We start from the raw sequence: 116,262 nt of genomic DNA on the forward strand, positions 1-116,262 counted from the left end.
ATTCTAACAGTCACAGGAGACATTGTGTTTGTATGTAATTTTCTGGGAAACGCTGAGATAAGCAGCCTCGAGTGCAGCTGCTGGTCACTGTGGCACGAGTCGAAGCGGTTAAAGCTGGCGATCCTGTTGTGTCGCTGCATGCCGGAGCTTATCTTTGTTTCTGGATTACATTTTTTATCCTCTGAGGGAATTCACAGCTCCTCAGATTTGTCATTTGAATCTGGTTTTCTATGAGAGAAGCTGCTGCTTCATCAGGAATTAAACTTAATCTGTCGTTTGAGAGCGGGACAAACTCTGACCGCTGCCTCCTGTTCAATGAACCTGTCACTTTTCTATTGGTGGAAAACACTAACCCAGCTGTCCTCTCTGTGATGCTAAGCTAAGCTACCCACTCCTTTCAAAGCAAATGACAGAGGAGTCAACAGCTGAAGGAGGGAGACAGCTTTTACCCGATTCCAGTGACTGTCAAGGAAAAAGCTTTCTGTGCACACCAGCAGTTTCTTTGATAGAGACTTTAAAGCTTGCATGCTAAATAAAACTAAAACTGTGTAATCTGTGACAAATAAATACTCTAAAAAAAGTAAGCTGGGAAGGACTGGCCACCAGGACTCATAACTGAAAAGGTGAGAGCAGGTGAGCAGGTCATGTTACGCCCACTGAAAACGGTCTTTGTATTGATAAGAGCTGAAGTTTCATTAGGACTGAGTGGCACTTATGTGTATTTTTTCTTTTCTCTTTGAGTTCATTTTGTTTCTCTTTGAGTGCAAAGAAGAACTCAAGACAACAGTAAAAAGCAGAGAATATAAGTTGGATATAAGTATGAAAGGAAGAGTATAAGACAGGAGGGGGAGCTCAAAGGGACTCCTCAGAGACAGAGAAAAAAAAAACGACGAACCCCTCCAGAGGAAAGAGAGTCGCGTTCAGCTGAATCAGCGCGGCTCTCTGTGTGTCAGCAGCTTAAGTCGCTTTGTAAAGACGTCACACACTCAGAGCCCGAGGACATTTCTTTGGCCGTCTCATGGTAATGCCAAATAAAAAAAAGAAGCACACACCGCCTGAGGCTTCACACACACAGAGTTATTGTGCTGATGCAGTAGTTATGAAATGTTTGTCTTGATTGCTTTTCCTGCTGAAAACTTTTGTTTTCACAACTTCAGTTTTGATCTTTAATGTTTTTTATTTTTGCAATATTTTGTTTGGAGGAATTTGTTTCTCTCTGAGGTCATGTATGTTTAAACTTAGTGGTCATTCAGTGTTCCTGAGATTATTATTTTTTGCTTAGTTTATTTATTTAATTGTATAATTTTAATTTTCCTTTAAGTCATTTGTTTTCTACTTTTTCCTCTTAAGGACTCATTTTGTGTCTGTGATGATGTCCTGTGTCCTTAGAGATTATTTGGGGTTATTTTTTTGTTTGTGATCATTTTGCTCCTTTAAAAATTATTTGCTGTGTTCAGTTACTTACAGATTAGTAAAATGAAAATGCTGCCGTCACTCCTTAGTGTTTTTTTTTTCATTTTTAATTCCTAACAGTGAAAATCTGACAATAAATAAGTAAAAACAAATACAATAAACAAAAAAACATACATTTATATTTCTTTAGTTTTTCTGCTTTAGCTGGACATGTATCTGCTCGTGAGTTCTGTGTGCAAACAAACAAAATTTCAGCTCACACGAGAGCGAAAAAGTAACACGAACAGAAAATCTGCAGTGAGGTAACTGAGTAAAACCGACTGAACACACTAAAGAAGAATTTTCACGCTTTCTCTGTGATGTTTTCTTTCACATGAATCCTTTGAGAACGCACTCGGCCACAGCACACGAGCAGTAGCGTCTGAATGACAGCAGCTCTGGTGGCAGCGGCAGCTGCTGATCCGTCACCGAGTCGCCGTCGTAACGCTCGACCATCTGGCCTTCAGGCGTCTGTCACCAGACAGCTGTGGAGAGAGCATGTTTGCCCGCTACTGCAGATGAATAAAGTTTTGGTTATTTGAAGGAGAAGTTTCTAAAATCAGAATGCCTCCACAACTTCAAAAAAGTGTTTCTTCTTCTGTGGTTTGTATCATTATATATGTGATCATTTCCGCCCTCCGCTCTTCACGTGGCCTCTGGTTTTTTTTGTGGCTTTCTTCAACTTCGTTTGACCCACGGTGACTTTGCAAGAAGCCGATGTAGGGGAGGAACTTGCTTTTGATGGAGGGGTGGGGTTTACCTTAGAGGGGGAGTGGTTTACAGTGATCATCGGGTTCTTTGACAAATCACAGAGGGGAACAGCTTGAGGTATTTCCAAGTCAGCGACAGGAAAGGTTTCTGTGAAATCAGACACCTGAAGAGAAACAAAGGTAATATTTATTGTAAACAGGAATTGTTGCATGTATAAAAATAATTCATTACACTAAAGATAGAGGCTTATAGAGACCAGTATTTAAAGGAGAGGGAGTCTTACAGGAATAAAGGCCAAGTTGTCACGGAGACAGGCATCCTGCAGCTCGCTACGCAGTGCTGTCACATGACTGCGGTGGGCAGAGACTTCCTGCTCAAGCCAATCAATCCTGGAGCTGCAGGTGTGGCAGAGCTGAGAGACGGCGGAGAGAAAACTCTGCACAGGAAGAGAAACATGAAGGGATGAACTGAGAGCGGCGAAGGGTGGAGGCTAAAGAGGAGAGAAAGGTGTAGAAGGAAGGAAGAAGAAAGAAGGGAGAACCTAAGAAAAGAAAGACACTTCCTTCCTCGCTCTGCTACCTGGCACGCTGTCGCCTCAGGAGCTCCCATGATGCTCTCTGCTCCACTCAACTCTAGGTTCTCGTGAGGTAACAGCAAGGGGCGGGGCTTGGCCTTCAGAGAGTGTTGTGATTGGACGAGACTGTCCCTGAACTGAAGAGCACACTGCATTGTTTCAACAACTGTGAGGCCCAGAGTGAGTTTTCAGCAATCAAAGTGAGGTCACCTCACTGTGTGTGTGTGTGTTTGTGCGCATGTGTTCACCTGCTTGCAACTCGCCTCTGCAGCCTTCATGCAGCTGACCACACCGTCCCGACGTCTGAGAAACAACAACGTCAACAACCAACAATCTCACAGTAAACAAACTTCTGGGCGGAGGGAAAGAAGGCCCGCTACCTGCTGGCATCGCTCAGCTCTTCCTCAGCTCGCTGCAGCCTCTCCTCCACCTGCTTCTTCCCCTTCTGAATCCCTGATAGGTGCTTACCCAGAATCCTCAGTGAGCGCTCTTTCCGATTCACCTCCTGCCGAGCCTCTGACAGCACCTGGTGAGAGAGAGAGAGACCTAGAGTTACCTGAAAGTAACCATCACTGCACCAGGGCTAAGGTGTCCACTGTGCAGGCTTGCAGGCATCTTTGTTTTCCACCAAACTCCACTAACTAAACTTTAACTTTTCTCTGACAGGATGACGGGGCTGCGGTCAGACTGTTTCTAGTTTGTGTCTGAACCAAAGGATCAAAACACCAAAGTCACGTAACAGGGCAAACTTGCCTGATCAATCGAAGCAGCAGGAGACAGTTCTGTGTTCTGTGAGGTAAAATTACTGTTTTTATGAATGGAGTCTGGTGGACAGCAATTTGGGTGACTTCCTGCTTACTGTAGAAAGGGCTGTTTGACAGAAGGCAAAGTGGTGAACATGTTCTCAATAGAGCGTCCATCAAACCCAGGTCGAGTCAGATTCTGTGTGGGCGTGGCCTAATCCCACCTGCTGCAGGTAACACACTTGTTGATGTTCAAAAAGAGCAGAGTGAATATTTGTGTGTGGCGTACCTGTGTGGTCTGTCTCAGTGTGCGCTGTGTTTCAGCTTGCTCGGCAGCATTTTCGTCGACTCGCCGCTGCAGCGTGTGCAGCTGGTTGGACTGTTCCTGGATCAGCATCTGAGCCTCCTGCTCTCTGCTCAGAGCCTGACGGAGCTCCACGCACACACTCTGGAAACGCTCGTCTGGCACCTGAACACACACACACGTACGTCATGAAGGTGTTTAGCATGCAGGTGTGTGTGTGTTTTGCCTCACCATTCTGCTCGTCTCCTTCCGGAGTCCTTTCCTCAGATTGGCCACCTCCAGCCGCAGGCTCCGCCTCTCCACCTCTGCCGAATGCAGCCGCTGGCTGAAGACCAGGAAATGCTGCTGGAGGACCGACACCAAACTCTGCTGGCGCACAGAGGTCAAAGGTCAGCAGAGGGAGACAGTTTCTCAGATAAAATTGAGTTTCTTTTGTGTTTAGCGACCTTTGTGTCAGACTGCAAAGACGTCAGGCTACTCAGACCGAGCCTCATTCGGCTGCTCAGTGTCTCCTCCTTCACGCCACAGGATGATAGGCTGGACTCTGATTGGTCGAGGAGGAGATCAAGGAGGCGGGACAAGCCTGCGCAAGCCACTGAGAGCAAGAGTGGAGGGGACGAATCTCGAGAAACAAAAGAAACAAGATTTTTTTGAGGAGGTCTGTGTGTGTGTGTGTGTGTGTGTGTGTGTGTGTGTGTGTGTGTGTGTGTGTGTGTGTGTTTGTTTGTTTGTGTGTGTGTGTGTGTGTGTGTTTGTGGTTACCAGAGTCTCCCAGAGCCTCCTGCAGGTCAGACATGGAGGTCAGGATGGTGGATGAGAGACGTTTAGATCCAAACAAACGAGCACAAAGACCTTCACGACCGTCAGTCAGCTTTTTGTCTAAATAAAAAAAAAAAGAAAAGTTTCTCAGTTTCCTTTTGTTTTTTAAACACACTCCACCAAACATTTATCATGAATGAAACACTTATTAATGTCTGCCAATGAACTAACTGTGCCAAAACTCTAAGATTTTATAAATCAGGACATGAAAATCCTTCAATCTTAAAATTTGGGAAATCCCAAACCAACTACAAAACACAACATATCACACTGTCTCATTATTTACCTTTTAAAAATGGCGTCTAAATCCAGGAGTGACGTGTGAAAAACTAAGTCCACCCTTACTGCGCCCACAGGAATTCAGAGGTTAAGCAGCAGCCACGTGCTGATAATCAAAAGCACTCAATTAAACTCACGATCATGTGTGAGCGCCTCTATGACAGCAGGAGAAAGCCATTGTTAAACAATCTGAACTCCACCTCTACAGTCAGAACAGATTAATCCCACATGGAAAACATTGGAGGCTGCTGCCAAACTTCCTGCTGCTGCTGCAGTGGACCTCCCCGCAAATTCACTTGAAGGTCGGAGTGTAATTTGAGGCTCTACGGTCCTCAGTTAGCACGCTAAATGCTCGAGTTCTCGACGGTACAATTAGAAAACAACAGAACAAGTGTGGCTTGTTGGGTATTTCAAGACCCTGCCTCTTCTCTCTTAAATAAGGTAGCATGGTTTAATTGCATCTGAAGAAACCGTAAGACTTCTGGAACGATGTGACCGATGGGCACATGAGAGCAAAGCAGAGATGTTTGTCCATAATGCCCAACACCATGTTTGGAGAAAACTAAACACCTCATACCAACTGTCTGTTTGTTATTTAAGATTCAAATGTGAGGAGATGCATCCGACAGCTAAAGCTTGGCTGAAACCAGGTCATACGACAGGACAACGATCCCACCAAATTAACCAAGTCCAGACTTCAACTTGATTGAAATGCTGTGGAAGGACTTTAAGAGATCTGTGCACAAACCTCAATCATCTGAAGCAATGCTGTGAAGCAGAGTGGGACAAATTTCCTCCACAGAGATGTGAGAGATCGATAGTCAGGAAGTGATGACTTCAACTTCTTGCTGCTAAAGATCGTTCCACAAGCGACTGAATCGTGGGCTGAACTGTTTTTCACAGGACCGCAGCTCCACAGCATGTATGTGAGTCTGGTAGCTTGTCATTACACTGACACTCAGATACACAGTATTTACGCTGCTCTCTCAGCTGCTGCACAACATCAGTGACACACAGCAGTGCAGCACAGTCTGTGTGTGCCTCAGCACCATCTCTAACATCAGTGTGTTACCTTCTGAAGACGGTGTTTCCTTGAGCTGCTACAAACACACTGAAAGTGTTTCCTTTCTTGTTTGTGGAGGTGTGTGTACCTGCTGTGTCTCGACCCTTCTGTGTCGCCGTATCCGCCCCTCCACAGACGCAGACAGCTGGAGCTCCGCCTCCTCTCTCCAGACGAAGCAACACTGTCGTGTTCCTGGCCAGCGAACACCACCTCCTCACTGCCAGCACAGCACACACAGTCCTCCTCCACCTCTTCGTTGCCCTCCTCGTCCTCTCTCTCTTCTTCTCTTCCTCCTTCTCTTGGTCTTTCTCTCCTTCCAGAGCATCAACCAGCCTCCTCACCTCCTCCTCCAGCTGCTCCCGCTCTGCCAGCTGCCGGCACAGGAATTTCTTCTGCTCAGAAAGTCCACACAGATGGTGGTGAGCGTGCCTCAGCGCTCCACCCAGCAGGGCGCAGGCTAAGAAGAAGGACGAGGACTCCTTGCGGCTTCGAGAGAGGAGGCCTCTGAGCTGGGAGAGGTCAGAGGTCAGCGAGGAACAGCGTTGCTCCAGAGAGGAGGTGCGATCACGGAGAGAGTCGCACTGAGAGCGGCAGAGCTGGAACAAAACGTGGAGGCGTTAGCATCCAAAATCAGAAACACGCTGGTTCAGCAAAGAGATGGAAGTGGGCGGAGCTGATGTGTATGCCGCCTCCAACGTAAAAACACACAAACAAACAAAATCTGCCATTTTCAGATCTTAGGTAACTGTGCACGTCTGGTATTAACACGGAGTGTGAGTATTTATTACACGGCGTGCTGCGGGGAAAAGCCTGTTTGAGTCTAAGGTTTATTTTTTAGCACCTTTTTTGCTTCTCATCCGTAAACTCTCTGCATTCTCTTTTACGTGATTCGGTTTATTTTGAAGCAGACGATGGAGCCACACAATGGTTTTACCGTCGTTGTTGCAAACGACAACGCATAAAAACAGGCGCTTGTCCGTCTGTAGTGTGGTTATATTAATAAATATAAGAGAAAGAGAGAACTTTAAGAAAGTAATATAGCCACTACAGTGACCATCAAAACGGTGAAAAAATATCGCCGTAAACAGTTTATTTTGCGACACCACGAAACAAACAATAGCGTAAAATGAAACGATAGATGTTTTTATATCGTCATCCGATATATAAGAGATAAGATAAGATAAGATAGAACTTTATTAATCCCTCGGGTGGGTTCCTCTGGGAAATTCGACTTCCAAAGAAAAGCACAGCAACGACCGAAGTTACAGTTACAAAAAGAGAATTGTTATATATATATATATATATACACACACACACACACACACACACACATATATAAATACAGAGACAAATATAAATAAAATATACAAAGGGGATAAATAGAATAAATAGGAATAAAAAAATAAAATAAAATAAAAATAAAAATACAAGTGAATTGCACATTTAAAGTATTGAGGTCTATTGCACCGTTGACTATTAACAAGAGTATTGCACAAAAGGTATTGCACAGTGAAGTGAAGAGGCGCTACAGCTTAGTTGTTCCCCCCTCCTTTGTCCCCCTGTTTCCCCTCCCTCTCCCCTCCAGAGAGGAGTTAAACAGTTTGATGGCGTGTGGGACAAAGGAGTTTTTAAGTCTGTTAGTTCTTGTCTTGGGGAGAAGCAACCTGTCACTGAACAGACTCCTCTGGTTGTTTATGGCCGTGTGCAGAGGATGCCCAGCATTGTCCATAATGTCCATCAGTTTCTTTAATGTCCTTTTCTCTGCCACTGTCACCAGAGTGTCCAGCTTCATGCCGACCACAGAGCTAGCCCTCCTGATCAGTTTCTCCAGCCTGGATGAGTCCTTCTTTGCTGTGCTGCTCCCCCAGCACACCACAGCATAGAAAAGTACTCCAGCAACCACCGACTGGTAAAACATCCTCAGGAGCTTCCTGCAGATGTTAAAAGACCTCAGCCTCCTGAGGAAGTACAGTCGGCTTTGGGCTTTTTTATACAGGTGCTCTGTGTTGCATGACCAGTCCAGTTTATTGTCCACCCACAGCCCGAGGTACTTGTACTTGTTGACCACCTCCACCTCCTCCCCCTCTATCTGAACTGGCAGTGGACCTTCTCTGGACCTCCCGAAGTCCACAACCAGTTCCTTAGTCTTTGAGGTGTTGAGTTGCAGGTGGTTTGTGTGACTCCATGCGACAAAGTTCCTCACCAGACTTCTCTACTCCTCTTCCTGATCATCCCAGATACACCCCATGATGGCCGTGTCATCTGCAAACTTCTGAATGTGGCATAATTCAGAGTTGTAGCAGAAGTCAAAGGTGTACAGGGTGAAGAGAAGAGGGGACAGCACAGTTCCCTGTGGTGCTCCTGTGCTGCTGACCACTGTGTCAGACGTGATGTCCTTCAGCCTGACGTACTGTGGTCTGTCGGTGAGGCAGTCGGAGATCCAAGCGACCAGGCAGGGGTCCACCTCCATCCTGTTCAGTTTTTCCTGAAGCATACAGGGCCGGGTGGTATTAAAGGCACTGGAAAAGTCAAGAAACAGGATCCTGACCGTGCCTTTTCCCCCATCCAGGTGTGAGTGGGCTCTGTGTAGGAGGTACAGGATGGCATCCTCCACTCCGACACCCGCCTTGTATGCAAACTGTAGTGGGTCCTGGGCATGTTGTACCTGTGGTCGGAGGAGGTTGAGGAAGAGCCGCTCTAGAGTCTTCATAAGATGTGACGTCAGTGCCACCGGTCGGAAATATATCGTTATATCGAACAGCCCTAATGCTGGGTGTCACGGATAGATAAGTAGAAACTCTATTCAGAGCGTGGACTGCAGTGATCATTTTGACAGAAAATTTTGATTTAGTTTTAGTCATAATTTAGGCCTCTAAAATAGTTTTGTCGACATAATATTACAAGATCATAGTAGAATATATGTGAAATGGATTCAGTGACTGAAATAAAAGCTTGTTGTATTTTTAATGGTGACAGTTGTTTACACGGTTAAACAAAGCTACTTATTTTCTTTTACATTAAACATGAAATGTGTTAACATGTCTTTTCTTCTCTGCTTTCGCATTTATTGCGTTTTCATGAGAAAAAACGTGTAAAGTGTGACGCTGCTCAGTGACACAAAGGTTGTAATAACTTTGTAACAAATCCCTATTAAGCGTTTGCCTTTTTCTGCTCTTCACTCTTTGGTGAACTTTTTCTGTTGTTGTAAATGTTGCTGCAGAGAATTTTATGCTTTCGGAGACAACAAAGTTGGAAGTGAACAGATGATTTTTGTATCTGTCGTCTCGTCTCTTCGGAGAATCTGACCAAAGGGACTGATAACTGAAATCTTTCTGCTTCCATCCTGCTGATTCAGCTCACAGTGCCTCTGTCGCTGCAGGGCGACGTGACTGACGTACACGAGGCGCTGAAACACCCCAGGGATGAGTGTGTGTGTATGTGTTACCTGCAGCTCGCTCTGCAGCCCCCTCACAGTGTGCGTGTGCTGTCTGCTCCACTCCTCCTCCCTCCTCCTCACGCTCTCCTCCAGACGGGACAACACACACTCCTGATTCCGCTGCAGCTCGCGCACACACACACTCTTCTTGTCGCACACGCTCTGCAAGTGGGCGATCTGCAGCGAGAGAGGAAAGAAAAACAGGGTGGGGGAGGGGCAACATTTTAGCCACATGGGAAATATAATGTTCACAGTCTGTCAGCAAACTGTTGCAGATGTGTCACAGCTGGCAGGTACAGGAAGTGAAACCTTGTAGCTCAGTGTCACCTCACTGGTTTGTGAAAATACTCTGAGGGTCTCAGGCCTCTGAATGACGCCACAGTCCTGGACAAGACCCCAATTTATTCATATAGTCAGGAAGCTAATGTTAGCCGGCTCGCTCCTATATCGCTTATCAACATGTTTGCTAGCATTAAACAAGATAAAGCCACTTTTATCAGATGAAGCCCATTTAAACAAACAGAAATTTGACTGGCATTCGAGTAAAGTTCTTTCACCATCAAAATATCAATTGATTCAAATTCAACACTCAGACTGTCTATATTTTGACTAACATGTTATCAAGTAGGCAAACACATCTAAATGCAAGTTATCTACAGCTGTGACCACACAGGAACTGATTCCCTCTGACATGATAGCCAGAAACCATACACACTACGTCACTACTAGGCAGACCCTGGTCTATTACTAGATTTTAGATTTATTAACCTGGCGCAACTTCTCTTGTATTTACAGCACAGTAATTTTAATCTGTAAATCTGTAAAATGTAAATAAGGACAAAGAAAAAGGACGAACCTTAAACTACATCTTTTTCAAAAGTTCTATTTTAGTTTTTATATGAATTCACTCTTTACTATCAGAATGCCATTCAGCTTATTGTGAAAAATAATTAAAACGCAATAATAAATAATTAAACATCGTTGAAATCTTGTAGAATTGTACTTTCTTTGTTTCATTTGACAGCCAGTTGCTGATTGTATGCAGTCACTGATGCAACTGTTAGGCTACTTCAAATTATAACTTGTCATCCTGCCATAGAAGGACAATGACATTCAGCATCTACAGGTGACTCTTGGTGACACAAAGTGGCTCTGAGATGCATTTTCTCAACATCAAGGAAAACCAGTGAAGCAGTGGGATTGACAGATACTGGTGAGTAACTCATGAAAACAGAGTGAACACGTTTAAGGGCAACTAGAGTTTAAATAACCCTGTGCTGACCAGGTTTGGCACTTGCACCTAAACAATTTACCTTTTTTCTTAAGATCTGGCTGTGAAAGAAGTTAGTCAAGGCAAACAAAGTTCTCACTAACAACAAATTTTATTGGCTCTGTACCAAAGGAACAATCATCAGAGCTGCAGTGATTAGTCAATCATACTTTTATTCTTGGGGTCTGAAGAGTAGAGCTGAACAGAAAACACCTGAAACGAAACCTGGATTGTTTCTAATGACAAGCAGGGGGCGACTCATCTGGACTTCACTTAATCCTGGTTTCAGATTCTAGTTTCAAGTCTTATTAAATAAAACACATTTATTTTATAAATTGTGTTCATATGAAAGTAAAAAATGTTTTTGAGGTGAAGACAGGATGGGTATCAGTGGGTGAATTCAGCTTGCTTTACCTTGTTGTTGGCTTTCTTGAGGTCAGAGGTCAGCTGGTCCACCTGCTCGCTGATGACATCACACAGCTCCTTCCAGGTGAAGTTACCCAGAATGCTCTGGGATTGATCGAGGAGGACGCAGCCAGCCAGCAGGCGCTGGTAGAGGCAGTAGAGGAAGGACAGATGGGCCTGACACACAGACAGAGGCTCAGTATGAGGAGGCTGTAATGCATTTAAGCCTCAGCTGTAATGATATAATGACATCATGCTGCTGAGAGAGCGGGCTCAAACTGTGACTCTGCTGCCACACAACACACACAACACAAGTGTTTAACTGACAACGTTTCACTTTTTTCATTTAAATTGAGTCAACAGAAGATAAAAATAGTTTGAAAGTAACGGACAGATTAATGCAGCACCAGAATCATAACAAATGTTAAAAATCTCGATTCAGCACCGTCGACTCTTTCTTGTAGTGTTCAGTTATCTCCTGGACGTCTGCTGTCCTCTCCTCCCTCTCCTTCTCTAGTTCCCTCTTCCTCTCCTCCCTCTCTCTCTGCAGCTCGGCCTCCTGGCTTTGACTCTGTGTCGACCAATCAGAGCTCTCCTGGCGTAAGCGAGACACCTCCTCCTTCAGTTTCAGCGTCTCCTGCTGAGACTCCTGGAGAAGAAAAGAGAGAGAAAAACAGGTTGAGACATAAAAATATACCTTCCAACAAACCAGAAAATGTCTTTGCAGATTACACAGAGATCCTGACCTTCCACCAACGTACTGAGAATCTTTAAATAAACGTCCTTTGAAAGTAACAGTCCCTGCTTCACAGAGACACACTTGTGTTAGTCCCATCTGTCCAAAAAAGGAAACTTGGTGTTTCCACTCTTATGTCTGCTTATATCACGTCATGTGATTTATATACATGCTGGATTCTGTCTATCAAGGAGCACTTTTATTTATTTTTACCATTATTTATTATGTAAAAAAGAAAACTCATCCAGTGCTCCTGACTTTTCCAGCACTGGCAGTCCACATTAGTCCCATCGTTGTCTGGGATTCCATTTAGGATAAAGACCTGTACTTACATCAATCTGACTCCTCTGATCTGAGGTCAGCTGCTGAAGAGTCTGGTTCTCCTCCTGCAGCTTCTCCGACACCAGCAGCAGATCCTGGAGCTGCCACAGAAGAAGAGCAGAGGAATAAAATCACAATTCACCAGAAGAAACGCAGAAATAAACGAGAGGAATCTGTACCTGTCTGTCAGCGTCTAACAGCCTCTGCTGGTATGAGCTGAGCGTGGTCCTCAGCAGCTGCAGGACTTCAGCAGGAAGACTCTGTTTCCCATCATCCTCTGCAGGTTGCGCTGATGGTTCGCTGGTGTGCTGCTGCAGAGCACCTCTGATCTGTTTCACACAGGTCACAAACGCCTCCTCTGTGTCGCACTGCCTCTGAACGGCCTAAACACAGTTCACAGAAATGAGCAAGAAGAATTCAGATATGATCGTAGCGCGACATGCACACGACACACAAACATGAACACACCAAGTTAAAGCATGTGTGTGTACGTTTTACCTGCTCCAGCAGTGAGTGTGTGTTTGCATGCTGTCGTTCCTCCTCCTCAAGTTTTTCTGAGAGGTCGTAGGTCGTCTTCCTCTCCGTTTCCAAAGCAGCGCTCATGACAGACTTGCACTGCTCGTACTCTAACTGCAACCTGTGCACATGTTAGAAATCCCAATTACAGACAACTAAAGAAAATACATCCAGCCTTTAGTGATGTGATTGGTTGATTAGATCAGATGACAGTTTATATATATTTTTTAGCCGCATTTTCTGCAGTGACCTCACCGCTCCAGAGCGCGCTCAGTGCTGCTGCTCCTCTCTCTCTCCCGGCTGTAAGCGTTCTCCACCTCTCTGAACTGAGCTCTCAGCAGCTCCAGGCTGCTCTGTGCCTCCTGCTGGCCGGACCGCTCCACCGCCACCGCCGCCTCCAGGTCCCGCACACGCAGCTGGTGGTTACATGAACAGGGAGAGATATTGATAAGACTTCATTGATACTTCAGTGATTCTTTATGAGTTCCTTTAGTGAATCGTTTTTATTTTAAAAAACTATTGATGTGTTTTCTCTGTTAGTGAAAACCTCTCTGCGCTTTAATTGAATATGTTAAAGCTCCGACTCTGCGCGTTTGCTACCTGGACGATCTCAGAGTTGAACTTTGTCTCCAGGTGAGCACCTCGCTCTGCCTCGATGTTCGACTGAAGAGACTTCACCCTCTGCTCCAGCAGCTGGAGAGAGAAGACACACATCTGTTCTTCCTCCCGTTTCCCACCCAATGTTAAAAACAGGAACAGGGTCTGGCCTCCCCTCACCTCCTTCTCCCTGCGGCTCCTCTCCTCTCTCTCCATCAGCTGCTTTAGCTCGTCGGCACGTCGTCTTTTCACCTCGGCCTCCTTCTTTCGCTCCGTCTGCACCTTGGCCAGCCTCGTCTCTGACTCCTCCAGAGCAACCTCCTGATCCTTGCAGACCAGAAGACACAAACCAAACCCCAAGAAACTTGTTTGAGGGTGAAGAAATACTGGATTCAATCTGTTTTTCAGCCCATTATTAGGCTGGTAAATGACATAATGTTTTAATCATGTTTAAGTTACATTTCTGAGTTTTTCTTTGTCACATGAAGACTAAAAACAGAGCTCTTTTCTGTTGTGACTCTAACCTTCAGCAGTTGGTGCAGTCTCTGGTTTTCAGAGCTGAAACTCTGAATCAGTCGATCTCGCTCCTCCACCTCACGCTGCGAAGCGTGCCGGTCTCCCTCGCTGGCCTGCCGCGTGATGTCCAGAGCTTTCTGCAGCTCCTCGACCGCCTGCTGGAGCTGCGCCGCTCGCTCTAACACACAAACACAAACATTGTCAGAGCTGTCGGTGCTCTAAGCCACGACGTTTATAGAGCAAGGGATTGATGCGGTCCTGCTGAGGACAGGATTTCTTGAGTACAGATGAAGAGTTCTTATATTTCTTTGACTTGTCGACATGAAAAACTCTACAAGGACAGAACTTTGTAGCACTTCATTTCACAGATCACTCTACAATCAAAAAGGAAGGACTATTAAAAGTCTGCTCTGTTAAAGTGACATCATGTGTTGCACTAAACTACACTGCCAGCTTTATTCTAATTGGCCGATTTCGGGAAGCCTGCTCCTGCGGGGGATCGCACGCAGCATGAAGCAGAAAGGTGCGTTGGATTCGTGTACCTGTGAGCGCCTGTTTGTCTCTGCTGAGCTCGGTGATTCGCTCGGCATCTCTGCGGCTCAGAGTCAGTTGGTACTGAAGCTCCACCCTCTGAGCCTCGCCGCGCTCCACCGAACACCGGAGCCGGGTCAGCTCTGCCTGCAGCCGACACACCTTAAACACCACAGTAACCACACACACACACTTACATTATTATTATTTATTTGTAGCTGATTATTTATCATTTGCTAATTATTAATTTCTGTCCAAAGTTTTGTCTTTCTATCTTGAACATTTTGGATTTTCGATGCATTATTTGCACTTTTTTGCCAAAACTCTGAACCTTCTTTCTCACTCCTTCATATCTTTTAATCATAATTATGATTTTCATCTTTGGTCACAATTTCAGGTGACTTTATTAAACAATTCACCTCTGTTTAGACTGTTTAGATGACATGAAGGGGGTAATTAGCTCTTGAGAGCCAAACCGTTTTTGTAGCAGGCTGTAAACATGTTTAAAGTTGGACATTTTGCTGCTGGAGCCTCAAGTGGACATTAGAGGAACTGCAGGTTATGATTGGCTGTAGCTCACCTCCTGGTTGTGGCTCGCCTTCAGCTGCAGTTTCTCTTTCTCCACATCGTTGACTCTCCACCTGAGCCTCCTGCAGTCCTCGCCCCCATCGTGCCCTTCTGACGCCACCCTCCTCCCTCCCCTCCCCCCATGTCCTCCGCTTCTGTCTTTCCCTCTTCCTCTCTCTTCCCACTCCTCTTCCTCCTCTCCTTTCCTCTCAGCCCTCCTTCTTCGTCGGTCTCCTACTGCCTGCTTCTGTTTCTGCTGCGGAGCGTCAAAGCTCAAATTTGACCTGAAGAAAGCAAGAAACTATTTTTTAATTTTTTTTATTAAATACCCACATAACAGCTTAACTTAATCTCAGAAATGTGATTTTTTTTTATGTAATAATTTTTAAATTTAGCTGATGCTGTGAACACCTTCAAAGAGCAGATTGTTTTTAATCAGCCTTCTGTCCAGATTCTTCAGATTCTTCAAAAAAAAAAAAAAAATCGACATTTTTGTTTAATTTCCACCTTATCTTCTGACTTTTTATCTCAAAATTCACAGAATCTAAAGCTCATTTCCCCACATTTTTATGACTCATTTATACCATTCATAAAAGACTAATTTCAACATTTATAATGTCGTGTTGTGTTGTACGTGGGACAGTTTTCCAATGTACTATTGTACTATGTATGACTGTGCAATGACAATAAAGAGTTATCTTAAGTAAAAATTATAACTTCTTATATAGTAGCCTTTTTAAGATCTTTTTAAAAAATATGTCGAAGTATGCTTTTAACCCCCCCTTTCAAACTGTTCCCTTTTTGGCTGTTATTTTAGTTTAAATCTTAAAACTAAAGAAAAAACAGTCATTTAATTCTTCAATCATCCAAAGTTTACATTTTTAAGGCCAACTAGGTCTTAAAATTTGCCTGCACCCACCTTGCCTTGTCCTCCCCGGAGCTCCGGGCTCTGCTGCCCGCGGGTCTCTCTTCGATATCCCGCGGCTCTGCTCTCCTCTCCCCGCTCTCGCTTCGGTCAGGTTGTCTCCTCCTCTTTGCTGTTTCCGTCTGCATATCTGAGTTCAGTGAACCTGGAATTGCATTTAAATGTCTGTTACTGTCACGCCTGAAGCTGTCCGATTTCCTCTTTGTGACCCCGGAGACTCTTTTGGTTGCTCAGACGCTGCTGTTGCCCTGCCAGCAGACGCACACGAAATTACAGCGAGCTCTGTTTACAAATCGTCTAAGTTAATTATTGCCTACAAATAATAAAGCTTGCACAAGTTCTACAAAAACAGTTACGACTAGTGATGAATAAACGGACCAGGTGATCAATTCGGCATCAGTAACAGAGCCCCCCAAAAAACCGTATTTCCGCAAGATTTCTATTTTATAACTTAAATCTCTACGTATATCTTCAAGCGCTATAAATACTTGTCAGGTGTTTCCTGTTGGGATTTTTGTCATTTTACACAAGTCTTTGTTGGCTTAAATGTGTACCGAATTATTTAAAATACTGTCTTCATCCTAACCAAATTGTTGAGTTTTCACTTACCTCTCTGACACTTGCTATCTATCGAGTCAGCGACGAACTCCATTGTTTTGTTAATGAAGCTTTGTTCTCGTACGATAAACAGTCCCGAAAAATACTCTTACTTAATAAATAACCAACATTGGAGGGTTTTTTAGCTTCAAACCCGTGTTTAATCATTATGCGACGCTCAGTGGCATCTTATCTAAGCACACATTTAGAAAGAAAACGTTTAAAACACTATTATTAACACTTACTGTCGCACTAAAACCGAAGCCGTTTGAATCTGACGCCATCTTTAGCGTCAGTACGTCGCTTCCGGATCAGCGCTGGATTGGCTGGTTAAAGTTTTTTTATATACGTATTTATTTTTATTTGTTTTGAATGCATTTTATTTATCTTATACTCAATTTTAGAGCAGTTTATCAGATTAAATTATATTTCATTAAATTTAGTAATTTTGGTATAATTTAGTTATTTTTAGATGAACATCAAAGAGTACTCACATGATTATATATATTAAAGAGTTACAAATATTCCCCTCAGAACACACAATATAAGCGAGTAAGCTTTAGCATGTTTATTTTTATCTCTTGACCTTTAAATATATTAATTTGCTGAGTGTTCTTCTGCGTGTGTGTGGTTTATTTAACTACAGCTTGGGGGCGGTATGAGGCTGGTTTTCACCTGCATCGCTTCTTTAATTCAACGTAAAAGAAGAAGAAAGGCAAAACAACATGGCAGCTACCACGGAACACGTTGAAGTAGCGTCAGAAAGTTCGGAAACTGAGCAAAAAGAAGCTCCGGAAACCACCCAAGACCCCGAAACGTCTGATACTAAGCCGGCCGGCTCCGAGCCAGATCCGGACCCTGATGAGGACGAAGACGAGGATGCGGGCGAGCCGCAAGGACCGAGAATCCGAGATACCCCCATGGACCTCCAGCTGGAAGCGATTGCCAACACGGTTGCTCTGCACCCGACCAGGGACGTTTTGGCCTGCGGGGACGTGGACGGGGACGTGTACGCTTTCTCGTACTCGTGCACGGAGGGCGAGAACCGGGAGCTGTGGTCCTCGGGGCACCACCTGAAGTCCTGCCGCCAGCTTCGCTTCACGGCGGACGGAGAGAAGCTGTACAGCGTGTCCCGAGACAAGGCCGTGCACCAACTGGACGTGGAGCGGGGGCAGCTGGTCACACGGATCCGAGGGGCCCACGGGGCGCCAATCAACAGTTTGCTCCTTGTAGACGAGAACATCGTGGCGACCGGAGACGATGGAGGCACCTTAAAGGTCTGAACAGGGTCTCGCTCCGTCTTTACCCCGAATTTGAATCTGTGTTTTTAGAACACACCCAGTTACCAGAAAGAGTTTTAAGAGATCTTTTTGTGCCAGATTCAGTCATTAATACACAACAATTCAAAATTTAAACACTGAGGACTAAAGATGTTGAGTGTTGGAGGGGTCATAATTTGAAGAGGTGCACTGGTTCTGATGTTTAGAAGCAACTGAAGCAAAGCCTCTGTCTCCTCTGTTCTTGAGTCTGCTTCTTGGAACAACCAGAAGCATCAGGTCAGCTGCCCTTAAAGATCTGTTTGCAGCGTGCTTAGTTAAAAGTTGACAAAGGTAAGAGGGTGAGACTGCAGTTGGTGACTTAAAACAGACATTTTCAAATTAAATCTAAAATGTACTGGAAGCCAAAACAGGTCAAATATGGTCTCGTTTACCTGTGCCTGTCAGGAGTCAAGTTGCTGCATCCTGAGCGAGGATTAGATGAGAAAGCAGAGCCTGGAGTAGAGCACATTGCACCTCTGCACTCCCGTCAGACTTCACCATTCTCCACTCCTTCAGTTTGCGGCCGCAGTCATCGCTCTGCTCGCCGTAACATGCCGTGAACCTGTTCTTCACCTTCTGTCGGTTCTGTTTGTAGTGACCCATGAGCTCACAGAGGACCTCTGGAGTAGAAAAGAATGACTACAATTGTAAGCTGCAGTCCAACCATGCTGGACGATTGGGCTCCGTGATCCTTTGACATAGACATGCAGTCTATGGAGCAAGTTGTGTAAAGCACATTCAGAGTTCAGAGTGAAAAACTGTGCATAACAACTAGTCCATTCATTATTTACATCTTGTAAGCAAGTGGCAGCCGTTGTTGCCATTTATGCTTATACTGGTGCATCATGTGCTAATTACCATGTAGTGCTGTCCGGATGTTTCATATGCAGTGCCAGCCATGATGGAAACAAAGTGTTGTAATGTTTGTTCCCTGCAGGGTTCTCACTCTCTGTTGTAAAAAGTATTCATTCACTCATCCAAAACATTACATTCAGGTGTTTGATTCACTTCCACTGCCACGCTGAGGCATGCAGACTGCTTCCACAAACATTTGTGAAAGAATGGGTCGCTCTCAGGAGCTCAGTGAAATCCAGCGTGGTACCGTCATGAGATGCTACTTGTTCAACAGGTCCGGTCATAAAGTTTCCTCAACACGAAATATTCCACAGTCAGCTGTTCGTGGTATTATAACAAGCTGGAAGTGATTGGGAATGACAGCAACTCAGCCATGAAGTGGTAAAATGTCAGAGTGGGGTCAGCGGATGTTGAGGCACATAGTGTGCAGAGGTCGCTGACTTTGTGCAGAGTCAGTTACAGCAGACCTCCAAGCCTCATGTGACCTTCATATCAGCTCAACAACAGTGCGTAGAGAGCTCCATGGAATGGGTTCAAATCAGCTGCGTCTAAGCCTTACATTAACCAGCTCAATACAAAGCATTGGAGTGATGTTAAGCACACCGCCACTGGAGCACTGGAGATGGGTTCTGCTGTATTGATTGATGCTGTCGCCCTGTTTCTTCTGGTCTTTGGTGGCCACAATGTCCCCTTTCAGTGAGTTCAGTTTTTTAATTCAGGCTTACCTCCCTGTCGTTTGTTACCTCTCCGAAGGTGTGGGATATGAGGAAGGGGACTGCCATCATGGACCTGAAACACCACGAGGATTACATCAGTGACATCACTGTGGACCAAGCCAAGAGGATCCTGCTCACAGCCAGGTAACAACAACTACTGATCAACTATAGACAAAATCTACTGAACAATTCAAAAATCTCTCTGGATCACTTGGATCTTTTCACATCCAACAACCATGCAAACTTTACATTCACTTAATACTTTATTTTCTGAGAGTCTCTTTTCTGAAGAGCATAGGCTCTGAAAACGTGATAAATACTGGAAATATTCCCAAACAAATCATATTTACACAGCCTCCAAGTGTCACAGTGGTGTAGGTGTAGCTCCGGAGGTAGAAGGTTGGTGGTTCGATTCCTTGATGCTCCAGTCTGCATGCAAAATTAACCTTGTGAAATATACTAAACCCCAAGTTGCAACTTTTTGTCTCTATCCAGCTTTGACAATAAGGTAAGTTTAACAACGTGCATAACTGAATGTAGAAAATAAGAAAACTCCTCCATAGTTTGCTGCTCTAGAAGTTATACCACCGTGGCAGGTCTCGTCTTTACCTCTCAGCTGTGATAGGCCGACGGCGTGACCACCAAAATATGTGAATATGACAGGCCTCAAAAGGTCATGGTCAGAGGTCAAGTTTTTCTAAACATCACCTGTCAAATTTAATAACACAGGTGTGCTGCTACGAGGCTGAGGAGCAGCACTGGTGGCTGTCAGCACTTTGTTTTGAACGTACATTTGACTGAAGGCTCAAGTCTAACTTGGATCTTCTTCTGATGTTTTGATAATCACAGTGTCATTGATGTCGAGTTTTCCCAACTTGGCATCAAGCGCGTGTGCTGCTCAGCTGCTACTATAAAGTGAATCAAGATGCAGTTCTGTGCAAAGTGCTGAGCCAGCCCTCATTTCTTTATATTCGCCAGAAAAATGGCAAATGTGCAGGCATTTATGAAAATATAGTATAGAAGCGCAAAAGAGTTTGTATGGTTCTAACAAGCTTGCAAGTCAATAGTTGCTATGACCACCTTCTAGATATGTTTTTGCTGCATTGGCAGTGTGCTTAAGATCATTATAATGCTGTAAAATAAAGCTCTTTCCCAAATGTGAAGCGTCTGATTGCTCCAAACTGCTTCCAAAATGACAAGAAAGCCTGACTCATTGGAAGGAAAATATGAAGACGTGACGGGTGACTCAAGACTTCTGTACAGAGCTATAGCAATAAAATGAAGAGTTGACATCCAACTGAAAACAACATTAATTTAGATCCTGGTACAGTTTTCACGAGAAATAAGTTCCACAAGAAGTCAGTCATGACAGCAGCTCACCTGATGGAATTGGACGACTCATTTAAAATTCAAAAGGCTTGAAGCCTGAGCCAGTTTGTAGCCCACCATCAGCGATCAAACCCTGACCCAGCAGCAACTCTTTGACTCATCTTAACTTAAGCTTCTTTTTTTGTTTTTACATCAGTAAGACACTCAAGATACTCCAAGGAAACCCAAAACCATTACAGACTGTGACGCTTGGGGTGGTTGCAGTTTTTTGCAGAGCTTCGATACGTTTTTAGCCTTGGAGTTTTCACCTGGACGTCACGTGCAGCTATAAAAAAAATCACATGAATTTTAAAGTTTCCCAAATTTCAACCGAACTTTATGCGCTTAGGTGTTCTTAGTGAAAACATAAAGTTTCAGGGTTTTATTAGATATGATGGAGTTAAGGTACAGAAAAAAGCCAGAAATGGTGATCCTGAGCTCACCATCTGAGCTCCAATCTGATTTGCTGTGATTTGTCACAGTGGCGATGGCACCATGGGCGTCTTCAACATCAAAAGGCGGCGGTTTGAGCTGCTGTCAGAGTACCAGAGTGGTGATCTGACCTCAGTGGCGCTGATGAAACGGGGCAAGAAGGTGGTTTGCGGCTCCAGCGAGGGGACGATCTACATCTTCAACTGGAACGGCTTTGGAGCCACCAGTGACCGCTTCGCTCTCAAGGCTGAGTCCATAGACCAAATCCTCCCAATCACTGACAGCATCATGTGCACCGCCTCCACAGACGGGTACATCAGGTGAGTTGTGTTAACATTGAAGGTTTAATACAAAATACAGTGTGATATACAGCTGGAAATATCTGCCAGTTTGAGCAGATTATGAAAGTTCTTCTTGCTTTTGACATTACTATCGATTAAAAGCCCTGTTAGCCGTCTGTTAGCCTTTACTGCAGAATCACTAAAACACAGAGTGTTACTCAGGTAATTTAGCATCTGTGCAACATGTTGGTGACAAGAAAAAAATCATCTACCAGCAGGGCGCCAGACTAACTTTTTGCCATAGTTGCACTGGGTGCGCCTAGCACAAAAGTTAGGCGCACCCAGATTTTTCAACCACATTGCTCAACACCGCAGTTTTACATGTGCACATTTTTGGGGGGGAAATTGATGTCAATACAGACAATATTGATTTGTAAATGATTAACTAACAATCTTGTGCTTGTGCTTAAAGTGCTTTGGTATTCTTTGGCAATATTGTAGAAAATCTTAAACGTAATCATCACATCGGCCTCCTCTGTTTGCTGCTGTCGCTGAAAGGCAGTGGGGAGAGGGGACACTTGGGCAGTGCATTTACCACAACATATAGTGTTCTCTGGATACACTGGGCTTTTTCAGCGTTCAGAGGTTGATGGCTCTGTGTCAGAGCAGTGGCTGTGAATTTCAGACTGATCAGGCCTTAAGTTAACAAAAAAGTTAGCAATAGTTCTTTTCCTATTACAGCTACATCCACTTCTCTCAGGCCTAGGCTGCTCACTAGGGCTGGGTATCATCACTGATTTCTATAATCCATTCAATTCCAATTCACAAGGTCCCGATTAGATTCAATTTAGCCTCAGACAGTCAGAAATAATATAATTCTGATCGTTTATCAGTACTGACACATGTGAGACTTCATCAGAGGTGTGAACATCACAGCAGATGCCTTTGTGTGAAAGTAACTGAGAATAAAACACAGAAAAACATGAAGGAGATTTTCCTGGTCTGGCTTTTTATAGCAGATAACCTTGAAAATATTCTACAATGTTCTGCAATTTTGCATAATTTTAAAAAGTTTAAATGTCTTCAGTATTGAACAGCAGAAATTAGACTTTCTTGTCCATTTAAGTTAAAAAAACCCACAGTGGCCGACAGCGCTGTAAACAACGGTAGACTGGTGGGTTAAGGTTACTCACCTCTCTCTCTCCGCCCACCCTGCACTTTCAAACGTACACGCCGACTACATGAATATCTGGACCACGACCAATCAGAGAGGTCCCTCCCCTGACTATCTCTGATTGGTTTAGACCACGATAGGGGCACAATGTGTGTCTGCTGTTGACCACACGAAGACTTTCAGAGTTGCAAAGACTTTTTTTTTTTTTTTGTTACTCGAACAGTTGGTCGCACCGTCGTGCCATTGGAAAAAAATTGGTCTCATTTGTGACCAGTATACACCATCTGTAAAGTTGTCAGTACACGTTTGTCTGATCATCTGTGAAACTGCATTGAGTCAGAGTTGTTTTATGTTGAAGCTGATAAACAAATGGTACTCGTTAAGACTCATCAGACATCAGATTGTCAATATAACTTACTAACACACTCTGTCTCTCCACCATCAGAGCCGTCAACCTTCTTCCCAACCGAGTCATCGGCTGCATCGGGCAGCATGTTGGTGAACCCATTGAAGAGCTCGCTAAGTCTTGGGACTCACGTTTCCTGGTCAGCTGCGCCCAAGACCAGCTCATAAAGTTCTGGGATATTTCCAGTTTACCCAACACGACTGTCGATGAGTACCGCAAGAGAAAGAAGAAAAACGGTCGGATGAAGTCTCTCACCAAGAAGGCCCATGGTGACAATGACTTCTTCTCAGGACTTGTAGAGGAAACTGAGAAGAAGGAGGAAGAGGAACAGGAGGAAGAGGAGGATGACAGTGACAGTGATTGAAAATGGTAGTCATTAAGCCTTCGGACAGATTAGTCCTAGAGAATGGGTGTGTCTGCTGTTTGAGTCGGGCCTTTGCCTTTGGTGGATTCCAGTATTGTTAGAAACAAACAACCACTGAGGACTAAACAGAGGTTTAGTTTCTCTTGAAATGTGCCGGGATTAAATGTGAACGTCTCAGAGGAGAAAATGCTCTTCAATATTAATACTGTACATCAGTACTGGCTCTTTAGTGGTTGGTTGTGCATGTGCTCAGTGCTTCCATGAAACAGTTTGTTAAATGTTTATATACTTTGTGTGAAAATTTGAGGAGGTCTGTTGTCAATCATATTAAAATAATTTATAAGAACTTTAATATTAGATGTTGTGGTATCAGTACCAGAAGTCGGGTGATGGGGCGATGAACCTGATCCAGAGTAACGCTAAGATCCAAAAACAGACTTTGCTGTTACATTTATACGCCTGCAGGATATCCTGTAAATCTGCTGAAAGTTGTGTTGTATCAAACTCATTTCTCTCAATAAAAGTGTTGTTTATATTTAACGAATTACTCATTTGAACTCTTAAAATTTAAAAAGGAAGTATTACTTTTATATTGACGGACCTCAGCCATCCGACTGATGGTAGTCTAAGGAGCTTGGAAAGAAAAGTTACTGGACTTGTTTAAGCTACTTGAAGACGTTTCATTTCTCATCCAAGAAGCTTCTTCAGTTCTGAAACAAAATGGTGGAGAGTCCCAGGAATGTAAAGGCCAGTGGGGGTCGTGCCTTAAGAGGGTCATTGACTTATGATCAATAACAACCCCTGTTTCTTTGTAACATTGCTGTGACAGGGTTGTGTTTGTGTATAATTTGACACATTAAACACTTAAAACTACAATAACTGATTGTTGTGTTCTTGTTTTCAGCAGAATCACAAACAGCACAGGTTGGTTTTCCACAGAAACACAGCTCATGTTCATGTTTATGCTCGAGGCAAACACTGAACTGTATATGTCAAAAGGAAATAATGTTTGGTATTTATGCCTCCATGAATGAAGTGAACTTACGACAAACGGGTTTACAACACATGAGCATGTTTTATTCTCTGGATGGTGAAGGCTTCAAACTTTGCATTTGTGAGGTTGAACTTTTATAAAATTGTGTTTTGTTGCTGTTTAGAGAGCAAATCTGTCAAATGTCAGTGTGATGACTCCAATTTCACAGATGGATGAGGAAGCATGAAGACATTTGTTTTCTCTTTGTTTGTCTGACAATGTACACATTTCACATAGCACGCAGTTTTTTGTCCAATCAGAGGTGTTGAAATGTCAGCTGACTGACCCTCTCCAACATGCTCCGCCCTCTGCTCTGCCTGTCTGTAAAACAATGATTTGCACATATCTCATCAGTCTTGCACAAAATATAAAAATCTATTCATTTGATCAGAGCATTGATCCATGTTTGTGCAGTGTTTTGTTTTTGCATTAACCCCAAATATTTCCCTACAACATAAGTGACAAAGTGAAACATCACATGAACCATTATGGAGTCGCCCCTGATATAAAACCATGATGTGATCCAAACTGAGGATTATGCTTATTATGAAGGAGAAAACCACAGAGAGATGCTCAAACTGTTTTTATGTCAGGCTGTAAAACATGTTAACTTCTGCTATGAGTTTAATATTGAACATTAAATGCTGGGACACTTTTAAATTTTAAAATTTTAAAAATGGTACGTTTTTGCATTAAATGCATCACTGGGTGAGGCCAAATATCTTTTTACATTACACCACAGTCATGAAGAGTGTGAGACAAAATGTAGATGCAGTTGTATCACAGCTGTTAGCAGGACAAAGAGCTTTAAGAAGACATGAAGAGCATTATTGTTGAATGTCTTTAATCCTGCAGTGACAAACTTATTTCAGTGTTTCTTGTTGCTGTTGTCCTGTTTGTGTAAGAAGAGGCTGAATAAGCATCCGTCAGTGGGAGGTTCCCATCAGGTGTCTCCACCGTGGACTCCACCTCCAACCCCATTCTTGAGGTTGGAGGTGGAGTCCACGTCCGTCTCTCTTTATTCACATATGGTGAGACGGACGGAGAGAGCAGCGTCTTCTTCACAGAGACACCACCTGCAGAATCACCAGAGAGCCTCCTGAGCAGCAGCCTTCATCCTCCTCATCCTCCATCAGAGCTGCAGGTAAGACGAGCTGCACACCTGGACTCTTGCTCTGCCTCTTGTAACACACATCAGGACGGCTCAGTGGACACATTTCAGAGCTGAACAACACATCAGTGTTAGGACTGTTAACAGACACAAACACATCACAGACAGATGAAGGTGTGAAAGCCGACTTTTAGTGTTTTATCCAGATGTTAAAAGCTGAGTTCAGTGTTTTGGGGCTGGTGGTCATCATTCCTCCTGTTCTTACTGGACGTCAGGAGATCCTTTCCTGATGTGCTTGGAGCACAAAGCTCCACAGAGAATAGATTTGAATGTTTGTCTAATTTATCATTGTTGGAGACAAACTTCCTCAAACTGAACTAAAGTAAAACAGAAACATTTTATTTGAACATCCCAACCTGTTGCATGGATACGACAGTGCCGTTGGTCTGTGAGTGTTTCCTGTCAGGAACCTCGCTTACTTTCAGCTCGAGCTGAACTCAATATCCTGGCTTTTTATGCACTCACACTTTTATTTACTTGTTTTATCTGATTTATTATTTATTTACTGACTGTTTGTATGCAGTGTATATTTGTATAACTTCTACAGCACTTTGGTCAACAGGTTGTTTTAAACGTGCTGTATAAATAAGCTTTGACTGACACATAAAGTAAAGCCAGCTTTGCATTGTTGGAATAATTTGGTGAATTTCCAACAAGCTGGTGACTCGCCCTCCTGCCCCTCCCTCACTTTTCTTTCTAATAAAGCTTCTCATGTCCATCGTTGATGAGCTTCAGCTGGTTAGCAAACACCAGTTTGTCAGACCTGGACCAATCAACACTGTCAGCTTACAGGTGCTGTCGGAGGAATCCAGATAAACTGTGACGCCTGAACACATCTTTACTTTAGTAAACATTTATTTTTATTCTGGAGCCCCGAACGCCTCGGCTGAAGACACGCCCACTTTTATTTAACCTTATCTGAAGGAAGCTGCTGCTCAGGTCCTGGTGACAGAAACCTGTGAACACGTCAAAGCTGACAAAGAGTCCGAACACAGCGTCACATGACACTGACAGCACTGCTCAGTGGACACAAAAACACTCAGAGAGTTTTTCTGTTGTTACAGAATAAAGTGTTTTGGATGTTGTTAATGTGTGATGTTATATAGAGCTGATCATGTTTTATGTCATCTATAAGTTTGTCTTTGTATCACTGCTGTGACAGAGTTTGTGTTTGTGTATAATTTGACACATTAAACACTTCAAACTACAATAACTGATTTTTGTCTTCTTGTTTTCAGCAGAATCACAAACAGCACAGGTTGGTTTTCCACAGAAACACAGCTCATGTTCATGTTTATGCTCGAGGCAAATACTGAGCTCTGTAAGTCAAAACAGAAATAATGTTGGGTTTGATGAATCCATAAACTACAAGTGAAGTGAACTTGTTACAAACAGGTTTACAACACATGATCACATTTTATTCTCTGGATGGTGAAGTCAAAACTTTATATTTGTGAAGTTAAACTTTACAGAAAAGTTTAAAGTATAAATAAACTGACTATAAATGTTAGAATTTCATGCAGTTTTCTCAAAATGTGTTTGTGTTTCAGGGATCTGTCAGCTGATTGGCCCTCTCCAACATGCTCCGCCCTCTGCTCTGCCTGTGTGCTCTCATTGCACTGACAGGTAAACACACACACCATTTTGTCCTCACAATACTCAACTGCAAAAACATGAGAGTGACTTTTTTTCTTTTTTTTCTTTCTTTTTGGCCTGTCCCGTTTGGCTCTTTTGCATCAGAATTGTTGTCTAAAGGCAAAGAAAGATGCCCAACGGATTTACTTTACCAAATTGACCATCCCAGCCTTGCCGTAATGGTCCATTTGATTCACCTTTTATTGTTTATTTTATTTTCACTTGCTGAATACGGGACAGACTTGACTGGAGGAAAGAAGGGGAGAAAGAAAGAGGGAAAGAGAAACAGCTGAGAAGAGGGACGGGGGAGAAGGGCAAAAGACAAAAACCAACAGAATGGGCAGAGAAAAAAAAATGCATATATCAATCACCTGGATCACCTGCTGAGAAAGAAAAAAGAAAGCAAGCAGAAGAGAACAAGAGTAATAGAATAAACAACATCACAATGATATATGGGAATATGACAGTAAATACTAAATATTAAACATTATTGTGCAGCACATAAGATCAACAGAACACAACAAAACATGAGAGTGACGATGAAGAAAGCTTTAAGTACAAATAATCTGACATCATCAGCAAAGTTTTATCTTTTGTTTTTTAATTATTGTTTAACAATAAAGCAAAACAAAAAGAAAAATTTTCTTTTCAATTGAACTTCTCATCTTTGCAGTTTTATTACCTTCAGTATCCAGAAGTCTATCACACTGGTGTTTCCTGTTATGTTTGTTTCCAAGGACAACTAACTGATGATGTCATAGTAAAGCTTTACACTGATTGGTGAATAAACGCTGTTTAATCCCTTCATGAAGGCAGTTTTTCAGCCTGCAGCTCTCCCTGTTTGTCCGACCAGCTAACAGACTGTAGCTCACAGCTCTCATGTGTCTCTGTGTCTTCAGGTGCTCAGACGTCGTATCAGCAGACATTCACTGAGTCTTCAGTGCTGAACATCAGCTCATGTCCCATCACGTATTATGGACAGCAGTACGAGCAGCTCTATGTGAGTAGGATGAAGCCTGATGTTTTAGCAGATCTTTGTGTTTCCATCACTGTGGCTGTTTAGTCTCCACCTGTGGCAGAGATCATGTTTGCAGACTGAGTGAACATCAGCAGTTAATGAAGGTCACACACTCTCTGTTCACGGGTTCAGGCCCTCAGAGGGCAGCTGGCTTTAAGCTCAGAGTCTCATTAATGTCCTCTGCAGTGATGCTGAGTATGTGAACCTGATGCAGCTTCCTGAAGCAGAGCGAGAGCTCTGACTGAAACCTGAGCAGCTCTGACACCAACAGTTCAGCTGTAAATGACTCAAAGCACAAAAGATGTTGATGTTTGACTCGTTGTGTCTCTGATTTTCCACAGGTGAACATAACATCTGGAAATGTTACCGTCTGTTTCAACGGCTTTTTCAGTCCTGAAACTGGAGGCGACTGTGTTGTGGAGCGTTCACGGGGCGCAGAGAGTTTTTACTTTCAGACATATTCATATCATTATTATTATAATGATTATGATTATTGCCACTTCTATATATATTTCAATAATGTGAGTGTTTTTCTGTATCACACAGTTAAATCTGTCACTTTTCACTGTTTCACCACAAATTAATTGTATAAACACTGCAAACCAAAAATAAAATTTGAGGTTTTATCACATCAAAAACTTTTGTAAAAGCTTTTAGAGGAAACTTCCTGACAGTGTCTGAAACTTTTCTGTTTGCTCGTTACAGATGTATTTGTATCATCAAATGTATGGGACACAACGATATCTGTACTTGTCTAATTACAACTCTGATCCAACGGTGAGTCTCTGAGTGTTTATAAACAACTTTACACGTCTGTTAATGTTTAAATACTACATTAAATACTTTCTAACACAAACATCGTTGTCTCTGCTTTGTAGTCGTAACATTGATTGTGTTTGTTTCTGTCCAGGTGTTTGAGCTTCAGGTCGGTGGAACCACAGTCGATACAGTGACTCTTACTGCATATGCAAGTTATTACTTCAGCATCAGTGGATGCAGACACTCAGGTAAGTGAATCTAAAGCTCCAAACTCAACTTTGGGATTCTGTAAAATGTAACTATTTGAATGTTACGGTGATGTTTGTGCTCACAGTTGTTAAACGAGTCAGTGATCTGTGAGTGTTTGAATTCCTTCAATCCTCAGGTCAGATGTATCGACCTGGTACAGTGATCAGCTCTGATCCAGAAACCTGCTTCAGTCTCACCTGTCATGAGACTGCAGTCCTCAACATCTCCAGCTGTGGTCCACTGGAGCATTGTCAAGGCAACAACATGTAAATATGTCTTCTTTGTATTTAAAAGAAAGCAGGAAGTGTTAGTATTACATCAGCAGTGATTGAACTCATTTTGATCAGAGCAAAGAGCGTCTTCTTCTTCTTCTTCTTCTCAGTGAACAGTGAGTTTGATAAAATGCTCAAACTTCACACACAGCTGCTGATTCACAGCTGGATTATTTGATGAATCACATATCAATTAAACCCCTTCTGTTTGTCTGGCTGGTGTTTCCTGTAGCGCCACCATCAGGTTTTTCTCTGAGATGTCTTGAAACATGAGAGCTCCCACTGGTGGCTGCAGCTCCCAACAGCAGCTCATTAAGATGTTCATGGTTGGATTTTTTTTTTTTTTGATGACCAGGATATGTCCTTACATATTAAACAAATATGTAAGCATGTATTTTCTTCCATTTGCGCAACATCTCTAAAATTAGAAATATCCTGTCTCAGAGTGACGCTGAAAAACTAGTTCATGCATTTATTACTTCCAGGCTGGACGACTGTAATTCATTATTATCAGGATGTCCTAAAACCTCCCTGAAAAGCCTTCAGCTAATCCAAAATGCTGCAGCAAGAGTCCTGACAGGGACTAGAAAGAGAGAGCAGGTTTCTTTAGCAATATTGTAGGCCTTGGGGGCTTGGGTCCTGGTTGTGTCGCCGGAGCAGTGGGCGGGTGGGTGCAGGGGGGCTCAGCCCCAGTGCAGGGGACCTCTGGTGCATCAGCCCAACTAGGGGGCTCTCTAACTGGTGGGGAGGTTGTTATATCTTTGCAGGTGGTCTCCTCACTACAGGAGCTCACTCTGCAGGTGGGGGAGAGATATAGGAGAGGTGGAGAATGAACTCAGCCTGGGTATCTATTGTCTTGTGTAGTTTGGGAGATGATTGGATGATGGGGTGGGTGCAGTTTTCTCTGGGGTGGAGTCGGGTGGGCTGCCCCGGACTCTGTGGGGCTGGGCGGTGCTGCTGCTGCGGGCCCCGGTCCGGATGGGCCTGGGCCCCCTTGCCCTGGTGGGTTCCAGAGTGTGGGGGTGCCTACTGGGGTCAGCGGGGGAGCTTGTCACCTTGTCACCTCCCTTTCTTCCCTCCCCATCCTCAGCTGCCTCCCTATTCCCTTTTTTTTTTCCTTTTTTTTTTTTTTTTTTTGTCCCGTTTGGATCTTTAGCCATCAGAATTGTTGTCTTAAGGCCAAGAAAGATGCCAAGCGGATTTATTTTACCAAGTGGATCATCATGGCCTTGCCATATTGGTCCATTTGATTGACCTTTATTATAATTATGAATTTATTTTATTTTCAGTTGCTACAAACGGGACAGACATGACTGGGGGATAGGACAGGGAGATAGGACTGGTCCTGCAGGACCAGTGTTAGACATAACCTGAGAGGTTGATGGCTGCGAGTCAGAGCACTGGTTATACATTTCAGATGGATCAGGCCTTAACTCAACCAAAAAGTTATTAATCGTCCTTTTCATCTTTCTTAATGCCCACAGCTGCATCCACTTCTGTCAGGCCTAAGCTGCTCACTCAGGCTAAATATAAACCACAAAAATAACACTTCTCATTCTCTACATGTTTGAGAATGAGACGTCACTGGTTTCAATAATCGATCTGATTCCAATTCACAATGTTCAGATTTGCTTCGATTCCCTATTTGATTCAATTCAATTTTGCCTCAGACAGTCAGAAATATTATAATTCTGATCATTTATCAGTGCTGACACTTGTGAGGCTTCATCAGAGGTGTGAACATCACAGCAGATGCCTTTGTGTCAAAGTAACTGAGGATGAAACACAGAAAAACATGAAGGAGATTTTCCTGGCCTGGATTTTTATAGCAGATAACCTTAAAAACATTCTGCAGTAGATTGAAAACTGAAGAAAAACATGACTCAACATATAAAATTACCTGATGCTGCTGAAGTGAATGTTACAGAGGTTTTATTAAAAACACTGCTAAGCATTTTGCAATGTGGCATCATTTTAAAACTTTCTTCAGTATTAAACAGCAGAAATAAGCCTTTCTTGTCATTTTTGAAAAAGAAACAGCTGCTGTCAGTGCTTGTACACAATAGTGTGAAATAAGCAAATGAATGGGAGAGAGAGAGAGCTGTGCTGGAAGTGTGATTTTATCTTGCAAAGGTAAGAGTTAATTAATGAGGATGTTATCAAACGGGAACAGCAGTTTGGAGCTCCTTTTGCTGCTGGCTCAGTGAATTTTGGTTGGAGAGTAAAAAAAACCTGCAGCTCAGAATCTGTGAGCTGTTTCAGCCCCGACAGCGTCTCCATGTTCATGCTGTCGGGAGAGAAAGCCAACAACTCACAGATCCTGATCCGTCGGGTCCGCTCTCTTTGTTTATGTCGTTGTGTAGAATCTGTTTACCTGCTCTCATTTGCTGTTTTAGCTGCTTGGTGGTTGTTGAAATAGTTTTGTGAGTTTCTGGCAAAATAATTGATATTTAAAAATTGATTCAGGATTTAATGAATAAATATCACCTTATTCAAGCTAAAATCCATTTTAATTAGAAAGTTATTGAAACCCAGCACTACTACTCGCCTCTGTCTATCTGCCTGCACTTTCAAACGTACACACACGTAGGGAGACAGAAATATCTGGAACACGGCCAATCAAAGAGGTCCCGCCCCTGACTATCTGTGATTGGTTTAGAACACGATATGGACATAATGTGTATCTGTTGTTGACCACACAGAGACTTTCAGAGTTGCGGAGACTTTTTTTTTTTGGACTGAATGGCTGGTCGCACCGAGACCTCCACATATGCGCATATGTGACCAAATTGGTCGCACTTTAGATCCCTGCTTGATTGACTAACAGGTTTCCTCCTGTTAAGATAGCATATATCCTTCAAACTGTGGACAAGGTTGTTGCAAAAAGGACGTGACATGATAGTTTTCATTCTAAGGTCATAGGATCTTTATGTCTAAGTGACTGTTGTTGTGATTTAAGGCTATAAAAACAAAACAAAACTGAATAATGTTGAATTTTCTGCCTTTATCAGCTGCGTGTCGGCCTCCACCTGCACTGTGACCGGCCCCACTATCATTGACGTCCACGGCCAGATTAACTCCATCCAGGATCGCTGTGCGTACTCTCTGTTCTCGACTCCATCACTCCCAGACTTCCTTGTTCTGGGGAACTTCAGGGACAGACGTCGTAAAGATGTGAGCTTTTTGGACAGTGTGACGCTGCGTGTGGACGGGCATGACATTCACCTGGAACAAGGTGGGAGAGTTCAGGTAAGCGACCTACAGCCACAGTTCATGTGTCAGAGTGGAGTCTGATCCAAAGTCCTCCCTCATCCTCTGCTGTGTCTCCTCTCATCGTTCTTCTCAGGGCTGTTAGAAGCAGTTCTTTCAGAGCTGCTAAACTCAGTGGTTGTTGCTGTGAAATCAGCCTGTTTGTGTGTTTGACATGTTTCACTCAGTGTTTCCTCCACTTTGTCTCTGCTGTGATGCAGCTGGACGACTCCACACTGACCCTCAGCAGCTCACCTCAGCTGGTTCATGGTGTGCAGCTCTCTAAGGACCAAACTGGAGTCACTGCCGAACTCACCAACCTCAACATCTCTGTCTTCTTTGATGGCGACACCGCACAGATCCTCTTAGAAAGTACAGAAAATAAAGTTTAACTCATGTAACATAAACTGTAAACTGTGCTGTTATTTATTGAGCTGCTGTGTTCCTCCAGTTTGAATATTGATGCTGATCTGACTCATTCTGTCCTGATCCTCTGCAGGACCTGCTGGTTCATCTGTGGAGGGTCTGTGTGGAAACTCCAGCAGCTCTCTGAGTGACCTGAGGCTCTCTGAGTACAGCTCCACCAGGTAAGACCTCATCACAAGCTCAGAGTCCCTCTGACTGCTGCTGCTGATGTTGCAGATATTCTGTTTGTATGAATGAGCCTGAACTTTGTTGTTTGTCGCCCCCTAGCTGTGAGATGCAGTACAGTGAGACTGCTGACAGCACGATCGACTGCACCAGTGTGACTGAACGGTGAGCAGACTGATCCACACAGCAGGAAACATCTTACCACTTTATTTCTAATTCACTTTAAAACAACATAACAGCTGAACAAAGTCATGTATAAAAACATAAGAGAACCAGAACAAAACATCAAATCAGCTGTAAGTTAAGATAAAATAAACGTTTTAGTGGGAAATATTTTTGGTCATGGCAGAAAGCACAAGTTAAGAGCAGTAAAAATTAAGAAAAACACAATAGGATAAGATGAAACATAATTACATACTATAAAAAATAAAATAACATTGTGATGGACCGAGTTAAAAAAGCAGGAGTCAAAGGTTTATTAGAAAGGTAGGGTTTTCATTTAACCCCCACAATTTTAATTACAAAAGTAATAAATGTTGAAGTCATAAAAGAGGTCAAAGAAACAAAACTGAACTCTGGCAGAGAACTGCAATCTTAACAAACCAAACAATCGTAACTGACCTAAAGAGGAAATGACACACAGGGGTATATATATATATATATATATATATAAAAATAAAAACACCCAGCACGCCCCTGCGGTCGGTTTATCCTTCAAGCTCGGGTCCTCTACCACAGGCCTGGGAGCTTGAGGGTCCTGCGCAGTATCTTAGCTGTTCCCAGGACTGCGCTCTTCTGGACAGAGATCTCCGATGTTATTCCCGGGATCTGCTGGAGCCACTCGCCTAGCTTGGGAGTCACCGCATCTAGTGCTCCGATTACCACGGGGACCACTGTTACCTTCACCCTCCACATCCTCTCGAGCTCTTCTCTGAGCCCTTGGTATTTCTCCAGCTTCTCGGGTTCCTTCTTCCTGATGTTGCTGTCATTCGGAACCGCTACATCGATCACTACGGCCATCTTCTTCTGTTTGTCTACCACCACTATGTCCGGTTGGTTAGCCACCACCATTTTGTCCGTCTGTATCTGGAAGTCCCACAGGATCTTAGCTCGGTCCAGGGTGTACCCCGCCTTTTGCCCTATGACAGCTGGGATAGGCTCCAGCGCCCCCCGCGACCCTGAAAAGGATAAGCGGAAGCAAATGGATGGATGGATGGATGGGACTAACGCGTTATTAAGTAACGCGTTACAGTAACTACGTTATTATTGTGGTAACGAGCACGGTAACTAGTTATTATGCCAAAATGAGGAACGCGTTAATCGTTACTGGGATTTAGATCGTTAATCATTACTTCGTGTGGTGGCTATCGCGGAGCTTCCACAGATTCAGTAACATTAGCAAGTGGTGGAGGGCAGCAGGTGGATGAAGGAAAGGGGATGCAGGAGGAGCAGAGACCCGAGGCGGCCGCCGGTCCGAGTGTCAGGTGAACTGAACTTCAGGTAAGAAGTTATGACCTGCAGTCCATCTGGGTCAGATATAAACCAAGTTTAGGTGGAGTTTACTTTCGTTATGCTGACTTTTTCGTACTGCGTGCTAGCTAGCATGACGGAGTTTCTATACAGCTGGGTGGTGCTATGTTACTGATGTTGAACTTTTTGTTCATAAGGTTAATTATTAGAGTTGCCAACCATCCCGTAAAAAAAGGAATCATCTGTATTCAGAGAAAATATTACGCTTTTCGTATTGAGGTGAAAAGGAACACAGTTTGTCCCGGACTTTAGCTACAATGAAAAAGGCACAAAGCTGGAGTTATTCTGTGTCTTTACACTGCAGCTAGTATTTCTTTCTTATTCTCATTTAAAATATCTAGCATTAAAAAAAACTAATTATCTGAATCTTACAACAAACGATTGATAGATTGATGCATATATGCTATCAGAACAGTGTACATCACTGTCACAACAGCGTTTGTTTTCATTCAAAGGCTTTATGATTTTTCCTATAATGGTGGGCTGGTCTCTAGTCAAAACACCCAGGCCGATTTTTTGTCCCAGTCCAGCCCTGTAAGCAGCTCATCTGCAGTCTGGTGTTACCTACATCTTCCTATTCGGAAGGCAGAATTTCTGAGTTCTGAGTACAATCAAAAGCACCACGACTGCAGTTTTTGTGTTGGATGTAAAAAGCTCACATGACGCTGTGAGATAGGCTAGAATCATGGCTGCGGTCAACGACGGTCCAGTTGTGGGATTTCTCTCGTGGAAATATACACATTACTTTTTTCTTTCTATTGGTAGGTGGCACAGTGCACCTGTGGCAAGTAAGCAAGCTAGAAGACTGGCAGTCTGGCTGGGTATCCAGTTACGGAAGCAACACATTAACAAGAGAATTCTAAGTAAAACCAAAGTTACTTTCCCTAGTAACTAGTTACTTTGAAAGTAACGAGTAACTTGAAGTAACTGAGTTTTTTTGATAAAAGTAACTAGTAATGTAACTAAGTTACTAATTTAAAGTAACTTACCCAACACTGCATTTAACTAATAATAATCTTTATGAACAGTTCCAGTCTGGTTTTCGCCCCTCCCATAGCACTGAATCAGCACTTATAAAAATAACCAATGATCTTCTTATGGCAGCTGACTCCGGTTTACTTTCCATTCTTATTCTCCTCGATCTGAGTGCTGCTTTCGACACTATTTCTCACTCCATTCTTCTCAGTAGGCTAGCCTCCATTGGTCTCTCCCATACTCCACTAGCCTGGTTTTTAATCATACCTGTCACTTCTTTTTGGTCTTACTCAAAAATTCATCCACAAGCTCCAACGCATCCAGAACTCTGCTGCCCGTATTATCACCAGGACCCCTTCTATCCACCACATCACTCCTGTCCTGCAGCAGCTTCCTTGGCTCCTGGTCAAATATCGCATCAATTTCAAAATACTCTTGTACACATTTAAGGCTATTCATCATCTCTCTCCTCCATATCTCTCTGATCTGGTTCAGATCACCGCCCCATCTCGGTGTCTTATATCCTCTTCTTCCCTTTCACTCTCTGTCCCCTCCCCCCGTCTTGCCACCATGGGGAGCAGGGCTTTCAGCTGCTCTGCTCCTCGACTCTGGAGTTCCCTACCTCCTGATTTAAGAAATATCTCTTCCTTCTCTCTCTTTAAGTCCCAACTCAAAACTCACTTTTTCAAAATACAGTGGGGCAAAAAAGTATTTAGTCAGCCACCGATTGTGCAAGTTCCCCCACTTAAAATGATGACAGAGGTCAGTAATTTGCACCAGAGGTACACTTCAACTGTGAAAGACAGAACGTGAAAAAAAAATCCATGAATCCACATGGTAGGATTTGTAAAGAATTTATTCGTAAATCAGGGTGGAAAATAAGTATTTGGTCACCTCAAACAAGGAAAATCTCTGGCTCTCACAGACCTGTAACGTCTTCTGTAAGACGCTTTTCTGTCCCCCACTCGTTACCTGTATGAATGGCACCTGTTTGAACTCATCATCTGTATAAAAGACACCTGTCCACAGCCTCAAACAGTCAGACTCCAAACTCCGCCATGGCCAAGACCAAAGAGCTTTCGAAGGACACCAGGAAAAGTATTGTAGACCTGCACCAGACTGGGAAGAGTGAATCTACAATAGGCAAGCAGCTTGGTGTGAAAAAATCAACTGTGGGAGCAATCATCAGAAAATGGAAGACATACAAGACCACTGATAATCTCCCTCGATCTGGGGCTCCACGCAAGATCTCATCCCGTGGGGTCAAAATGATCATGAGAACGGTGAGCAAAGATCCCAGAACCACACGGGGGGACCTGGTGAATGACCTGCAGAGAGCTGGGACCAAAGTAACAAAGGTCACCATCAGTAACACACTACAACGGCAGGGAATCAAATCCCGCAGTGCCAGACGTGTTCCGCTGCTGAAGCCAGTGCATGTCCAGGCCCGTCTGAAGTTTGCCAGAGAGCACATGGATGATACAGCAGAGGATTGGGAGAATGTCATGTGGTCAGATGAAACCAAAGTAGAACTTTTTGGTATAAACTCAACTCGTCGTGTTTGGAGGAAGAAGAATACTGAGTTGCATCCCAAGAACACCATACCTACTGTGAAGCATGGGGGTGGAAACATCATGCTATGGGGCTGTTTTTCTGCCAAGGGGACAGGTCGACTGATCCGTGTTAAGGACAGAATGAATGGGGCCATGTATCGTGAGATTTTGAGCCAAAACCTCCTTCCATCAGTGAGAACTTTGAAGATGAAACGAGGCTGGGTCTCCCAACATGACAATGATCCAAAACACACCGCCCGGGCAACAAAGGAGTGGCTCCGTAAGAAGCATTTGAAAGTCCTGGAGTGGCCTAGCCAGTCTCCAGACCTCAACCCCATAGAAAATCTGTGGCGGGAGTTGAAAGTCCGTGTTGCTCGGCGACAGCCCCAAAACATCACTGCTCTCGAGAAGATCTGCATGGAGGAATGGGCCAAAATACCAGCTACAGTGTGTGCAAACCTGGTAAAGATCTATAGTAAACGTTTGACCTCTGTTATTGCCAACAAAGGTTATGTTACAAAGTATTGAGTTGTATTTTTGTTATTGACCAAATACTTATTTTCCACTCTGATTTACGAATAAATTCTTTACAAATCCTACCATGTGGATTCATGGATTTTTTTTTCACATTCTGTCTCTCACAGTTGAAGTGTACCTCTGGTGCAAATTACTGACCTCTGTCATCATTTTAGGTGGGGGAACTTGCACAATCGGTGGCTGACTAAATACTTTTTTGCCCCACTGTAGCTTATCCCACATAACCTCTCCACTCTGCTATTTTAAATTTGTTTTATGTCTTACGCTTTAATGATCGTGTAAACTGCTTCCTTTTATGTTGCTTTTATTATTCCACCATGTACAGTGTCCATGAGTGTTCTGAACAGAGGCGGAGCCAGACATTTGAAACACCCGGGGCTTAGCCCTAAAGGGTAGTATGCATGTGGGATTTTTATTTATTTTTTTCATTTTGGGGGGGTGACAATCATCAAATCATCAAAATACAGTATTTACACACTCTTCAGATCACAACACAAACACTTTTTTAATTGTAACATCAAATCAGACTAAATGTTTCTTTTTTTAGATTGATAAATATAAAAAACATGTTTGTTAACTTTAAGAGTAACGAGAGAAATTGTCTGTATTTCTTAACTGTAAATGGCACCAAATTGTATTCAAAATTGAGCCACACTTATGGAGCTCCACGATTCTTTTTCTGGTGTTTTGGTTGACATCTCTTGATTTTCCTATTTCAAAGAAACAGGCTTTGTGTTTTGCCTTATATGCATCCACAGGTGTGCCACCAATTTACTCACATGGACTCTACTAACCTATCAGAAGCTTCTTCAGCTCAGAATGGAATCGTCTGGAGTTTTCTTATTAATTAACAATACACTTAGTGTACATGTACTCCTAAATTTGATGAAAGTGATAAAAAATAGACAGCTCTTTCTCTCTTTAACTAATTCAAAAGATATTTCAATATTTATTTATCCAAAACAGAACAAGTTTACTCTAAATTGATGTTCTACAGTAAAAAAATGTTCTTGTGTTTTCCCTAAAGTGTAAATATCTGGTTTAAACTGTGAATATACTGCTGTGTATTGAAATTCCTCTTGTTTTGCATAGAAATATGCTGAACAACATACAAACCATAATATATAAAATACTACCAGAGTTTTTTCTTTGAAAGAAGCCCCTTATGTCCATTCTTGTATATCAGTGCATTACTGAAACCGATTTATTTAGCCGTGGAGGGAAACAACTGAAAATATGAAATAAACACACATGTAAGCTAAGACTCTCTAAAGAAACAGCATTGTTGTTGTTCGGCTTTTCATTTCGCCATTTGTTGATTCACTTGAAGAGCAAGTAACGTAACATGGGTCAAGCGATCAGTTTGATATCAATCTTTCGTGATACACCGTCATATTTACATTATTTGTACAGTACGAATGATTTTCTTTGGTACCTGGTCGAGCTTCAGTTCTCCTCTGTCTGCCTGGCTCCGTTTCTCCAACAGCGCACTCGCAGGCAGCAGCTGCCCCGCCCACTTAGTGTCTGAGCTCGGATCATACCAATATTAGGGGGGATTTACGCACAGTTGTAAATTCCCACAGTGTGCACTATGTGCTTCGAATATTGTGTGTAGTTTTTTGTTTTATACAGTTGTCAGCCAGGCATCTAACTATGAAAAAATTACACTCCAAAAGACCCCGGGCTTCTGACAAAACAACCCGGGCTTAAGCCCAGTAAGCCACCCCCCGCTCCGCCACTGGTTCTGAAAGGCACTTTCAAATAAAATGTATTATTATTATTATTATTATTATACTAAATGTAACTAAATGTGCACTATAAGGCACACTTAAAATCTTTTAATTTTCACAAAAATTGACAGTGCACCTTATAATCCAGTACGGCTTATGTGTGAATTGTGGTGGTACTTACTAATCTGTCAAAAATGTTTTACTATGACTCTGATACGCTACGAAGCCACACCAATTAATTGTCAATTGTCGAAGCATTATGGCTGCCATAGTCAGGAACCTCGCGGAGTAATATGGGTCCAAAACTCTGTCTGCTTCAGATCCCAAAGACAAACGATCACGGTGGCATCACTGAGAGTTAAAAACTGTCTAAATTCTTTCATCTTTAATAAAAAGATCAGTGTTGCTGCTTTACCAGGTGTAACAATGAAGTTTAACATCCAGGCATTCATAAAAAACAAATTTAGTAAATTTAACCGAGTTTGAAATTAGCAGGAAGTTAGCTCGCTACCTTCCACCTAAACATGATATAGCATGTTCTGACTGAAAGATTTCTGAAAAAATTAAAACGTACAGCTCTGCTATCACTTTCAACATAAATGAAAACAAAAAACTACACAGCAGTGACATTTTTAGGGCTACTGAAGTAGGACTAGCTGGTATGCAATGATGTGTACGTGATCGCTAGCGATACAGCTATGTTAGCATAACATAAACACAGTGAAGCTGCAGGATGAATGCTAACTTTTTTCCAAACATTAACGAGAGGGTTCCCGATGGTTAGGGACAGATGCAATCGCATGGCAGGATGCTGTAAACGGACCAAAACTATATATATAACTATCCATCCACAATACGAGGTTAGTGATTAATATACTGCAACAACATGGGAATAGAGCAGCTGTGAGAGACTTCAATATTAATGAATGAATGGTACGGAAGTGGAGGAAGCAAGAAGAATGAGTTGAGTAAAGTTTGACTTATCTGACTGCTTTGTTTCACTTAATGCGCCTTGCAATCCGGTGTGCCTTGTGGTCCGAAAAATACGGTACTGCAAACTAAAGTCTGATTTTGCGTTATTTTAAATTAAGAAATAAGAATACATTACTTGAACTTTGTCACGATGGAACAGGGAGGACTCAGGCGCAGACTGAAAAATTACAGAAACTTAAATTTTATTTACACACTCCCGGTGCACTATATACAGGTGAGGGGAAAGGGTCCAAGGTTCCCAGGGGTACAGGGAAGAATCAGGAAACGTCCTCTCTCGCACAGCTCCACACGAACAGCACAATTCTCTTGGAATGGTCCTTTTCTCACACCCGCCACTCTCACTGCCGTACTCACAAATAGGCTTCGGTGTCCAAACTTCCAAACAGGGCACGAAGGATCTGCACACAGAGATGAGGAATTAACAATGAGAAGAGTACTCAAAATTGGCTTAGGCTAAAGTAGCACTGACGAGCGTTACTCAATAGTCCAGACGAGGTGCTCTCAATCACTAAGTAGTGAGAGCAAACGAGGTGAGGAGCCACAGGTGATTGCTTGCAGGTGGTGAAGGCCAGGGGCGGGAGCCCACAATGAGCTGCGCCCAGGCAGCGTGTAGAGAGTGAAAGGAGAGAGATGTACTACAATGTACTTCAGGCCCAGCAACACACTCAGACAAAAACTGGTTCTTCCCAAATGCAAGAACTCCAAAACACAAACTTAATAATGTAGTGTGTGCTGTACAGTGCAATGAGGAATGCTCAGATCTGAACATGTTCACATTTTGGACAGAGAGGACAAATGGTTTGAAAGAGGAGTGAAAGAAGCCATCTATGTCCACTGTGAGCGACCATCTTTGAACAGAGGCGGGGGTTTACGATACCAACTGTCTGCCATCTATAATCCAGTTCTGAGATCCCTTCCCAGACGCCTTAACGCCCACTCACATCCTGGGCCTTTTGACCCTAAGAAATTACATGATAGGGTGGGGCCAGGTTTCACAGCGAACTCACCCGAAACCTTGGCTTTTTTTTTCTTTACTATTTTTCAACAAACATCGGTTGAAGCTGTGTTCAGCTTACCACACCTTCTATCAGCTGCACGGAAGTAGCGGTCTACATAATTAATCTGGGTAAATGGCTGCAAGTAACTGTGCATATGATTTTAAAATTGCCAATTTATATTTGCATTTAAAGTTATGAAATATGATTCAACAGAATTGTTTGCGGTTGTTACAGTAAATAATATAGATTTTTCTACTCAGATTTTATGATTTTTGTATGATTTTAGATCAATTGTGTTAATACAGTATGTCAAAATGAAAACAACTGTAAATTCAGACACTTGAGGTTGTGCTGAAAAGGATGATACTAAACAAGACAAAGTAAATAGTTTTTAAAGGTGAAATGTAGAGGTAAAATCAAAAGTAGTTAAAATGTCCAGTTATAACCTTTTTTTTTTTTTTTTTTTTTTTTCCTTTTAAAATGACATCAGAAACAGCAGTATGCGACATTACGTGATGGCAGAGCTTCAGTTCATCCTTTGTCATTTTTTTTTTTTTTTTTTAATAAATAGGACAGGGGGAATGAATGAGAGAAAGAGGGGGAGAGAAAGAAAGAAAACCAAAGGGGAGAAGAGACGGTGAGAAGGGGGGGGACGAGAGAGAAAAAAAAAAAAAAAAAAAAAGAACTCCTGGGTCACCTGTATGGAGAAAAAAAAAAACAAACAAAAAAAAACAAACAGAGGAGACAGCAAACAACAAAGAGCAACATAATAATAGAGAAAACAAAGCACCATCACAATAAACTAGCTAGCCATAGATATCAATATTTACTAAATAATAAACGATATTGTGCAGCACGCAAGATAGACAGCGCACAGTGTGCTTTGAGGTAGCAGCCAAGAAAGCTTTAGTCCGCGTCTGTGAATACCCATGTGTGCATACCTGTGTGGATCAGCATGCTTGCATTCCAAAGGTTTCTCCATGTAATGATCTGCTAGGGAGTGTGGGGGGGCCACAGCCCCGTCCTCCAGGGTGTGAAGCGGGTATGGAGGAGATCAAAACTCCAGACATCCAGAGGCCCCCAGAACACAAGAGACCATGGAAGACCAACAGAGGGGCAGCCGCGCCACTGTTCCAGTAAGAGCTGAGGAGAGTCCCAGATGAGGGCTCGCCCAGCAGCCGCGGAGCAGAAGTCAGGGGGAGTTGCAGTGACGCGCCCGTGAGCTCCGCCGGCCCCCAGCTGCGCCTGAGTGACCGAGCCCCAGGCCGAGAGGCCGGGGGCACCCCACCTCCAAAGGGGCCCGAGCGAGCCCCAGGCCCCGACAAGCGGCCGCCAAGGAGTGAGCCGGTGTGTACCCGGACGCCCACCCCCAGACACAAAGAACCACCAACACACCGACACCTGAGGGAGTCCGCCACCGGCAGGGGAAGTGGTGGTGGGTGGAGATAGGCCTCCAAACCTTGGAGGGCCTGAGGTGTCCCCAGAGAGTTATAACCTTTTTAAAGTAACGCAATAGTTGCTTTTCAATTACTTTTAGAATCTTGTAACTCAGTTACTAACTCTGTTACTTTTGTGAAGATGTAACTAGTAACTATAATCAGAGATGGGCAGTACCGCGTTACTTGTAACGGTAATGCACAAACGGTAATTTGATTACTGTTACTTTCCCATAGGATCGCTGCGTTACTGCGTTTCTAAAACCGTGATTTTTTTGCGAGAATGTTTCATGACAGTGACGTAAGCGAGTGCAACAACAGCTGTGTGCAGATCAACAATGGATAATATATCGAGTGTGGGAGAGAGTATGAGCGTGCAGCGTTTAAAGCGTGGAAGTACTGACCTTACTTTGAGTTTGATTCCATAAAAAGTGACAAAAACATTAGCGTCCGTTGTGCGTGGGAAGAAAACTTCTTTTTACAGTGAAAACAAAATCCCTAAACTTCCAAGCAAGCACAGAGTGCGCAACCACATAATGGGAAATTCATGGATTCAAACTCGCGGATTCTTCCACTGACTGCTGCGGCACACCTGCACCAGGGCAAACCTCCGCCTACCCCACTCCTGTTTTACAGGTGAAAATAGAGCAAAAGGACCGCTAGTCTTTGGTTTTATTTATGTTCTGCCGTGTTTTACTTGCATCTATTTGAAAGAGTGAGTGTAAACACAAAAAATATTTTATTTTATGTGCTGGAATGTGCAGAAAATAGGTTTAAATGTTAAACTAATTTCTTCCACTCAGAGAATGGTGCATATAATTAATTTTTGCTTGATGCATAAAGTTAAAAGACTAAAACTAATAAAAGAAGTTTTAAAAAGAGACTTTTCCATTTGATTACATTTTGTATGATGGATTATGCAGAAAAAGTAGAATTGGGCTGAAAGATCTATCGCTTTATCACCTATTCAGGTTGTAAATCGTGTTTTTAAAAAGTAACTAAGTAATTAATTACTTTTGAAAATAAGTAATCAGTAAAGTAACAGGATTACTTTTTGGGGGAAGTAATCAGTAATTAGTTACTAAGTAATCAGTAACTAGTTACTGATTAATTTTTTCAAGTAACTTGCCCAGCACTGGTCTTCACACCTTGGCGTGGGGCCAGGTTTCACAATGAGCTCACCCAAAACCCTGGTTGATTGTGACCCACACCCGTTTTCACACCTTGGCTCATGTGATTAGGTAGAGGATCATTAGGGGGTTGATTGTCCCTCTTGGGGGATACTCCCACAGGTCTTAAATCTGGGACTCTCCACCGCTTGACCCTAGAACTGAAGAACCTTCTTGAATGTGAGGTCAAACGTCCTCAAGCAACTTAAAAAAGTCTAGACTCTTTTTCTTTCTGTGCCCTTGTTTATTTGTACCAGTTAAAAATCATGCAGCGCTATTTTGTAACAATTGTAGAATGAGAGGGGGGCCTGGCTAATTCCAGTCAAAAGAGAATTACAATAATCCAGACGACAGGTCACGAACACATGGATCAAAGTGTCTAGGTGGTTTCTAGGAGGGGGACTTAACCACAGGGTTGACATATGAGTCATGTTTAAGGCTGGGGTCTATTTTCACAACTAAATTGGTGATGCTGGACTTTTTATGCAGGACCAAAGAGGAAAGATCTAAAGTCATGACCTCTGTCTTTCTTCTTTTTTCATTAAAATTAAAAAGGTTGAGTGCCATCCACCATCTTTCTGTATTATACTTAAATTATGTGTGTTGTGTCTGCACCTCGCAGACCCCGCTGGTTCAAAGACTTATCACCCGTTAACAAAGCAAGACAAACAGCTTAACCGTTCTTTACTTGCTAGTAAGGGGAGTCTGGTCGGATCCTCAGAGCAGCACTTTTGCCCTCGACCTCAGACGACTCCAAAAGAACCAGCCTCCCCTGCAGCCTTTTATTCTCTCACACACAGTTTCCCAAACAGCCACTGTTAAACCTCCCTGTGGTGCGCCATAAAATGTCATTAAACTAAGGCACTGAGCATGTGTATGTAACTTCCTGATCACAAAGGATCATCTCCCCTCACCCTGTGTATGGCTTAACCCCTCTAATGGTACACAAGCACAGGTGAGGTCATAAATGGCAAGAAGTAAACATCCTCCCTAAATAAGGACAGAGAACCTTCACATAGGGTTTCTGCAGTTAAACTCGGGACAGAAAAGCGTCTTACAGAAGACGTTACAGGTCTGTGAGAGCCAGAGATTTTCCTTGTTTGAGGTGACCAAATACTTATTTTCCACCCTGATTTACGAATAAATTCTTTACAAATCCTACCATGTGGATTCATGGATTTTTTTTTCACATTCTGTCTCTCACAGTTGAAGTGTACCTCTGGTGCAAATTACTGACCTCTGTCATCATTTTAGGTGGGGGAACTTGCACAATCGGTGGCTGACTAAATACTTTTTTGCCCCACTGTAGCTTATCCCACATAACCTCTCCACTCTGCTATTTTAAATTTGTTTTATGTCTTACGCTTTAATGATCGTGTAAACTGCTTCCTTTTATGTTGCTTTTATTATTCCACCATGTACAGTGTCCATGAGTGTTCTGAACAGAGGCGGAGCCAGACATTTGAAACACCCGGGGCTTAGCCCTAAAGGGTAGTATGCATGTGGGATTTTTATTTATTTTTTTCATTTTGGGGGGGTGACAATCATCAAATCATCAAAATACAGTATTTACACACTCTTCAGATCACAACACAAACACTTTTTTAATTGTAACATCAAATCAGACTAAATGTTTCTTTTTTTAGATTGATAAATATAAAAAACATGTTTGTTAACTTTAAGAGTAACGAGAGAAATTGTCTGTATTTCTTAACTGTAAATGGCACCAAATTGTATTCAAAATTGAGCCACACTTATGGAGCTCCACGATTCTTTTTCTGGTGTTTTGGTTGACATCTCTTGATTTTCCTATTTCAAAGAAACAGGCTTTGTGTTTTGCCTTATATGCATCCACAGGTGTGCCACCAATTTACTCACATGGACTCTACTAACCTATCAGAAGCTTCTTCAGCTCAGAATGGAATCGTCTGGAGTTTTCTTATTAATTAACAATACACTTAGTGTACATGTACTCCTAAATTTGATGAAAGTGATAAAAAATAGACAGCTCTTTCTCTCTTTAACTAATTCAAAAGATATTTCAATATTTATTTATCCAAAACAGAACAAGTTTACTCTAAATTGATGTTCTACAGTAAAAAAATGTTCTTGTGTTTTCCCTAAAGTGTAAATATCTGGTTTAAACTGTGAATATACTGCTGTGTATTGAAATTCCTCTTGTTTTGCATAGAAATATGCTGAACAACATACAAACCATAATATATAAAATACTACCAGAGTTTTTTCTTTGAAAGAAGCCCCTTATGTCCATTCTTGTATATCAGTGCATTACTGAAACCGATTTATTTAGCCGTGGAGGGAAACAACTGAAAATATGAAATAAACACACATGTAAGCTAAGACTCTCTAAAGAAACAGCATTGTTGTTGTTCGGCTTTTCATTTCGCCATTTGTTGATTCACTTGAAGAGCAAGTAACGTAACATGGGTCAAGCGATCAGTTTGATATCAATCTTTCGTGATACACCGTCATATTTACATTATTTGTACAGTACGAATGATTTTCTTTGGTACCTGGTCGAGCTTCAGTTCTCCTCTGTCTGCCTGGCTCCGTTTCTCCAACAGCGCACTCGCAGGCAGCAGCTGCCCCGCCCACTTAGTGTCTGAGCTCGGATCATACCAATATTAGGGGGGATTTACGCACAGTTGTAAATTCCCACAGTGTGCACTATGTGCTTCGAATATTGTGTGTAGTTTTTTGTTTTATACAGTTGTCAGCCAGGCATCTAACTATGAAAAAATTACACTCCAAAAGACCCCGGGCTTCTGACAAAACAACCCGGGCTTAAGCCCAGTAAGCCACCCCCCGCTCCGCCACTGGTTCTGAAAGGCACTTTCAAATAAAATGTATTATTATTATTATTATTATTATACTAAATGTAACTAAATGTGCACTATAAGGCACACTTAAAATCTTTTAATTTTCACAAAAATTGACAGTGCACCTTATAATCCAGTACGGCTTATGTGTGAATTGTGGTGGTACTTACTAATCTGTCAAAAATGTTTTACTATGACTCTGATACGCTACGAAGCCACACCAATTAATTGTCAATTGTCGAAGCATTATGGCTGCCATAGTCAGGAACCTCGCGGAGTAATATGGGTCCAAAACTCTGTCTGCTTCAGATCCCAAAGACAAACGATCACGGTGGCATCACTGAGAGTTAAAAACTGTCTAAATTCTTTCATCTTTAATAAAAAGATCAGTGTTGCTGCTTTACCAGGTGTAACAATGAAGTTTAACATCCAGGCATTCATAAAAAACAAATTTAGTAAATTTAACCGAGTTTGAAATTAGCAGGAAGTTAGCTCGCTACCTTCCACCTAAACATGATATAGCATGTTCTGACTGAAAGATTTCTGAAAAAATTAAAACGTACAGCTCTGCTATCACTTTCAACATAAATGAAAACAAAAAACTACACAGCAGTGACATTTTTAGGGCTACTGAAGTAGGACTAGCTGGTATGCAATGATGTGTACGTGATCGCTAGCGATACAGCTATGTTAGCATAACATAAACACAGTGAAGCTGCAGGATGAATGCTAACTTTTTTCCAAACATTAACGAGAGGGTTCCCGATGGTTAGGGACAGATGCAATCGCATGGCAGGATGCTGTAAACGGACCAAAACTATATATATAACTATCCATCCACAATACGAGGTTAGTGATTAATATACTGCAACAACATGGGAATAGAGCAGCTGTGAGAGACTTCAATATTAATGAATGAATGGTACGGAAGTGGAGGAAGCAAGAAGAATGAGTTGAGTAAAGTTTGACTTATCTGACTGCTTTGTTTCACTTAATGCGCCTTGCAATCCGGTGTGCCTTGTGGTCCGAAAAATACGGTACTGCAAACTAAAGTCTGATTTTGCGTTATTTTAAATTAAGAAATAAGAATACATTACTTGAACTTTGTCACGATGGAACAGGGAGGACTCAGGCGCAGACTGAAAAATTACAGAAACTTAAATTTTATTTACACACTCCCGGTGCACTATATACAGGTGAGGGGAAAGGGTCCAAGGTTCCCAGGGGTACAGGGAAGAATCAGGAAACGTCCTCTCTCGCACAGCTCCACACGAACAGCACAATTCTCTTGGAATGGTCCTTTTCTCACACCCGCCACTCTCACTGCCGTACTCACAAATAGGCTTCGGTGTCCAAACTTCCAAACAGGGCACGAAGGATCTGCACACAGAGATGAGGAATTAACAATGAGAAGAGTACTCAAAATTGGCTTAGGCTAAAGTAGCACTGACGAGCGTTACTCAATAGTCCAGACGAGGTGCTCTCAATCACTAAGTAGTGAGAGCAAACGAGGTGAGGAGCCACAGGTGATTGCTTGCAGGTGGTGAAGGCCAGGGGCGGGAGCCCACAATGAGCTGCGCCCAGGCAGCGTGTAGAGAGTGAAAGGAGAGAGATGTACTACAATGTACTTCAGGCCCAGCAACACACTCAGACAAAAACTGGTTCTTCCCAAATGCAAGAACTCCAAAACACAAACTTAATAATGTAGTGTGTGCTGTACAGTGCAATGAGGAATGCTCAGATCTGAACATGTTCACATTTTGGACAGAGAGGACAAATGGTTTGAAAGAGGAGTGAAAGAAGCCATCTATGTCCACTGTGAGCGACCATCTTTGAACAAAGGCGGGGGTTTACGATACCAACTGTCTGCCATCTATAATCCAGTTCTGAGATCCCTTCCCAGACGCCTTAACGCCCACTCACATCCTGGGCCTTTTGACCCTAAGAAATTACATGATAGGGTGGGGCCAGGTTTCACAGCGAACTCACCCGAAACCTTGGCTTTTTTTTTCTTTACTATTTTTCAACAAACATCGGTTGAAGCTGTGTTCAGCTTACCACACCTTCTATCAGCTGCACGGAAGTAGCGGTCTACATAATTAATCTGGGTAAATGGCTGCAAGTAACTGTGCATATGATTTTAAAATTGCCAATTTATATTTGCATTTAAAGTTATGAAATATGATTCAACAGAATTGTTTGCGGTTGTTACAGTAAATAATATAGATTTTTCTACTCAGATTTTATGATTTTTGTATGATTTTAGATCAATTGTGTTAATACAGTATGTCAAAATGAAAACAACTGTAAATTCAGACACTTGAGGTTGTGCTGAAAAGGATGATACTAAACAAGACAAAGTAAATAGTTTTTAAAGGTGAAATGTAGAGGTAAAATCAAAAGTAGTTAAAATGTCCAGTTATAACCTTTTTTTTTTTTTTTTTTTTTTTTCCTTTTAAAATGACATCAGAAACAGCAGTATGCGACATTACGTGATGGCAGAGCTTCAGTTCATCCTTTGTCATTTTTTTTTTTTTTTTTTAATAAATAGGACAGGGGGAATGAATGAGAGAAAGAGGGGGAGAGAAAGAAAGAAAACCAAAGGGGAGAAGAGACGGTGAGAAGGGGGGGGACGAGAGAGAAAAAAAAAAAAAAAAAAAAAGAACTCCTGGGTCACCTGTATGGAGAAAAAAAAAAACAAACAAAAAAAAACAAACAGAGGAGACAGCAAACAACAAAGAGCAACATAATAATAGAGAAAACAAAGCACCATCACAATAAACTAGCTAGCCATAGATATCAATATTTACTAAATAATAAACGATATTGTGCAGCACGCAAGATAGACAGCGCACAGTGTGCTTTGAGGTAGCAGCCAAGAAAGCTTTAGTCCGCGTCTGTGAATACCCATGTGTGCATACCTGTGTGGATCAGCATGCTTGCATTCCAAAGGTTTCTCCATGTAATGATCTGCTAGGGAGTGTGGGGGGGCCACAGCCCCGTCCTCCAGGGTGTGAAGCGGGTATGGAGGAGATCAAAACTCCAGACATCCAGAGGCCCCCAGAACACAAGAGACCATGGAAGACCAACAGAGGGGCAGCCGCGCCACTGTTCCAGTAAGAGCTGAGGAGAGTCCCAGATGAGGGCTCGCCCAGCAGCCGCGGAGCAGAAGTCAGGGGGAGTTGCAGTGACGCGCCCGTGAGCTCCGCCGGCCCCCAGCTGCGCCTGAGTGACCGAGCCCCAGGCCGAGAGGCCGGGGGCACCCCACCTCCAAAGGGGCCCGAGCGAGCCCCAGGCCCCGACAAGCGGCCGCCAAGGAGTGAGCCGGTGTGTACCCGGACGCCCACCCCCAGACACAAAGAACCACCAACACACCGACACCTGAGGGAGTCCGCCACCGGCAGGGGAAGTGGTGGTGGGTGGAGATAGGCCTCCAAACCTTGGAGGGCCTGAGGTGTCCCCAGAGAGTTATAACCTTTTTAAAGTAACGCAATAGTTGCTTTTCAATTACTTTTAGAATCTTGTAACTCAGTTACTAACTCTGTTACTTTTGTGAAGATGTAACTAGTAACTATAATCAGAGATGGGCAGTACCGCGTTACTTGTAACGGTAATGCACAAACGGTAATTTGATTACTGTTACTTTCCCATAGGATCGCTGCGTTACTGCGTTTCTAAAACCGTGATTTTTTTGCGAGAATGTTTCATGACAGTGACGTAAGCGAGTGCAACAACAGCTGTGTGCAGATCAACAATGGATAATATATCGAGTGTGGGAGAGAGTATGAGCGTGCAGCGTTTAAAGCGTGGAAGTACTGACCTTACTTTGAGTTTGATTCCATAAAAAGTGACAAAAACATTAGCGTCCGTTGTGCGTGGGAAGAAAACTTCTTTTTACAGTGAAAACAAAATCCCTAAACTTCCAAGCAAGCACAGAGTGCGCAACCACATAATGGGAAATTCATGGATTCAAACTCGCGGATTCTTCCACTGACTGCTGCGGCACACCTGCACCAGGGCAAACCTCCGCCTACCCCACTCCTGTTTTACAGGTGAAAATAGAGCAAAAGGACCGCTAGTCTTTGGTTTTATTTATGTTCTGCCGTGTTTTACTTGCATCTATTTGAAAGAGTGAGTGTAAACACAAAAAATATTTTATTTTATGTGCTGGAATGTGCAGAAAATAGGTTTAAATGTTAAACTAATTTCTTCCACTCAGAGAATGGTGCATATAATTAATTTTTGCTTGATGCATAAAGTTAAAAGACTAAAACTAATAAAAGAAGTTTTAAAAAGAGACTTTTCCATTTGATTACATTTTGTATGATGGATTATGCAGAAAAAGTAGAATTGGGCTGAAAGATCTATCGCTTTATCACCTATTCAGGTTGTAAATCGTGTTTTTAAAAAGTAACTAAGTAATTAATTACTTTTGAAAATAAGTAATCAGTAAAGTAACAGGATTACTTTTTGGGGGAAGTAATCAGTAATTAGTTACTAAGTAATCAGTAACTAGTTACTGATTAATTTTTTCAAGTAACTTGCCCAGCACTGGTCTTCACACCTTGGCGTGGGGCCAGGTTTCACAATGAGCTCACCCAAAACCCTGGTTGATTGTGACCCACACCCGTTTTCACACCTTGGCTCATGTGATTAGGTAGAGGATCATTAGGGGGTTGATTGTCCCTCTTGGGGGATACTCCCACAGGTCTTAAATCTGGGACTCTCCACCGCTTGACCCTAGAACTGAAGAACCTTCTTGAATGTGAGGTCAAACGTCCTCAAGCAACTTAAAAAAGTCTAGACTCTTTTTCTTTCTGTGCCCTTGTTTATTTGTACCAGTTAAAAATCATGCAGCGCTATTTTGTAACAATTGTAGAATGAGAGGGGGGCCTGGCTAATTCCAGTCAAAAGAGAATTACAATAATCCAGACGACAGGTCACGAACACATGGATCAAAGTGTCTAGGTGGTTTCTAGGAGGGGGACTTAACCACAGGGTTGACATATGAGTCATGTTTAAGGCTGGGGTCTATTTTCACAACTAAATTGGTGATGCTGGACTTTTTATGCAGGACCAAAGAGGAAAGATCTAAAGTCATGACCTCTGTCTTTCTTCTTTTTTCATTAAAATTAAAAAGGTTGAGTGCCATCCACCATCTTTCTGTATTATACTTAAATTATGTGTGTTGTGTCTGCACCTCGCAGACCCCGCTGGTTCAAAGACTTATCACCCGTTAACAAAGCAAGACAAACAGCTTAACCGTTCTTTACTTGCTAGTAAGGGGAGTCTGGTCGGATCCTCAGAGCAGCACTTTTGCCCTCGACCTCAGACGACTCCAAAAGAACCAGCCTCCCCTGCAGCCTTTTATTCTCTCACACACAGTTTCCCAAACAGCCACTGTTAAACCTCCCTGTGGTGCGCCATAAAATGTCATTAAACTAAGGCACTGAGCATGTGTATGTAACTTCCTGATCACAAAGGATCATCTCCCCTCACCCTGTGTATGGCTTAACCCCTCTAATGGTACACAAGCACAGGTGAGGTCATAAATGGCAAGAAGTAAACATCCTCCCTAAATAAGGACAGAGAACCTTCACATAGGGTTTCTGCAGTTAAACTCGGGACAGAAAAGCGTCTTACAGAAGACGTTACAGGTCTGTGAGAGCCAGAGATTTTCCTTGTTTGAGGTGACCAAATACTTATTTTCCACCCTGATTTACGAATAAATTCTTTACAAATCCTACCATGTGGATTCATGGATTTTTTTTTCACATTCTGTCTCTCACAGTTGAAGTGTACCTCTGGTGCAAATTACTGACCTCTGTCATCATTTTAGGTGGGGGAACTTGCACAATCGGTGGCTGACTAAATACTTTTTTGCCCCACTGTAGCTTATCCCACATAACCTCTCCACTCTGCTATTTTAAATTTGTTTTATGTCTTACGCTTTAATGATCGTGTAAACTGCTTCCTTTTATGTTGCTTTTATTATTCCACCATGTACAGTGTCCATGAGTGTTCTGAACAGAGGCGGAGCCAGACATTTGAAACACCCGGGGCTTAGCCCTAAAGGGTAGTATGCATGTGGGATTTTTATTTATTTTTTTCATTTTGGGGGGGTGACAATCATCAAATCATCAAAATACAGTATTTACACACTCTTCAGATCACAACACAAACACTTTTTTAATTGTAACATCAAATCAGACTAAATGTTTCTTTTTTTAGATTGATAAATATAAAAAACATGTTTGTTAACTTTAAGAGTAACGAGAGAAATTGTCTGTATTTCTTAACTGTAAATGGCACCAAATTGTATTCAAAATTGAGCCACACTTATGGAGCTCCACGATTCTTTTTCTGGTGTTTTGGTTGACATCTCTTGATTTTCCTATTTCAAAGAAACAGGCTTTGTGTTTTGCCTTATATGCATCCACAGGTGTGCCACCAATTTACTCACATGGACTCTACTAACCTATCAGAAGCTTCTTCAGCTCAGAATGGAATCGTCTGGAGTTTTCTTATTAATTAACAATACACTTAGTGTACATGTACTCCTAAATTTGATGAAAGTGATAAAAAATAGACAGCTCTTTCTCTCTTTAACTAATTCAAAAGATATTTCAATATTTATTTATCCAAAACAGAACAAGTTTACTCTAAATTGATGTTCTACAGTAAAAAAATGTTCTTGTGTTTTCCCTAAAGTGTAAATATCTGGTTTAAACTGTGAATATACTGCTGTGTATTGAAATTCCTCTTGTTTTGCATAGAAATATGCTGAACAACATACAAACCATAATATATAAAATACTACCAGAGTTTTTTCTTTGAAAGAAGCCCCTTATGTCCATTCTTGTATATCAGTGCATTACTGAAACCGATTTATTTAGCCGTGGAGGGAAACAACTGAAAATATGAAATAAACACACATGTAAGCTAAGACTCTCTAAAGAAACAGCATTGTTGTTGTTCGGCTTTTCATTTCGCCATTTGTTGATTCACTTGAAGAGCAAGTAACGTAACATGGGTCAAGCGATCAGTTTGATATCAATCTTTCGTGATACACCGTCATATTTACATTATTTGTACAGTACGAATGATTTTCTTTGGTACCTGGTCGAGCTTCAGTTCTCCTCTGTCTGCCTGGCTCCGTTTCTCCAACAGCGCACTCGCAGGCAGCAGCTGCCCCGCCCACTTAGTGTCTGAGCTCGGATCATACCAATATTAGGGGGGATTTACGCACAGTTGTAAATTCCCACAGTGTGCACTATGTGCTTCGAATATTGTGTGTAGTTTTTTGTTTTATACAGTTGTCAGCCAGGCATCTAACTATGAAAAAATTACACTCCAAAAGACCCCGGGCTTCTGACAAAACAACCCGGGCTTAAGCCCAGTAAGCCACCCCCCGCTCCGCCACTGGTTCTGAAAGGCACTTTCAAATAAAATGTATTATTATTATTATTATTATTATACTAAATGTAACTAAATGTGCACTATAAGGCACACTTAAAATCTTTTAATTTTCACAAAAATTGACAGTGCACCTTATAATCCAGTACGGCTTATGTGTGAATTGTGGTGGTACTTACTAATCTGTCAAAAATGTTTTACTATGACTCTGATACGCTACGAAGCCACACCAATTAATTGTCAATTGTCGAAGCATTATGGCTGCCATAGTCAGGAACCTCGCGGAGTAATATGGGTCCAAAACTCTGTCTGCTTCAGATCCCAAAGACAAACGATCACGGTGGCATCACTGAGAGTTAAAAACTGTCTAAATTCTTTCATCTTTAATAAAAAGATCAGTGTTGCTGCTTTACCAGGTGTAACAATGAAGTTTAACATCCAGGCATTCATAAAAAACAAATTTAGTAAATTTAACCGAGTTTGAAATTAGCAGGAAGTTAGCTCGCTACCTTCCACCTAAACATGATATAGCATGTTCTGACTGAAAGATTTCTGAAAAAATTAAAACGTACAGCTCTGCTATCACTTTCAACATAAATGAAAACAAAAAACTACACAGCAGTGACATTTTTAGGGCTACTGAAGTAGGACTAGCTGGTATGCAATGATGTGTACGTGATCGCTAGCGATACAGCTATGTTAGCATAACATAAACACAGTGAAGCTGCAGGATGAATGCTAACTTTTTTCCAAACATTAACGAGAGGGTTCCCGATGGTTAGGGACAGATGCAATCGCATGGCAGGATGCTGTAAACGGACCAAAACTATATATATAACTATCCATCCACAATACGAGGTTAGTGATTAATATACTGCAACAACATGGGAATAGAGCAGCTGTGAGAGACTTCAATATTAATGAATGAATGGTACGGAAGTGGAGGAAGCAAGAAGAATGAGTTGAGTAAAGTTTGACTTATCTGACTGCTTTGTTTCACTTAATGCGCCTTGCAATCCGGTGTGCCTTGTGGTCCGAAAAATACGGTACTGCAAACTAAAGTCTGATTTTGCGTTATTTTAAATTAAGAAATAAGAATACATTACTTGAACTTTGTCACGATGGAACAGGGAGGACTCAGGCGCAGACTGAAAAATTACAGAAACTTAAATTTTATTTACACACTCCCGGTGCACTATATACAGGTGAGGGGAAAGGGTCCAAGGTTCCCAGGGGTACAGGGAAGAATCAGGAAACGTCCTCTCTCGCACAGCTCCACACGAACAGCACAATTCTCTTGGAATGGTCCTTTTCTCACACCCGCCACTCTCACTGCCGTACTCACAAATAGGCTTCGGTGTCCAAACTTCCAAACAGGGCACGAAGGATCTGCACACAGAGATGAGGAATTAACAATGAGAAGAGTACTCAAAATTGGCTTAGGCTAAAGTAGCACTGACGAGCGTTACTCAATAGTCCAGACGAGGTGCTCTCAATCACTAAGTAGTGAGAGCAAACGAGGTGAGGAGCCACAGGTGATTGCTTGCAGGTGGTGAAGGCCAGGGGCGGGAGCCCACAATGAGCTGCGCCCAGGCAGCGTGTAGAGAGTGAAAGGAGAGAGATGTACTACAATGTACTTCAGGCCCAGCAACACACTCAGACAAAAACTGGTTCTTCCCAAATGCAAGAACTCCAAAACACAAACTTAATAATGTAGTGTGTGCTGTACAGTGCAATGAGGAATGCTCAGATCTGAACATGTTCACATTTTGGACAGAGAGGACAAATGGTTTGAAAGAGGAGTGAAAGAAGCCATCTATGTCCACTGTGAGCGACCATCTTTGAACAGAGGCGGGGGTTTACGATACCAACTGTCTGCCATCTATAATCCAGTTCTGAGATCCCTTCCCAGACGCCTTAACGCCCACTCACATCCTGGGCCTTTTGACCCTAAGAAATTACATGATAGGGTGGGGCCAGGTTTCACAGCGAACTCACCCGAAACCTTGGCTTTTTTTTTCTTTACTATTTTTCAACAAACATCGGTTGAAGCTGTGTTCAGCTTACCACACCTTCTATCAGCTGCACGGAAGTAGCGGTCTACATAATTAATCTGGGTAAATGGCTGCAAGTAACTGTGCATATGATTTTAAAATTGCCAATTTATATTTGCATTTAAAGTTATGAAATATGATTCAACAGAATTGTTTGCGGTTGTTACAGTAAATAATATAGATTTTTCTACTCAGATTTTATGATTTTTGTATGATTTTAGATCAATTGTGTTAATACAGTATGTCAAAATGAAAACAACTGTAAATTCAGACACTTGAGGTTGTGCTGAAAAGGATGATACTAAACAAGACAAAGTAAATAGTTTTTAAAGGTGAAATGTAGAGGTAAAATCAAAAGTAGTTAAAATGTCCAGTTATAACCTTTTTTTTTTTTTTTTTTTTTTTTCCTTTTAAAATGACATCAGAAACAGCAGTATGCGACATTACGTGATGGCAGAGCTTCAGTTCATCCTTTGTCATTTTTTTTTTTTTTTTTTAATAAATAGGACAGGGGGAATGAATGAGAGAAAGAGGGGGAGAGAAAGAAAGAAAACCAAAGGGGAGAAGAGACGGTGAGAAGGGGGGGGACGAGAGAGAAAAAAAAAAAAAAAAAAAAAGAACTCCTGGGTCACCTGTATGGAGAAAAAAAAAAACAAACAAAAAAAAACAAACAGAGGAGACAGCAAACAACAAAGAGCAACATAATAATAGAGAAAACAAAGCACCATCACAATAAACTAGCTAGCCATAGATATCAATATTTACTAAATAATAAACGATATTGTGCAGCACGCAAGATAGACAGCGCACAGTGTGCTTTGAGGTAGCAGCCAAGAAAGCTTTAGTCCGCGTCTGTGAATACCCATGTGTGCATACCTGTGTGGATCAGCATGCTTGCATTCCAAAGGTTTCTCCATGTAATGATCTGCTAGGGAGTGTGGGGGGGCCACAGCCCCGTCCTCCAGGGTGTGAAGCGGGTATGGAGGAGATCAAAACTCCAGACATCCAGAGGCCCCCAGAACACAAGAGACCATGGAAGACCAACAGAGGGGCAGCCGCGCCACTGTTCCAGTAAGAGCTGAGGAGAGTCCCAGATGAGGGCTCGCCCAGCAGCCGCGGAGCAGAAGTCAGGGGGAGTTGCAGTGACGCGCCCGTGAGCTCCGCCGGCCCCCAGCTGCGCCTGAGTGACCGAGCCCCAGGCCGAGAGGCCGGGGGCACCCCACCTCCAAAGGGGCCCGAGCGAGCCCCAGGCCCCGACAAGCGGCCGCCAAGGAGTGAGCCGGTGTGTACCCGGACGCCCACCCCCAGACACAAAGAACCACCAACACACCGACACCTGAGGGAGTCCGCCACCGGCAGGGGAAGTGGTGGTGGGTGGAGATAGGCCTCCAAACCTTGGAGGGCCTGAGGTGTCCCCAGAGAGTTATAACCTTTTTAAAGTAACGCAATAGTTGCTTTTCAATTACTTTTAGAATCTTGTAACTCAGTTACTAACTCTGTTACTTTTGTGAAGATGTAACTAGTAACTATAATCAGAGATGGGCAGTACCGCGTTACTTGTAACGGTAATGCACAAACGGTAATTTGATTACTGTTACTTTCCCATAGGATCGCTGCGTTACTGCGTTTCTAAAACCGTGATTTTTTTGCGAGAATGTTTCATGACAGTGACGTAAGCGAGTGCAACAACAGCTGTGTGCAGATCAACAATGGATAATATATCGAGTGTGGGAGAGAGTATGAGCGTGCAGCGTTTAAAGCGTGGAAGTACTGACCTTACTTTGAGTTTGATTCCATAAAAAGTGACAAAAACATTAGCGTCCGTTGTGCGTGGGAAGAAAACTTCTTTTTACAGTGAAAACAAAATCCCTAAACTTCCAAGCAAGCACAGAGTGCGCAACCACATAATGGGAAATTCATGGATTCAAACTCGCGGATTCTTCCACTGACTGCTGCGGCACACCTGCACCAGGGCAAACCTCCGCCTACCCCACTCCTGTTTTACAGGTGAAAATAGAGCAAAAGGACCGCTAGTCTTTGGTTTTATTTATGTTCTGCCGTGTTTTACTTGCATCTATTTGAAAGAGTGAGTGTAAACACAAAAAATATTTTATTTTATGTGCTGGAATGTGCAGAAAATAGGTTTAAATGTTAAACTAATTTCTTCCACTCAGAGAATGGTGCATATAATTAATTTTTGCTTGATGCATAAAGTTAAAAGACTAAAACTAATAAAAGAAGTTTTAAAAAGAGACTTTTCCATTTGATTACATTTTGTATGATGGATTATGCAGAAAAAGTAGAATTGGGCTGAAAGATCTATCGCTTTATCACCTATTCAGGTTGTAAATCGTGTTTTTAAAAAGTAACTAAGTAATTAATTACTTTTGAAAATAAGTAATCAGTAAAGTAACAGGATTACTTTTTGGGGGAAGTAATCAGTAATTAGTTACTAAGTAATCAGTAACTAGTTACTGATTAATTTTTTCAAGTAACTTGCCCAGCACTGGTCTTCACACCTTGGCGTGGGGCCAGGTTTCACAATGAGCTCACCCAAAACCCTGGTTGATTGTGACCCACACCCGTTTTCACACCTTGGCTCATGTGATTAGGTAGAGGATCATTAGGGGGTTGATTGTCCCTCTTGGGGGATACTCCCACAGGTCTTAAATCTGGGACTCTCCACCGCTTGACCCTAGAACTGAAGAACCTTCTTGAATGTGAGGTCAAACGTCCTCAAGCAACTTAAAAAAGTCTAGACTCTTTTTCTTTCTGTGCCCTTGTTTATTTGTACCAGTTAAAAATCATGCAGCGCTATTTTGTAACAATTGTAGAATGAGAGGGGGGCCTGGCTAATTCCAGTCAAAAGAGAATTACAATAATCCAGACGACAGGTCACGAACACATGGATCAAAGTGTCTAGGTGGTTTCTAGGAGGGGGACTTAACCACAGGGTTGACATATGAGTCATGTTTAAGGCTGGGGTCTATTTTCACAACTAAATTGGTGATGCTGGACTTTTTATGCAGGACCAAAGAGGAAAGATCTAAAGTCATGACCTCTGTCTTTCTTCTTTTTTCATTAAAATTAAAAAGGTTGAGTGCCATCCACCATCTTTCTGTATTATACTTAAATTATGTGTGTTGTGTCTGCACCTCGCAGACCCCGCTGGTTCAAAGACTTATCACCCGTTAACAAAGCAAGACAAACAGCTTAACCGTTCTTTACTTGCTAGTAAGGGGAGTCTGGTCGGATCCTCAGAGCAGCACTTTTGCCCTCGACCTCAGACGACTCCAAAAGAACCAGCCTCCCCTGCAGCCTTTTATTCTCTCACACACAGTTTCCCAAACAGCCACTGTTAAACCTCCCTGTGGTGCGCCATAAAATGTCATTAAACTAAGGCACTGAGCATGTGTATGTAACTTCCTGATCACAAAGGATCATCTCCCCTCACCCTGTGTATGGCTTAACCCCTCTAATGGTACACAAGCACAGGTGAGGTCATAAATGGCAAGAAGTAAACATCCTCCCTAAATAAGGACAGAGAACCTTCACATAGGGTTTCTGCAGTTAAACACTATAACCAATTACCCCCCCCCCCCCCCCCCCCCCCCCCCCCCCCCCACCTAGATGTAGGCCGGGAGGAGGATGGAAACAGAAGAATGTTGTTGATCATACAGTTTGAACCAAGGCTTACAAATTTAAGTAGAACAATGACAACTATTATCAAAATTAACCTAACAATGTGACTTCAGCACAGATGGAAGATAAAAACACCTGATCACAGATGATTATTTTATTCTCATTAATGTTTTTGTTTTTTTTTTGTTTTTTTATCTGTGGTACAGCTGTAATCTCCTGAGGGAGGCGCCCTTCTCCTCCTGTAACAGTGACATTGACCCAGAGCCCTACATAACCGCCTGCACCGACACTTTGTGTAAATATCCTGCAGTGGACGGACTCAACTGTCAGTTCCTGAAGGCCTACGCCAGAGCCTGCAGTCTACACAACCTCGCTCTGGATGGCTGGACATCAAAGACCGGCTGCTGTAAGACCTTAATAAGCTCTCCTTTGTTAAAGACCTGAACTGTGGATTTTTAGAGCTCCCATGTTTTCAGGATAATACATCAGTGTGTTCCTCTGTAGCCTCTGAGGCCTTCTGTCAGGACAGGACCTGCAGCGATCACGAGTTTTGCGGTCAGAAGACGGTCGGTGGTGACACTCGCTGCTTCTGTCGGGACATTTTTGCCTCCAAGTACCAAGCAAACAACTCTTTTGGTACGACAGCTGTGACATCATCATGAAAACAGGGCTGAATGATGGAGGAAAACCTCTAACTGTGATTTTTCTGACTGATATTGTGATGTTCAGGTGATCCAACGGTCTGCATGCAGGACTCTGCTTCAGTCACTCTGGTCGGTTGTCTCCTGGAGGACAAAGACATCAACTACTCTGCCTTACACCTCAACGACCCGACCTGCAGGGGTCAGGTGGACGAGCTCACCCACATGGTGACCTTCAGCTTCAACAGCAGCAATAGCTGTGGGACGGTGGTCACGGTGGGTTTCATCTCCTCCTCTTTACCTTCTACAAGCAGCCAAACATCTTCCAGCATCTGCTGAGCTTCTCCTGCTCTGCTGCAGTTTGGGATCTTTCTGTGAGATCAGCTTCACCTCTGAGCTCTGTGGCTTCTCATCATGTTGACGATCTGTGAAGTTCATACACAGAAGCATCAGAGTAGGAGTTTGATTCAGTACAGGAAGAAACTCTCTAATATTTGTGCTGTGTCAAAATAATGTGACTTCATTTGATGTGCTCGACTCGTCTGCGTGACACGAGCGGTCAATGGCAGAGACAGAAAGGAGACTAAAGCTGTTGTTGTTGCTTTTAAGAACAAAGTGAATGAGTTTGATGTTTTTGACGTGTCTATTTAGCAGATTGTTTCTGATGAAATCTGTGATTATAATCACTGATAAGATGTCATAAACATTGGACCAAAAATACAAGGACACTTTCTTAACTTCATACTTCTGAGTTAGAGGTCCATCATCTTCAAAGTTCTGATGTTCTCAGATTAAAATCACTGTAAAGAGACTGAAAATAAAGTTAACTTGGCTTCATGTGTCTGTGCAAATAAAGCAAACAGAGCATGATTTACATTCACTTTTTCTAATTGAACAAAAAATGATTCAGTGCACTTTGGGATTAATGAACTGAACTGAATAGACAAATGTTAACAGTCAGTAGCAACTTGTGATTTTGTGACTCTGCAGACCAACAACAGCCAAGTGATCTACAAAAACACCATCATGACCCAGAACAGCTCCTCTGACATCATCACTCGTCACGACCAAGTCTACATCGACTTCTCCTGCGTCCAAACTCAGCCGGACATCAAGACTGCCACCTTCAGGATCAGAGACAGGTGTGTGGTTGAATTACTTTAAGATGTGAAGCTTCTCATGAGGTTTGTGGGTCAGAGAAAGCTGAAGTGTGTTTGTGTTCTGCAGCTCTGTGATCCAGCACATCACATCTGGAGTTTGGGATTACACTCTCACCATGTGTGCAACCACTGATGTTGGTCACACACAAGCTGCGCAGTCCAGCACTGAAGTGCAGCTGATCCAGAAGATCAGGGTGCAGCTGAAGACTGATGGGCTGGATGGCGACGTGGTCATCGTGGTGACCGACTCCTGCTGGGCAACTGACCAGCCATCAACTAACAGCACTCCGAGATACGACCTGATCATAAATGGGTGAGACAGACTCAGAGAGTCATGTGGTTTTGATCTCTCTCATGGACTCCTGAACAAAGTGTGTTTTCCTGTCTGTGAGCAGCTGTGCCAACCCTGCTGACCAGACGGTGCAGGTGGAGGACAACGGACTGGGAACCTCCAACTACTTCTCCTTCAGTATGTTCCAGTTTACTGGTAGCTCTGGTGAAGTTTTCCTGCACTGCGAACTGCACCTGTGCCCCAAACAGAACAACTGTGTCCCGGTACAGCTTTGTTACCAAACACATCACACACAATCAAATGTATCTCTCTTCTGTTACGATCATTAAACAGATTATTTTCACTTATTCTTGTTTCTATTCTGACACAAAAGCTCAAATGTTCTCAGCAGATTCAGTTCTGAATGAAAGGATCAGTGTTGATCTTCTAAAGTCTGGACTTTGTCTCTCTTTGTCTTTAGACTTGTCCTGCAGGTGCTCGCAGACGCAGATCTGCCAGGTCCAAATATGAAGGTGAAGCCTTCATCAGCATGGCCTGGACTCATTAGGTGAGACACAGTCTGCTGTTTTAATAGTGCTGAGAAGTGTTTGTATACAAAGTTCTGATTGTTAGTGGTGTAGCAAACATGTTTCCCACAGAGAAATGTCTCCATTCAATTTAAGAGAAAGATATTCTCTGAGTTCCTACCAATGAAATTGTTTCCAACTGTCTTCGTGTAATAAATTTAATGTACTGCCAAGTGAGTGAAAAGCCCTGGCTTAAGGTAAATGTCCATCTCAATACCAACGATAAACATTTAAGAGAAGGAAGTGACACCACAGAGAGGATGAAGGGTTGTTCAGCAGTCACAGTGGGGTCTGGTTTATCTTCTCAGGTGGTTTCCACGGTGACTCGGACTGACCGACAGGTTATTGACCTCCATGATCATCCTTGACTTCTGATTGGTCCTGATCCAGATCCTGTGTTGGGCCTGCGTCCTTGACCCAGCATTTTGAGTTATTGTGTTTTTTTTTTTCTCTTATGAGATAATGTTAAGTTCTGGGGTTATTATTAGCTCGTCTTAGTTGAAGTTTAGTCTAGTTTATGTTGTTGTCCATGTCTCGTTGTTTATGAGTCTTTTTCCTTTTTTTCATGTGTTATCTCCTTGTCTATAAAGGTTCCCCTTGTGTCTCTCTCCTCTGTGTCCTTCTCCTTCTCTCTGTCTCTTGTCTCAAGCTTGCGTGTCCCAGTTCATGTCTCTCCAGGTTTCTTGTTTTATTTTAAAGGTCTGGTTTCCCTGTTCAGTGTGTTTAGTTTTGCTTCCCCTGTGGCATAATAGGTCGTGTCCAAATTCATGGGCTGCATCCTCCTGAGGCCGCATTTGTAGACCGATTACGTCACAGCGACGCGCCGAAGGCTGTCCAAATTCGTAGACTCCTCCGAATGCAGCCGACAAATGCGTCCTCCTTTTCCCCGAATTTGAAGGATGGGTCGGGTGTGTCCTTCGTGGCCTACCACATCCCAGAATTCATAGCGCGGCCCAGCCAAACTCCAGTTTCCAACAATGGCGGCCGCTACTAAGTTTTAAGATTACGCTTACTAATCTTTCTGGGTCACAAAATAAACTTTTAACATATTTTCAGGCGAGAAAGTAGCTGTGTAAACATCAAATATCTGCTCGGTTTATCAAGATATCGCATATTTGCAAAAGTGCTTCGACGTTTTCGGAGACGTCTGCTACCCACCAGCTCGATAGCTAGCCGGGAGCTCGAGGGTTACTGATGCGGCCGAGAACGGCACAACTCCCGGCACATCATTTTCAGATCACCGCGGACTTTCGCTACTCAGGTTAAACGTGATATATAAGTTACTTAGACAACCTAAAAATGTTATTGTTGGGCTTTTTTCAGTGTTTTGTTTGTTTGTGAGTAAATCGGTTTGGCTGAGATTAAAGTTATTAGATTAGATTAGATAAAATAAAACTTTATTAACCCCCCGGGTGGGTTCCTCCTTGGTTTTTACACAGCTGACTAAACGTCAAACAGAAAACTGATTAAAGAGAAGTATGAGACGGTCGAAAATTTACGCCAGTGTCCTGTTATATTTTAGATAGCAAGGAGCAGACGGCTGAGTTTATTAAACTCCACCGAGACAGCGGTGACGCTAATCAGAAGGCTAGACCGCCCACGTAGACCGCGAAGGCCGGGTCCTCAGGAGGATGCAGCCCATGAATTTGGACACAACCATATTCATTTGTGTCAGCTGTTTTTCCCCAGGTGTTTCCACTTCCTTCACTGCTCTCCTATGTATTGAAGTCCTCTGGCTCTGTTTGTTCAGTGTCGGTTCATCTGTTTGTATTTCTTCATGTCATGTCAGGTCTTAGAGTTTTTCATGCTCCTGCTCATGTTCATGTTCTCATGTCATAGTTTTTGTAGTTAGTGTTAGCTTTCCCCAATTTAGTTTCTTGTTTAGTTATGCCCCAGTTTCCCTTGTATTTGTTTTGTGTTTTTTTTTTTCCTATCAGCCAAATAAACAGCTCACTTTTTGTTCTCCCGTTCCTACTTTTTCATCCGCTATGCAAACACACTGGCCACCCTGCCTTGACAGATCCTGGATGTTAAAAGGCTGAGCTCAGTGCTGCTGTGAACTCCCACAGCTGGAACAAGCTGATGTTTACACTCACTTGTCACATGACTGCATCAGGATGTTCAGTAGATGTCTCTTGGGAAGTTCATGGGTTAAAAGTTAATGTTGAAACTTTAACATGAACTCTCCTCAATGTTTAAATGGGCGATGACAACTGCCTCACAGTGAGATATAATGGATTAAATACATATCATTTATTAATACAATGAATTTAATTTTGGACATATTATATCTACATTATATTACCAAAGTGCGATAGGCACTAGTTTTATGAAGTACACTGGGTAACTGTTGTTTAGTAGCTCAACTTAAAATTACTTCATAGACATATACAGGGTGAACCATTTATATGGATACACCGTAATAACATGGGAATGGTTGGTGATATTAAAGTCCTGTTTGTGGCACATTAGCATATGTGAGGGGGCAAACTCCTCAAGGGTTTGAGACAATCCAGCACATAACAGCAGGGTGCAAGGGATACATGGAACGCCATAACCAAGTGGTGTTTCATGTATCCCTTGCCTGTATAGTGTACAGGAACATCTGTGGCAAATATTACCTGGAAGTCCTGAGGTCAAAATGGGAGATGCCCCCAAGGGTGATGGGGAATGACCGAGCTAAGATCCTGTGGGACTTCCAGATACAGACGGTAGAGGACCCCAGCTTATGTATGTATGTACGTATATATATATATATTAGGGGTGCAACGATACACAAAATTCACAGTTCGATACTTTGGTGTCACGGTTCAATATTTTTTCGATACAAAAAAATGTTCATGTCTTTTTAATTTGTCATTTATTAAAATTATAAATATATATTTTAACTCAAAAGTACAGTTTTTAAATTTAACCCTAACCCTTGTGCGTGTTTTTTATTTTGACAGTGAATGCGCACCTGCGGACCACTTATGTGCAGCCCTGGTTATTTAGCTCGTCATATTGCAGCCACAGAAATTCTTTTGTCCATGAACCAGCGAAAGCAAATGCCTCTCTCTTTCAAAACTCGTTGAAGACAGGCAATGGTCCAGTCCGAGACCTTCGACGGTAAAGAATCTTCGGGAGACCTCACCCGGGCGTGGGAACAGCGGCGTTTCCTCGGAGTTGGACACTGAGATGGTTTTGATTTCCGGGGTGCTCCGCAGTGCTGGAGACGTGTCTCAGAGTGATCCGGTGTGGAGCTCCGCTTTGAACTTTTGCTGGAGGTGGGTCGACCTCTAATAGCGGTTCGGAGGTCGTAGTTTCGCTGGGATGAAGAGCAACCAGAGCCGTTGTATTGCTGAAGCGAGCGGAGAGAGGAGTTCGGAGCAATGGATACAGCCGAGCGGCGAGAATGGCCGCTGGAGCGCTCCCCGGACGGGCCGGTGGTAATCGGGCTTTCCACGGCTGCCCCGCTTGGAAATACAGGCTGCGGATCCAGGACTGCCAGGGGAAATTCAGGCGGAGAAAGAATGAGGTCTTCGTTCAATGGGCTGAGCGACAGGGAATCCATGGTAATGAGCCGAAAGGGTGAGTAGGATTTTAAGCTCTTAGAAAGTTCGCCAGAGAACAGCGGGTATTGGAGAAGGGGGCATTTATAGTCTGAGGTCCGAAGGGGCGTGAAGGAGGAGTGTTCCCGCTCCTGAATTTCAGATGATATCTCCACTTAATTCAAGGCATAATTAAAGAAACATAGGCATGAAAAGCTTATGAAACTATTAAAAGGTGTGACACACGTGGCTGTTTCACGAGTTTAGCCTAAGACAAACGGTGACATTGAAAGACATTCCTTTCCTGTGTGAAGCGCATCACATTTCTCACAGTTGCTGGTGTTTGGATTGACTTTGCAATATTTGCAATGACCCTTTTGTCACACTTCTTGATCTCATCCTCCTGAGCAGCTGAACCTCAAGACAAAGTTTGATGATGGAGCAAATCAGACAACGTATTTGTGAAGGTCCATGGGGCACACATTGTGAAACAGTACGACACATATATGCATCAAGGACGGACTGACATGAAAGAAATGTGCTTTTGATCTTATAATCTTAGAACTGAAAGAGAAATGGACCTGGAAACAGCTGGAAACACCTGGAAACAGCTGATGGCAACAAACAGTTTCTGAGTGGAAGTGACAAAGAAGAGAAAAAACAAACTCTGGTTATTTTATTACCCATGTCCTTTATTTATTTTTTTGGTCTTTTGGAACAAACAGTAAAGCGTGAAGGCGACAAAGCAGAGCATCAAGTCTCAGTTTCATGTGCTGTTATCAACACTGCTGCCTCCAAAAACAACACAGAAAGGAAAAAGTCACCATGAAATCATGCTCACTTTGTACTGTGTGTTTTCTAAAAGGAAAGATGTAACTTCCATATGTTCTTGAGCTTATCAGAGCACTAAAGATCACAGTAAAGGTGATGCTGTCCTGCAACTTTAAGTGCCAATCAGCAGCTCAAATGGGAAACACATAAACCAACTGTTTTGTTTTACTGTGACACAGTTGTTTAAAGATACGACCACAGATCAGCTGACTGCAGCTTTGGTTACAGCTGGTCAGTTTTCTGTCACATGGACTCCAGCACTGGTTTGTTTCACCTGCCTTAAAGAGACCAAATTACAACTTTGATAACTCAGCTGTGGTCCTCTCTTGGTTCTTTCGCTAATAACAGTTCAGCAGCTGTGTCCACTTTGAGCTGCATCCGGCTTGTTATATAAGACAATCGGAGTTAAAGAGACTCTGCTTGCATACTTCACATGATTGTAATGGTCTGATAACAGGTGAAAAAGAAATCCACACACCTTCACCTTTACAACATTCAGCTACAAAACAAAGAGTAAGAAACCAGATGATCCCCTTTAAATATTTTACCCTGATTACCACCTTCTTAAAGAGATGATTTTCATATTTACTTTTGAATCACTTCATGTTCACAGCATAAACCATTTTTTACTTGATTCACTGGAAATTTTCATCATTTTGTACCTAAATCATTTTAAATTACAACAACCTGAGAAAGAAAGATACCGCTTTGGTTAAGGCCTCACTGTTCATGGATGCGTTGGACCTGTGTTCATATATTTCTTTCTATGAATATAGCCAAGAAATAAATATGTCCAGTATCCTTAACTCAAGTAAAATATCTGACAGTGTTAGTGAGATCTGATTCTGTTAAGTTTCAGGAGTGTAGATTTACCCCAGATTTATTTATATGGTTAGGCTGGAAATCACATGCAGCTCACACTCTTCCCTTTCACCAAGTTACTAATGAAACTGAAAAAAAAAAACATCATCTGAACTTTATCATGTGTCAAAGACGACAGTTTGGTCCTGCTCTAAAAAAACATCTGCTTATTCCAGCTGTGGGAGTTTGCCGCAGAACTGAGCTCAGTCTTTCCAACATCCAAAATCTGGCTTAGGACCAATCAGAAGTCAAGGATCATCGTGGAGGTCAGTAAGTTGTAAGTCAGTCCGAGTCACCATGGAAACCACCTGAGAAGATAAACCAGACCCCACTGTGACTGCTGAACAACCCTCAGTCCTCTCTGTCATGTCACTTCTTCCTCTCATCTGATCATCATCAGAGCTGAGATGGGCCTTGTATTGTCCTAAAGCATTTTTCTGAATAAATAAGTTCATACGTTTAAAATAAATAATTCTAAACATGTTTGTCATAAAAAAAATAAATACATGTTGTTAAAATGTGTAATTCATGCTTAGGAAGAAATCACTTGATGAAAGGAAGGCCTTCCTTAAAGAGAAAAGAAATATGCTTCAGATGCTGTTCTTCAGACACTCATATTGCGAAGGAATGCAAATCTTCAGCAAAGTGTTCTGAATGTGAAAGCACAGGTCACGACACAGTCCTCCACCACAGACCAACAAGCCTCCACTTCCAGCACAAGAGAATGGCGGGGAGAGAGCAAGCAGTCATGACCAATGTTCCCTCTAAGCTGCGCGTGTTCGCAATTGCGCACTGCTGGCATGGTCTCTGTGCACAAAAAAGCTGTATTGCACACAAAAAAAAAAACTAACCTGAATTGAAATTAAAGTAAATACGTTAACAATTCTGTTTTGCAGTGTTAGTCAGCAAGTGACTGGCTGCTCCAGTATGTGATAAGAACGATGCCACCTTATCCCATAGTCCAGCCAATGATGCTATTCACATTCGTATACACGCAGCTAATCAACGTCGTTGACAGGCTGTGACAGCGTCCTTATGTGCCGACACTGGTGTTTTAGCTAGCAAAGCGGCGTGGCTGATGTGGAGTGAAGCCAGGTTAATGACAACGTGTTATGATAAAAACATATGTAATGCTTGGTTTTCTTCCTGAATACTATTGTTGTTTATATTTACTGCGAGAAGAAACGGTAAAAACAGCATTTTAAAAGGAAAACGCTCGAAAGCACTCTCCGCCTGTGAGCAAAAACAAAATAAAAAAAAAAACTCACCCTTTCCTATTGTTCGAAAAATGTCGACCAATCAAAAAATGATATGGCAACATGGCTTTTAGTTGTTTAGGAAAGGGGGGAAGTTTTAAGAGTGACTACGGTGTTTTGATTTGCTACGTTTAGCGCAAATCTTGTATGGTTAGTGTGTAGTCAATAGTTGTGTTGTGTGTGAGAACAATGAGGTGAGTGTTACGGGTGTTACAGGAGTGATACATCTCCTGTTGTCAGGCCTGCAGGTATCAGGCTTTTGATGTTCTCCTTTATCTCATAGTGGACACAAATAATTTTTTGGAGTGGCACAAATAATTTGTGTGGCATCAGATTTGATGCAGAACAGCTGATTGTTCTGTAAATAAATACATATTTTGAAATGTTTGTTTAAAAAAACGACTTGGCAGCATTTTAAGTAAACAGCTGCAAAAACTTTGTTGTTTTCAAAACTCAGTAAGTTTTTTTGAAGAACTAACTATATAATTATTTGCCCAACATTGGTCATTATATGCTGTATTTTGCAGACAGAGTTACAGGACTCTCTCCCAGACCACAGACTCAGACTCATAATACAAGTCAGAGCTCTATTAAAAAAAATAATAACTGTGTTTTCAAAATTAGAGTTGAAGTTATTTTTTTTTTACTTCCAATGGTGTTAACATACTACACAGGTCATGAACAAGATATATTTTAATTTTCTTTCTTTTTTTTTAATTTTAATTTTCATTGTAAGTGGGTTAAAGCAGTTAATTAAAAGTAGTCTAACATAAATGTAAATGCTGTAATTTGATTATTTTAATAAACCATGTAACTTGGATGGATTTGATGCCGGCGTGACCACAGTGCACACGTCTGCTGTTGCTCACAGTGGTCCAAGGGATCGCTCAGGGAGTTTGTGTGTTCGCTCAGACACATGAAAAATTAGAGGGAACATTGGTCACGACACAGTTGATGTCACAACAAGCTGCACAGACGTGTGCGGTCCAGGTCAGTGGGGACGTTCATGTTCCATGTCTTGTATTGGTGTACCCTAAAGGTTACAAAGACAGAGCTGTTAAGGCATATGTAATACTAGACGATCAGAGCATTTGTTCTTTAGCCAAGCCTGAGTTCTTCGAACTTTTTGACATTAAAAGTGAACCTTTCTCCTGCAATCTTAGAACATGCTCTGGTGTAGTAGAAACATGGGGTAAAACAGCTGAAGGCTTCCATATCGAGTCACTGGATAGGTCAGTAGTTATCCCTCTACCATTGCTCATAGAGTGTCAGGACATTCCTAACAATAGGAGTGAAATCCCAACTCCCAGCGTAGTGCTACACCAGCCACACCTCCAAACCATAGCAAAGTACATCCCAGAACTAGACCCTAAAGCCGAAATACTCCTGCTACTAGGGATGTGTTTTACATGGCAGATGTTTTACCGGCACAGAAGGTCAGGCAGAGAATTAATGGCCCCCATAATGCCCCCTTTGCCCAGTGCCTAGACCTAGGGTGGGTTGTAGTTGTTTGGGTCTGTCTGGGTAATGTTCATAGGCCTACAGTCAGCACCCTGAAGACAGTTGTTCTAGAAAATGGCCGCCCTTCAGTTTTTGAACCATGCAGCAGCCTTCTGCAACTCAAAGAAGTGCCACACACAAATAGGCCAGGTAAAGCGCCCAAACAAACTCTGGGTCAAACATTTTTTTAACCAGACAGATAACGACAATAAACCAGCTCACTTAATACAGGACACTTTCTAAAAATAATGGACCAAGCTATGTACAGAGATGTGGAAAACAGTTGGGTTTCCCCACTTCCGTTTAAGGAACCCCACCAGCAATTACCAAAAAACAGAAAACAGGTAGCCACAAGGTTCTCATCCTCAAAACGGACGCTAAATAGGAAACCTGAAACACAGCAGCATTATGTGGCCTTTATAGAAAAGATCCTCTCCAATGGTCATGCTGAGGTCCCACACCCACACACACACTGAAAAGAGGAGAAGAGTGCTGGTATCTTCCAACATTTGGAGTCTACCACCCACAAAAACCTTTACTTAACCATGTCCTCCTTACTGGCCCCGATTTAAGTAACACACTCGTCGGAGTTCTTCTCATCTTCCGGACAGAAAATGTTGCAATCATGGCAGATATACAGCAAATGTTTCACTGTTTAATGGTGCGTGATGACCACAGCAACTTCCTCCGTTTTCTGTGGCACAGGGACAACGATCTAAACAAAGAAGTTATCGAGTGAATGAAAGTCCACGTGTTTGGCAACTCAACATCTGCTGCTGTTGCCATTTATGGACTACGCAAGGCCTCAGAGTAGGTTCAAAGGACTATGGTGCAGATACAGTAAAGTTCGTGGAGAGGCACTTTTATGTAGATGATGGCTTGATTTCTGTTTCCTCTCCTGCTGAGGCTATAGATTTGCTTCAAAGAGCACAAGCCCCACTCGCTGGACCCAACCTGCACCTGCATAAGTTTGTTTCTAACTCTCAGGCTGTTTTGCAGGCCTTCTGCCCAAAAGATTGTGCTCCTGTCATTAAAAATTTAGATTTAAGTGGTGAAGAGACACAATCCCAGTGAAGCCTTGGACTAATTTTAATTTGGGAAATAACAAGAGACATTCACTTACTCAGTCGCCAACTGAAACAAGCCAATTACTCGCCATGGTGTATTGTCCTCTGTCAATAGCATCTTCGATCCTGTGGGCCTATTGGCACCTGTTACAATCCAAGGAAGGGCCCTACTCAGAGAGCTTACTTCAGAATGTTCAGATTGGGACGTACCCCTTCCAGAGGATAAACAAAGCAGATGGGAAATGTGGAGAAATTCCCTTCAGAACCTAAAAGAACTACATGTTCCCAGAACCTACACATCCACCTCACTAAGTTGAGCAAAGCGCAAGGAACTGTGTTTTTTCTCAGATGCCTCTACTAAGGCCATAGGAGCCATAGCCTTCTTAAAGGCAAATCAAACAGATGGGAACGTCGAGGTAGGCTTCGTAATAGGCAAAGCAAAACTAGCCCCCCTGTCAGAACCTACAATACCAAGGCTTGAACTATGTGCAGCCAGCTTGTCAGCAGAAATGGCCGACCTCATTCAAAATGAGTTGGACTTAAACTTTGATGCAGTGCACTTCTATACAGACAGTAAGGTAGTGCTTGGCTACATCTGTAGTCAAAAAGGTTTTACGCATATGTTCACAACAGAGTACGGCGCATTCGCCAGTCATCAAGCCAGAATAGTGGCATTATGTGCACACAGAGGAAAATCCACCAGACCATGCATCTAGGTCATTGTCAGCATTCCAACTAAAAAAGTCCACCTGGTTCACCGGACCACCCTTCATCCACCATCCTGCCGCAGATACAACAAAAGTGAGTGGAATGTTTGACCTGATTGAACCAGATAAGGACTCAGAAATTAGACCACAAGTAAAAACTTAAGTCACTCACCTCCAAGTACTCATCTGGACACTCATGGCTGAAGTTACAGCCATAATAAATGCAAGGTCGCTCGTCCCAGTGTCCACTGATACAGAGAAACCTTTCGTCCTATCCCCTATCCACGCTGGAGGTGAGAGTATCTACCCACATTGCAGCTAAGGCAGAAATGGACTGGGTCACGCAGAAACCTCCAAGTTGGTGACCTGTTTCTGCTCAAGGACAAGCAGGTTGCATGAAACAGCTGGCCCAGGATCACTGCCAAATTCCCAAGCAATGACAATCGAGTAAGGAAGATTGAGGTAAAGACATGCGATCAAGGGTATGTAAAGACATTTATGAGACCGGTTACAGAATTTATCCTCCTCCTGCCAAAGGACTGATTGCATAATGTTTGTTTAACATAGTGGCCTCCTGAGGCCAGGCATGGAGTATGTTGCCCTAAGGCATTTTTCTGAATAAATAAGTTAATACGTTTAAAATAAATAATTCTAAACATATTTGTCATTAAAAAAAAATTAATACATGTTAAAATGTATAATTCATGCTTTAGATACGTTTTTGTTAAAAGGAAAAGAGCTAAAATGTATTTCCGGTTCTGGTCAGGCACTTCCGGTTCAGGACAAGTACTTCCGGCAGCTCGGTTTTTGCTGGGTAACTAGCTCCACATGCTAAAGGCAGTATAGAAATGTAATCAGATGCCATCTACTCTGAATTATTCAGGCTGGAAGTTTCTTTATACGATAGTTTACACAGATAGGTTTGGATATTGATGTATAGTTTGCTGAAATGAATGTTTTAGTGAGCGTTATGCACTTTATTGATGTAAACATGCTTCTACCTGTTGAGATGGAGTTTATTATCTGTCATTTCAGTTTTCCCCAGATGTTCATGGAGACAATTAAACAAGCTGCAACTAATCTCCAGGGTCTTGATTTGTGGTTTAACTCAGTGTCACCAACATCCTTGTTGAAAACACTACAGGCCTTCACCCTGATCCTGGACTGTCAGGCTACAGATGACACACCAAGAGTTTTCACTCACTCAGCAGTTCATTTAGTTTATCACATGAGGACAGTTCGAAACACAAACTCATTGGTGAGGAACTTAGTAAATATCTTTCTGTTGAATTAAATAAAACATTTTTCTATGGGAAACATATTTGCTACAGCACTAACAATCAGCACTTTGTCTACAAACACTTCTCAGCACTAGCAGACTGTGTCTTACCTAATGAGTCCAGGCCATGCTGATGAAGGCTTCACCTTCATATTTGGACCTGGCATATCTGCGTCTGCGAGCAGCTCCAGGACAAGTCTAAAGACAACGAGAGACAAAGTCCAGACTTTAGAAGATCAACACTGATCCTTTCATTCAGGACTGAATCTGCTGAGAACATTTGAGCTTTTGTGTCAGAATAGAAACAAGAATAAGTGAAAATAATCTGTTTAATGATCGTAACAGAAGAGAGATACATTTGATTGTGTGTGATGTGTTTGGTAACAAAGCTGTACCGGGACACAGTTGTTCTGTTTGGGACACACGTGGAGTTTGCAGTGCAGGAAAACTTCACCAGAGCCCCCGGTGAACTCAAACATGTTGAAGGAGAAGTAGTTGGAGGTTCCCAGTCCATTTTCCTCCACCTGCACCGTCTGGTCAGCAGGGTTGGCACAGCTGCTCACAGACAGGAAAACACACTTTGTTCAGGAGTGCATGAGAGAGATCAAAACCACATGACTCTGTGAGTCTGTCTCACCCGTTTATGATCAGGTCGTATCTCGGAGTGCTGTCGGGTGATGGCTGGTCAGTGGCCCAGCAGGAGTCGGTTACCATGACGACCAGGTCTCCATCCAGTCCGTCAGACTTCAGCTCCACCCAGATCTTCTGGTTCAGCTGCACTTCAGTGCTGGACTCCACAGCTTGTGTGCGGCCGGCGTCAGTGAAAGCCTTCATGGTCAGAGTGTAATCCCAAACTCCAGATGTGATGTGCTGGATCACAGAGCTGCAGAACACAAACACACTTCAGGTTTCTCTGACTCACAAACCTCATGAGAAGCTTCACATCTTAAAGTAACTCAACCACACACCTGTCTCTGATCCTGAAGGTGGCAGTCTTGATGTCCGGCTGAGTTTGGACGCAGGAGAAGTCGATGTAGACTTGGTCGTGACGAGTGATGATGTCAGAGGAGCTGTTCTGGGTCATGATGGTGTTTTTGTAGATCACTTGGCTGTTGTTGGTCTGCAGAGTCACACAATCAGAAGTTGCTACTGACTGTTAACATTTGTCTATTCAGTTCAGTTCATTAATCCCAAAATGCACTGAATCAGTTTTATTCAATTAGAAAAAGTGAATGTAAATCATGCTCTGTTTGCTTTATTTGCACAGACACATGAAGCCACGTTAACTTTATTTTCAGTCTCTTTACAGTGATTTTAATCTGAGAACATCAACACTTTGAAGATGATGGACCTCTAACTCAGAAGTATGAAGTTAAGAAAGTGTCCTTGTTTTTTCAGTCCAATGTTTATGACATCTTATCAGTGATTATAATCACAGATTTCATCAGAAACAATCTGCTAAATAGACACGTCAAAAACATCAAACTCATTCACTTTGTTCTTAAAAGCAACAACAACAGCTTTAGTCTCCTTTCTGTCTCTGCCTTTGACCGCTCGTGTCACGCAGACAAGTCGAGCACATCAAATGAAGTCACTTTATTTTAACACAGCATAAACATTAGAGAGTTTCTTCCTGTACTGAATCAAACTCCTACTCTGATGTTTCTGTGTATGAACTACACAGATCGTCAACGTGATGAGAAGCCACAGAGCTCAGAGGTGAAGCTGATCTCACAGAAAGATCCCAAACTGCAGCAGAGCAGGAGAAGCTCAGCAGATGCTGGAAGATGTTTGGCTGCTTGTAGAAGGTAAAGAGGAGGAGATGAAACCCACCGTGACCACCGTCCCACAGCTGTTGCTGCTGTTGAAGCTGAAGGTCACCATGTGGGTGAGCTCGTCCACCTGACCCCTGCAGGTCGGGTCGTTGAGGTGTAAGGCAGAGTAGTTGATGTCTTTGTCCTCCAGGAGACAACCGACCAGAGTGACTGAAGCAGAGTCCTGCATGCAGACCGTTGGATCACCTGAACATCACAATATCAGTCAGAAAAATCACAGTTAGAGGTTTTCCTCCATCATTCAGCCCTGTTGTCATGGTGATGTCACAGCTGTCGTACCAAAAGAGTTGTTTGCTTGGTACTTGGAGGCAAAAATGTCCCGACAGAAGCAGCGAGTGTCACCACCGACCGTCTTCTGACCGCAAAACTCGTGATCGCTGCAGGTCCTGTCCTGACAGAAGGCCTCAGAGGCTACAGAGGAACACACTGATGTATTATCCTGAAAACATGGGAGCTCTAAAAATCCACAGTTCAGGTCTTTAACAAAGGAGAGCTTATTAAGGTCTTACAGCAGCCGGTCTTTGATGTCCAGCCATCCAGAGCGAGGTTGTGTAGACTGCAGGCTCTGGCGTAGGCCTTCAGGAACTGACAGTTGAGTCCGTCCACTGCAGGATATTTACACAAAGTGTCGGTGCAGGCGGTTATGTAGGGCTCTGGGTCAATGTCACTGTTACAGGAGGAGAAGGGCGCCTCCCTCAGGAGATTACAGCTGTACCACAGATAAAAAAACAAAAAAAAACAAAAACATTAATGAGAATAAAATAATCATCTGTGATCAGGTGTTTTTATCTTCCATCTGTGCTGAAGTCACATTGTTAGGTTAATTTTGATAATAGTTGTCATTGTTCTACTTAAATTTGTAAGCCTTGGTTCAAACTGTATGATCAACAACATTCTTCTGTTTCCATCCTCCTCCCGGCCTACATCTAGGTGGGGGGGGGGGGGGGGGGGGGGGGGTAATTGGTTATAGTGTTTAACTGCAGAAACCCTATGTGAAGGTTCTCTGTCCTTATTTAGGGAGGATGTTTACTTCTTGCCATTTATGACCTCACCTGTGCTTGTGTACCATTAGAGGGGTTAAGCCATACACAGGGTGAGGGGAGATGATCATTTGTGATCAGGAAGTTACATACACATGCTCAGTGCCTTAGTTTAATGACATTTTATGGCGCACCACAGGGGGGTTTAACAGTGGCTGTTTGGGAAACTGTGTGTGAGAGAATAAAAGGCTGCAGGGGAGGCTGGTTCTTTTGGAGTCGTCTGAGGTCGAGGGCAAAAGTGCTGCTCTGAGGATCCGACCAGACTCCCCTTACTAGCAAGTAAAAAACGGTTAAGCTGTTTGTCTTGCTTTGTTAACGGGTGCAGACACAACACACATAATTTAAGTATAATACAGAAAGATGGTGGATGGCACTCAACCTTTTTAATTTTAATGAAAAAAGAAGAAAGACAGAGGTCATGATTTTAGATCTTTCCTCTTTGGTCCTGCATAAAAAGTCCAGCATCACCAATTTAGTTGTGAAAATAGACCCGAGCCTTAAACATGACTCATATGTCAACCCTGTGGTTAAGTCCCCCTCCTAGAAACCACCTAGACACTTTGATCCATGTGTTCGTGACCTGTCGTCTGGATTATTGTAATTCTCTTTTGACTGGAATTAGCCAGGCCCCCCTCTCATTCTACAATTGTTACAAAATAGCGCTGCATGATTTTTAACTGGTACAAATGAAAACAGAAAGAAAAAGAGTCTAGACTTTTTTAAGTTGCTTGAGGACGTTTGACCTCACATTCAAGAAGGTTCTTCAGTTCTAGGGTCAAGCGGTGGAGAGTCCCAGATTTAAGACCTGTGGGAGTATCCCCCAAGAGGGACAATCGACCCCCTAATGATCCTCTACCTAATCACATGAGCCAAGGTGTGAAAACGGGTGTGGGTCACAATCAGCCAGAGTTTTGGGTGAACTCATTGTGAAACCTGGCCCCACGCCAAGGTGTGAAGACCAGTGCTGGGCAAGTTACTTTGAAAAAGTAATTAATTATAGTCAGTATTGGTCAAGTTACGTGAAAAAATTAATCAGTAACTAATTACTGATTACTTCCCCCCAAAAATAATCCTGTTACTTTACTGATTACTTATTTTCAAAAGTAATTAATTACTTAGTTACTTGGTTATTTAAAAAAAAAAACTATTTACAAGCCCAATTCTACTTTTTCTGCATAATCCATCATACAAAATGTAATCAAATGGAAACATCTCTTTTTAAAACTTGTTTTATTAGTTTTAATCTTTTAATTTTATGTATCAAGCACAAAAATTAATTATATGCAACATTCTCTGACTGGAAGAAATTAGTTTAACATTTAAACCTATTTTCTGTACATTCCAGCACATAAAATAAAATATTTTTGGTGTGTTTACACTCACTCTTTCAAATAGATGCAAGTAAAACACGGAAGAAAATAAATAAAGTCAAAGACTCAGCGGTCCTGTTGCTCTATTTTCACCTGTAAAGCAGGACTGCGGTAGGCAGATTTTACCCTGGTGCAGGTGTGTCGCAGCGCTCAGTGGAAGAATCCGCAAGTTTGAATCCGTGACTTTCCCATTACGTCGTTGCGCACTCGGCGCTTGCTTGGAAGTTTAGGGGTTTTTTTCGCTGTAAAAAGAAGTTTTCTTCGCACGCACAACGGACGCTAATGTTTTTGTCACTTTTTATGGAATCAAACTCAAAGTAAGGTCAGTACTTCCACGCTTTAAACGCTGCATGCTCATACTCTCTCCCGCACTTGATATATTATCCATTGTTGATCTGCACACAGCTGTTGTCGCACTCGCTTACGTCACTGTCATGAGACATTCTCGCAAAAAAAAATCACGGTTTTAGTAACGCAGTAACGCAGCGTTCCTACGGGAAAGTAACAGTAATCAAATTACCGTTTTTGCATTACCGTTACAAGTAACGCGGTACTGCCCATTTCTGATTATAGTTACTAGTTACATCTTCAAAAAAGTAACAGAGTTAGTAACTGAGTTACAAGATTCTAAAAGTAATGAATTACTTGAAAAGCAACTATTGCGTTACTTTAAAAAGGTTATAACTGGACATTTTAACTACTTTTGATTTTACCTCTACATTTCACCTTTAAAAACTATTTACTTTGTCTTGTTTAGTATCATCCTTTTCAGCACAACCTCAAGTGTCTGAATTTACAGTTGTTTTCTATTTGTATTAACACAATTGATCTAAAATCATACAAAAATCATAAAATCTGAGTAGAAAAATCTATATTATTTACTGTAACAACCGCAAACAATTCTGTTGAATCATATTTCATAACTTTAAATGCAAATATAAATTGGCAATTTTAAAATCATATGCACAGTTACTTGCAGCCATTTACCCAGATTAATTATGTAGACCGCTACTTCCGTGCAGCTGATAGAAGGTGTGGTAAGCTGAACACAGCTTCAACCGATGTTTGTTGAAAAATAGTAACATGACCGCACTGCATTTTCTTGTTAGTAACAGTAACGGCGTTGTAACAATAGAAATAGTAATTAGTTAGATTACTCGTTATTGAAAAAAGTAACGGCGTTAGTAATGCCGTCATTTCCATCACTGGTGAAGACGAGTGTAGGAAAAGAAAAAAGCCAAGGTTTCGGGTGAGTTCGCTGTGAAACCTGGCCCCACCCTATCATGTAATTTCTTAGGGTCAAAAGGCCCAGGATGTGAGTGGGCGGTAAGGCGTCTGGGAAGGGATGTCAGAACTGGATTATAGATGGCAGACAGTTGGTGTCGTAAACCACCTCCTCTGTTCAAAGATGGTCGCTCACAGTGGACATAGATGGCTTCTTTCACTCGTCTTTCAAACCATTTGTCCTCTCTGTCCAAAATGTGAACATGTTCAGATCTGAGCATTCCTCATTGCACTGTACAGCACACACTACATTATTAAGTTTGTGTTTTGGAGTTCTTGCATTTGGGAAGAACCAGTTTTTGTCTGAGTGTGTTGCTGGGCCTGAAGTACATTGAAGTACGTCTCTCTCCTTTCACTCTCTACACGCTGCCTGGGTGCAGCTCATTGTGGGCTCCCCTTCACCACCTGCAAGCAATCACCTGTGGCTCCTCACCTCGTTTGCTCTCACTACTTAGTGATTGAGAGCACCTCGTCTGGACTATTGAGTAACGCTCGTCAGTGCTACTTTAGCCTAAGCCAATTTTGAGTACTCTTCTCATTGTTAATTCCTCATCTCTGTGTGCAGATCCTTCGTGCTCTGTTTGGAAGTTTGGACACCGAAGCCTATTTGTGAGTGCGGCAGTGAGAGTGGCGTGTGTGAGAAAAGGACCATTCCAAGAGAATTGTGCTGTTCGTGTGGAGCTGTGCGAGAGAGGACGTCTCCTGATTCTTCCCTGTACCCCTGGGAACCTTGGACCCTTTCCCCTCACCTGTATATAGTGCACCGGGAGTGTGTAAATAAAATTTAAGTTTTCTGTAATTTTTCAGTCTGCGCCTGAGTCCTCCCTGTTCCATCGTGACAAAGTTCAAGTAATGTATTCTTATTTCTTAATTTAAAATAACGCAAAATCAGACTTTAGTTTGCAGTACCGTATTTTTCGGACCACAAGGCGCATTAGGTGAAACAAAGCAGTCAGATAAGTCAAACTTTACTCCACTCATTCTTCTTGCTTCCTCCACTTCCGTACCATTCATTCATTAATAGTGATAGTCTCTAATAATAGTCTCTCGCAGCTGCTCTATTCCCATGTTGTTGAAGTATATTATTTTCACAGCACGTAGATTGTCTCTGGACATTTTCTCTCGTCTTGCAAGAGTTTGCTGCAGCGTGGGTTGTGTTGGTTTAGAAGTGTGGGTAAACTCCTTGTACTCATTGTCATGTTGGGATTTTAGGTGCTTGATTAAATTGCTTGTGTTAAATGCGCTACCTTTCGAGCTTCCTCTGGACAATTTCGCTGAGCACAATTTGCAGTCCGCCTTTATTTTGTCGTCTTCATTCACTTTGAAATAGTTCCACACGGCTGACATGTCTTGCCTCCCCTTCTCCCCCGCTCTGAGCTGCAGCCGGGGCCTGGGGGCGGGCACTCGGCGCGGGCACTCGGCGCCTGTGATTAACCCCTTACACGCCGCTCAAACAGACTTTTCTCAGACCGTGGTATCGGTCCCCGGTATCGGGGGACTTTTAACGAGTACTATATAGATAGATAGATGGGGAGATAGATATCTATCTATACACACACACACACACACACACACACACACACACACACACACACACACACACACACACACACACACACACCTGTGTGTCATTTCCTCTTCAGGTCAGTTACGATTGTTTGGGCAGTTGTTTGGTTTGTTAAGATTGCAGTTCTCTGCCCGAGTTCAGTTTTGTTTCTTTGACCTCTTTTATGAGTTCAACATTTATTACTTTTGTAATTAAAATTGTGGGGGTTAAATGAAAACCCTACCTTTCTAATAAACCTTTGACTCCTGCTTTTTTAACTCGGTCCATCACAATGTTGTTTTATTTTTTATAGTATGTAATTATGTCTCATCTTATCCTATTGTTTTTTTCTTAATTTTTACTGCTCTTAACTTGTGCTTTCTGCCGTGACCAAAAATATTTCCCACGTGTGGGACTAATAAAAGTTTATTTTATCTTAACTTACAGCGATTTGATGTTTTGTTCTGGTTCTCTTATGTTTTTATACATGACTTTGTTCAGCTGTTATGATGTTTTAAAGTGAATTAGAAATAAAGTGGTAAGATGTTTCCTGCTGTGTGGATCAGTCTGCTCACCGTTCAGTCACACTGGTGCAGTCGATCGTGCTGTCAGCAGTCTCACTGTACTGCATCTCACAGCTAGGGGGCGACAAACAACAAAGTTCAGGCTCATTCATACAAACAGAATATCTGCAACATCAGCAGCAGCAGTCAGAGGGACTCTGAGCTTGTGATGAGGTCTTACCTGGTGGAGCTGTACTCAGAGAGCCTCAGGTCACTCAGAGAGCTGATGGAGTTTCCACACAGACCCTCCACAGATGAACCAGCAGGTCCTGCACAGGATCAGGACAGAATGAGTCAGATCAGCATCAATATTCAAAATGGATGAACACAGCAGCTCAATTAATAACAGCACAGTTTACAGTTTATGTTACATGAATTAAACTTTATCTTCTGTACCTTCTAAGAGGATCTGTGTGGTGTCGCCGTCAAAGAAGACAGAGATGTTGAGGTTGGAGAGATCAGCAGTGACTCCAGTTTGGTCCTTAGAGAGCTGCACACCATGAACCAGCTGAGGTGAGCTGCTGAGGGTCAGTGTGGAGTCGTCCAGCTGCATCACAGCAGAGACAAAGTGGAGGAAACACTGAGTGAAACATGTCAAACACACAAACAGGCTGATTTCACAGCAACAACCACTGAGTTCAGCAGCTCTGAAAGAACTGCTTCTAACAGCCCTGAGAAGAACGATGCGAGGAGACACAGCAGAGGATGAGGGAGGACTTTGGATCAGACTCCACTCTGACACATGAACTGTGGCTGTAGGTCGCTTACCTGAACTCTCCCACCTTGTTCCAGGTGAATGTCATGCCCGTCCACACGCAGCGTCACAGTGTCCAAAAAGCTCACATCTTTACGACGTCTGTCCCTGAAGTTCCCCAGAACAAGGAAGTCTGGGAGTGACGGAGTCGAGAACAGAGAGTACGCACAGCGATCCTGGATGGAGTTAATCTGGCCGTGGACGTCAATGATAGTGGGGCCGGTCACAGTGCAGGTGGAGGCCAACATGGTGTCCAACACGCAGCTGACAAATGCAGAAAATTCAACATTATTCAGTTTTGTTTTGTTTTTATAGCCTTAAATCACAACAACAGTTTACCAGCTGTCAGCTACTTAGAAAAGGATCCTGGTGTTATTTGTCCCTCAGAAACAGTTCATAACTTCTCTCCAACTCATTCATGTCACCTAAAAGGTAAACCTGTTTCTCCATCACCTGTTCAGCTCTGATGATTCAGTAAGGACATCTCCTGGTTTCATCTTCATGTTTCCCTCTCACCAGATATACAAATCATATCATGACCAGCAGCTTTACAGCTGTGGCTCCAGCAAACATCAGCTGATACTAGAAATTAATATTAAATAAATTCTAACAACAGCTGATCAAGCTTAAACGTGCTGCTGTTGTTTAGCGCAACATCTGCTGGTTTCCTCTTTCTGGCGCAAAGTGGGCGATAAACAAACAAGAGAGCCGATCAGCTGATCATTGATCAGTTTTCATGATTGAAGTAGAAACAGGAGAGGGAGGGGGGAGGATGAGAGAAGAAGAGGCAGCTGTGCAGCAAAGACACAGAATAACTCCAGCTTTGTGTCTTTTTCATTGCAGCTGAAGTCTGGGACAAACTGTTCCTTTTCACCTCAATAAGAAACGCGTAATATTTTCTCTGAATACGAGACGATTCCGTTTTTTAGGGAACGGTTGGCAACTCTAATAATTAACCTTATGAACAAAATAAAGTTCAACATCAGTAACATAGCACCACCCAGCTGTATAGAAACTCCGTCATGCTAGCTAGCACGCAGTTCGGAAAAAGTCAGAATAAGGAAAATAAACTCCACCTAAACTTAGTTCATATCTGACCCAGATAGACTGCAGGTTATAACTTCTTACCTGAAGTTCAGTTCACCTGACACTCTCGGACCAGCGGCCACTTCGGGTCTCTCCTCTTGCCTCCCTTTTCCTTCATCCACCTGCTGGCCTCCACCACTTGCTAATGTTACTGAATCTGTGGAAGCTCCGCGATAGCCACCACACAAAGTAACGAATAACGAGCCTATCTAAATCCCAGTAACGAGTAACGCGTTCCTGGTTTTGGCATAATAACTAGTTACCGTGCTCGTTACCACAATAATAACGTAGTTACTGTAACGCGTTACTTAATAACGCGTTAGTCCCAACACTGGTGGCTACACAAGCCAGGAAGTACTAATAACTGGATTTGGTGTGTGGTAGTAACAGGTAAATGAACCTTTTTTTTAAATTATTTGACTATATATGAATGCTTGTGTATAAATACACAAACAATACACACATGCTTTCAATTGTGTAATTTAAGTGATCTAGTAGCTCTGCTTTGGAAGTTCAGTTCATGCTAGAAATGTGTTTTGGAGTTTGTACGTGTTTTGTCTCTAGGGGCCACCGCATATATTTATATATAAACATATATAAATAAAACTACTTTTTTTTTACATTAGTAATTCCTTTTGTGCATAATTTTATATTATTGTTAATAATAAATTAATTAAAGCAACAAAACAACCTGAAGAGCCGGTTCGGAGCCGAAACAGCCGGCTCTTTTTAGTGAGCCGAACCGAAAGAGCCGGTTCTCTAAAAACAGACGGAAATCCCATCACTAATGGAGACGCTGTCGGGGCTGAAAAAGCTCACAGATTCTGAGCTGCAGGTTTTTTTTACTCTCCAACCAAAATTCACTGAGCCAGCAGCAAAAGAAGATCCAAACTGCTGTTCCCGTTTGATAACATCCTCATTAATTCACTCTTACCTTTGCTGTTTTGCTTCCACCAAGATAAAATCACACTTCCAGCACAGCTCTCTCTCTCTCCCCCATTCATTTGCTTATTTCACACTATTGTGTACAAGCACTGACAACAGCTGTTTCTTTTTCAAAAATGACAAGAAAGGCTTATTTCTGCTGTTTAATACTGAAGAAAGTTTTAAAATGATGCCACATTGCAAAATGCTTAGCAAGTTTTTAATAAAACCTCTGTAACATTCACTTCAGCAGCATCAGGTAATTTTATATGTTGAGTCATGTTTTTCTTCAGTTTTCAATCTACTGCAGAATGTTTTTAAGGTTATCTGCTATAAAAATCCAGGCCAGGAAAATCTCCTTCATGTTTTTCTGTGTTTCATCCTCAGTTACTTTGACACAAAGGCATCTGCTGTGATGTTCACACCTCTGATGAAGCCTCACAAGTGTCAGCACTGATAAACGATCAGAATTATAATATTTCTGACTGTCTGAGGCAAAATTGAATTGAATCAAATAGGGAATTGAAGCAAATCTGAACATTGTGAATTGGAATCAGATCGATTATTGAAACCAGTGACGTCTCATTCTCAAACATGTAGAGAATGAGAAGTGTTATTTTTGTGGTTTATATTTAGCCCGAGTGAGCAGCTTAGGCCTGACAGAAGTGGATGCAGCTGTGGGCATTAAGAAAAGATGAAAAGGACGATTAATAACTTTTTTGTTGAGTTAAGGCCTGATCCATCTGAAATGTATAACCAGTGCTCTGACTCGCAGCCACCAACCTCTCAGGTTATGTCTAACACTGGTCCTGAGACGGCTTCAGATAATGAGCCAGAGCCAGAGCCAGAGCCCACTGAACGTGAAAGGGGGACATTTATACATTTGAAAGAGAGTGGCTTGACCAGTTTCCCTGGCTAAGATACAATAAAGTTAACAACATGATGCACTGCCTGTACGGTTGTGAGTGTGGAAAGCCCATGGCCGACAATACTGCATTTGTGAACTGTGCTAATATGTTTCGAATTGAAACGCTGAGAAAGCACCAGTGTATCCAGAAAACACATTATATGCTGTGATAAATGCACCGCCCAAGTGTCCCCTCTCCTCACTGTCCTTCAGCAAACAGGTCGTCAGAGGAGCCGAGATGATGATTCAGTTTAACATTGCCTACAATATTGCTAAAGAGTGCCAAAGTGCCAACGCACTTTAAGCACAAGCACTTTTTCAGTAACTTATCTTTCGTGTAGAACTTTGCTCTAAATAAAGAACTTTGTCTTGACGAGATTGTTAGTTAATCATTCACGAATCAATATTGTCTGTATGGACAGCAATTAAAAAAAGTGAACATTTAAAACAGTGGTGTTAAGCAATGCAGTTGAAAAAACAAGTTGGGCGCACCAGTGCAACCGTGGCAAAAAGTTAGTCTAGAGCCCTATGAAGGGAAGCCAATACAGGAGAAATCTGCTCTCTCTTTCTAGTCCCTGTCAGGACTCTTGCTGCAGCATTTTGGATTAGCTGAAGGCTTTTCAGGGAGGTTTTAGGACATCCTGATAATAATGAATTACAGTCGTCCAGCCTGGAAGTAATAAATGCATGAACTAGTTTTTCAGCGTCACTCTGAGACAGGATATTTCTAATTTTAGAGATGTTGCGCAAATGGAAGAAAATACATGTTTACATATTTGTTTAATATGTAAGGACATATCCTGGTCATCAAAAAAAAAAAAAAAATCCAACCATGAACATCTTAATGAGCTGCTGTTGGGAGCTGCAGCCACCAGTGGGAGCTCTCATTTTTCAAGACATCTCAGAGAAAAACCTGATGGTGGCACTACAGTAAACACCAGCCAGACAAACAGAAGGGGTTTAATTGATATGTGATTCATCAAATAATCCAGCTGTGAATCAGCAGCTGTGTGTGAAGTTTGAGCATTTTATCAAACTCACTGTTCACTGAGAAGAAGAAGAAGAAGAAGCTCTTTGCTCTGATCAAAATGAGTTCAATCACTGCTGATGTAATACTAACACTTCCTGCTTTCTTTTAAATACAAAGAAGACATATTTACATGTTGTTGCCTTGACAACGCTCCAGTGGACCACAGCTGGAGATGTTGAGGACTGCAGTCTCATTACAGGTGAGACTGAAGCAGGTTTCTGGATCAGAGCTGATCACTGTACCAGGTCGATACATCTGACCTGAGGATTGAAGGAATTCAAACACTCACAGATCACTGACTCGTTTAACAACTGTGAGCACAAACATCACCGTAACATTCAAATAGTTACATTTTACAGAATCCCAAAGTTGAGTTTGGAGCTTTAGATTCACTTACCTGAGTGTCTGCATCCACTGATGCTGAAGAAATAACTTGCATATGCAGTAAGAGTCACTGTATCGACTGTGGTTCCACCGACCTGAAGCTCAAACACCTGGACAGAAACAAACACAATCAATGTTACGACTACAAAGCAGAGACAACGATGTTTGTGTTAGAAAGTATTTAATGTAGTATTTAAACATTAACAGACGTGTAAAGTTGTTTATAAACACTCAGAGACTCACCGTTGGATCAGAGTTGTAATTAGACAAGTACAGATATCGTTGTGTCCCATACTTAACATGATACAAATACATCTGTAACGAGCAAACAGAAAAGTTTCAGACACTGTCAGGAAGTTTCCTCTAAAAGCTTTTACAAAAGTTTTTGATGTGATAAAACCTCAAATTTTATTTTTGGTTTGCAGTGTTTATACAATTAATTTGTGGTGAAACAGTGAAAAGTGACAGATTTAACTGTGTGATACAGAAAAACACTCACATTATTGAAATATATATAGAAGTAGCAATAATCATAATAATAATTATATGAATATGTCCCAAAGTAAAAACTCTCTGCGCCCCGTGAACGCTCCACAACACAGTCGCCTCCAGTTTCAGGACTGAAAAAGCCGTTGAAACAGGCGGTAACATTTCCAGATGTTATGTTCACCTGTGGAAAATCAGAGACACAACGAGTCAAACATCAACATCTTTTGTGCTTTGAGTCATTTACAGCTGAACTGTTGGTGTCAGAGCTGCTCAGGTTTCAGTCAGAGCTCTCGCTCTGCTTCAGGAAGCTGCATCAGGTGATGTTCACATACTCAGCATCACTGCAGAGGACATTAATGAGACTCTGAGTTCAAAGCCAGCTGCCCTCTGAGGGCCTGAACCCGTGAACAGAGAGTGTGTGACCTTCATTAACTGCTGATGTTCACTCAGTCTGCAAACATGATCTCTGCCACAGGTGGAGACTAAACAGCCACAGTGATGGAAACACAAAGATCTGCTAAAACATCAGGCTTCATCCTACTCACATAGAGCTGCTCGTACTGCTGTCCATAATACGTGATGAGACATGAGCTGATGTCCAACACTGAAGACTGATAGAACCACTGAGCACCTGAAGACACAGAGACACATGAGAGCTGTGAGCTACAGTCTGTTAGCTGGTCGGACAAACAGGGAGAGCTGCAGGCTGAAAAACTGACTTCATGAAGGGATTAAACAGCGTTTGTTCACCAATCAGTGTAAAGCTTTACTATGACATCATCAGTTAGCTTTCTTGGAAACAAAGAAAACAGACCAGAGACTTTATGTCACTTATTCATAAATGGCATTTTGATAAGCAGATGATCATTATTCAACTTTAACTGTATTTATTGATATCATGACTAATATGAAAACAAATGATGCTGTTTGTGATCCATTTGGTTTGTTGTTGTTTTCTGTGTAAATCTGAACGTGTTTTCTTTGATTGGAGGATGTTGAGGGTTGAAGATGCTTCTGGAGGAGCAGATTGTTGTTTGTTTTCTGTGAATTATTGTTTTTGTATATTTGGCTCTTTGTTTTACTTTATTGTTAAAGAATAATTAAAAATCTTGGAAAAAAAGGATGAAAGTTTGCTGACGATGTCAGATTATTTGTACTTAAAGTTTTCTTCATCGTCACTCTCATGTTTTTGCAGTTGAGTATTGTGAGGACAGAATGGCTGACAGGTGTGTGCGTTTACCTGTCGGTGCAATGAGAGCACACAGGAAGAGCAGAGGGCGGAGCATGTTGGAGAGGGCCAATCAGCTGACAGAAACCTGTAACACAGTTAGTGTATTTTGTATCTGTTCGTGTATCTTTAAAAATTTCTCTGAAAGTTTAATTTCACAAACATAAAGTTTGAAACCATCCAGAGAATACAACATGATCATGTGTTGTAAACCGGTTTGTATTAAGTTCACTTCACTTGTAGTTTATGGACTCATCAAACCCAACATTATTTATTTTATGACTCACAGAGTTCAGTATTTGCCTCGAGCATAAACATGAACATGAGCTTTGTTTCTGTGGAAAACCAACCTGTGCTGTTTGTGATTCTGCTGAAAACAAGAAGACAAAAATCAGTTATTGTAGTTTGAAGTGTTTAATGTGTCAAATTATACACAAACACAAACCCTGTCACAGCAGTGATACAAAGACAAACTTATAGATGGCATAATACATTATCAGCTCTATATAACATCACACATTAACAACATCCAAAAAACTTTATTCTGTAAAAACACAAAAACCCTGTCATGTGACGCTGTGTTCGGACTCTTTGTCAGCTTTGACGTGTTCACAGGTTTCTGTCACCAGGACCTGAGCAGCAGCTTTCTTTAGATAAGGTTAAATAAAAGTGGGCGTGTCTTCAGCCCGAGGCGTTCGGGGCTCCAGAATAAAAATAAATGTTCATTAAAGTAAAGATGTGTTCAGGCGTCACAGTTTATCTGGGCAGAAGTCACACTCACGTCTCTGACCAGACTACCCAATCATCACCAACCAATCACAGCACTGCATTCCTCCGACAGCACCTGTAAGCTGATGGTGTTGATTGGTCCAGGTCTGACAAACTGGTGTTTGCTAACCAGCTGAAGCTCATCAACCATGGACATGAGAAGCTTTATTAGAAAGAAAAGTGAGGGAGGGGCAGGAGGGCGAGTCACCAGCTTGTTGGAAATTCACCAAATTATTCCAACAATGCAAAGCTGGCTTTACTTTATGTGTCAGTCAAAGCTTATTTATACAGCACGTTTAAAACAACCTGTTGACCAAAGTGCTGTAGAAGTTATAGAAATATACACTGCATACAAACAGTCAGTAAATAAACAATAAATAATAAATCAGATAAAACAAGTAAATAAAAGTGTGAGTGCATAAAAAGCCAGGATATTGAGCTCAGCTCGAGCTGAAAGTGTCACGGTTTGCGGGGGCAAGCCGTGTGGAATATATATAGGACCAAAAGGCGGCAGCTCTGGTGCAGGTGAGTGTTTATTAACAACAAAAATGCAAACAACAAAGGCGCTAGGAACATGAAACTGAAACCTAAACTGGGTAAACTAACAACACAAACCAAGAATGACGGTGCAGGGAGGTCCGGGGAAATACATACAGGGAGACCGAGGGGAAACAACACAGACGAACCAGCAACTACTATGACAGAAGACACAACTTAAATACACTCAGAGAACACAGGGGGATTACATACAGGTGGGGACACAGCTGGGAGTAATTAACATGACGAGACTAGGGAGGCAAACTGAAAACACTCACATAAGACACAGACCTTCACAATAAAACAGGAACTTACACATGAAAGGACACAAACTAAGAACGCGGACTAGATACAGGAACACACGGGCAGAACAGAGTAAACACTAACCAGAGGAAGAACAGAACCAAAATCGCGAAGAGAAAACACAAAACGCTGGGTCAAAAGGACCCAGGATCATGACAGAAAGTAAGCGAGGTTCCTGACAGGAAACACTAACAGACCAACGGCACTGTCGTATCCATGCAACAGGTTGGGATGTTCAAATAAAATGTTTCTGTTTTACTTTAGTTCAGTTTGAGGAAGTTTGTCTCCAACAATGATAAATTAGACAAACATTCAAATCTATTCTCTGTGGAGCTTTGTGCTCCAAGCACATCAGGAAAGGATCTCCTGACGTCCAGTAAGAACAGGAGGAATGATGACCACCAGCCCCAAAACACTGAACTCAGCTTTTAACATCTGGATAAAACACTAAAAGTCGGCTTTCACACCTTCATCTGTCTGTGATGTGTTTGTGTCTGTTAACAGTCCTAACACTGATGTGTTGTTCAGCTCTGAAATGTGTCCACTGAGCCGTCCTGATGTGTGTTACAAGAGGCAGAGCAAGAGTCCAGGTGTGCAGCTCGTCTTACCTGCAGCTCTGATGGAGGATGAGGAGGATGAAGGCTGCTGCTCAGGAGGCTCTCTGGTGATTCTGCAGGTGGTGTCTCTGTGAAGAAGACGCTGCTCTCTCCGTCCGTCTCACCATATGTGAATAAAGAGAGACGGACGTGGACTCCACCTCCAACCTCAAGAGCGGGGTTGAAGGTGGAGTCCACGGTGGAGACACCTGATGGGAACCTCCCACTGACGGATGCTTATTCAGCCTCTTCTTACACAAACAGGACAACAGCAACAGGAAACACTGAAATAAGTTTGTCACTGCAGGATTAAAGACATTCAACAATAATGCTCTTCATGTCTTCTTAAAGCTCTTTGTCCTGCTAACAGCTGTGATACAACTGCATCAACATTTTGTCTCACACTCTTCATGACTGTGGTGTAATGTAAAAAGATATTTGGCCTCACCCAGTGATGCATTTAATGCAAAAACGTACCCTTTTTAAAATTTTGTTCTGAAACCTTGACAGCGTTGATTTGTTTATTCATTTGTCTTCACAGGACCTGAGCAGCAGCATTCTTTAGTGCTGAAGAGGAAGTCACATGATGCAGCGTTGGTTCCTGGAACTAGCTCTGCTACATGTGGTGCGTCAAGAACTTGTACAGCTCCTCTTTATGAGGCTGTGCTCTGATCTCACTCAGAAGTCACTGGTTATTCAGGTAAAAGTGTCCCAGCATTTAATGTTCAATATTAAACTCATAGCAGAAGTTAACATGTTTTACAGCCTGACATAAAAACAGTTTGAGCATCTCTCTGTGGTTTTCTCCTTCATAATAACCATAATCCTCAGTTTGGATCACATCATGGTTTTATATCAGGGGCGACTCCATAATGGTTCATGTGATGTTTCACTTTGTCACTTATGTTGTAGGGAAATATTTGGGGTTAATGCAAAAACAAAACACTGCACAAACATGGATCAATGCTCTGATCAAATGAATAGATTTTTTTATTTTGTGCAAGACTGATAAGATATGTGCAAATCATTGTTTTACAGACAGGCAGAGCAGAGGGCGGAGCATGTTGGAGAGGGTCAGTCAGCTGACATTTCAACACCTCTGATTGGACCAAAAACTGCGTGCTATGTGAAATTTGTACATTGTCAAACAAACAAAGAGAAAACAAATGTCTTCATGCTTCCTCATCCATCTGTGAAATTGGAGTCATCACACTGACATTTGACAGATTTGCTCTCTAAACAGCAACAAAACACAATTTTATAAAAGTTCAACCTCACAAATGCAAAGTTTGAAGCCTTCACCATCCAGAGAATAAAACATGCTCATGTTTTGTAAACCCGTTTGTCATAAGTTCACTTCATTCATGGAGGCATAAATACCAAACATTATTTCCTTTTGACATATACAGTTCAGTGTTTGCCTCGAGCATAAACATGAACATGAGCTGTGTTTCTGTGGAAAACCAACCTGTGCTGTTTGTGATTCTGCTGAAAACAAGAACACAACAATCAGTTATTGTAGTTGCAGCTCGTCTTACCTGCAGCTCTGATGGAGGATGAGGAGGATGAAGGCTGCTGCTCAGGAGGCTCTCTGGTGATTCTGCAGGTGGTGTCTCTGTGAAGAAGACGCTGCTCTCTCCGTCCGTCTCTCTTTATGTGGATCCTGGAGAGCAGGGATGGAGGTGGAGTCCACGGTGGAGCCGCCTGATGGGAACCTCCCACTGATGGATGCTTATTCAGCCTCTTCTTACACAAACAGGACAACAGCAACAGGAAACACTGAAATAAGTTTGTCACTGCAGGATTAAAGACATTCAACAATAATGCTCTTCATGTCTTCTTAAAGCTCTTTGTCCTGCTAACAGCTGTGATGCAACTGCGTCTACATTTTGTCTCACACTCTTCATGACTGTGGTGTAATGTAAAAAGACATTTGACCTCACCTATGGGCTCAAAATGTGGTCATAAATATTTTGTACTTTTTGTAAATCAGTTTTGTATGTGTAAAAAAGATTTGGATCATATCATAGTTTTATATCAGAGACTCCATAATGGTTAATGGGATGTTGAACCTTTCACATAGACGGAGTCAGAGTTTCTGTTTCACTCATGTTGAACTTGTGTTGATGTGGAGGCAGCTGTGACTATGGGCTCTTTAAAGAAACGGCTCACATTTCAACAGTAACACATCATTACTAACAGAAGCTGGAGTCACATTAGAAATCTTTTTGAGAAGACACAAAAACAATGCGTCTTCTTCACGGTGCCATGTTCCATTATGTAAAGGTTCTTTGTCAGTTTGACGTATGTCAGATGTAAGAGCTTTACTGAACTCGTGAAGCTTTCAAAGGATCAGAGTTATGAAATGTGTGTTTTCATAATACAGAAAAAAGAAGTGTCAAATGTAACAGAGCAGGAAGATCTGTGCTTTTCTCTGAGCTAATGAGGAACAGCAGGTTGGTAAATGTGTAAATACCTCTTTAGTTCCAGGTAGAAAGTCACTGAGACCTGCAGCAACCGAGAACCAGAACTTTCTTTCCTCAGTGCACTATTACTTCTGTATTGTACTCCAGACACAATTATTGATAAAGCTAAAATCAATAAAAATAAATGAAAAATGAAAACACTGCATGATAATTGATCAATACTCTGTCCAGATAAATAGATTTTTATATGGATAATGGTGAAGGGACTGGTTCCTATATAGCACTTTTCTAATGTATCTGAGCACTCAAAGCACTTTACACAACTTTCTTTCTATGCTTGTTCTCAGTGCTACCTATCTAACACTGACACACATTCATATGTGAGCAACATGAAATTATTATCTTGACCAAGGTCACTTGGCATGAAGACCTGAGCAGACTAGGATCGACCAGCCCACCTTCTGGTTAGTAAGTGACCTGCACAACCTCCTGAGGTACAGCCTATATAGTGTGCAAGATTGATGAGATATGTGTAAGCATGTTGGACAGGGTCAGTCAGCTGACATTTCAATACCTCTGACTGGACAGAAAGCTGCATGATATGTGAAATTTGTAAAACATATGCAGTGTTGTACATTGTTATACAATATAAAACAAATGTCGTCATGCTTCTTCATTCATCCGTGAAAATGGAGTCATCACCCTGACATTTGAAAGATTTGCTCTCTAAACTGCAACAAAACACAATTTTCTATAAATATAGCTTGAAGCCTTGAAGCCATGTGTTGTAACCGTGTTTGTAACAAGTTCACTTAATTTATAGTGTATGGAATCATGAATACCAAACACTATTTCCTTTTGACGTAACTGTGAGCAGTTGTGCCCTACATTAATGGCACTGTGATTATCAAAACATCAAGTTAGACCTGAGTGTTCAGTCAAAGGTATGTAGCCTATCACAGCATATGTAAAGAGGAGACCTTACATGTTGCACAATTTGTTTAGAGGAGCCAACTATCCCAGATCTGACTCTTTAAAGCTTACCTAAAGTGCAGTTTGATAAAATTTCACAGATAACGCCCACGTGAGCTGTGTGACTGTTCACCACTACACTGAAATAAGTAGGCTATTACTGAAATACACGTGCTATATCATAAACTATGATATAAATGTGGAGGTGCTAATAACATCTTTAGTTGTAAAGGACACCGTTCTACCTTTAGTCTCATTCATGAGCAGTATTAGTTTCCTTAGTTTCTAACAAGCCTTTGACAGTTAAACATAACATGACTGAAACATCAACATTAAAAAAAACACCACACACAAATCAGATGTTACTCTGCTTTTATTTTTATCTTAGTAAACTTTCTCTTTCCTCCTATTAGCTGTAGTGCCTCTTCACCTCACTGTACAATACCTTTGTGCAATACTTTTGTAAATAGTCAATGGTGCAAATAGACCTCAATACTTGAAATGTGCAAACTTCACTTGTATTTTTATTTCACTTGTATTTTTATTTTTTATTCCTATTTATTCTATTTATCCCCTTCGTATATTTTATTTTTATTTATATTTGTCTCTGTATTTATATATGTGTGTGTGTATGTATATATATATATATATATATATACGGACACTGAACTGTGTGCTGTTGGACTCAGGCCGTATTATTTACCCAGGGAATTCTCTCACGTCATCTTGGTGGCTGTTTATGTTCCCCCCTCTGCTAACCCCACAGCTGCATGTGACACTATCCACTCTGCCATAGCTCGGCTACAGACTCAGCACCCGAGTGCCTTTATTGTGATCTCGGGTGACTTCAACCATGTATCACTGGACAATACACTACCAACATTCAAACAATATGTGGACTGTCCCACCAGGGGAGAGAAAACTTTAGACTTACTGTATGCTAACGTCAAGGATGCATACAGCTCCTCCTCCCTCCCCCCACTTGGTAGGTCAGATCATAACCTGATTCACCTCACCCCCCGCTATGTGCCAATTGTGAGGAGGGAACCTGTGACCACCAGGACTGTTAGGAGGTGGTCAGAGGAGGCAATAGCGGAACTACAGGGCTGTTTCGAGGTGACCGACTGGGAAACACTCTGTGAGCCTCACGCCGAGGACATCAATGGGCTTACTGAGTGTATCACAGACTACATAACTTTCTGCACCGACTCCATTGTTCCAGCTCAGACTGTTCATTGTTACCCAAATAACAAGCCGTGGGTGACTAAGGACATCAAAGCCCTCCTCAACAACAAGAAGAGGGCTTTCAGAGGGGGCAACAAAGAGGAGGTGAGGAAGGTCCAGGTGTTACTAAAGGACAAGATCAGAGAGGCTAAGGACAATTACAGGAGGAAGCTGGAGTGGAAACTCCAGCAGAACAGCATGAGAGAGGTGTGGAGGGGCATGAAGACCATCACTGGATTCAGGCCAACCAACAGCAGGGGAGCTGAGGGAGGTGAGAATAGAGCCGACGAGTTGAATCTGTTTTTCAATAGATTCGACACCACAGTGTCTGCTCCCACCCCCACAACCTCACCTGTAGTCAGCCTGGAATCCAGAGCCACACCACTGTGCCAGCCTCTCTCTTCACATGTTGCCTCCTGTGAGATTCCTGACACCCCTCCCCCACCCATCACCTTCACTCAATACCAGGTTGAGATGCAAATGAGGAGACTTCACTCAGGCAAGTCTGCTGGACCAGACGGAGTGAGTCCCCTTGTCCTCAAGGCCTGTGCCCCCCAGCTGTGTGGAGTCTTTCATAAACTGTTTATGCTGAGTCTGAGTCTGCAGAGGGTCCCGGTGATGTGGAAGACATCATGCCTCGTCCCTGTACCAAAGGCGCCTCGTCCCAGTGGCCCCCAGGATTATAGGCCCGTGGCACTGACCTCCCACATCATGAAGACCCTGGAAAGGCTCATCCTGGACCAGCTGCGACCCATAGTAAGACCACATCTGGATCCCCTTCAGTTCGCTTATCAGCCTCGTCTCGGAACAGAGGACGCCATCATCTACCTGCTCAATCGTGTCTACACCCATCTGGACCAGCCGGCGAGCACTGTGAGGGTCATGTTTTTTGACTTTTCCAGTGCTTTCAACACCATCAGGCCGACCCTCCTGGGTGATAAGTTAGCAGCGATGCAGGTGGATGCTTCTCTGGTGTCCTGGATTGTTGATTACCTGACAGGAAGACCACAATATGTACGTCTCCCACAGTGTGTGTCTGACAAGGTGATTAGCAACACAGGGGCACCACAGGGGACTGTCCTCTCCCCCTTCCTCTTCACCCTCTACACCACAGACTTCAGCCACTGCACAGAGACCTGCCATCTTCAGAAGTTTTCTGATGACTCTGCGGTGGTTGGATGCATCAGCAGGGATGATGAGACAGAGTACCGGGCTGTGGTCGACTCCTTTGTCACGTGGTGTGAGCAGAATCATCTGCAGCTCAACGTGGCAAAGACCAAGGAACTGATCGTGGACTTCAGGAAGACCAGGAAACACTTGACCCCTGTTTCAATCCAGGGGGTCAGTGTTGACATTGTGGAGGACTATAAATACCTTGGAGTACACATTGACAATAAACTGGACTGGGCTAAAAACACCACAGCACTTTACAGGAAGGGCCAGAGTCGTCTCTATTTTTTGAGGCGACTGAGGTCCTTCAACATCTGCCAGAAAATGCTGAGGATTTTCTATGAGTCTGTTGTGGCCAGTGCGATCCTCTATGCTGTTGCATGCTGGGGGAGCAGGCTGAGGGTCGCAGATGCCAACAGACTTAATAAACTGATCCGTAAGGCCAGCAATGTTGTGGGGATGGAGCTGGACTCCCTCAAGGTGGTGTCGGAGAGGCGGATGCTGTCCAAGATAAAGACAATGTTGGATAACACCTCCCACCCACTCCATGACATGTTGGTCAGTCACAGGAGCACGTTCAGTGAGAGACTGAGATTACCGAAAAGCACCACTGAACGACACAGGAAATCATTCCTGCCTGTGGCCATCTCCCTGTACAACGCATCCACTTAACACACTGTTTGCTGCTACAACTACACGTTTCTTTTCCAAATATTTATTTATAAGTGACTTATGTATGTATGTATGTATATATATGTATATATTGTACTATTCTTAGTTAGCGTATTGTCTGTCTTGTCTTAATGTTGGTTTAAAATGGAGCACTGTAACAAAAAATAATTTCCCCCAGGGATCAATAAAGTATTCTGATTCTGATTCTGATTCTGATTATATAAAATTCTGTAACTGTAACTTCTGTCGGTGCTGTGCTTTTGGAAACCGAATTTCCCAGAGGAACCCACCCGAGGGATTAATAAAGTTCTATCTTATCTTATCTTTTATAAAAATGATTTTTAATGTTAGTTTTATCTCAAAATTCATGGTTAAGAAAAAAAGTCCAACACATATGAACACCAGGTAATAAAGCAAAGAGGATGGCTCAGTCTAACATGTGCTCTAGTGAGACATTAAACTTCACTAAAACAATGCAGTTATGAAACGTAACTTTAATCTGAGCCAAACCGATTTGCTCAGTTGTAAATAAAACAGTGAAGTTAACGTGACCCGACAGACAGAACCTGAGTGAATTAAGTCCAGTAATAGTGTTCAGGCTGTATGGAAGAGTAAAGGTGATCGTGCATATTTTTCACTTTCAAGCTCATTGTACAAACTGTTTTACCCTGTATACTGTATTTCCATATATGTTTGCACATTTCAATAAATCACTGCACATATTCCCTATCGTCATAGCAACATGTAAAGAAATAAGCCATGGCTCAAAGGTAAACTTACAAACAGAAACTTCAGTGATGTTAAAAGTGTTGTTATTATTCTTGACTCAGCTACATGCCTCTTCTTCAGTGTTGTATTTGTTTTACTAGTAACAATAATAAAACCTTTATGTTCAAGACACTTTATAATACCATGCTGTTAAATCCCATCATCTATTCTTTGACCATAACAGAGGATTACTGTATCAATTTTAATGATAACAGCGTTAGCATCATTGCTAATTAAAGCTATTCTCACAGGTGAGCTACTATACATGCTGATATTTATATTTGTCTTTACAATCTTGCTGTTTGTCTGTATCATGATTGTTAATAGCTGTTCTTTATCTTCTTGTTTTTCATGTTTTGTTTTGTTTTTTGCTCTTTTAGCTGTCAGTGACTCTGCATCCACAGTTTCAGTTTCTGCTCCTGTTTGATTTTTTAGTGCTTTGTACTGTGAGGGTTTAAGTATGAACAGTATGTGATGTTTGAAGTACTTTGCATTGTTGTTCTGCTAACAGGTGCAGTGCAAATGACTCAACATCATCTTGTCTTAGACTCTTCATGACTCTTCGTGACTGCTAAACGAAACAAAGTTGTTTTTTGCTAGATCAGATTTCATGCTAATGACTCACACATGCTCTGAATTCTGTTCTCACACATTGAGAGTTTCGATGTGTTTACAAATGTGTGTTCTCATCAATACTTGAGCAGCAGCTTTCTGTAGCCTTGAAGATGACTTACAGACAGGTCATAGAGTGCAGTGCTGATTACCAGGACTGTGTGCTACGTGTCTCTCATAGAGCACTCATACAGCTCCCCATTATAAGTCTGTGCCCACTGCACATACCCAGATTTCAATCATTAATCAAGTTATATGATCCCAGGAAAGACTGTAAAATGTCCTAATTATTTACAGCAAAATAGAAATCTTTTACAGTCTGCAACAAAGCAGTTTTTGCCTTTATGGGTAGTTTTCCTCCTCATTATCAATTGTGTGGTGAGTTGATGAGCAATAACAACGAGTACTAATCAGTAAAGGTGTCTTTGCAACATACTTACAACTAGCAGCGTTAGAACAATTTTGATCTGTTGAATGGTATGTTTAATGACGTCAAAAGGTTTAAGTAATGAGAAGCACTGACTCAGAATGATAACACATTGAAACATAATTTGGATGAAACACATTTCATGCTGCAGCTGAAATGTGGTAATGAGTAGGCGTAACAAAGCAAGAGAAAAACAAAAGAAAACATGCCCAAACTGGAAAGACTGGGAAAATTACACGGTAGGTATTTGCAATTATCACATTTGGGCACTGCAGAAGAAAGCGCTAGCAGCTTTCCTAATCATGTGTTACGACTGTGACCATAATCATGTGTGAATTTGAGTGTCCAGGTGCTCCTCCGGGATTGGTGCATCCAGGGTGGATGGCTCACACCAATTGGCTGAGGACTGGGAGGCAGCGGATAAGAAGAGACCGCCAGGGACTGCCAATTCATTCATCCTCGGCCCAACCCAACCGGCAGACCGTTCACTGTGTCAAAATATTATGTTAATGTAAGAGCATGTAGGGGTGGACCGCCTTTTTGGTTGATCAGTTTTCTCCTGTTTTTGTTAGGCAGGGAGGAAAGTGATTGTCATTTGGTTTAGTTCTTTTGAGTAGGTAAGTTGTGTTTATCCCTGAGATAGGTTACTTTTTGTTTGTTGTTTTGGCCTCGGGTTCACCCTGAAGTTATGATATGCTCCCTTCCTTTGTTTAAGTCAAAGTCAAAGTCAACTTTATTGTCAATTCTGCCACATGTACAGGACATACAGAGAATAGAAACTTCGTTACTCTCAATCCCTAGATAAAATAGCAAATGAACATTTAAATATAAGAGTGATTAAAAATGCAAGTAAAATAATTAAAGTAAAAATTTAAATAAATACAATACAATTTTACATATAACAAGAAAGCTATACAATATACAATATAATGGGTAAATGACAATGAGTGCAAACCAGGCAGAGTAGTGCAAATAGGCAAATAGTGCAAATGGAGATTTAGTAATGTACGGTATGAGATAGTGTAACAACAAAGTCTTATGAGGTAATGGCAGTCCAATGCTCCACAAAGTGACTGGTAACTGGTGCAGGCCAGTGAGTGAGTCAGAGTGTGTGTGTGTGTGTGTGTGTGTGTGTGTGTGTGTGTGTGTGTGTGTGTGTGTGTGTGTGTGTGTGTGTGTGTGACAGAGTTCAGTGAGACCGTGGAGGAGAGAGGGGAGAGGGGGCAGAATCGGGAGGGAGTTAAGCTTCCTGACAGCCTGATGGATGAAGCTGTCCTTCAGCCTGCTGGTCCTGGCCTGGAGACTCCGCAGTCTCCTCCCCGACGGCAGCAGCTTGAAGAAGCTTTGCATTGGGTGCGTGGGATCAGCCGCTATGCAAAGGGCTTTTTTAGTGAGACGGGTGCTGTAAATGTCCTGGAGGGAGGGGAGAGAGACACCAATGATCCTCTCTGCAGCTCTCACTATGCGTTGGAGGGTTCTATGACAGGACGCATTACAGGCTCCAAACCACACAGTGATGCAGCTCGACAGGATGCTCTCGATGGTGCCTCTGTAGAAAGTGTACATGATGGGGGCTGGTGCTCCTGCTCTTCTTAGTTTGCGGAGAAAGAAGAGACGCTGCTGTGATTTCTTGGCCAGTGCTGTGGTGTTGTACGTCCAGGAGAGATCCTCTGTGATGTGCACACCCAAGAACTTGGTGCTGCTCACTCTCTCCACAGACGCTCCGTCAATGGTCAGAGGAGCATGTTGGGTGTGCATTCTCCTGAAGTCCACAACAATCTCCTTCGTCTTCTCCACATTCAGAGAGAGATTGTTGTCAGCACACCACGTGGCCAGGCGTCTCACCTCACTTCTGTAGTCGGTCTCATCCCTGTTGCTAATGAGACCCACCACCGTTGTGTCGTCCGCAAACTTGATGAAGAGGTTGGAGCTGTATGATGGAGTGCAGTCATGGGTCAGCAGAGTGAAGAGGAGGGGGCTCAGCACACATCCCTGCGGGGCCCCCGTGTTTAAAATGATGGTGCTGGATGTATTACTGCCGACCCGTACTGTTTGAGGTCTTCCGGTGAGGAAATCCAACAGCCAGTTGCACAGTGAGGTGTTGAGCCCCAGCTGGACCAGTTTTTGAGTGAGCTGTTGGGGGATTATAGTGTTGAATGCTGAACTGAAATCTATGAACAGCATTCGAACATATGAGTCATTTTTGTCCAGGTGTGTGAGTGCCGAGTGGAGTGCAGTGGAGATGGCATCATCGGTTGAGCGGTTGGGCCAATACGCAAACTGGAAGGGATCCAGGGAGGGGGGCAGGACAGTCTTGATGTGTTGCATGACTAGTCGTTCGAAGCACTTCATCAGGATGGGAGTAAGTGCAACAGGACGGTAGTCATTAAAGCAGGAGGGAGATGACTTTTTTGGAACCGGAATGATTGTGGTGGCTTTAAAACATGTGGGGACGACAGCCTGGATGAGTGATATGTTGAAGATGTCTGTGAAGACATCAGTGAGTTCCACTGCACAGTCTCTCAGTACACGACCAGGAATGTTGTCAGGACCCGGAGCTTTACGTGCATTGATCCTGCTGAGGGATCTCCTCACGCTGTCCGGGGACAGAGTCATCACCTGGTCACCAGGAGGGGGTGGGGTCTTCTGTGCATTGGTGCTGTTTTGGACTTCAAAGCGAGCAAAGAAAGTGTTCAGCTCATTCAGCAGGGGGATAGTGCTATCACAGGTCTGTGGTGGGGGCTTGTAATCTGTGATGGTCTGAATGCCCCGCCACAGGCTCCGTGAGTCTCTGCTGTCTTTGAAGTGATGCGATATTTTCCTGGAGTACTGTCTCTTAGCCTCTCTGATGCCACGGGAAAGGTTGCCTCGTCTCCATCTCTGAAGGCAACTGCACTTATTGTAAATAAATCACTGTCACAAAATATAAAGTGTGTGACATGCTGCTTGGGGTTGGACGGGGATGGATCACCCTTTATGTTGTGGTCTGGCCGCGCCTAGACAGGCCATAACATAATTGGGGGCTCGTCCGGGAAAAAGTTCTTTTCAAGGTTTAATTCAATTCAATTTTATTTATATAGCGCCGAATCACAACAAAAGTCGCCTGAAGGAGGGTTAGGGGTCAGTTATCTTTACTTTTAAGATAACTGAAAAAAATTTGTAACACAAGTAGCAATATAAATGTGATTTTTTTTGCCTGTCCCGTTTGGTTCTTTTGCCATCAGAATTATTGTCTAAAGGCGAAGAAAGATGCCCAACGGATTTACTTTACCAAATGGACCATCCCAGCCTTGCCGTAATGGTCTATTTGATTCACCTTTTATTGTTTATTTTATTTTGTATTTTCACTTGCTAGATACAGGACAAACTTGAATGAGGAAAAGAAAAGGGAAAAAGAAATAGGGAAAGAAAAACAGCACAGAAGAGGGACGGGGATAAAGGGCAAAAAAAAAAACCCAACAAAATAAGCAGACAAAAAATACATATATCAATCACCTGGATCACCTGCTGAGAATGAAAAAAGAAAACAAGCAGAAGAAAACGAGAGCAATAGAATAAACAACATCACAATGATATATGGGAATATAACAGTAAATACTAAATATTAAACATTATTGTGCAGCACGTAATATCGACAGCGCACAGTGTGCTTTGAGGTAGGAGCCAAAAAGGGTGTCGTTTGTGTGTGTGAGCACCCGTGTGTACACCTGTGAGCATGAACGCGCTTGTTTTTGAAAGTTCCTTCATGTAATGATCTGCTAGAGGGTGTGGGGAGCCACTGCCCTGTCCACCAGGGTATGAAGCATGTATGGAGGGGATCAAAACTCCAGACATCGAGAGGCCCCCAGAACACAAGAGACCAAGGAAGACCAACAGAGGGGCAGCCGCGCCACTATCCCAGAAAGAGCTGAGAAGAGCCCCAGATGAGGGGTCACTCAGCTGCCGTGGAGTAGAAGCCAGGGGAGGTTGCAGTGACGTGCCCGTGAGCTCCGCCGGCAGCCAGCTGTGCCAGAGTGACTGAGCCCAAGGCCGAGAGGCCGGGGGCACCCCACCCCCAAAGGGGCCCGAGCGAGCCCCAGGCTCCAGGCCCTGATAAGCAGCCGCCAAGGAGTGAGCCGGTGGGTACCCGGACGCCCATCCCCGGACACAAAGCGCCACCAACGCACCGATGTCTGAGGGCGTCTGCCACTGGCAGGGGGAAGTGGTGGGGGAGATACTGTAGCCTTGTTGTACAAACAAGCCTGCATAATGTAATAAATATAGAATTTGTAAAATAGTAAACCTAAAAAGAAACACTAGGTACAAGATACATGAGTACCTATGATACGGTGATACTTTTGGTAAACAACCATTTGACTAACATGTGTGTCTCACCTGCTCTTGTTCCATCTCTGTTCTATCCTCATTCTCCCTCTCCCTCTCTGTTCCTCTCTCTCCCTCTTTGTGCTGACAATCAAGCCATACACCAACATCATCAAATATACAGTTGAAACCAGATATTTATGTACTCTTCAGATAAAAACGCAAACACTTTTTTAATTGTAACATCAAATCAGACTAAATGTTAATTTTTTTAGATTGATAAATATAAAAAACATATTTGTTAACTTTAAGAGTAAAGAGAGAAACTATCTGTATTTCTTAATTGCAAATGGCACCAAATTGTATTCAACATTGAGCCACACTTAAGGAACTCCACAATTCTTTTCCTGGTGTTTTGGTTGATATCTCTTGATTTTCCCATGTCAAAGAAACAGGCTCTGTGTTTTGCCTTATATGCATCCACAGGTGTGCCACCAATTTACTCACATGGACTCTACAAACCTATCAGAAGCTTCTTCAGCTCAGAATGGAATCGTCTGGAGTTTTCTTATTAATTAACAATAAACTTAGTGTACATGTACTCCTAAATTTGATGAAAGTGATAAAAAATAGACAGCTAGCTCAGTCTCTCTTTATTCTGACATTTAACTAATTCAAAAGATATTTCAATATTTATTTATCCAAAACAAAACAAGTTTACTCTAAATTGATGTTGTACAGTAAAAAATGGTCTTGTGTTTTCCATAAAGTGTATGTAAATATCTGTTTTAAACTGTGAATATACTGCTGTGTATTGAAATTCTTCTTGTTTTGCATAGAAATATACTGAACAACATACAAAGCATAATATATAAAATAACATCTACCTGAGTTTTTTTCTTTGAAAGAAGCTCCTAATGTCCATTCTTGTATATCAGTGCATTACTGAAACCGATTTATTTATCCGTGGAGGGTAAGAACTGAAAATATGAAATAAACACACATGTAAGCTAAGACTCTCTAAAGAAAAAGCATTGTTGTTGTTCGGCTTTTCATTTCGCCATTTGTTAATTCACTTGAAGAGCAAGTAACGTAATATTGCTCAAGCGATCAGTTTGATATCAATCTTTCGTGATGCACCGTCATATTTACATTATTTGTACGGTACGAATGATTTGTTTTGGTACCTGGTCAAACTTAAGCTCTCCTTAGTATGCCTGGCTCCGTTTCTCCAACAGCGCACTCACAGGCAGCAGCTGGCCCGCCCCCTCGCTCGGTCGCTTAGTACTTAGTACTGCTTCTTACTGTATTTACTTCCTCTTCAACACTTATTGAGCACTTTCAAGGACATTTCGTATCACTGCTATGCAGATGATATTCACGTATATATCTCCTTTAAGCCCCATGATGTTTCCAAGCTACAGATTTTGCACAAGTGCATAGACTCCATTAGATGTTGGATGGCTGGAAACTTTCTTCAACTAAATGAGGAGAAGACTGAAGTTCTTGTTTGTGCTCCTAAAAATTTTGTACCTAGTGTTATGGAAAACTTGGGTCCACTTGCTATATTTGCAAAACCGTCTATCAGGAGCCTTGGTGTTAGTATTGACTCAGCTCTGACTTTGGATGCCCATGTAAAATCTTTGGTTCGCTCCTGTTTTTATCATTTGAGAAACATTGCTAAGCTGAGTCCAATTGTATCGCGCTCCGAATTAGAAATTATCATTCATGCATTTGTTTCATCTCGTCTGGACTACTGTAATTCTTTGTTTACTTGTTTATGTAAAGCCTCTTTGGAGCGTCTGCAAGTTGTTCAGAACGCTGCTGCAAAGCTTCTGACCAAGTCCTCCAAGTTTTCACATGTCACACCCCTGCTGATTCAGCTGCACTGGCTCCCCGTTAAATTCAGGATCCAGTTTAAGATTTTGATCTTGACTTCCAGGGCCCTGCAGGAAAAGCACCAACATATATAAGTGAACTTTTGCATCCATACATTCCCAGCAGGTCCCTGAGGTCATGTGACCTGGGCTTGCTTGCTGCCCAGCACACGAGGCTGAAAACAAAAGGCGACAAAGCTTTTGGAACTGTGGCCCCCAGATTGTGGAACTCTCTCCCTTTGAGCCTGAGATCTGTGGACTCAGTGGTCGCTTTTAAAAAACAGCTAAAAACCCATCTTTTTAAACTTGCTTTTGGTTGATTTTTATTTTTAGGTTTTAGCTTCTGTGAAGCATTTTGTGATTTTTATCTTGAAAGGTGCTATATAAATAAAGTTTTACTTACTTACTTTACTTACTCTTTTTGGGACAGTGGCGCGGCTGCCCCTCTGTTGGTCTTCCTTGGTCTCTTGTGTTCTGGGGGCCTCTGGATGTCTGGAGTTTTGATCTCCTCCATACCTGCTTCATGCCCTGGAGGACGGGGCAGTGGCTCCCCACACCCTCTAGCAGAACATTACATGAAGGAACCTTTTAAAAAGAAGTGCGTTCATGCTCACAGGTGTACACACGGGTGCTCACACAAACAAACTACACCCTTTTTGGCTCCTACCTCAAAGCACACTGTGTTCTGTTGATCTTATGTGCTGCACAATAATGTTTAATATTTAGTATTTACTGTCATATTCCCATATATCATTGTGATGTTGTTTATTCCATTACTCTCGTTTTCTTCTGCTTGTTTTCTTTTTTCATTCTCAACTGATCCAGGTGATCGATATATGTATTTTTTTTGTTTATTCTGTTGGTTTTTGTTTTTTGCCCTTCTCCCCCTTCCCTCTTCTCAGCTGTTTTTCTTTCCCTCTTTCTTTCTCCCCTTCTTTCCCGCAGTCAAGTCTGTCCCGTATTCAGCAACTGAAAATAAAATAAACATTAAAAGGTGAATCAAATGGACCATTACGGCAAGGCTGGGATGATCAATTTGGTAAAGTAAATCCGTTGGGCATCTTTCTTCGCCTTTAGACAATAATTCTGATGGCAAAAGAGCCAAACGGGACAGGCAGAAAAAAAGAAAAGAAAAAAGGAACAGCTAGCGGGGCCTACACTTTCTTCGGCTGCACCAGCTATAGGGGCCTGGCTAGCTACGGGTGAATGAAGGGTGCGAAGCCAAGTCTCCAATTCAGTAATCCTGGCTTCCAGAGCTGCAAATATGCAAATATTCCCATGAGAAAAGTGATTCTCGAGTATTGAACGATTTGTTCATGAATCGCGCATCACTATTTCATACAGAACTTTCTACATAACATTCTATGTTATGTCACTCTGACTGTGATGTGATACTACACTATCATGCTTTATGCTATCAAGCTAGAACAGTGTAGGTATAAAACAATATCTTTAGTGATGGGGATTTTTAAAGTCAAATTATAGTACAAATATATGTAATATATTGGTATCACTTGACTGGTTTTAAACAGTAATACATTGGAATAGTTTTATGGTGATTGTTTTATACTTTCTGTTCTACCATACAGGATACTCTACTGCACACACAACTGAAGTCACAGAATTTTTTTTTTCATATTTTGCAATTCCAGGAGCCAGACTTTCTTGCAATTCTTAATCTGGAATCTGGTCTTGTGTGACCCTAGCTCAGGGGTCGGAAACCTGCGGCTCCGGAGCCGCATGCGGATCTTTAGTCCTTTTAGTGCGGCTCCGCGTGGTTTGGGAAAATAAATTGTTTTTTTTAAGAAATTAGCTGAAGTGTATTTTATTTATGTTACTTCTTTTTTTAACTTGTAGTTCTAAATTGGAAGATTATTGTGATATTGAAATATAAATATAAAATTTTATTCAATTTTTTCAATTTGTTTTTTAATCGCTCAAAATAAGCGTCACACTTGCGGAAGCCGATATACCCGCTGAAACACCGTGCATTTATCGAGACTTCCAACCCCAGGTAAGACAATTCTGGATCTTCGGATGCACATTATGTCAGTGGGTCCACTGTGAACTATGTAAAAAACAAACGCCGCTCAACTTAAAAATGCCCTGCCAAGTTAGCTCTGTAGCTGACATGGAGTTTAGCTGCAAACAAATGTCCTTGCATGATTCACCTGTGTGCTCCATCCCCCATAAAGAAATAAAGAAGTAGCACACCTTTTTTGGTTGTGTGTTGACAGCCATAATCTCTGAATTCCTCGGCTCAAACAAGTACACGTACTGATTCAAGATCACACACTGAAAGAGGATTTTTAAAATTGTAGTTAAGGGCAGGGTTCAGCAGTCTTTGTGAGAACATGCACATTGAAAAGAGAGAGAGAGAGAGAACAACAAAAAAACAAAACAGGAAAGACCAGAAAATGCACGGATGGGTATTTGTACTATAGTCACTCATGTTATTACATTTGGCAAACTAGAACACTGTGTTCTAACTTCAACATTTACAGTTTAAACTCTGATGAAAGGAATTTTTTAAAGAGTTGCCAAAATATTTCAATAATGACTTTATATTCTACTTGCAGCAATGAAAATTAATAGTTCAAAATCAGTCAGCTTGATGAGAGTGTTTCTACAATCAAAGGAACACATCTAAAAATGTTTGAGAGGCAGACATGCATCAGTACATTTTGGGAGTGAAAACTACTGTAAAAAACTAAACTAAACTGAAACTGATAAGGACTGTGTTAGGGCTTGTTAAGTATGCAGGTTTCATCCAGAGAAGAACTGGTTTATATATTTTTTAAAACTACAGTTACATTATTTCCTGTGTTGCTTTGTTGAAAGACCTTAGATGGATTCACTCCTTTTTACCTCTTACCTCTGTGCTTACTTCTTCTACAAGAATGACATATTTTTGATCTGTTGAATGGTATGTTTAATGACGTCAAAAGGTTTAAGTAATGAGAAGCACTGACTCAGAATGATAACACACTGAAACATACTTTGAATGAAACACATTTCATGCTGCTTCTGAAATGTGGTAATGAGTAGGTGTAACAAAGCAAGACAAAAACAAAAGAAAACATGCCCAAACTGGACTGACTGGGAAAATTGCACAGTAGGTATTTGCAATTATCACATTTGGGGACTGCAGAAGAAAGCACTAGCAGCTTTCCTAATCGTGGAAAAAGTTATTTTCAAGGTTTAAGTCAATTCAATTTTATTTATATAGCGCCAAATCACAACAAAAGTCATCTCAAGGCAGGTTAGGGGTCAGTTATCTTTACTTTTAAGATAACTGAAAAAAATTTGTAACACAAGTAGCAACATAAATGTGTTTTTTTTGCCTGTCCCGTTTGGTTCTTTTGCCATCAGAATTATTGTCTAAAGGCAAAGAAAGATGCCCAACGGATTTACTTTACCAAATGGACCATCCCAGCCTTGCCGTAATGGTCCATTTGATTCACCTTTTATTGTTTATTTTATTTTGTATTTTCACTTGCTAGATACAGGACAAACTTGAATGAGGAAAAGAAAAGGGAAAAAGAAAGAGGGAAAGAAAAACAGCAGAGAAGAGGGACGGGGATAAAGGGCAAAAAAAAAAAACCAACAAAATAAGCAGACAAAAATGCATCTATCAATCACCTGGATCACCTGCTGAGAATGAAAAAAGAAAACAAGCAGAAGAAAACGAGAGAAATAGAATAAACAACATCACAATGATATATGGGAATATAACAGTAAATACTAAATATTAAACATTATTGTGCAGCACGTAAGATCGACAGCGCACAGTGTGCTTTGAAGTAGGAGCCAAAAAGGGTGTCGTTTGTGTGTGTGAGCACCCGTGTGTACACCTGTGAGCATGAACGCACTTCTTTTTAAAAGGTTCCTTCATGTAACGATCTGTTAGAGGGTGTGGGGAGCGACAGCCCCGTCCACCAGGGCATGAAACAGGTATGGAGGAGATCAAAACTCCAGACATCCAGAGGCCCCTAGAACACAAGAGACCAAAAGAGGGGCAGCCGCGCCACTATCCCAGAAAGAGCTGAGGAGAGCCCCAGATGAGGGGTCACTCAGCAGCCGTGGAGCAGAAGCCAGGGGAGGTTGCAGTGACATGCCCGTGAGCTCCGCCGGCAGCCAGCTGTGCCAGAGTGACTGAACCCCAGGCCGAGAGGCCGAGGGCACCCCACCCCCGAAGGGGCCCAGGCTCCAGGCCCTGATAAGCAGCCACCAAGGAGTGAGCCGGTGGGTACCCGGACGCCCATCCCCGGACACAAAAAACCACCAACGCACCGATGTCTGAGGGCGTCTGCCACTGGCAGAGAAGTGGTGGTGGGGGGAGATAGTCCTCCAAACCTTTGAGGGCCTGAGATGTCCCCAGAGAGGTGGCGTCTGATACCCGACCTGACATATAGACTGTATATTATACATATAGCTCCAATTCACAACCTCTTCTTCCTTTAAATGAAGCTACAACTAAGCATAATCACAAAATTAAAAATCTTTCATCAACAGGGGACCATTATCTAGTGGAAAGTTACTGAAACACTGTTGTTTAGACTGGAATGGGACAGCTTCTTATAAAACTGTTGGTCGTCCGTTACCATTTTGAGATTCACGGCAACATGTCATGCAGGATGCATCTCCCTTCTAGAAGTATTTTGTAAGAGAATAAAAATGTGAAATGGTCTACTGAGCAGTGTGTTGTCTTCCATTGGATGCCTATGAGGAGTCAAAGGAACTCAGTGAAGTGTTGATATTTAACAATTGGTGGCTCATCTGGGGTTTCCAGTAGGAGGCTGAGGAAGACAGATTGGGTGGTCTGGGGTTCGGCCAGCAAAGCGAACAGCGACCCGGGTCATCTTAAAAAGGTAAGTGCCACCTTTAATCAAAAGTGTGCATATTGGAGCTTATCTAAATTGTCTGTTTGCTAAGTTGATTGAATACTCAGTGTCAATTTGCTGCAGTAGACAAAGAGGATGTATTTTCCACCCTGATTTACGAATAAATTCTTTACAAATCCTACCATGTGAATTCATGGATTTTTTTTTTCACATTCTGTTTCTCACAGTTGAAGTGTACCTCTGGTGCAAATTACTGACCTCTGTCATCATTTTAAGTGGGGGAACTTGCACAATCGGTGGCTGACTAAATACTTTTTTGCCCCACTGTATAAACATCCACATTCCAATGTAAGGAACAAACACCCACTGATGTATAAAATAAAGACCAGCGAGTCTCTGTGCCCTCACTCTCGTGCGAGCGCTCTAGTGGCTGCCCTTGATAGCAAGAAAACCTGTGTTTCTCCTCTCTGATTCTCTGCTGAAGAAGGGTTTTAGAATACATCTCTTGACAAAGTAACTTACCCAACACTGCTAACAACAAATTAAAACATTAACTTCAAGTATAAAGGTTTTTTAAAACTATTTACAGCGACTCAAATATCAAATTCCAGCTCGCAGAGGGCAGGAGAGCAGCATGCACCTCATCGGATGAACGGAAGGCTGTGGTGTGTTCAATGACTACCAAATCATCAGAAATCCCACACTCAAAAAATACCTGGGTTACACTGGCAGCACAGATTACACAACAGCTGGTCTCAGTGAGTGTGACAGCAAACACCTTATCCGATCACGTGGTCTCTTTAGCTGTGCCACGGAACCAGCAGAGCCAGACACTGGTTTTGCGATGCAAGCTATGAGGACACAGCGGTAAGGCCCAAATCAACAGAATCCAGAGCATCACAAAAGAAAAGGCCAGGCTGCAGTGGCTGTGAGTGCATGTTTCCAACTACATCCGGAAGGGTAACTGGCAGCAAAATTCAGGACACCTCCAGTCCACTCATAGAGTCTCTGATCTGGAGGCTCATCTAATATGTACCTGGATGCCAACCCTACAGCCTCTTTTCCTTGATTTCTTCTTAGGATTTCCTGAGGCACTTTTTGTAATTAGCTCCTTTTCCTATCAGGAAAAGCACACAAATAGTAGGGGGAAAGTTTCCTTGAACTATCCCAATCATCATAAAGGCGTTCCATAGACTTTTTGATGTGGAGCAGGGGAGAACAGTCATACGTCACAGCGGCAGAGGTGCATTTATTAAACGTCAGGGTTGATATAATAGCATAAAATGTAATAGGAAATTGCAGACAGGTAGAAGCCAAGCACAGGCATCATCTTGCTTGTCATCAGAAGCTATGAAGCTATGATTTTAATCATTTTACATCTCACCAAGAGATGTAAGAGATACTGTGTGTGTGTGTGTGTGTGTGTGTGTGTGATTAATATATCAGTGGAACAGCTCAGATAGGGTAGCTAGAGAGACAAGACTGAAATGGTTTCAACATGTGCAGAGGACAGATAGTGGATATACTGGACAAAATATGATGAAGAATAAGTTGCCGAAGGGGAGTAAAACTGTTTTATGAACAAAATGGACAAGATCTTTTGTATGGTGGTATACTGAAAGGACTTTATTGTATGTAAACACTTCCAAAAATAAGTAATCTCTGATACCCAACATGCAACTAATGAACAAAACTACACATTTTTTTTTCTTTTTAGATCTACTATTCTTAAGTATTTTAATTCTACAGTTCTGGGGGCTGCTTATCTTAATGCCCCTGAGAGACACCAAAAGCCAGATTACCATCCTCTGAAAAAATGGATTTTCCGTTGCTTATGAAGTTTCTCGATATATTGATATTCCAGCTTTCCAGGATGTTGTCCAGTTCTCAGACGTGTGTTTTTGATTTCCTCATAGTAATGATTCCAGTTTCCATTCTTGTCTGCTCCAAATCCAAACACATTAACCTGAAGACACAAAAATGTGGATTATTAATCACAAATGAAATTAACATAAAATAATTATAGATTATAGATTTCATTAACATGCTTTAGCTCAGGGGTGTTGAACTCCAGGCCTCGAGGGCCGGTGTTCTGCAGGTTTTAGATATCACCCTGGGTCAACACACCCTAATCAAATGATAAATTCATTAACAGGCTTCTGGAGAACCCCAAGACATGTTAAGGAGGTAATTTAGCCATTTAAATCAGCTGTTTTGGATTAAGGACACATCGAAACCTGCAGGACACCGGCCCTCGAGGCCTTGAGTTCGACACCTGTGCTTTAGCTTAATGCAGTGCAGGTGATTTGCCATTCCATTTTTCTTTTTTTTCTTTTTTAAGTATATTTTATTAAAACCAAAAATAAAAATACAGTCTGTGTAAGTTAGGATTGTCAGTACTTGTCATAAATTCTATTACTAGCACCCTCACCATCCCCTGGAATTTTTTCATACCAAGAGCCTTATCAAGGCAATAGGAAAGGCCAAGAAACAAACACTTCAACATGCAAATACAGTAACAGTATAAAACTATATTAAATACATACAATTAATAATAAACAGATAAACTGAAGAAAGAGAAATAGGAAAGAAATGAATGTTAATGTTAAGTCTAATTGTTGAATGTCGCCATTGTGTTTCTTAAATTTGTATAGTCTTAGTTTAAGCAGTAGGATCAAAGCCATTCCTTTGATCCTGACCACCTCTCCAGCCACTCTGTGCTGGGGGAGGTTTTATTGTAGATACATCCTAACTTGAAGATCTGTTTGATGTTTGGTAGAGCTTCCTACCCTTTGTATGGTTTCACTGTGTTATCTTTGGTAAACCATACATTGGGTGTGGGGGAAGACTACCCTCTTTATGACCAAGGATGTTGTTCCTGCTTTTAGGTTTTATGACCCTTTGACCAACACACACACACACACACACACACACACACACACACACACACACACACACACACATTCTCACATAACACACACACACACACACACATTCTCACACACACACACATTCTCACACACACACACACACTCAGTGTATACATTTACATACAGTGCCTTGTCTTTGTAACCAAAGGGGGGTTGCAAGGGGAGGTGTTTTGTAAACTATTGTTTGAAGTTTGTCAATAAAAGGCGGCAAGAGGAGGCCACCAGTGTGGTCATTTCAACGTGCTGGTCACAGACGAGAGGCCTCCCTTGCGCAAGAAATCGAACGTTGTTGCCTTGCTTTTCTTTCATGGGAATAAGTCTTAGATACAGCGGGGTCTGAGTTTAGACCCAACATTAATTGGTCCTTCGAAGCCGGAGTCCAAGAATTTCGCCGCACACTGAGGGGAGAGAGGACACGCCGCAGACTGTCGACAACCAGGCCGTTAGGACGCCTGACAAAGCCCTGGAGTGTTAAATTCGCGACCAGGCCGGTGGAATAGCGTCTGAACTCCCCTCGTGGACGGCGACTGACGGGATTCTAGGACTCTCCTGTGAACGAAACGCAACACAACGGTAAGCAATCAGAGAGCGTCTCTATAACCGTGTGAATGAATGTGGATCCTAGATACGCGTCACCGTGATTCTGCGTGAAACGTTTGAGTCCGGGGGAGCGCTGGTCACGAGAGCGCACGTGACCCAAAACAATAGAGAGCGGCTACGGGCTGTGCGTTAAACGTGAGTCCGGGAGCGCGCTAGCCGCGTGAGAGAGACGCAGGCTTCTCTGCCATTTGGGGCGTAGAGAGTTCTCCGCCATTTGGGGCGTGGAGAGAACCTAGGTTCAGAGTCCGGAATCTCCGCCATTTGGGGCGTTGGAGAGTGTCCGAAGGTTGAATTCTCCGCCATATGGGGCGTTTGAGAGTTTTCAACAGAGAGCGCTAGCTGTGCGTGCAAACGCAAGCGATAGGCCTATGTTGTGTGTGTGCGGGCCAGACGTGGTCTGCGTGAGTGTGGCTGATTGTTGTCTTGTAATGGAGAATAAAATGTGTAAGTCTGCCTTAGAAGGAGATGTAAAATTTATGCAGAAAGTTTTACCAGGCAGCACGCAGTATGTAGGTTGTTGGTGTAAGAAATGTGGATTTGAAGGGACATTAGTGGAAGTTAAGTGTAAAATGCTGGTAGAAAGAATAGCTGTAAGTGTAGCAGGTAAAACAGGTAAAGCGAAGCAGAGGAAGGAATTGCAGTTAGCAGTTGCTAAGTTGTGGCTGGAGCAGGTTCAGAAGAGGAGAGAAGCAAGAATGTTAGCAGAAAGTAGAGTCAGAGAAGAGCGTGAGAGAGCAGAAGTGGAGGAGAGATTAAAGGCATATTAGGAGCAGGGCCTTGCAGGGCCTTGGAGTAGGGGTATGTCACCAGGGTGCTGGCGAAGCATCCCCCCCTCTGTCCCCTTCTGGCTTCTTGTGCCTCAATTTTATCTCACGACTTAGACATTGACATTACTCACACTCTCATAACACATACATATAGGATCTTGGGGGTGGGCACACTACACGGACTCCAAATTACCATCAGGGTGTACACCTCACCCCTGGCGTCGTTGCCCACCTCTCAATTTTAAGGAGGAGGAGTTGGCCGTCCGACTGGGGTTTGTGGGCCCTACCTGCTGCTGCAGAGTCAGAGCGGTCTGCTGGATAAATTTTGCTTAATCAAGATTACATATCCTTCATTTTTATTCTATAATAATCGGATTTCATTTTGCATGAGCAAACAGACTCGGAAAAAGAAAGGGGAAATACACGCACTTAACATGTTTATTGAACAGCTTGAAAATTCATGTTAACAAAAAACTCTGTAAATATTTATCCACTCTCTCTCTGTCACTCTTGGGGTCATTTCAAGTCCTTGAAACGAGGAACCAAAGCTATGTAAAGCGCGTGTTCTCAACGATATTAATAGGTCTGCAGTTTGTTGCAATCCAGCTGGCATTGTGTCAGTCAATATTTCCGAGGTCGACTTACTGAGTCCCAGATGCTCCGTGAGTAGTTTTATCGCAAGCTGGGTGACGTGTTAGCCAAAGTCCTAGCAGCATCCCTGAGTTAACGTATGCTTTGCATCAATGTGATATTTTAAGCTTGAAGTGCTTCGGTGAAAAGAAAATTCCTTCTTGCACAATGTGCATAATACTTTGTTGGTCAACTGTTCAGTCTTGTTATTTTTTTAATACTCAAATTTCCCATCGAGAGGGCCAACGTGCGTTTATTATTTTCCAAATTGAATTGATTGGTTCAGCTGCCCATCACTACCAGATCAACTGCCCATTGACAGAAACATTTCAGGGATTTTGAGTCATTCTGCACTCCAGATGCTTTAATGTGTTAATTTGGACAGCACTAATTGTTACATTACAGATCTTTTTTTAACAATGTAATGTTTGGGGTGTTTTTAGCTGCTAGATGTTCAGAATGCACATACTGTCCTAGTTTCTACACCACGGTTGTCACGGTCTGCAGCAGACCGTATGGCGTGTGAGAGGAGGACCCAAATGCAGCCACTGAATGAGAGACGGTATTTTTGAATACAAAAATAAAATGGCAGAAAGTAAACTGAAGCCTAAACAGGAAAACTAACTGAGATAACTATGAATGGACTATGAGGACGTTACTAAAAAGACATAGAATAACCTAAACTACTCTTAAAACTCAAGGCAACCTGAAAATAATACTGGAACATCCTTTCAACATCCATAAGGAATCACAAATATAACAACAAACTCAAAGTGCTGGGTTGAGTTTTTAGACCTGGAGCTTTGATGAGAACCCCATTTCCATCTTCTGATGGCTCAAATTCTTGAAGGAGATACTTTCAAAAAGAGAACTAATTTCAAGCTCGCTGCAGTCATTTCTTCCAGTTTCTTGTCATTGTAGTAGAAACTTAATAACAGATATAACCTATAACAGACCGAAATATAATGAGTTCAGATCTACTTTACTTTATCCAGCTAACTCGTTTATGCCTACATCTAAAGAATACTTTGCATCACATCACAGTTTTTCTCTATTTATCTTAAGCTTCAAAGATATTCTAGTGCTCAAATTACTTGTGGATGTGAAAGCTCAAAGTTCAGAATCTTTACTTCTCACGGCTAGCCATGGTGCTTCAGAGTAACCCAAGGTTGGTACACCTGTTATATATTTATGCTGCCAAACCCTGTTCAGTCTGAGGGCAACCTGTCAGCACAGCCACCTTAGGGATTTTGCCCGTGCAGCTGGTTTCCTTAAAAGTTTGACCTTTTCCACTAGCCTCCCAAATAGGCCCCTGTGCTCCTAACACAGACTACTCATCCTGAAGTGCATAGCAAACAGAAGCTTGCGTAATAAAATTGAAACAGGAATATAAACAACCCTGAACTGTGTAAATGGAAAACAATAGAGAGGAACCACAGCAAAAAAGAAAAAGAACAAACAGAAGTTGAGAAAAAGTCACTCCATTCATGGCCCTAACCAAATGAATCTGACGCTAATAGAAACATGTATTTGTCTCCATGAGGAAATTGGGTTGAAGCAAAACACTTTCTAGGCTTAAA

At 42.4% G+C, this 116,262-nt stretch overlaps 4 protein-coding genes across 5 annotated transcripts; 2 read left to right on the forward strand and 2 right to left on the reverse strand.

Annotated features, from left to right (window-relative positions):
- Positions 1–2,024: 2,024 nt before the first annotated feature.
- ccdc171 (coiled-coil domain containing 171) lies at positions 2,025–16,417 on the reverse strand. Of its 2 annotated transcripts, XM_085346938.1 has the most exons (24): positions 16,375–16,417; positions 15,760–15,910; positions 14,854–15,124; positions 14,285–14,435; positions 13,751–13,920; positions 13,407–13,553; positions 13,230–13,322; positions 12,885–13,045; positions 12,612–12,750; positions 12,293–12,496; positions 12,125–12,214; positions 11,502–11,705; positions 11,066–11,233; positions 9,391–9,558; positions 6,034–6,541; positions 4,547–4,663; positions 4,231–4,406; positions 4,016–4,153; positions 3,770–3,949; positions 3,118–3,263; positions 2,986–3,040; positions 2,743–2,874; positions 2,447–2,599; positions 2,025–2,326 (listed from the first exon to the last, which is right to left on the reverse strand). In XM_085346938.1, exons 1-24 carry the CDS (start codon positions 16,415–16,417, stop codon positions 2,078–2,080), a joined length of 4,014 nt encoding a protein of 1,337 aa, XP_085203064.1. In that variant the 3' UTR covers positions 2,025–2,077. The 2 variants fall into 2 exon arrangements, with proteins under 2 accessions (XP_085203064.1, XP_085203071.1); XM_085346945.1 differs by lacking the exon at positions 16,375–16,417 and having other exon boundaries at positions 4,016–4,150; positions 15,760–15,893.
- A 670-nt stretch (positions 16,418–17,087) lies between these two features.
- wdr55 (WD repeat domain 55) lies at positions 17,088–23,776 on the forward strand. The gene is made up of 4 exons (XM_085347002.1): positions 17,088–17,639; positions 19,290–19,396; positions 21,103–21,372; positions 22,953–23,776. The coding sequence occupies exons 1-4, from the start codon at positions 17,088–17,090 to the stop codon at positions 23,275–23,277; spliced, it is 1,254 nt and encodes a 417-aa protein (XP_085203128.1). The 3' UTR covers positions 23,278–23,776.
- Positions 23,777–27,061: 3,285 nt separating this feature from the next.
- Positions 27,062–62,767, forward strand: LOC146635410 (alpha-tectorin-like). The gene is made up of 12 exons (XM_085346993.1): positions 27,062–27,110; positions 32,428–32,663; positions 32,885–33,035; positions 33,163–33,250; positions 33,357–33,419; positions 60,334–60,533; positions 60,632–60,763; positions 60,857–61,044; positions 61,759–61,910; positions 61,996–62,241; positions 62,324–62,483; positions 62,681–62,767. The coding sequence occupies exons 1-12, from the start codon at positions 27,062–27,064 to the stop codon at positions 62,765–62,767; spliced, it is 1,752 nt and encodes a 583-aa protein (XP_085203119.1).
- An 11,161-nt stretch (positions 62,768–73,928) lies between these two features.
- Positions 73,929–86,644, reverse strand: LOC146635411 (alpha-tectorin-like). The gene is made up of 13 exons (XM_085347033.1): positions 86,554–86,644; positions 86,287–86,416; positions 82,224–82,473; positions 81,852–82,002; positions 81,637–81,724; positions 81,468–81,530; positions 76,162–76,361; positions 75,932–76,063; positions 75,651–75,838; positions 74,786–74,937; positions 74,455–74,700; positions 74,213–74,372; positions 73,929–74,015 (listed from the first exon to the last, which is right to left on the reverse strand). The coding sequence occupies exons 2-13, from the start codon at positions 86,409–86,411 to the stop codon at positions 73,929–73,931; spliced, it is 1,842 nt and encodes a 613-aa protein (XP_085203159.1). The 5' UTR covers positions 86,412–86,416; positions 86,554–86,644.
- Between the last annotated feature and the right edge of the window lie 29,618 nt (positions 86,645–116,262).

The sequence above is a fragment of the Diplotaxodon limnothrissa genome, linkage group LG3, assembly GCF_057381915.1.
Source record: "Diplotaxodon limnothrissa isolate DT_005_m linkage group LG3, D_limnothrissa_male_GT1.1, whole genome shotgun sequence".
Classification (NCBI taxonomy): Eukaryota; Metazoa; Chordata; class Actinopteri; order Cichliformes; family Cichlidae; genus Diplotaxodon; species Diplotaxodon limnothrissa.

Bases quoted from the DNA above. Each gene is read 5' to 3' on its own strand.
- ccdc171 (XM_085346938.1), bottom strand. From the start codon at position 16,417: ATGGAGTTCGTCGCTGACTCGATAGATAGCAAGTGTCAGAGAG. The intron at 13,554-13,750 runs GTTAGAGTCACA...CTGGTCTGCAAG, and splicing joins GACTGCACCAACTGCTGAAG to GATCAGGAGGTTGCTCTGGA. The intron at 3,264-3,769 runs GTACGCCACACA...CTCTCTCACCAG, and splicing joins CACTGAGACAGACCACACAG to GTGCTGTCAGAGGCTCGGCA.
- wdr55 (XM_085347002.1), top strand. From the start codon at position 17,088: ATGGCAGCTACCACGGAACACGTTGAAGTAGCGTCAGAAAGTTCGGAA. The intron at 17,640-19,289 runs GTCTGAACAGGG...ACCTCTCCGAAG, and splicing joins ACGATGGAGGCACCTTAAAG to GTGTGGGATATGAGGAAGGG. The intron at 19,397-21,102 runs GTAACAACAACT...GATTTGTCACAG, and splicing joins AGGATCCTGCTCACAGCCAG to TGGCGATGGCACCATGGGCG.
- LOC146635410 (XM_085346993.1), top strand. From the start codon at position 27,062: ATGCTCCGCCCTCTGCTCTGCCTGTGTGCTCTCATTGCACTGACAGGT. The intron at 33,036-33,162 runs GTACAGAAAATA...GATCCTCTGCAG, and splicing joins CGCACAGATCCTCTTAGAAA to GACCTGCTGGTTCATCTGTG. The intron at 61,045-61,758 runs GTGGGTTTCATC...GTGACTCTGCAG, and splicing joins GCTGTGGGACGGTGGTCACG to ACCAACAACAGCCAAGTGAT.
- LOC146635411 (XM_085347033.1), bottom strand. From the start codon at position 86,411: ATGTATCGACCTGGTACAGTGATCAGCTCTGATCCAGAAACCTGCTTC. The intron at 81,725-81,851 runs GTACAGAAGATA...GATCCTGTGCAG, and splicing joins CACACAGATCCTCTTAGAAG to GACCTGCTGGTTCATCTGTG. The intron at 76,064-76,161 runs GTAAGACCTTAA...GTTCCTCTGTAG, and splicing joins GACATCAAAGACCGGCTGCT to CCTCTGAGGCCTTCTGTCAG.